This window comes from Scyliorhinus canicula, chromosome 7 (genome assembly GCF_902713615.1).
Source record: "Scyliorhinus canicula chromosome 7, sScyCan1.1, whole genome shotgun sequence".
NCBI lineage: Eukaryota > Metazoa > Chordata > Chondrichthyes > Carcharhiniformes > Scyliorhinidae > Scyliorhinus > Scyliorhinus canicula.
In genome coordinates this window covers 179,243,188-179,346,865 of record NC_052152.1, presented here as the reverse complement: position 1 = coordinate 179,346,865, position 103,678 = coordinate 179,243,188, and the positions used below count along the sequence as shown (strand labels likewise).

At 45.3% G+C, this 103,678-nt stretch overlaps 1 protein-coding gene across 6 annotated transcripts; it reads right to left on the bottom strand.

Moving 5' to 3' along the window:
• Positions 1 to 16,345: 16,345 nt before the first annotated feature.
• kif3b (kinesin family member 3B) lies at positions 16,346 to 77,333 on the bottom strand. 6 transcript variants are annotated; one of them, XM_038803390.1, is made up of 11 exons: positions 77,263 to 77,331; positions 73,820 to 73,892; positions 71,791 to 71,902; positions 59,809 to 61,261; positions 52,259 to 52,360; positions 48,539 to 48,661; positions 43,368 to 43,486; positions 41,177 to 41,293; positions 27,172 to 27,277; positions 25,880 to 26,067; positions 16,346 to 18,070 (listed from the first exon to the last, which is right to left on the bottom strand). In XM_038803390.1, the coding sequence occupies exons 4-11, from the start codon at positions 61,207 to 61,209 to the stop codon at positions 17,977 to 17,979; spliced, it is 2,250 nt and encodes a 749-aa protein (XP_038659318.1). In that variant the 5' UTR covers positions 61,210 to 61,261; positions 71,791 to 71,902; positions 73,820 to 73,892; positions 77,263 to 77,331; the 3' UTR covers positions 16,346 to 17,976. The 6 variants fall into 6 exon arrangements, 4 of the variants coding, with proteins under 4 accessions (XP_038659318.1, XP_038659317.1, XP_038659320.1 ...); XM_038803389.1 differs by lacking the exon at positions 71,791 to 71,902 and having other exon boundaries at positions 77,263 to 77,333; XM_038803392.1 differs by lacking the exon at positions 71,791 to 71,902 and having other exon boundaries at positions 16,346 to 18,067; positions 77,263 to 77,333.
• Positions 77,334 to 103,678: the final 26,345 nt, after the last annotated feature.

The following is a 103,678-nucleotide window of genomic DNA, read 5'->3' as shown; positions in this document are numbered from 1 at the left end:
AGTTGGTAGTTGAAACTCGGAAAACAATGATCCGCTGCTGGCTTCTGAATAATGAATGCAACCATTATTACTTACTCTGTGACCCTGCTGCCCTCATGAGGTTGGAAGCAAACTGCCATTTATATTTTCCTACTTGGGATTCAACGCACTGAAGTGAAACAGCAATTACATTATCCAGCTGACCGTGTTCACTCGATACGTTCTCTAACTAATTGACTACTTCAGACTTCATAATTCTAAGAAATCAGATGTAAATGACAGTTTAACCATCCAGATTAGCCAACAACATGGTTCATTTGGCTTGTCTGATTGGACTGTGGCCTTTCAGAAAATACTAGCTGAAGATGTTAAATCAAACAAACTTTCTTACTCCCACATTGATTGAAGCCTCCTCTGCTGGCTAGCTAAAAAATGCTTTTTTTTGGTTTTAATAGACTCTAAACTATAAACTGCCTCATCATTGTTTCACGTCTCTGCTAGATGAACTACTTCTCCACTTGATGCACAATGTTTTGTCATTGTATTCAAGAGGCATAAGCCTCCATTTTAATTTAATCCACTGGGAAGAATAGCTGGTATTTGGGCTGGATGTCCATTTTACACCTTGCCAGATCTTATTTTCTGTTTAAGTCAATGGAGCACAAATCAGGTAAAATGTACATCCAACCCAAAGGTCTTTGCACAGGTCAGGTTGGGTACAAATTGGGGGTATGATTTTCGGGACCAACGAGATGTGCTGCTGGGGTAATTTTTTTATGTTGTAGAATGATATGACACACCACATATGCGGATATGAAATTCTATGCAAATTATGCTATGCTTTTAAAAAAAAAAAAATTTGGAATACCCAGTTCTTTTTTTCCAAGGGGCAATTTAGCGTGGCCAATCCACCTATCCTGCACATCTTTGGGTTGTGGGGGCAAGACCCGCGCAGATACAGGGAGAATGTGCAAACTCCACATGGTCAGTGACCCGGGTACAGGATCAAACCCGGGTCCTCAGTGCCGTGAGGCAGCAGTGCTAACCACTGCGCTGCAATAATTATGCCATGTTTGCCAGACACTTTTGTCTTTAATATTAAATTGAGTATTACAACTTTATAATGATTTCCAAAATATGCAATTCATTTTATTCAAATATTGGACTGGTTGCACACATGCATTAGGAAATAGATTTACCAACTGGAGCACTTAAATAAGAGAATTTGCTAGGGGTGGGATTTACTGGCCCCATCAGATGTCCCTTGGACAAAATGGATTCCAAGTAAGGTTTATGAGTCACCCTATGGAAGTAAATGAAGCATCCATCATCTGTACTGGAAAGAATTTTCAATTTTTGGTTTTACATAGATGGCACAGGAATTTTCTAGTCATAGAAATAAAGATGAAGGTAATTATATAATATAAACTGAATTTTATCCATTGTGGGCTCTGATATTGTTTACACAGGGAGCTCACAATGAAGCCATTAAATCTCGCAAAAGACCTCTCGCGAGATTTGAGACATTTGGAACGCCTCGCGAGATGTCGCGATCTGGATCTCGCCCCAGATTTACATATTTAAATATTAGGCTTATTTAAATATGTTGCGGTCCGATTATCCTGAGTCCTGATAACGAACGGCTGCGCCTGGGAGACCTTGCCATGGCACCGTTTAGCACTAGTTCACACGAACATGGACCGGGCATAATGGTACCGGGGTGGGGGGGGGTTTCCCAGACCATCGGAGGCTTTGGGTGATTGGGCTCTGGACAGGGTGGTACCCTCGCACTCCTGCTACTACCTGCGCACCATGGCAGTGCCACCTTGGTTTCCTGTTCCAATGTGCCCAGGTACCAGGTTGCCTGTGCCAGGGATTGATCCCGGAGGTACCCTGCCCTTTAGAGGTGAGGGGTGGCTCAAGGACCCCACGAGAGGTAGGTTGGGGTTTTGGAGGAGGTCCGGAGGCAGCGGTGGGGAGTCGGAGGGGGGGTTGAGAGATTGGCATGGCATTTAAAAATGGTGCTATGATCTCTGCCTGTACTGATAAGCTGAGCTCGTCAGTGCAGGAAGTCAAGTAAGTGGAGCCTTTGTGGGGCGTTCCCGACTGAGGCCAGGAAAACAAAAATCCCGCTTGGTAGCGGGGTCGTTCGTGATGCTGCAGGCGCTGAGAAACACAATGCTAGGCGCGCCCAAAATGGGACCTTTTGGGGGGCGTTAAATATTGCCCACGGTGCTCAATGAGTTGACACCTCATGCAAGATTTATTTCTTGCAAAACATCTAGCTCCTTTCACATATCAGCCTTTCACCTTACAGCATCACAAAATGAACTTAAAATGAATTATTTCCATGTTACTCACCAGTACACTGATTACCACCTAGACAATTTATAATACTGTCGAATTCAGGAAGTTGTACCTTTGAGAGTATCTCAATCATACAGCTGATTAACATCGACCATATCTATCACTTTTTTATGACCACGGGCAAGATTTTTAATCAGCTGTGATCGAGTTGGTGGGATGAAGTGTAAGGAAAATCTAGATCTACCTCAGGATGGAGAACATTTTCCTGTCTTCCCTCTGTCACAAGGATGTGAATTGAATATGCATGTCTGATATGGAAAAATTACTGTCCAAATGTAAGTTATGATATATCCAATTCTGTTATGGACAAGGGGGCGGGTCTAATTTAAACAGTACCGATTTCTCTTTTTGCCACCCATCCATACAGAGATTTGCTTCCCCCTTTATAAAGGGTGACGTATTTTCCAACCCTCAGTTTAGGTGTGATCCAATAGCAAAGTCATGACAGGATGAACTCAGAGGGCTAGTTTATTTGCACACTCAAAACATAAGCGGGAGGGGTGTCACAATGTCACCCTCCTTTACACTAATACGGTAAAGGAGAGGTAGAGGAAGGAAAGATTTATAGGGCAAAGACCACAGAGAAAAGAATTATTGTTTCCTGTGAGAGTCCAGAATAAAAGTCCAATGAGGTATTCTGTCATGGAGGTTGACAGACTATAAATCGATGGGTGAGATCATAGCTGTCTGCTGTGATGGCTGCATCGCTGGCTGTGAGGATTCACTACTCCTCCAAGTCTGTCCACACATGGAAGGATAAGCAATACCAACTCCTCATAGGTGTGCGGGATTCTTAGGGATCTTTCCCCTTGGTTGAACACGATTTGCTTCAGCTCTTTGAACTCGGTGTTGGTTTGTGTGGGCTTCCTTTGAATATTCCAGAATTGCTGGCAATATGCTTCTGGGAATAACTCATGGACACTTAAGATAGCAGCCTTGGTCTGTTCATAATTCGGGGAAACATCAGGAGGCAGCGAGGAGTGAACCTCTTGGGCTCCTCCTGACAGTTGCCCTTGAATTAAAAATGTCCAGACATTCGATAGCTATTTTAGTTGTCCTGCAGCTTCTCAAAAACAGCAAAAATGACTCCACATCATGCCTTTCAAATTTAAGAATGGAACTCACACACAATGAGGCCCTCAGAGAGTGGTTCTGGGTTTGGGAGATAAGGGTGCTACCTGGCAGAGATTTTCCCTCGCAGTTTCCAGCTGTCTGATCTCTCTCTCTCTATCGAGCTGCTTGCTCCATTTCTAAAACAGTATTTCCTGAACTAGCAAATAAATGTGGATCTTCCAAGACGTAAGTGAGAAATTGCATAAATGAAAAATGAAATGAAAATCGCTTATTGTCACGAGTAGGCTTCAATGAAGTTACTGTGAAAAGCCCCTAGTCGCCACATTCCGGCACCTGTTCGGGGAGGCTGGTACGGGAATCGAACCGCGCTGCTGGCCTGCTTTAAAAGCCAGCGATTTAGCCCAGTGAGCTAAACCAGCCCCTTAATGCATTTATTCAATGATAGCATGATCGTCATTCTTAAAACACCAACTATTAACATCCTGGGTCACCATTGACCAGAAACTTAACTCAGTCTGCCATGTGAATACTATGACAAGTGCTTGTCAGAGATCAGGTATTCTCCAGTAAGGGCTCACTTCCTAACTCCCCACAGTGTTTCTAACGCCTGCATAGTGGAGGTATAATGGAATGCTCCTCAGTTTTCGAGACAAATGCACCTCCAAGAAGCTTGATACCATTGAGGACAAAGCAACCCACTTAATCAGTCATTGTTCCCTCTCTCCACTACAAGTGCACCATGTCAGCAGTGTGTACCAAAGATAGACCACAGCAACTTACCAAAGCTTTCTTAACAGCATCTCTCAAACCCATGGTCTGTCCTACCTAGAAGAGCAAGGGAAGCAGATGCAGAAGAGCACCACCACCTCCAAATTCCCCTCAAAGTCATACAAATATCGGCACCTCATCACCACCACTATTTGAAAATCCCTCGCCCCAGGACATTTGCATCAGAGACTGCAGCAGTCACAAAGGGAGCTCATCAGCAGCTTTTGAAGTGCAACACGAATGGGCAATAAATGCTGGACTTGCCAGCCATGTCACAACCTGTGAATGAAGAAAAAAGTGGTACTCTGAAAATACAACAAAATGATCTGGAAAAAAAAAGGAATTGTTCATATCCACAGCTGCTGTGATAGAAAGACAAAAAGCATAAATTTGCAAATGCTGTGCACTATTTTTAAAAAAAAACAGTTAGTTCAATTACCATTCAATACAATTTGAATTGTAATTGATCATAATTGTGAGCCTGCAATATACGGAATGTGAGAAGAACAGCTCTGCAAAAGCCTAAGAGGAAAAGACTGCAAAAGGGTAAAATCACGCCTGGTAATAATTTCACGGAAAGGGTTGGTCGGAGTTTGAAACAGCACATCCCAAGTTAGTCATGGAAATAATTTGATTCTCAATATCTGCCTTCTTTGGATAAAATGACGGACACAAGAATGGGAAGTACCACCGACTCAACCTGCAGCAAGTATTGGTGAAGTCCTTCAAAATCACAACAGTAATTTTTGTTTGTATCACTCATGTGGGTCCTTGAGCATGGAAATACCAAACACATTTTCATATTGGTGAAGTCAACTATGGTTTAAAATAAAATATAAAAATGAGTGCAAACAAAAGGGTATTAGTATCCTAAAAAAACAGACCGTGAATGACAGTCAGTGTGCAATACATTCTTTTCCACTCATGAGAACTAATTTACCTGTCTCATTTCAAGAGATTAATACCGATTACATGGTCTGCCATTCAGAATTCTCCACGGTATATTTAATCTTATTTTCTGTCACTATTGGAAAATTATTGGCTTTGGGTTGATGTACATTCCTCTGCCTCAGCATTCTGTGGAGTCTATTTTTCCTACTTAGTGGGTTCAGTGATTTTTATGTCCACAAGATCAATTTTCGTAATTGTGAAATTCAAAAGTGATCATCTGCATCTAACACTCAATAATAGGCCATTTCATATGCAGAATCCATTCACTACAGTTAAGTGTAGTCCAGAGCAATTTTGTGAAACTGACCATTGGCATTTCCTCATAGAAGTGTGGTATATCTGCCCATAGCTGGTCTTGTCCTTTGGAAAATTCTTCACTCTTTTTTTTTTAAATAGATGTTTTCATTTAGATTTATCCACAGGACTGTGACAACCTAAGTTGGAATCAGTATTACATTTATTTATTTTTTAAATTGTTCCAATTAAGGGGCAATTTAGCTTGCCCAATCTGCCTATCCTGCACATCTTTGGGTTGTGGGGGCTGAGACCCACGCAGACATGGAGAGAATGTGCAAACTCCACACGAACAGTGACCCAGGGCCAGGTTCGAAGCTGGGTCCTCAGCACCATGAGGCAACAGAGGTAACCAGTGGCCACCTTGCTGCCCCGGTGTTACATTCACAAAGTTAAGAGAGCACTGGGTTCTGTTCCTGTTTTGCTGCAACAAACAAAAGGAGGATTCTGACTTTTTTTGAACTTCAGAAAACTGAATGCATTCAAGATTATTGCACTAACCAGCCATGTCCGTTATCCAGGGAACTGGTAGGTTTGACAGAGCTAAATGATCCATTCTTGAACGGTTATCTAGAACGTAATCTTGTGACATTGTGAAGTGCAGTGTTCACTTTTTTAGGGATTGTTTGGAGAGGCAGGTTGATTAGAGCTGAGTAATTCAACCCCAATAATAATTATCAATGCTAATTTACACTGAGATAAATTCTGTTTTTATTACAGGAGATTCCAGGATTTTATTCAATGCTTTGAGGATCATATTTTGCAATGTTTAGTTTCCATTAAAATTATAATTTAAAAAAGGTCTTCAATAGGATGTGTGTTGCTGCAGCATTTATTGCCCATCCCCAATAGCCCTCACGAAGGTGGTTGCTTTCTTCAATCGCTGTAGTTCATGTGGTGTATATACGCCCAGAGTGCTGTTAGAAAAGGAACTGCAAGATTTTGATCCAATGACAATGAAAGAACGGTGAATATAATTCTAAGTCAGGATGGCGTGTGGCTTTGAGGTGAGTTACATGAAATCCCAGTCTCTGACCTGCTCTTGTAGCCACAGTATTTATATGATTGGTCCCGCACAATGGTTAGCACTGTTGCTTCACAGCACCAGGGTTCCAGGTTCGATTCCCGCTTGGGTCACTGTCTGTGTGGAGTCCGCACATTCTCCCCGTGTCTGCATGGGTTTCTTCCGAGTGCTCCAGTTTCCTCCCACAAGTCCTGAAAAACATGCATTAGGTAAATTGGACATTCTGAATTCTCCCTCAGTGTACCCGAACAGGCGCTGGAGTGTGGCGACTAGGGGCTTTTCACAGTAACTTAATTGCAGTGTTAATGTAAGCCTACCTGTGATACTAATGGTGATTATTACTAAAGATTATTATTCAGTTTCTGGTCAAAGCTAACCCCCCCAGGATGTTGATAATGGGGAATTCAGCAATGGTAATGCCATTGAATGTTAATTTGGAGATGGTAATTGCCTGGCAGTTGTGCGGCTAGATAATTATCCAGCATAAATTATACTTCTAATTCTCAATAGATTCCAGGAGACCAAAGCTTACTAGGTCCAAATAAAAAAACAAAATAACAGAAAAATGTTAACCTGCCTGATGGAGGGTAAAAAAAACACAGGAAGTGCTGAGGATCAATTTATCTACATTTGTTTGGAACGTAATATAAAGCAATAAATTGAGGAAATTAAGATCACCTTTATTCCTATCATCATCAGCAGTGACAGACCAAAGGTAAGGTATTAAATGTAGAACAGAAGATTGGACTGAAAAGTAGGACAAAGAGGAACAATGGCAAACAAGGTCGATGATTTCAGACTGGAAGGTTTAGACGTAATCAAAGGATTTCTTTTGCCTCAAACATACTGGAGCAAAAGGTGCAGTCAGCTTCACAATTATGCTTTTGCAGCAAATCCTGAACATTGAGGAGAGTTAAAATGATAAATGTTGCTCATGTGGTACATCCTAGATTGCTGCCAATTGAAACCATGAAACGTCAAGTAAAAGCAAATAATACAGAAAATAGATTGTTGTAATAAATGAGATCGAGACTTTATTGGAAGCAAAGCTATAGCAGTGACTACAATTCAAAACAGAAGTGGCTGTAAATTGTTTTGGATATCCTGAGGTGCTTTATCAATGCAAGTTTTGTTTTCTTTTAACTGTCTAACCTATAAACTGAATATGCTGGAAACATACATCAGCATTTGAAGAATAAATAAGAATGAATGTTTCATATCTTAACAGAACGATAAAATAATCTTCAGTGAGCTCTTCTTAAACTGATCACAACCGAGAGGTTGGGAAAGATAATAATCAAAGGTTACAGGTCGAATATACTACAGTCCGGGACAAATAACTTTCCAGAATATAAAATAAGTCAAGAATGAGACTAATTTGGTTGATGGAGCTCATCCTTCCACTCTCCAAACCATCACTAACATGCATTCAAAATGAAATCTTCATTTGCAAATTAATCCAAACATTCATCACTCAGGATTATAAATTTATGTTGCATTAATGTAAACTAATACTCTTACCGTGAATACATTTTGGTTTCACCATTTCATATTTTATACGCATCAATTAGTCCCATCACTTCCTTTGCTTTTCTTTGCGATCTCTTCACAACGTGAATGCCATGGAACATGGCAACCTAAAATGTACACTTTAAAGGAACTCTGAACACTGTATTGTAAAACTTAACTTTTATATTGGTTAGGTAAACTTGCAGCATGTTTGCTGATTTACGCTTCCCCATAGGGGTGCAATGAGCAGCACCACTGTCTCCGAGCCAGAAACCCTGGGCTCAAATCCCACTACCTCAGTTGGTTGGGCAGCTGATGTGGGATTGGTGTCAACATTGGTGTTTGACCTCTGACTTGATTTGGGGCCTGCCTCCTTGACCCATCCATTGTGGAATTCATGGAACTGTGGGTTAGACCTGTCTTCAGGCAGAGAACTGAAGAAGATATCATTCCTCTATCTGGCATTTTCTGTTTTCTTTAAGATTTTTTTTCTATTTATGCTAACATTTAATAGTTCTTTAAATGCTTAGCATTGAAAAATAATCTTTAGTTTGTTCCAGGTTGCTTTCTTAGTCTCCCAATTATATTTACTTTGTTCTATTCCCTCATCTTCCATTATTTTACCCAATACACAATACTTAACTTTCAAATTATATAATTGGTAAACATCACTTTGCAAATTGTTCATTGTATCTTCTGTCCCCAATGCAATCTCTGTTAGCATTGTCTACAAAAGTAATAAGCTTTTGAGTGCAATTTTCATTATTTAGTAATTTATGTAGCTGGGAAACTGGAGTCCATGCACCAACTCTCGTGATGTTCAATTTAATATCTCCTGCTCTTCTCAAAGTCAACTTCTCATGAGTACTTTGTCTTCTTGATCAAACTTCTTATCCAGTATCCCATTCCAGACTAGTACAATTTAAACATTTTATTAGTATGCAGAATTTTACTTGCTATTGTTCCAAATAAGCTACCTGTGTATTAAAGGAAGTTCCATAATAACACCCTAGAGGAAATTAAGAATATATTTGGAGACAGTTTCTTTCTAAATCAATGCTCTTTTTATTGATCTACTCTGTTGTAGATTCTCCTACTTGTTAAAAAAAATTGTTTTCGTTAACAGGATAAGTTTTATATCCCTTTGTACTGCATCAATTTTTCATGATTGTACACATTGTGGATAGTACAATTGCTTCACAGCTCCAGGGTCCCAGGTTCGATTCCGGCTTGGGTCACTGTCTGTGCGGAGTCTGCACATCCTCCCAGTGTGTGCGTGGGTTTCCTCCGGGTACTCCGGTTTCCTCCCACAATCCAATGATGTGCAGGTTAGATGGATTGGCCATGATAAATTGCCCTCAATGTGCAAAATTGCCCTTAGTGTTTGGTGGGGTTACTGGGTTATGGGGATAGGGTGGAGGTGTTGAACTTGGGTAGGGTGCTCTTTCAAAGAGCCGGTGCAGACTCGATGGGCCGAATGGCCTCCTTCTGCATTGTAAATTCTATGAAATAGTACACATTTAACATTTTCCAAAATGTTTATAGATCTATATTGTCTTCAGATAAGAATATATGCCATATGACAGGGGAGCTTTAGAATCCTGAAGCTATCAATGATTTTTGCCCATCTATTTCAAAATCCTGTAGGGTATCTGTTCTACTACAATATTTGGATGACATTTATTCCCCACAGTAAATACTTTTTGGGAACAGTCAAGCACTTCCATTTTATTCATTTTTAATTGCTCCACATTAATTTTTAATTTTGATACTGAAAAATGCAGTCTCATTCTGCTGCACCTATATATTCTATGTTCACCTCTAATACTTCAAGCAGCTTGCAAGATTGGTGCTGGAGAGCCTAGCTGTCTGTTCCCTAGCTGAGTACGATGAAGGAATGGTGAATACAGTCCTAAGTCAGGATGGCGTGTGGCTTTGTGGTGAGTTACATGAAATCCTAGCCTCTGACCTGCTCTTGTAGTCACAGTATTTATACAACAGGTCCCGCACGGTAGCACAGAGGTTAGCACATTTGCTTCACAGCACCAGGGTCCCAGGTTCGATTCCCGCTTGGGTCACTGTCTGCACGGAGACTGAACGTTCTCCCCATGTCTGCATGGGTTTCCTCCGGGTGCTCCGGTTTCATAGAATTTACAGTACAGGAGGAGGCCACTCGGCTCATCGAGTCTGCACCGGCTCTTGGAAAGAGCACTCTACCCAGGCCCACATCTCCACCCCATCCCCACAGCCTAGCAACCGCATCCAACACCAAGGGCAATTTTTGGACAGTAAGGGCAATTTAGCATGGCCAATCCACCTAACCTGCACATCTTTGGACTGTAGGAGGAAATCGGAGCACCCGGAGGAAACCCACGCACACACGGAGAGAACGTGCAGATTTCACACACGCAGTGACCCAAGCCGGGAATCGAACCTGGGACCCTGGAGCTGTGAAGCATTTGTGCTAACCACTATGCTACCGTGCTGCCCTTCCTCCCACAAGTCACGATAGACATGCTTGTTAGGTGAATTGGACCCGAACAGGCACCAGTGCGGCAACTAGGGGCTTTTCACAGTAACTTCATTGCTGTGTTAATGTAAGCCGACCTGTGACAATCATAAAGATTATTATCTGAAGACAATATTGCCTCATTACTAAACTATTTGCTGACTGTTCTTGATCTCAACCCTAATCAAACTCCTACTTTCCTCCATTTCAGTTCTCAATCAAATATTCTAAGCTAGTACTTTTATCTCAAATTTCACATAACGTTCCAGCGAATGTGTTATTTCAGCTTGTTCGTGTATCACTTAACTCATTTGCTCTTACTTGCATTTCATTTCAGCCTTAGCCAGTCTCTTCGACCTATATTTGGGCCATTCAGTGCTGTTATTTAAATGATTTAAAGTTCTCAATCATCTCCTCTTCACATGAATATCCAGTCTTTCCACAACACAATTAACAACCACAAGGATCATTTTCAGTTTCTCAATTTCCCTCCAACAGCACCCAACCAGTCCCAAGCGATCAGAAGATACTTCAATTTGGTTGAATGTGTTTTCATTCTCAATAGCTTTTAACTGCATATAATTTGTCCAAATCAAAGTGTTGATAATTGCGAGTACCCTAGCAGTCTTTTTTGTGGATATAAAGTGCACTTGTTTCAATGCACCATAAGTCTACGAACTTCTTAATTCAGGAGACTGATTAGAGGCCCACAGCCGGATTCTCCTTTCCTGAGACTAAGTATTGACGCCGTGGCAGGATTCGTGGATTTCTATGACAGGAAAAGCTGTTCCGCACCTGGACCGATTCAGCGACTACTGAGGGGCTAGCACCGTCGCCACGTGGAACACAACCGATTCCAATGAAAAATGGTATCTCATTCGCGGGTCCATGATTGACACTCAGAAGGCTCACAAGCTGCAGCCTCATATATACACTTCACTCCACACACACTCATTCCAGCCAACAAGATGGCACTGGTGCGCACCTATCCCGTTGATGGGCCGGCTGGGGCCAGAAGGCACAGAGGGCGGTGGCCTGGGGGGACACCCACATGACCCATGGTACTAAGTTCACAGTGGGCAGTCAGCAGCATGCACAGTTGCATGGCTGTCTTGAAGGTTGCGTCAATGCTGTTCCGTGCCCGTCCACTCTGACCCTATCCCCTTGCTACTCCCCCCAGCCCTGGCAGACGCCCCCAGCCAGCGGCACAATTGTCAGCCACGGCGCCTGTTTCATGATTTTTTGAAAGCACGTGAACCTTGCCGTCGGGAATTCCCCCGGTGGAGGTGGAGGCCCGCTAATGATATGCAAAGCGTTTACGGTACGTGCGGAGTTAATGCATTGGCGCCGCTGTTGAGGCACTGGATAATTGCAATTTGGCGTGAATCTGACACCCGCCACGATTTCTGCATCAAAACCGATTCTCAGGGCAGCATGGTGGCGCAGTGGGTTAGCCCTGCAGCCTCACGGCTCTGAGGTCCCAGGTTCGATCCCAGCTCTGGGTCACTGTCTGTATGGAGTTTACACATTCTCCCCGTGTTTACGTGGGTTTCACCCCCACAACCCAAAGATGTGCAGGCTAGGTGGATTGGCTATGCTAAATTGCACCTTTATTGGAAAAAATGAACTGGGTACTCTAAATTTATATTAAAAAAGAACGATTCTCCTCCCAATCACCTTTCCCAATTCCGGCATCAGCTGATGGAGAATCCCACCCTGTTCTTGGTACAATCTGCAGAAACATCAGGAGCCTATACATAAGTAATAGTAGTGTACGGACCTTCAGGCTTGCTTGGCCAATCTTGGCTCATGGCTAATCTTTTGCCTTAACTCCAGTCTCTCATCTGCTTTTCTTCAGCCAAGATTTTGGACATCTGACCTAATATCTCTATGTAGCTTGGTGTTAAATTTTGTTTTAGGATGCTCCTGTGAAGTATTTTTGGGACATTTCATCCCATTAAAGGTGCTATACAAATAAAACTGTTGCTCACATATGAATAAAGAGTAGCCGCAGGAAAATCAAAACATGTATAATTATATATATGCTTTGACTCATGGCGCTGAGGTCCCAGGTTCGATCCCGGCTCTGGGTCACTGTCCGTGTGGAGTTTGCACATTCTCCCAGTGTTCGCGTGGGTTTTGTTTCGCCCCCAAAACCCAAAGATGTGCAGGGTAGGTAGGTTGGCCACGCTAAACTGTCCCTTAATTGGAAAAAATGAATTGGGTACCCTAAATTTATTTTTTTTAAATGCATATGCTTTGACCAAACTAGGTCAGCTCAAAATTGCTAATGCATCATTACTTTCAGCATTCATCTGCTGGTCCATTCACAGTGGTTAACACTGTTGCTTCACCGCGCCAGGGTACCAGGTTCGATTCCCGCTTGGGTCACTGTGCGGAGTCTGCACATTCTCCGTGTCTGCATGGGTTTCCTCCGGGTGCTCTGGTTTCCTCCCACAAGATCCGAAAGACATGCTTGTTACGTGAATCGGACATTCTGAATTCTCCCTCTGTGTACCCAAACAGGCGCTGGAATGTGGCGAGTAGGGGCTTTTCACAGTAACTTCATTGCAGTGTTAATGCAAGGTTACGTGTGACAATAATAAAGATTATTATTATACTAAACAGTAGATATAAATAGCTGAAGGAATGTTGCCTATTGTGATGATCAGCGCCGGCTCTAGGGTTGCTGGCGCCCCGGGCAAGCTGAACTTCGGCGCCCTTGGGGGGGGGGCGGGGCCGAGGGGGGGCGGGGCCGAGGGGGCGGCGGGGCCGAGGGGGGGGGGGGGGGGGGGGGGGGGGGCGCGGACCCGAAGGGGGGGCGGACCCGAGGGCGCGGGGGGGGGGGCGGACCCGAAGGGGGGGCGGACCCGAAGGGGGGGCGGACCCGAGGGCGCGGACCCGAGGGGGGGCGGACGCGGGGGGCGGACCCGAGGGCGGGGCGCGGACCCGAGGGCGGGGGGCGGACCCGAGGGCGGGGCGGGGGGTGCGGACCCGAGAGGGGGGCGGACACGGGGGGGCGGACCCGAGGGCGGGGCGCGGGGGCGGACCCGAGGGCGGGGGGCGGACCCGAGGGCGGGGGGGCGGACCCGAGGGCGGGGCGGGGGGGCGGACCCGAGGGCGGGGCGGCGGACCCGAGGGCGGGGCGGGGGGGGACTGAGCGGGGGGGCGGACCGAGCCGGGGGGCCACCCTGGGGGCGGGCGGCCACCGCGCATGCGCTGGTTGGCACCGGCCCAACTGCGCATGCGCGGGACCAGAGTCTCTGGCGCCCCCGAGCACATGGCGCCCCGGGCAGTCGCCCGAGTTGCCGGTGCCTTGAGCCGGCCCTGGTGATGATCACTTCTTCAAAATGAAGTACATCCAACATCAAACCTGAACAGCTTCATCGCTTACTAACTGTTCACGTTATTGTTGTGGAGAGATTGGATTGGATTTGTTTCTTGTCACGTGTACCGAGGGACAGTGAAAAGTATTTTTCTTTGAGCAGCTCAAACAGATCATTTAGTACATGAAAAGAAAAGAAAATACACAATATGGCAACACAAGGTACACAATGTAAATATATAGACACCGGCATCGGGTGAAGCATACAGGAGTGTATTATTAATCAGCTCAGAGACAGCAAGATGCTATCAACTGTGTAAGTTTAACAGATAAAGTGCATTTAATTTTTCACAGGTGACTGCGTATAGAACTTAGCAAATCACTGCTTTTAGTTCGCGGAACTACACTTGCTGATTTTTTCATTTGACTGTTTATGAATTTACATTTCTGTTGCGCCTTACATATTCTCAGGTTGTTCCAAAGTGGAAAGCTATGCTCAGGTGCAAAAAAAAATTAACTCATGGAAGATTTACGTTGTAACTGCTTCAGAAAGTTTATTTAAGGTAATTTACAGTGCGAATTTACAAACAGAAGGATTTTAAAAGAAATTAGTACAAGATGCGGAGATAATTTAAATTTATATATCATTAAATAAAAACATTCCTTTCAGTTTGTATTTTGGGACACACACCTCTGTGCTGTATGGCAGATTATTCTTCCAACATATGCAGTCAATTATACAGACTCTTGCTCTGGACACAGACTTCATTCATAATATGCATTTCATATATCAGCCTACATGCAGGATTATTATACGGACACTAGAAATCACTGGTTTAAATGAAACATGGTAAGTTTTTTTTCTGGTTGAAAGTGAAGTGCTTACTGAAGTTTTGGCTGTTTGTTTTTGCTTCAACTTTCTGAGACTACCTTTTCTAGCAGCTGGCGTTACAGAAACTTTTGTTCTTATTCAAGATTCGCTGGATAAATCTGCAAGAAACTACAGCTTTTTGTTGTAAACAAATTTAAGAAAATGTTTATTGGGATTTACACCAATTTGATAACTTAAACGTCAACATACACAGGAGATTTTGAAACCGTTTGTCATCAGCATGTAAATGATCTCTCTCAAATCCTGGGAGTCAGAAGTTGACACAGGCTGCTGTAAGAAAATTAGCCTTAATGTAATACTTTACAATGTAATACAACATCAGTGGAATAGTAGCATTTCCACAATCTGGACTCCCAACAAAATGTATCCCTCCAAACAGTAGCTTGTGACTTATATTTGCAAGCAAACCCAAAATTGTATTAATTTTAGAACAAAATGTTATCAAACATACATTAGCAAAGTGTTTGCAGTTTAGGATTACATAAAATTAAATATTAGTGCATCAATAGTATAATTCAACACTAATGCCCTGTACATTTCTTTTGGCACTGTTCACCGAGAAAATGGTAAAATAAACAGGACAGGCACGTTAATCACCGTAGAATGTGATGCTAAGCAACCTCTTAATTGAACAAAAAAAACTAATAATTCAAATCAGAATTACTTCATGTTAAGAATCTGGTGACTTCAATCTGTTCTTTACCACATAGAAGCATAGAATCATAGAATTTACAGTGCAGAAGGAGGCCATTCGGCCCATCGAGTATGCACCGGCCCTGGGAAAGAGCACCCTACTTAAGTCCACACCTCCACCCTATCCCCATAACCCCACCTAACCTTTGTGGACAACTTAGGGCAATTTAGCATGGCCAATCCACCTAACCTGCACATCTTTGGACTGTGGGATGAAACCGGAGCACCCAGAGGAGAACGTACACACTCCGCACAGACAGTGACCCAAGCCGGGAATTGAACCTGGGACCCTGGAGCTGTGAAGCAACAATGCTAACCACTGTGCTACCGTGCTGCCAATGTACAGGAAAACTATTGCAACTTAAAAGCTTTTTCGCCTTCCCCCTGCCAAACACTTTTAAACAGAAGGGATTTCTCTGGAGAAATTAATCCAGTGGTAAAACATTCTTTTGTTTGCTTAAAGCTTCATTGGAAGCTGACTGCATAATAGTTTGACCAAATTCTAACTCCACATTTTAAGATATTTTGTTGCAAAACTGGAAACATGCACTTTAAACTCTCAAAAAACAGCATTTGAGAATCTCTTACACTAATTACCATTGATACTATTGCAAAATAACAATGAAACCGCTCAATAGTCCAACAAAAATACAGTCTGTGACCAGTGCCAAAAAATGTAAATTCAATACATCTGAGCATTTAATGGAAAATTATCACTCTACCTACACAGATTTCATGAAATTACCAACTGCAAGTATAAGATACCAATGCGCGTAAAGACCCCCCACATTCTCAAATTGAAATGATAAAACAAAATGCCTTAATTATGACAATACTGTTTAATGTAAAGTGGACTTCCAGTTAATACTAGAATGGGTGGCAAGATTTTCTGAGGAATGTGTGATGTCAAATTTAAGTAGCTCATAACATGAGGTTGGAACAGACCAATCTAAGATCATGTTGAGTTTTTAAAATATCTGAAATATTCTTTAATATTAACATCATTTTCCAGGGAGAAGTAACAGAATATTCTATCTACGAAACAATAAAAGTCCTGACTCATCCAAGAACATTAACAAACACTTCTTTCACTCTAGTTTTGTATTTAAAATCGGGGTATTTTACTCATCAATTTCAGTTAAACTTTAACTCATCCCCTTTAACATTCCAATTCCTTATTTGATGTTTAATGCTACAATGTAATTTGACCTGTGAAGATATATTAGACATTGTGCTTTTCAACAAACCAAATATTGCAATAAAAGCACCAACTTCAAAAACACAAAACATTTGAAGATGGATACCCAAAATCTTTTAGACATACACCCAAACTCAAACCGACTCCAAAAGTTGCGCATATTCGGGCAAAATTTTGCAAATCTCCATTTCTATTGGGAAGTGTCGTTTAATGAATAATAGGTTTGGCATGAAAATCAGTATGTTTGATTTTCCAATCAGTGATTCCATCAAACGAGACTCCATGAGCGATGTAATTTGCTGAACATCAGTAACTAAATGGACTTTGAGCCACATTTTTCTTGTAGAAATTATGTGACAGTGTAACATCTTATCAAGTCCAGATGTGATTAGAAGTACCAAAATATTTTGGCAATGTCAGGTTTTGAGTCAGGAGACTGACTTGGTAATCGAAAAATGAAACTTATATACAAAATTTCATGTTATAATATTTTTAAGTTGGTGTATAAGTGTTATCTAGAATCAAAATCAATGTAAAAATTATTTATGATTTTATACTGGTAGAATATTCCAGGAAGTTAAAATGTATTTACTCCTGAATCACATCCCTGCTGCTGAACTAAACTGCCACATTTACAGCCTGGTTAATAGGTTTCTGATTTGTAGTTTTAAAAAATATGCTTTAGAAAAGCAACATTGAGTCTTTTTGAGAGGTTAATGTATATTAATACAAATCAAGTTGATATTAGCTGACCCTTATCACCCAAGTAGGCCACAATTGCTAAATGTTCCTTATAATGTCAGACCACAGGCCAATTCCCCCCCACCACTGTTTCTTACTACATATTGTATGAGGTTCTGGAAAAAAAATCATACTATACATTTAACATTCAAATTAAGTAGTAATAAAAAATATGTATGAAAAATACCAACTATACATTAACAAAAGTTCAAATCCATTCTATCTACATTCAATTTTTTTTAAACACAAAAATCTAATAAATTAAAAACAGCAAAATTATGCAGCATTTTAAGAAATCTTTAAATACAATAAATTTCCTCTGAAAATGTGAGGTATTCTTTTGATATATATATATATATATATAGGATAACGTGTTTCCGTAGCAGCAAGCAGTGGCACTATCCACTTGGGTTATATTACGAAACATTTAATTTTGTCAGATTAAGAGTTGTGGATACCTAGGAGTGCAGTTTTTCTCTAGCAGTGGAATGGTTTAAGATTGTAAAAACAAAACACAAATGTAAATTAAATCTCAATCCCGAATTATATTTAGATCTGTGTAAAGTTAGACTAAAATTAGACCAGGATATAAAGTTTACTTGTCTCCATTTTTTCCTCCCTGCTGACATGTTATATATTCATGAGAATTGGTTTACTTGGGAACAAGGCCACGAGATTGGGGGTAGAGCTGGGTTCCAGACCCAGCTGAAGACGAAGGGCCAATTTTTCTCCCAGTTTTAGGCCTGCTGGAAATAACAGAAATATAATTGCAGTTAGTAAAATGCATTCTTCTTGAATAACATGCAGTGCCCTTGCTAATGCAAGAAATATGATACAGTAAACATGAATCTAAAATAAATAGAATCACGTGTCATTGAATCAAAGAGTCATCCAGACTCGAAACGTTAGCTTCCTTTTCTCTTCACAGGTGCCGTCAGGCATGCTGAAATTGTCCAGTATTTTCTGTTTTTGTACCAATAACAAACAATCTCTACAACTCTATGAATTCATACAGATTTAAAATGTAGTCATTTAACTTGCAAGTGATGGTGTTCCCACACATCTGCGCCTCTTGTTCATCCAGGTGGTAGAACTCATGGGTTTAGATGGTGCTGTCGAAGGAGGCATGGCGATTTGCTGCAGTGCATCCTGTACATAATACACTGCTGCGGCTTTGTGGCAATGGTGGAGGGAGTGAATGTTTAAAGTGGTAGCTGGGGTGCCAATCAAGCAGGTTGCCTCATCTTGGATGGTGTCAAGCTTCTTGAATGTTGTTGGAGATGCACGCATCCAGGCAAGTGGGGAGTATTTCATCACCAGCCTGACTTGTATCTTGTAGATAATAGACAGGATTGGGGAGTCAAGAAGCAAGTTATTCGATGCAGAACTCTGAATCTCTGACATGCTCTTGTATCCCAAGTATTTATTTGGCAGTTCCAATTTCATTTCCGGACAATGTTAACCCTCAGGATGTTGATAGGAGGGCTAGTTTAGCTCACTGGGCTAAATCGCTGGCTTTTAAAGCAGACCAAGCAGGCCAGCAGCACGGTTCGATTCCCGTACCAGCCTCCCCGGACAGGCGCCGGAATGTGGCGACTAGGGGCTTTTCACAGTAATTTCATTGAAGCCTACTCGTGACAATAAGCGATTTTCATTTCATTTCATTTCACTTTCAGCAATGGTAATATATAGAAACATACATAGAAAATAGAAGCTGGAAGAGGCCATTCGACCCTTCGGGCCTGCTCCGCCATTCATTCTGATCATTGTTGATTATCAAGTTCAATACCCTGAACCCGCCTTTCCACTGTGAAGACGGATGCAAAGTACTTATTTCAGTTCCCCTGCCATTTTTTTGTTCCTTATTACTACTTCTCCAGCCTCATTTTCCAGTGGTCCAATATCCATTCTTGCCTCTCTCTTACATTTTATATATTGAAAAATGAAAATGAAATGAAAATTGCTTATTGTCACGAGTAGGCTTCAATGGAGTTACTGTGAAAAGCCCCTAGTCGCCAGATTCCGGAGCCTGTCCGGGGAGGCTGGTACGGGAATCGAACCGTGCTGCTGGCCTGCTTAGTCTGCTTTAAAAGCCAGCGATTTAGCCTGGTGAGCTAAACCAGCCCCTTTATATATATATATATATATATATATTAAGATATATTGAAAAAACTCTCGCAATCTTCTTTTATATTACTACAGTAAGAAGTCTTACAACACCAGGTTAAAGTTCAACAGGTTTATTTGGAATCACTAGCTTTCGGAGAGTTGCTCCTTCATCAGGTGAGTGATGGAAGGATGAAGGAGCAACACTCCGAAAGCTAGTGATTCCAAATAAACCTGTTGGACTTCTAACCTGTTGTAAGACTTCTTACTGTGCCCACCCCAGTCCAACGCCGGAATCTCCACATCATGGCTATCATTTATCTTACTAGCTAGCTTATACTCATATTTCACCTTCACCCCCTTTATATATATTTTTTTAGTTGTCCTCTGCTTGCTTTGAAAGGCTTCCCAATCCTCTGGCTTCCCACTAATCCTCGCCACCTTGTATGCTTTCTCCTTTGTTTTGGATAAGAATTTTAAATTCATGGGGTTAGGGGGTCAGGCAATCTTTGGGCTATAGGCACAGGGTGATGCAGGATATGATGTGACTAAGACAGGGGTTGTCAAATGTGGATCAATGGTCTACAAGTAGGCTACAAGGGGTCTGCCAGAAATAAGCAGATGAGATGTAGAATGCATTCTGAATGCTGAAAAGTTAGTTTACACTTTTCTCTCTTTCAAACTCATATTTGAACACCATGACCATTCAATTCAGTCAATGGCCAGTAATTTCATTTCACCACTGATACGAGCGCGAGGGGTTCATTGATACGACACGTACCTGCACCCCTCAAATGAACCTTGACCTGGGGTCAACATGAGCAACAAGTTTCACATTAAGTAAAACAAAATAATAAATCTATGTTTTTAAAAAAATTTTTTAAATATAAATTTAGATTACCCAATTATTTTTTCCAATTAAGGGGCAATTTAGCGTGGCCAATCCACCTACTCTGCACATTTTTGGGTTGTCGGGGTGAAACCCACGCAGACACGGGGAGAATGTGCAAACTCCACATGGATAGTGACCCAGAGCCGGGATCGAACCTGGGACCTCAGCGCCGTGAGGCGGTTGTGCTAACCACTAGGCCACCGTGCTGCCCTATAATAAATCTATGTTCAATTTCATAATTGAAGAGAACACTTCAGTTGCGATATAAGAAATCAGTGAAAATTTTCCAACAAGAAAGTGTGGTCTCAGAAACAAAAAGGTTGCAAATCATTGTAGTAGTACTTGGAATGAGTTTACTCATGTTCAATATTCCTTCAAAAGATCTTCGGCATTGATACTTGGTTTGTGACCGTTGTGACCCTAATAAATAAAATTAGTCAGAAATTGACCTGGTTGCAGATATTGTACAACTAAGTTAATCAATCTCTGTTTTTAGATGGCCGTTGATATTGTTTTTCACTGCGTCTCCTGTTAATGCAATATGGAAGTACAGGATAGCCACCTATACTAGGCTGTGCATGCACACTGCTCCACGCATGTATAGAAATCCAATGGTGTAATTGCTGGAGCCTGCAGCAGAGTACTAGAAGAAAATGAGACGACACAATATAGTCTCGCACTCAACAGGACAATCCACTTCCATTACAGTTTGCGTGGAGTATGCGCTGTGCCGCTCCAAGAAGCTGAGCAGTGGTGGGCGCAGCCTCAGTAACAGAAGAGTCTTGCATTGCTGAATACTGTTTCCTATAAAATAGTGGCTGCACATTGCCTCCTATAAAGATGGTGGCACAGTCCATCATTTTTAAACTAGTAGAGATCACTTTTTAAAAACTACCCCCCACTTCCAAAATGAACAATGTGATCCAGATCAAGAAGGTAAATAAAGTATTTAGAAGTTTTAATCATGATATGTAGAAGGAAGAAAAGTAGAGTAAAAAAAAAACAGAATGAGGACCAGAAAGACAGAGCAGAAATAGTGTTTATTAAGTTTTTTGTTAGTAATTAAAACTAACCAATCGCCTGTCAAGTTGCATATGGTGACTCATAACAAAGTATAGTTGTCAAATGAAACCGTTAATGGATCTTTGGACCCCACATAATTTTAAAGGCATGAAATATATTCTTAGATTTATATTTCTCCTATAACTTCCATTATAAATGTGGACATAGAAATGTGTGTGGGAACTGTAGCACAGTGATTATATTACTGGCCAGTCATCCAGATGCCTGGAATCATGATCTGGAGACATTAATTCAAATCCCACCACGGCAGCTGGGGAATTAAATAGTCAAATTTAGGCCCAGGGGAACTGCAGCATGGTGGTAATGTTACTGGATGAGTAATCCAGAGGCCAAAACTAATGCAGCAGAGAGGCAAGTTCAAATCCCACCACAACAGCTGGAGGAATTTAAACTGAACTAATTAATAAATCTGGAACTGTTAAACTAGCCCATTATTGTAAAGACCCATCTGATTAACCAATGTCCTTCAGGGAAGAAATCTACTGCCTTTCCTGGTCTGGCCTACTGTGACTTCAGATCCACAAAAACGTGGTGCATTTTAGCTGCCCTCTGAAACGGCCGAGCAAACCATTAAGGTGTATCAAACTGCTGCAGCAAAGTTAGAGGAGAAAGCTGGACCAACTACCCGGTGTTGACACAGAAATGACAAAGGCACGCTCTGTCCACACGATGCTATAAAGTCTCTGACGTACAACCATTACAGTGCAGGAGGTAATTTGGCCCATCGTGTCTGGACCAACCCTCTGAAACAGCACCCTAACCAAGGCCCACTCCTCGCCCTATCCCTGTAACTCCTAACATGCACATATTTGGATATGAAGGGACAATTTAGCATGGCCAATCCACCTAAACTGCACATATTTGGACTGTGCAAGGAAACCCACACAGACACAGGGAGAAAGTGCAAACTCCACACAGTCACAATCACCCAAGCCCGGAATATGAACCTGGGTCCCTGGCACGCTGTGAGGCAGCAGTGCTAACCACTGTGCCACCATGCCACCCACCATCTGGGGACTTGTAACACAATTGAGTGACCTCCCTCACAAACCAGTCAAGCAACAACTGACTCATCAAATAATTGGAGTCAATGGACCAGAATCCTCCATCACCATCCTGGGCTTGTCCAAATGTGGCGGTGCAGTCATGCACAGTTGGGAAGGAGTGACCATAGGAATCCTCAACATCAACTCCGGATGCCATGAAATTTGATAGCATTAGCTCAAAAATAGGCAAGGAAACCTCCAGCTGATTGCGACCAACTGCCATTCCCAGATGCTGAACAGAAGTCTATGTTGAACACCACTTGGAAAAAGCACTGACGGTAGCCAAGGCACAGAATGTACTTTGGGTGGGGAACTTCATCGTCCATCACCAAGAGTGGTTTGGTAACGCCACTACTAGCTGAGTTGACTTGATTTCTGAAGTATAAATCTGTCGAACTGGACCTGTGGCAGGTGTTGACGGAACAAATAAAAAGGGAACCTTCCTGACGTCATCCTCACCTAGCAACCTCTTGTAGAAACCTCTGCCTATGGTTGTACTGGTAGGAGTGACAACTCCACAGATTTTCTGAAGACAAAGTCCTATCTTCACACTGAGGATATTTTATATCATGTTGTGCGGTACTATCACTGTGCTAAATGAGATAGATTAAGAGCAGATATAAGAGCTGAAAACTTGGCATCAATAAGGTACTGGGGGATCATCAGCAGTAGCAGAATTACATTCAATTAAAAGCTGCAACCTCAGTGTGGCATATTCCTCACTCTACTATTTGTACCAAGCCAGGGGATCAAACCTGGTTCAACGAAGAGTGCAAGAGAAAATGCAGAAGCAGCACAGGCATACCTAAAAATGAGGTGTCAACGTCGTGAAGCTACAACACAGGACTACATGCATGATAAATGGCAGAATCACGTGTGTGATAACCAAGAGCTAAGCAATTATACAAACAAGAGATCAGATCAAAGATCTGCAGTCCTGCCACACCCAGTCCTTAAAGGTGGTAGACAATTAAACAACTAACCAGAGAATTAGGCCCTGTTCCCACAATGGGGTAGTCCAGTACACTAGTGTAAATTTCTAATAATCTTCAGCCAGAAGTGCAGAATGGATGATCTATCTCGGTCTCTTCTTCAGGACCTGGAAAATTGCCGAGGTATGTCTTGTCTATAAAAGGCGGAACAATTCTAATTCAGCCAATTACTGCTGGATCAGTCTATTCTCAGTCATGAACAAAGTGATGGAAGATGTTGTTGACAGTGCTGTCAAGAGGCATTTACTCACCAGTATAATCTGCTCACCAATGCTCAATTTATGTCTGCCACGGCACTGGGCTCCAGACTCATTAAGCTTGATCCAAATATGGCGGCGAAGTGAGAGTGAGTACCCTGGACATCAAGGCAGCCTTTTATTGAGTATCAAGGAGTCCTAGTTGAACCAAAATCAATGGGAATCGCGGGGGGGTTATTGGATGTTACTCATTTCAGCCCCAAGTCATCTCTGCAGAGTTCCTCAGGGCAGTGGTCTTAGGCTCAAACATGGTTAGCTGTTTCATCAATGATCATCCAATGCTAAGGTAAGAAGTGGGGATGATTGATGTTTGCAAAATGTTCAGCATAATTTGTGACTCTCGAGATACTGAAGCAGTCCATGCCCATATGCCACAAGACCTGAACAAAATGCAGGCTGGCAGGTGGCATTCTTGGCTCACAAATATCAGACAATGATCATCTCCAACAAAAATATGACCATCTACACCATTGTCATCGCTGAATCCCACACCATCAACACCTTAACTGGATCAATCCCATAAAACTGCGGCTGCATAATGCTTTTAGAAGTCAGGTATTCTGTAGTGACTCACTTCTTGACTCCACAAAGCCAATCCATCATCTGCAAAACATGAGTCAGCAGTGTGATAGAATACTCTTCTCTTGCCTGAATGAATGCAGGTCCAACAACAATCAGAAAGCTCAACATCATCCAGAACAAAGCAACCCACTTGACTGGCACTCCATTCACCACTTTAAACATTCACTCCTGCTACCACCATCATGCAATGTGTACTATCTACAAGATGCACTTCAGAATCTCCCAAACTTGTATTCTCTCCCACTAGAAGGTCAAGGGCAGTAAGTGTGTATGAACACCATTACCTATAAGTTCCCTTTCAAGTCACACCATCCTGAATGGAAATCTATTGTCACTGTCGCTGGGTCAAAACTCTAATAAATCTATGGAAGTATCTTCACTGTATTAACAGGAGTGGTTTAAGGTGGATGCTCACCACCGCTGTTTCAATGGCAATTAAGAATAGGTGATACGGCAGCACAGTGGTGCAGTCGTTAGCACTGCTGCCTCACGGCGCCGAGGTCCCACTTTTGATCCCACTGGCCCAGAGTTCCTGTCCGTGTGGAGTTAGAATCATAGAATAGAATCATAGAATTTACAGTGCAGAAGGAGGCCATTCAGCCAATGGAGGCTGCATCGGCCCTTGGAAAGAGCACCCCACTTAAGCCCACACCTCCACCCTCTCCCCATAACCGAGTTAACCCATCTAATCTTTTTGGACATTAAGGGCAATTTTAGCATGGCAAATCCACCACCTAACCTGCACATCTTTGGACTGTGGAAGGAATCCGGAGCACCCGGAGGAAACCCACGCAGACACGGGGCGAACGTGCAGACTCTACGCAGTGACCCAAGCCGGAATGGAACCTGGGATCCTGGAGCTGTGAAGTCAGTGATAGCCACTGTGTTTCCATGCCGCTGCTGCCCCCCCCCCCCCCCCCCCAGTTTGCACATTCTCTCCCCGTTTGCCTGGGTTTCGCCCCCACAACCCAAAGATTTAGCGTTGGCCATGCTAAATTGCCCCTTAATTGGAAAAAATGAATTGGGCACTCTAAATGAAAAAAAAGGTCATTAATGCAGGCCTGGCTGTGAATGAATAGCGATAGAAACATTTCATACAATAATGCCACTGCATCAATAATGTAGGGGGGGGGGGGGGGGGTTGTTGTATTGATTGTAAGCTTTTTGAAGCTGTTGTGTTGTAAATGTGAATAGAAGAATTTACAGTGGAAATGGTTGACAGGGTGCATATGAGATGCAAGGTTTTGTAATACATATTACTTATGCATAATTAGAGTTTATGAAAGGAACACAGCGACTGAGTAAACAGCTTTGTCACTCAAATTGTCTGCAAATTGAAAATGGAACTTTTCAAAAGAACAGCAAAAAATGAAGCCTGCCAAATGATCTGCAATAATATGCTTGCTTGCTTAACATGTTGTGGCAAATGGCCTTCTTTTGCACTGTAGGGATTCTATGTTGAAATCACTTCCTTGTTAAAATTTGAATCCATATGAACTAATCCAGCTAAAAGACATTTTATAATGATGAGAAAAATAAGCAATTATCTGTTTTAAAAAAGAAAGTGCACCATGACTGAGGGTCATTATGCAGTCACCTGGATTTCAATTTTCTAGCACTGCCACTTCTTAGAGGATCAAATGTAGAGGCATCTACTTGGAGCTCATCTTCATCTTGCAGAGCAGCTTCCAGTGCTGCCTGTACCTTTGGAGCAATGGCTGGTCCCTCATAATCTCGAGTAGTTCGGCTGGGCATGTCCAGTTCCAAGAGTAAGATGTTTTCAGCCTGTAAACGAATAAGAATAATAAAGTGAAATGAATAAGCCAACCATACACCCCAAGATTACAGCATTAGGTACGACGATTGGAGGATGTGAGGAAAATTGGATTATGAATGTAATGGACAATCTAAGGGTTAAAAGCCTGGGGTTAGAACGTGTTTGTTTAAAAGGAATCCTGTTTGCAGAGCCTGGGTGGTTTTAGCAGCCAGCAAATGAAATTGACACAAGAATTAATTTATTAGTCTAGGTTAATGGACCGTAGTTTGACTGGGGAGGCCCCTGGAGAGTTGATATGCTTTTGCAGCCTGCAGAGAACTTGCTTTTTTTAGCTGGGGGAGATGAGGTAATTACTGGGTGGAGCCAAGGAATGCAGAGAGACATTTTGAGAAGCTGTGGAGAGAGACACGAGTATGAGAGACAGGCTATTGGAAGTGTAGTGTTATCTGGCAACCTGTTTTTTAGACCACAATTAAAGGCAGTTTTCTTTCCCAGTAGGATAGGGGAAAAAGAGTAACAAAAGCAGAGCAGTCTCGTCTGAAGCCAAGAGGCTGAAACCACCCAGTGGAAGCAGCTATTTGAAGACATTCAGCCAGAATCAGAAGAACCAGAATCTGTTCTGCATCACAAGTATTACTCCATCCCTACAAATGTTTAGCTGGATTAAGAGCTGCATGTTTTTTTTCTTGTTTAATGGGAAATTGCATAGTTGTGTTAAGGGGTAATTAATTGTAAGCTGTCCTTTTTCGGATGTGAAGTTAAAAGTTTAATATTGTATTTATAACAAAGGTTTTGTTTTAGAAATACCAAAGCCCTATTATTTCCATGCCATCACTCTTGGAGCGAACCATTCTTTCCGCAGTCTTAAAATAAACTAAAATATTGGGGTTTCGGTCCAGTGTCCTAGCCACTATTGGGGTTTGGTCTGGGATTGTAGTAAAATATAAACAATGAAGCATTAGTATTGGATAAGTATCATTTCTGTACGTCAGCAATGGATGCAATTTAGCTTTGCACTTTTTAAATATACTCATTAGTTGTGAATGAGCAATATTTTAGCAACACAGACCATAAACGGGACAGCTACAATTTATACAGTCTCATTTACTCACCCTGTATCTGGGGTCTGATCTTGATATCAATGCCATTTTTGCATAACTACTAAGTGGTCTCTTGTATCCGATTGCTGATACAGGTCGCTTCATCATCTGCTGATTGCTAGGAGTTATAAAGATGAAAAATATTCCAATACTGAAAAGACAGACTTTACTATTTTTGATTAATCTTTATTTATTATAACTGGCGGATTTCCTGGAGCGGTTTTCAGTTAACACAAATTCATCATTTAATAACACTGGGAGTGTTCACACCTTGTAGCGCATAACATCAAGGTCACCAATTTACAGTGACTCAAATCAATTCTCATCTTTATTAAATGACACTCAGGCTTTTAAAGGTGGTCTCTTAAACAAACGTGGGCATATGTAAATATATATAGTCCATACCATTTTGAAAGTTGAAAATCTATAGCAAGGTAGTGGGTGAGATTCTCTGGCCTACTACGCAGTGTGCTTCTTGGTGGCAGGAGGTGGCCTGCTGTTGGCTAGACCATCTGGTCCTGCCACTGTCAATGGGACTTCCCATTGAATCCACCCCACCTGCTGGAAAACCTGCGGTTGGGCACGCCGATGGCAGGATCAGAAGATCTTTCCCAATATATAAAATACACCAGTTGTCGTTTAGAATACAACATTAACAGCGATTGAAGCTACAACAGGGACATAAATCATCACGTTAGTTTCTTTTTTTCAAGCAATTCAACAGAAATTTAATCATCTGCTACAGTGAAAAGTGCACTCTGTTTTGTTTAAAATGTGGTGGACCTCATATTTCAGATACTGAGATGAAAATGGCAGATATTCCCGGGGAACACCTTTAGGTACATGCAAGTAAGGGCGTTTGTCAGGCGGCAGGTGGCGGGGTTCCCCCTGCTGCCGCCGCGTGGGGTCCAGGACAGGGTGCTCTCGGGGGTATGGGTTGGAGAGGGGAGGATCTCGGAAGTGTACCAAGTGATGCAGGAGGTAGACGAGGCCTCGGTGGAGGAGCTGAAAGGTAAATGGGAGGAGGAGCTGGTGAGGAGATTGAGGAGGGGACGTGGGCAGATGCCCTAGAAAGGATGAACTCCTCCTCTTCGTGTGCGAGGCTTAGCCTCATACAGTTTAAGATACTGCACAGGGCTCATATGACCAGGACAAGGATGAGCCGGTTTTTTGGGACCGAGGACAGGTGTATTAGGTGCTCAGGGAGCCCAGCAAACCATGTCCACATGTTCTGGGCATGCCCAGCGCTGGGGGAATTTTGGAAGGGGGTAGCAAGGACGGTATCAAGGGTGGTAGGATCCAGGGTCAATCCAGGCTGGGGACTCACAATATTTGGGGTTGCAGTGGAGCCGGGAGTGCAGGAGGCGAAAGAGGCCGGTGTTCAGGCCTTTGCGTCCCTAGTAGCCCGGCGGAGGATTCTTCTTCAGTGGAAGGATGCGAGGCCCCCAAGCGTGGAGGACTGGGTCAACGATATGGCGGGGTTTATTAAATTGGAGAGGGTGAAATTTGCCCTAAGGGAGTCAGTGCAGGGGTTTTTCAGGAGATGGCAACCATTCCTAGATCTCCTGGCAGAACGGTAAAAACAAAAGGTCAGCAGCAGCAGCAACCCGGGGGGGGGAGGGGGGTTGTCTCTTTGTTTTTGTTTTGGGTTGAATATCTGTTTTTTGCCAACGACGGGCATTAATTTATTGTTTCTCTTTTGTATTTACGGCGGGGGGCGTTCTGATCTTTTTTGTGAAAATGTGAAAATTTGAATAAAAATTATTTAAAAAAAAAGAAAATGGCAGATATAAATAGTTTGGATAATGAATTTATTCATCAACAAACTCTTCCTCTTCAGATCTCTGCCAGAGGGCATGTCTGACCCACAGTGCTGTGAACTCCACCACGGGTAAGGAAAGAGGACAGGTTCCAAATCCACCTCAGCCACAAAGGGGATTGAACTGCTTGCTGCTGGCAACTCTTATGATTCGCACTGGCCAACTAGTCAACCTCAAAATGTACTTTTTCACTGAAATTCATATATCACTTGTCAGTGCCAGTGAAATGCTAGGTATCGTAGGCAATATATCCCAGAAACCGACAAATCGTATCAAACACATTGCCCGTTCTGCTGTTTGCAATGGGCAAAGTATATACTGCATACATCCAATCCATGCTTGCAAAACGCAAAACAGTGCCCAAGATTAGATGTGATTCCACAATTTGGACAACATTTGCCAAGTAGTTCTTTGTGTGCTAAACAATAGCAACCAATTGACAATCAATTTAAGATTACAGTCCGGCTTGCAGTGTAGCATATTTGCATGTACTGGAAGCTACATATATTAGTGCACAGGGCCCTGTTCTTTGCAGACAGAAAGAACATGTACATACAGTGCACCTATTTCAGCAAAGCAAAATCAATCGCTGGTTCATTCCTCAGGGTATTGACCTGACCAATCAGAATCAAATTGCCTGGTTTAAATTTCAAACAACGCTTGGCAGTTAACTATCAGTCACTATCAACTGGTGCATTCTCCATGACAACACCTCCACCAGAGCTCACTTGCCAACCAATCAACAACCTCTTCTCATACAGTTTAAAGTTGTTGCTTCCCAACATTGGTATTCTTGCGTTTGTCCTGATGAGTGCAAGGCGAAAAGCTTCAACAAAATGTATTTTTTCAGCAACACTCAAGTTCTATACTACCAAACTACAACTGGTACATTTTACATCTTACCTTGCTATGGACTTCCAACTTTAATACATAAAATATATAATATAGCCCATTTCCTTAAAGACGACCGTTGCTCGATGTTAGGTACCTTGCGTATGAGTCCGAATGCCCATTGATAAAAGTGTATTCTCCAAGCAGTGATTCAGGAAAATTAGATGAGAACTGATGCCTCTCAAATGTTAAACGTATTTAATTGTATGCAGGTGGTGGGTATTTTAAAAATAAATTTAGAGTATCCAATTCTTTTTGTTCCAATTCAGGGGTAATGTGGCGTGTCCAATTCACCTACCCTGCACATCTTTTTGGGTTGTGGGGGTGAGACCCACACAGACACGGGAAGAATGTGCAAACACCACACAGACAGTGACCTAGGTCCAGGATCGAATCCGGATCCCCAGCGCCACGAGGCACCAGTGCTAACCATTGCGCCAACATGCTGCCCTAGGTGGTGGGTATTAACTGAGGTTTCACTTGAGCACATAAAAGGAAAAACTTATTGAAACAATGGTGTGTTAAGACATGTAGATTTGTCATGTTGAACACTGTAAACAAATGCTAAGGCTGAGTAAGATTGTCTCCAGTCTCATCACCAACTGGATGCCTGGAAGGTAACACCCACACTTATTATCCATACCATTTGCATGTTTTAACCATTCCTCTTGTGAGAAACCTAAAAAACCTAATATACCTACATGGAACCAGAAACCCCAGCATCAAAAGACCCTGCACCTCTTCTCTGAGTTTTATGCCTGGGAAATAAACAAATGCATCCCAGGCACAAAGCAGATTAAAATCAGCCTAAGAAGGGTCCAAGGATCATGGGTGGGATTCTCCGACATCCCGCCGGGTGGGAGAATCGCTGGGGGTCGGCGTGAACCCCGCCCCTGCCGTCCTCCCAATTCTTTTTTTTTATAAATGTTTTTTTATTGAGTTTTCATATTTTATATATGACAAATTACAAGTTATTAGAGAGAGAGAAAAAAAAAGGAAAACACAAAAATTTAACATGAATATTTACAGGTAAGCATCTTCATAACAATAATTGTGGCCGCCCCCTTTAGCCAGCATACATATTTTACATTCCCCAATATGGCCAAGGCACATGTTTATAGGCATTTATTTATAGTTTGGTTTTGGGCCTTGGCTTGCCATCAAACCCCCATACCGAGCCCGTAGCCCCCCCCCCCCCCCCCCTCCCCCCGGCTACCTTCCCCCGATTCCCGTCCATTTTCCCCTGGTTCTTGGCCACCCGACTATTCTTCCTCATGTACGTTGGCCACAAACAGGTCCCGGAACAGTTGCATGAATGGCTCCCACGTTCTGTGGAAGCCGTCGTCCGACCCTCGGATGGCGAATTTGATTTTCTCCATTTGGAGAGATTCCGAGAGGTCGGACAACCAGTCTGCAGCTCTGGGTGGTGCTGCTGACCGCCAGCCAAACAGGATTCTACGGCGGGCAATCAGGGAGGCAAAGGCAAGGGCGTCCGCCCTCCTCCCCAGGAATAGATCTGGCTGGTCTGAAACCCCGAAGACCGCCACTATCGGGCATGGCTCCACCCTCACCCCCACCACTTTGGACATAGCCTCGAAGAAGGCTGTCCAGTACTCCACAAGTCTGGGGCAAGACCAGAACATGTGGGCGTGGTTGGCCGGGCCTCTCTGGCACCGCTCACATTTGTCCTCCACCTCCGGGAAGAACCTACTCATACGGTTTCTCGTTAAGTGGGCTCTATGTACCACTTTTAGTTGCGTCAGGCTGAGCCTTGCGCACGTGGAGGTGGAGTTGACCCTATGCAGTGCTTCGCTCCAGAGTCCCCACCCTATCTCCATCCCCAGGTCGTCCTCCCATTTCCTTCTTGTTGCGTCCAGTACGGTGTCGTCCCTATCTACCAGTCGGTCATACATGTCACTACAGTTCCCTTTCTCTAGGATACTTGCGTCCAGTAGGTCTTCCAGTAGTGTCTGTCGTGGCGGTTGTGGGTACGTCCTTGTCTCCTTTCGTAGGAAGTTTTTGAGCTGCAGGTACCGTAGCTCGTTCCCCCCAGCTAGCTGAAATTTCTCTGTCAGTTCGTCCAGTGTTGCGATCCTGTCGTCCGTGTATAGGTCCCTGACTGTCAGTGTCCCCCCGTCCTGCCTCCACCTTTTGAAGGTGGCGTCGGTCAATGCTGGTTTGAACCTATGGTTGTTGCAGATGGGAGCCTTGTCCGACATTTTGGTCAGGCCAAATTGCTGCCGCAGTTGGTTCCAGGATTGGAGGGTGGCTGTCACCACTGGGCTGGTGGAGTGTTTTTTGGGTGGGGATGGGAGTGCTGCCGTGGCGAGGGCCCAGAGGGAGGTTCCCATGCAGGAGGCCTCCTCCGCACGCACCCACTCGGCTTCTGGCTCCTGGATCCATCCCCTTACTCGCTCGGCTGTTGCCGCCCAGTGGTAGAATTGTAGATTCGGGAGGGCTAGCCCCCCCCTGGATTTTGTTTTTTGTATGACCTTCTTTGGGATCCTAGCATTTTTACCCCCCCATACGAACGCCATGATATGTTTGTCCAGCGCTTTGAAAAAGGCCTTGGGGATGTAGATCGGAATGGATCTAAACAGGAAAAGGAACCTGGGCAGTATGTTCATTTTGATCGTCTGGACTCTCCCCGCGAGGGAGAGCGGGAGTGTGTTCCATCTTTGCAGGTCCTTTTTAACTTCCTCCGTCAGGCTGGTGAGGTTCCATTTGTGGATCCCTTTCCAGTCATGGGCTATTTGGATCCCCAGGTAGCGGAATTTATTTCGGGCTTGTTTGAACGGCAGCCCCTTTAGTGCTGCCCTCCCCCCCCCCCCTTGCGGGTGTACTGGGAAGATCTCACTTTTGCTCATGTTGAGTTTGTAGCCCGAGAAGGCTCCAAACTCTTTCAGGAGCGCTACGCTTCCGTCCATGCTGCTTTATGGGTCCGAGATATAGAGGAGCAGATCATCCGCATAGAGTGAGACTCTGTGCTCTCTACCTCCCCTTCGGATCCCCCTCCAATTTTTTGCTGCCCTGAGCGCGATTGCTAGCGGTTCGATTGCTAGTGCGAACAGCAGCGGGGACAGTGGGCATCCTTGTCTGGTGCCCCTGTGCAGCTGGAAGTATTGGGAGTTGGTATTGTTGGTCCGTACACTCGCCATGGGAGCGTTGTATAGGAGCTTTACCCAAGCGGTGAACCCTGTTCCAAGCCCGAACCGCTCCAGTACCTCTATGAGGTATTTCCATTCGACTCTGTCGAAGGCCTTTTCTGCGTCCAGGGAGACGATCACCTCTTGTGTTCTCTCCCCGGAGGGGGTCATTATCACGTTCAGCAGGCGCCTGATGTTCGCGGTAAGCTGTCTACCTTTGACGAAGCCCGCCTGGTCCTCTGTGACCACCTCAGGTACAGTCTCCTAGCCTTTTGGCTAGGATTTTGGCCAGTATTTTGGCGTCTGCGTTCAGCAGAAATATGGGTGTCCTCCCAATTCTAACGTCCCCCCAAAAACCGGCACGGCGTGAGTCGCACCGCCCACCTCGGAGAATGGCGGGGTCCGGCACAACTCAATGGGCCGCGGGGCTGTCCAGATTCTCCAGCCCGCGATGGGCCGAAGTTCCGCCCATTCTATGCCAGTCTCGCCGACGTCTCCACATCATGGAAACCTATAAAAGCAGAGGTCTCTAGTGCTGGCTTGTCTGCACTGAGTGCTGGTCGGCTGAGTGAGCGCGTATTTGGAGTTGGGTGGAAACAGGGAGTTAGGTGGAACTAGAATAGGCTACAAGAGAGAGAGCGGATTGTTAAGCAGTTGGTAAGGTTGGTAACTCTTTACAACGTCTATCACTTTTTTGGTTTGCAAATCCATTTTGTGGTTCAACTGCAAGGGCTACAATTGGCAGTTACGAGGACAAGGAAAGAAAGGCCCTCAAGAATTGGATATAATCTGATATTAAGCATCTTCTTTAATTTAAAGGGTTACGTCATGGCAGAAGATCTCCTTGTCTGCTCCTGTTCCTCCATGTGGGAGGCTGGGAACATTTCCAGTGACCGGGACCAGGAAGCGTCTCCAGCTGCAGCTTCTGGAAGCCCAGGTTTCGGAGCTGGAGGGCGGCTGGGGACATGTGGAGCTTCCGCGAAGCTGAGAGTGTCATAGATGGCAAATATAGTGAGGTGGTCAAACCACAGGCTCAGACTCCACAGGCAGGAAGGGAATGGGTGACCACCGGGCAGAACAAGAGAGCTAAGCCGCCAGCGCAGGAATCTCTTATCGCCATTTCCCTGCAGAACAGATATACCACTTTGGATACTGTTGAGGGAAATGATCCCTCAGGGGAAAGCAGCAGAAGCCAAATTTGTTGCAGTGGGGATGAATAAAAAGTGTGAGAATGCAATGGTTATAGGGGATTCAATTGTAAGGGAAATAGGTGGGCATTTCGGTGACTGCAAACAAGATTCTAGGATGGTATGTTGCCTCGCTGGTGCTAGGGTCAAAGATGTCTCGGAGCGGTTACAGGATATTCTGGAGGGGGAGAGTGAACAGACAGTTGTTGTGATACACATCGGTACCAAGGACATAGGTAACAAAAGGGATGAGGTCCTAAAAGCAGAATATAGGGAGTTAGGAAGAAAGTTGAGAAATGGGACGTCTGAGGTAGTGATCTCAGGGTGACCAGTGGCACGTGCTAGTCAGAGTAGAAATAGCAGGATATATCGGATAAATATGTGGCTGAAGAGATGGTGTGAGGGGGAGGGCTTCAGATTCCTGGGGCATTGGGACTGGTTCTGGGGGGAGGTGGGACCAATATAAACTGGATGGGTTACACCTGGGCAGGACCGGGACTGATATCTGAGGGAGAGTATTTGCAAAAGTGGTTGGGGAGGGTTTAAACTAATATGGCAGAGGGATGGCAACCTAGGCAAGGATTCAGTGGAGGAGGAAATAAGGACATAAACTAAAGACAGAAAGGGGAATAAGAAAAGTGATAGGCAGATAAACCAAGAGCCACTCGCTGGGTGAATAAATTTCTCATCTCTGTCCTAAATGGTCTACCTGTATCCTCGGACTGTGCCCCCTGGTTCTGGACAAACTAATTGGGAACATCCTTCCTGCATCTATCCTGTCTAGAACTATTAAATTTTGTAGGTTTCTATGAGATCTCCTCTCATTCTTTTGAATTCCAGCAAGTATAATCCTAGCTGATTCAATCTCACCTCCAAACATCAGTCCTGCCATCCCAGGAATCAGCCTGGTAAACCTTCGATGCACTCCCTCTATAGCTAGAGCATCCTTCCTCAGATAAGGAGACCAAAACTGCACACAATAATCCAGGTGTGACCTCCCCAAGGCCCTGTATAATTGCTCATGTATGCAAATCCTCTCGCAATGAAGGCCAGCATACCGCTTGCCACCTTTACCGCCTGCTGCACCTTCAGTGACTAGTGTACAAGGAGGGAGTGCAGCAAATGATTTACAAGACTGATTCCTGGGATGGCAGGACTGATGCAGGACAAGGATGCCCTGGTCTCGTTGCACGTTCCCCTCTCCTAATTTATGGCCATTCAGATAATAGTCTGCCGCTTTGTTTTCGCTACCAAAGTGGATAACCTTGCATTTATCCAAATTGCACTGCATCAGCCATTCATTTGCCCACTCACTCAACTTGTCCAAATCACACTGAATGATCTCTACATCCTCCTCACAGCTCACCCTCCCACCCAACTTGCTGTCACCTGCAGATTGGGAAATATTACATTTTGTTCATTCATCTAAATCATTAATACATATTGTGAATAACTGGGACCCTAGCACCGAACCATGCAGTACCCCACTGGTCACTGCCTGCTAATTTGAAAAATATCCATTAATTCCTACTCTTTGTTTTGTCTGCCAACCAGTTTTCTATCTCAACACACTACCCCAATTCCATGCAATTTAATTTTACACGCTAATCTTTTAAGTGGGCGACACGTCGGCACAATGGTTAGCACTGTTGCCTCACAGCACTAGGGACTAGAATTCCGACTTCAGGTGACTGTCTGTGTGGAGTTTGCGCATTCTCTCCGTATCGGTGTGGGTTTCCTCCGGTGCTCCGGTTTCCTCCCACGGTCTAAAGATGTGCAGGTTAGGTGGATTGGCCATGCTGAATTGCCCCCAAGTGTCCAAAGATTAGGTGATGTACAGGAATAGAGCAGGATTGGATCGGTGTAGGTTGGTCATTCAAATGGTCGGTGCAGACTCGATAGGCCGAATGGCCTCCTTCTGCATTGTAGGGATTCTATGATTCTATCAAGTGCGACTTTATCAAAAGCCTTCTGAAAGTCCAAATACACCACATCCACTGGCTCCCCTTCATCAATCCTACGAGGTATATCCTCTAAAAATTCCAGTAGACTTGTCAAGCATGATTTCCCTTTCATAAATCCATGCTGACTCTTTCCGATCCTGCCACTGTTTTCTAAGTGCTCTGCTATAAAATCTTTGATAATGGATTCTAGAATTTCCCCCACTACGACATGGCAGGCTGGTGTGCACTCTGCAGTGAAGCTATTCAGAGGAAGCTGCTTACTGTAGGTGATTTAACACTCAAAGCTGCTTTGGAAGTTGCTACATCTATGGAGCTAGCATCAAGAAAAGCTTCACAGATGGGGGCTGGAGTGAAGATCCACAAAATGGATACCACAAGGAACAAGGCTTCAGGGATCCAACCATGCCACCAATGTACAGAGGAACTGCAAGAATTGTGGCAAAAAGGGCCATATTGCCAAGGCATGTTGGGATCAGAAAATTTCACTGACATCAAGGATGTGCAAGAGAAAAAACACCTCTAAACAGACTACTTGTGACTATAAATTATTAGATGAAGTTCAAGACCACTCGCAAGACAACATACCCGAGCAACTGCAGGAGCTGAAATTAGACGTATTGTTGGTGAGGAGTGATCAACACTATTTCTGGGCATTTCCAGAACTTAATGGCCATCAAATTAAGATGGAAGAGGAGATGGGCACAGCTGTATTGTTGATACTGGGCAACAATTTATCATCAAAAGTTGAACTATCTGCCTTTAAAACTGTCAAATGTGATCCTGAGGATGTATACATACAAGGTTGTACCATTAAAAGGATGCATTATGGTGAAAGCAGATGTAAACAGACAGACAGAGGAATTGTCTTCACGTTTTCCGAGGAAATTTTCTGGCTTTATTTGGTGTGGCATGGCTGACAAAGCTTAAACTCAACTGCGGAGCAGTAAATCAACTAGTGGAGTAAAAGGACAACCACAATTCCTGGATAAATATGGGAAGGTGTTCAAAGATTCACTCGGCTCCATTACCAGAGTGGAAGTGCACTTAAGGATCAAGCCAAACAGTACACCAAAATATCTCAAAGTTAGAACCGTACCATATGCTATTAGGCCAAAAGGCGAAGAAAGGCTAGTCAAATTGGAGTCTTTGAACCAGTTGCTATAGGTGAATGGGCAACACCAATAGTTCCTTTATTGAAACACGATTGCTCAATGAGAATGTGGAGATTTTAAAATGACTATTGACCCGATATTGTGCACAGATCTCGGTCTACTGCCACAGATTGAAGACTTGTTTACTGGACTTTCTCGAGGACAGAAATTCAGTAAAATTGATTTATCATAGGCATATTTACAAATGAATGTGGCTGCAAAATCATAGCCGCTACTCATTGTTGTGATGCACAAAGGTTTGTTTCATTACAGAAGATCTCCTTTTGAATAACATCTGCTCCTGTTCTTTTTCAGAGATCCATGGATCAAATTCTAAGTGGGCGGGTGCAATGTTATTTAGATGACATTCTCATTACTAGTTTGAGTGAACAGGAACGGTTGAAGAACTTGGAAGCTACTCTAAAACGTTTGCAAAACCATAATCTCAGAGTTAAGAACAAATGTGACTTTTTCAAGACATCCATAAATTATCTGGGCCACATCATTGACATCGATGGCTTACACAAGGAGCCAAAGGAGATGACGGCAATCTTAGAAGCACTATGTCCTCAAAATGTGATACAACTACGGTCGTTTTTAGGACTGATCAATTATTATTGTAAGCCTTGCAACATTATTGAAGCCTTTATACACTTGTGTGTCAAACAGACATGGGACTGGTCAGAAGAATGGAAAAGTGCATATAATGAATAAAAGATGCCTTACAGAATCTGAGCTGGTGGTTCACTACAATCCCAAGCTGAAGTTAGAACTTGCTCGAGGTGCTTCACCCTATGGGTTTCGTGCAGTTGTCTCGTAAATAATATCTTCAGGAGAGGAAAGACTGATAGCATTTGTTTCACAAACTCTTACTAATGCGGTAACGAATTACGCACAGCTAGAAAAAGAGGCTTTGAGCATAATTTTTGGGGCCAGAAGGTTTCACAATTACCTTTATGGATGTTATTTTATTCTTACAATCTCTGGGCCATATAAACATATCCTTCTTTAGCAGCTCGTAGGTTACACAGATGGTTGGCACACAGGTACGATATTTAGCAAGTCAGAACAACATGCAAATGCTGATGCTTTGTCAAGATTGCAGCATGACCCTGAAGAATATTTTGTCTGAAGTCCTGCATTTCTCACTTGTGGATAATGTACCTGTGACTTCATCTCACGTACAAGAGCTAGAGAATAGCCGATGCAGTGATGGGGAAGGTGATGGTCATGGTCCAAAAAGTAACCCTGTCAAATGTTCACTGGAAAAATCCTGACCTCAAGCCCTACATCACACGAAGACTTGAGTTGACTGTCCAGAATGGAGTTTTATTATAGGGAATGTGTGTGATTAATCCTCCGTGCTTGCGTAGTAATGTGCTTGACCAACTACACGAGGGACATCCTGCTGTGGTCAGGATAAAGGAACTGGCATGTACTTATTTCAATCCTGTGCAAAAGTACACTCCACCATTATATCCATGGGCATGGCCGACACAGCCACGGCAGAGAATACACCTAAAAGGAACTGGTCTAGTGGAAGGCCACATGTTCCTCGCGATTGTGGATGCACATTCTAGGTGGCCATAAGACATTATCATGAAATCTACAACCATAACTGAGAAGCTAGTCGAAATATTCACAAAATTTGCAACCCCAGAGCAGGTCATGAGTGACAATGGTACTTGGCTCACTTTGTATACCTGAAGTGAAATGGTATACACGTCACATCAGCTCTGTACTTTCTGCAACAAATAAGTTAGCCGAATGTTTCATTCCATCATTGAAACATTCCATCAAGACATCGAAGGACCAAAGTACATTGGCAAGAAGAATAAACAAATTCTTAATGTCTTACTGGAACACCACATACGCAACAAGAGTTCAGCAGCAATGCTGCTGCTCAGGAGAAAACTGAACTCAGTTTGATTTGTTAATACCACCTGATACTTCTGAGATTGTCAAACTAAAACAAACATCACCACGTTGCTCGGAGAGAACAAAGCTTTAAAAAGTGAATATTCAATCAAGGAGAGCGAGTGCGAGCCAGAGGCTACACCACCAATGAGAAACGGGTACCTGCTGTGATCCAAGCAAAGACAGGTCCAATATCATACACGGTACAGACAGACGATGAAAAAGTTTGGCAGCACGGTAGCACAATGGTCAGCTCAGTTGCTTCTCAGGGTCCCAGGTTCGATTCCCAGCTTGGGTCACTGTCCGTGCGGAGTCTGCAAATCCTCCCCGGGTCTGCGTGGGTTTCCTCCGGGAGCTCCGGTTTCTTCCAATAGTACAAGATAATATAATAATAATCGCTTATTGCCACAAGAGGACTTCAATGAAGTTACTATGAAAAGGCCAGCGTCGTCACATTCCGGCACCTGTTCGGGGAGGCTGGTACAGGAATTGAACCCGTCCTGCTGGCATTGTTCTGCATTGCAAACCAGCTATTTAGCCCACTGTGCTAAACCAGCCCCTGATGTGCAGGTTAGGTGGATTGGCCATGATAAATTGCCCTTTAGTGTCCAAAAAGGTTAGTTGGGATTACTGGGTTACGGGATAGGGTAGAGGTGTGGGCTAAATAGGGTGCTCTTACCAAGGGCTGGTCCAGACTCGATGGGCCGAATGGCCTCCTTCTGCACTGTAAATTCTATGAGCATCATACTGCCCAGCTAGTAGCTTGACAAAGTGAAATCGCTGAAACTTCTCATTAATGTATTTCCTGTGGAAAATTTACACAGGTATACTTTGGAACAGAGCCTGCACACAGAGATAAGTGCAGATTTTGTTTCTGAGGACCTTTAGAGATGGACACTGGAGCAACCTCCCAGGAAGTACCATTTACTTAAGGAACAGAGGACGTGTCCAAGGTTGCGAGTAGCCAGTCCAAGAGCTTTGAATACAACCCAAAAGGAAGAGACTGTTGTATAGATGTAGAGAGATAATGCATAAGTGGGACTGTTATAATAATGTTATGCAGTGTTCATTGTACTGAAGAAGCAAAGGGGGAGGTGTTATGCATCTGAGAATACATCCCTGCTGGTAAAGCATCACATGGTTTGTAGTGACCTAAACATAGAGTGCATGGGCTTCAGTTCTCCATCTTAGATTGTATGAGCAACATCTTGAATAAAGCCTCTCATCGTGTTTGTAAAAATCCAGAGTGTGGGCACTTCCATACCTTTTCTCTGCGGCAAACTCAAAGTTGTAACAGTAAGTTAGCCACATAGTGAAAAAGCAGTATTGGGGAATAATTCCTTTTGGCTCAGTATTCACCAGTGAGACAAAAAGAGGCAATATGACAGAAGAAGAACAGATCAAAAAAGAGGAAGACGCACTGCTGCCTCATGGCGCCGAGGATCCAAGTTCGATCCCGGCTCTGGGTCATTGTCCGTGTGGAGTTTGCACATTCTCCCGTGTTTATGTGGGTTTCACCTCCACAACCCAAAGATGTGCAGGCTAGGTGGATTGGCCATGCTAAATTGCCCCTTAATTGGAACAAATTAATTGGGTACTCTAATTTTTTTTAAAGAGAGGAAGACATTTAAGATTGAAGAGGAAAGATATCGCTCAATTAGTCATTCTAATGACACTTAGTCATTTAGTGTCTGTCGGTTCCTGAAAAAGGACAAGTCACAGGGGGAAGCTAGATACATACACGACAGGGAAAAGATTATTAGGAAATTCAGATAGGGTTAGATGAAGGAGGGTAGGAGGAGGCAAGGGTAAGGGGTGCGGGAAGAGCATAAACACTGACACAAACAGGTTAAACACTGACACAAACAGGTGAACAGAATAGATGGTTTCCATACTATAAATTCTGTGAAAATCTATGCAAGTATAAATACTGTACCACACCCTTCAATTCGTGTAATTGGCTGGGTCTTCCACTGGTCCTCTTCATCATCAAAATAAGCTCTGTTCATTATTTTATTTTTTTCTTCCAAAGGTATGAAGTTCTCAATCACAAGGTGCCTTAAAATAAAATAAACAGTAGTTTTTTGTTCAGACCTATGTGAACGAGTAGCTTCAAGCCAATGTAAAATAAACAGACTTTTATTTCAGTACCCATGAATAATAACAAGAAATGTATACATCCAACTATGTGCAAGATCATTCTCACTAGAATTTTTCATTACAAAGCAATTACCAACAACTAATACAACTTTGGAGGAGGGGAGACAAGATAAATCACTTTTAGGGATCAGAAATTAAAATCTTCCTAAAATTTACTCAACCATTACTCCATAATCCTATTATCCTTGCAATGAAGATGCTGTTCTGTCCAGCTCCCTTCCACTTTTTTGTCTACATGTTGCCTGTTATTTAATCTTTCCATTATAAAGAACAATTTTCCTGAATCAATGTCAAATTTCATTATCATTTTGAAAGTTTCAATTAGATCCTTCCAAAATGTTTTCTTTTCCAAAGAAAATAAGGTCAGCTTTCTTATACTTTCATTTTAACTTAGCTTTAAGTTAACACAATAAATTCAGAAGCTATTAAAACAGAATCACAGAACCATTACAGTGCAGGAGGCCATTCGGCCCATGTCTGCACTGGCTCTTTGAAATAACATTACTTAGTCCCACTCTCCTGCCTTATCTCCATAACGTTGCACATTCTCCTTTTCAGATTGAAATCAAATTCCATTTGAATACCTCTACTGGATTTGCCTCCACCAGCCTCCCAGGAGGTTCATTCCAAACTCTAGGGGCGGCGCGGTGGCACAGTACTTAGCACTGTTGCCTCACAGCACCAGAGACCTGGGTTCAATTTCGACCTTGGGTGCCTATCCGTGTGGAATTTGCACTTTCTCCCAGTGCTTGCATGGGTTTCCTCCAGGTGCTCTTGTTTCCTCCCATAGTGCAAAGATGTGCAGGGTTGGATTGGCTGTGTGTTCAAAAGCTTTGGTGGGGTTACTGACGTAGGGTGGCAGGTGGGACTTGGTAGGGTGCTCTTTTGCAGGTTTGGTGCAGACTCAATAAGCCAAATGGCCTCCTTCTGCACTGTAGTGATTCTATTCTATAGCCACCTTCTGGATGATAAAAATCTTTCTTCACATCACTTCCACTCCTTTTGCACATTATTTTGAATCTATGCCCTCTAGTTCGTGACGGACCCGGAGTGGGATTTTACTCACTATTTACCCTGTTCAAACCCTTCAAGATCTTGAATACCTCAATCAAATATCCTGTCTTCTTTTCTCCAAGGAAAACATACCCAACCTCTCCATAGGTAGCACAGTGGTTAGCACTGTGGCTTCATAGCGCCAGGGTCCCAGGTTCGATTCCCGGCTGGGCCACTGTCTGTGCGGAGTCTGCATGTTCTCCCCGTGTCTGTCGGTTTCCTCCAGTTTCCTCCCACTAGCCCTGAAAGACATGCTGTTAGGTAATTTGGACATTCTGAATTCTCCCTCTGTGTACCCGAACAGGCGCCGGAATGTGGCGACTCGGGACTTTTCACAGTAAGGTCATTGCAATGTAAGCCTACTTGTGACAATAAAGATTATTATTATTAGTTACAGATTTTTTTCCTGGAATTATTCTTGTGAATCTCCTCTGTGCTCTCTCAAATACCTCCACATCCTTCCTCAGGTATGGTGGCCAGAACTGGATGCAGTACTCCAGATGGGTTCTAACTGGTGTCCTATACAGGTTGCACATAACCTCCCTACTGTTGTACGCAATGCTCCTATTAATAAAACCTCAGATACTATATATGCTTTATTAGTTGCTCACAACCTGCCCTGCCACCTGTAATGACTTAAGCACATATACACCAAGGTTCCTTTGTTCCTGCACCTCCTTTTGAGTTTTACTCTTTATTTTACACCATCTCTCCATAGTCTTCAGATAAATTCATGATTCATTCCTCCAGACCAGTGGAGTAATTCAGTTTTTGAGCTCAATGAATTTTGCAAACATGACAGCGTGCATCAAGCAAACAAATCTATGATAAACAACCAATGACTGACTGGAAGAATTTTATAATATGATAGTTAAAGAAGGGAGTTGAAATATATTTTTCTCCAATACCAGATACATACTTAAGTTTGAGTTCCCTGGTTAGTTCATTCTGTGTTTGTTCCAGTTCCTGTCGTTCTTTGATGTGTTCCTCTTGCAGATCATGAATCTCAGCTTTTACTGCCTGGAGCTTAGCAAATAACTAACAGAAGAAACGGTTTAAACTACTAAACACAAGATTAATCAGACTGTTCTAAGTAGTCACTGGGCTAGCACTGGTTTTTGAAAAAAAGGCTTCCTTAAATTGAATTCTGACCATACAACAAAATTATACCGAGTGACACTTTAGAATGTTGAGAGCAGTAATTGTCAGCTTAAATTCTTTGTGACTACAGTATCTAATCTAACGCAACATCTTCAGATGCACAGGAAAATTATGAAAACCATTTCTGGGAGGGCTGGAGTTCCCAAGGATAGATGAGAGGTTGGTGGAGGATTTGGGTGCCCCAATTGGGCTTGGGGATGTTATAGACGGATTGGGGGCGATGCAATCGGGTAAAGCCCCGGGACCAGACGGATATCCGGTGGAGGTTTATAATGTTTTCCAGGCTGTTAGGAAAGCTCCTGGTAAAGGCTTTTAATGAGTTGAAGGAGCTGGGAGTGCTCCCCCCATTGTTATCGCAGGCATCGATTTCCCGTATTTTGAAGCGGGATAAGGATCCGGAGAGCTGTGGCTCGTGGAGACCAATCTCCCTGTTGAATGTAGATAAAAAATTGCTGGCAAAGATCTTGGCCACAGGCATAGAGGATTGTGTTCCGGGAGTAATAGGAGAGGACCAGACGGGATTTGTTAAGGGACGATGCCTGACGTCCAACATTAGGCAGCTCCTAAATGTAATAATGCCTAGATGCCTGCAGATGGACGTGAGGTCGAGGTGGTGGTTGCCATGGATGCAGAAAAGACCTTTGATCGGGTGTACTGGAAGTATTTGTGGGATGTCCTGGGAAGGTTTGGGTTTGGCGCTGACAACATCGAACACTTGGCGGGGAATAGTGGGGGGGGGGGGGGGGGGGGGTGGAACATAGGGTCTCGCTCTATGCAGATGATTTGCTCCTTTATATAACAGACCTGTTTGGGGGGGGGGGGGGGGGGATTGCAGCAATTATGGGGATACTGGAGGAATTTGGTTGGTTCTGGTTCTCAGGTTACAAACTGAATATGGGCAAGAATGAGGTTTTTGTGTTCCAGGCAAGGGGGCAGGAGAGGAGACTGCGGGAGATGCCATTCAAAGTGGTGGGAGAGAGTTTTAGGTACCTGGGGATTCAAGTGATAAGGAACTGGGGTCAGCTTCCTAAACTAATTTTAGGCAGGGTGATTGAGCAACTGAAAGGGCACTTGCATAGGTGGGCGTGCTCCCACTGTCACTGGCAGGGAGGGTACAGACTGTGAAAATGACAGTCCTCCTGAGATTGCTGTTCATGTTTCTGCGTCTTGAAATGAAAAATGAAATGAAAGTCGCTTATTGTCACAAGTAGGCTTCAAATGAAGTTACTGCGAAAAGCCCCTAGTCGCCACATTATGGCGCCTGTTCGGGGAGGCTTGTACGGGAATTGAACCCGCGCTGCTGGTCTGCTTTAAAAGCTAGCTATTTAGCCCTGTGCTAAACTAGCCTCATTTCCAATCTTCATTCCCAAGGCATTTTATAAGAAGATGAATGTGGCGATTTTGGGTTTTATATGGGCCGGGAAAGCCCAGAGGTGAAGAAGGTCCTTTTTGAACGGGGACGGGGGAAGGAGGGCTTGGCCCTTCCGAACTTTATTAACTACTACTGGGCGGCTAATATATCAATGGTTAGGAAATGGCAAGTGGGGGAGGGGTCGGTGTGGGAGCGAGTGAAGGAGGCATCTTGCAAGGCATCTGAAGTCTTTGTTAACAGCACCTCTGCTGTTCTTGCCAGCTCGGCACTCCACAAGCCCAGTGGTAGTGGCAGCCCTGAGAGTGTAGGGGCAATGGAGGCAGCACATGAGATTGGAGGGGGCTTCGCTGTGGTCATCAATCTGTGATAACCACTGGTTTGTTCGGGGTGGGGGGGGGCGGGGGTAGACGGGGGCTTTGGGAGGTGACAGCGGGCAGAAATTGAGAGATTTGGGGACCTCTTCTTTGAGGAGGGCATCCCGAGCCTGGAGGAGCTAGAGGAGGAGTTTGAGTTACCGAGTGGGAATAGGTTTCGGTACCTGTAGGTACGCGATTTTGTTCGGGGGCAGGTCCTGAGCTTTCCTTGCCTCCCACTAAGGGGGCTACAGGGTATTGTCTAAAACAGGGGTTGGGGAGGGGAGGGTCTCGGAAATATACAAGGAACTGATGGAGTGGGAAGGGGTCCCAATCGGAGAGGTGAAGAGGAAGTGGGAGGAAGAGCTGGGAGGGGAGTTGGAATCAGTTATGGGAGAAGGCCCAGAAGAGAGTCAATGCATCCTCGACGTGCGCCAGGCTAAGCCTGATCAAGTTCAAGGTGGTCCACAGGGCTCATATGACTGCGGCCCAGATGAGCAGGTTTTTTGTGGAGGTGGATGTGGATGTGGTTGGTGTCCTGCAAATCATGTACATATGTTCTAGGCGTGTCCGAGGCTGAGGGGATTCTGGCAGGGGTTTTCCGATATCACGTCAGAGGTCCTGGAAGGGCAGAGTCCAGGCAATATTTGGAGTGTTGGAAGATCCGGGAGCCTGAGGGGGGGTCGCTTTAAGGGGTTCGCTCGGAGATGGCAGCCGTTCATCGACTTCTTCAAGGAAACTTGATTGTCAGCTGGGGGGCAGGGACGGGTAAAGGCAGGGAATCTAATGTATGGGTAGTTAAGGTTTAGGGATGGGGGGAGTTGGGTGTGTTATTGTGGGGTTCTTGCATCTGTTGGATCTCTGTTTAAAATGTTAAAAATATTAAAATTACAAATGCCTCAATAAAATATTTTCTAGAAAAACAATTATGAAAACCAATTATTGTGCAATTACTAGTTTCTATATCTTTTAACAAGAAGCATAATAGTAACATGCAAACCTCTATCACAAGTTTACTATAAGATTACTTATTGCCCTGAGTTATTTTATGACAAAATTATAAGTGTTAGAACGATTTTACACAAATATTAAGTTGATTAATACAGCGGTCATAAATTGAAAATTATGAAAATCATCGCACTACAACCAATAGTTTTTGTGCCAAAATAAATTTACCACAATGGTTTGTCAGGGAGAAACATATATACTATAAAATATCTAAGCTTTCATTTGTGTGTGAATTAGAGATCTTAACCAGACCAGAGATGATTTTGCTTTTATTAATCACAAAACTGTTTCCAATTTTACATGCACGCAGTTAACATACACGAAAGAGGCCTAAACTAACTGAGTAGGTGGACTAAGAAAAGCAGATGGATTTTAACGTGGACTTTTGTTTTTACTCGTTCATGGAATGTGGGCATCGCTGGTTGGGTCAGCATTTATTGCCCATCCCAAAGGGCATTTAAGTGTCAACCACACTGCTGTGGGTCTGGAGTCACATGTAGGCCGGACCAGGTAAGGCTGACAGATTTCCTTCCCTAAAGGATATATGAGTGAACCAGATGGGTTTTTACGACAATTAACAATGGTTTCATGGTCGTCATTAGACTTTTAATTCCAGACTTTTATTGAATTCAAATTCCACCATCTGCCCTGGCGGGGTCCCAGGTTCCCAGAGCATTATCCTGGGTCTCTGGATTATTTGTCCAATGACAATACCACTATACCATCGCCTCCCTGTTACTTAAGAAAGATGCAAAGAAACAAGGAACACCAAGTACGTGTCACATTAAATAAATCTATTACGAATCCATAGGCAGATGAAGAAAAGGAAAATCATTTGGAAGTGATTCAGAATCTCTACCCTGAAAATAACTGGACAGTGTGATGCAGATATCAATGAACAGGTTGCGGAGTTGTATTATAACATTAATCAGATTAACATTGCACAGATTAATAAAATAGCAATTCTGAAGTACAGACACTTTTTGCCACCCTACCTCAAAAATGTTAGGAAGGATTCAGTTAAGAATAATAAAGATTATTCTAAGACAGGAAGATAGGTTCAAATAACTAAAGCATGTTTTCAAGAAAAAGCCAGGGCTGAACAGCGAGATAGGGTGTATTTGCAGGGCAATCTCCAATTCAATAAGTCATTTTGATCCCTTTCATTGAGATGCTTAGGTCACCACATTTGTGTGATTCAGGATGAATCTTCTCCTGTCCATCTTTTTTGGAATGTTCCTTTCATCAGTAGATGCCGATGATCATGATGCAAGTCTTCAAAATATTGAAAACTATAAAAAGGTTGAATTAAGTGAGCTGTTCAATTTGGAAGTTGGAACATAGGAATAGAGGACACAAGTATAAAATTCAATCAGGGTTGCAGAATTGGAAAAATGCATTTCCTGCCCATAAGATAATGTTGGACAGAACAGATACCAGAGATATTTAATTTGGAGTCAACTGAACTTTAAAAAGGAAGCTTCATTATCAAATAAAGAAGGGAATTGAGGATTATAAAGATATTGACAACTACTTTTTCACCAAAGGTAGTGGAAGAAATCTGAGTAAGCAAAAAAGAGATGATGAAGGGGTAGGAATACAGATGATGCTCTGTTTGCAAAGTTATTTTGTTGAACAATATTTTGTTCTTTCAAGACCTCAAATTTCTTCTGAAGCAAAGTGAGCCTCATAGCTGTGGTCAATGATCTTCATGCACGCATTCTCAGCCAATGAGCAGACTGCTAGAAGATGCAGGAGAGCAATGTGGAATCACTCTTTCCACACAAAAACACACATTAGACCACTAGGGTGGGAAAGGATTGCTAAGGTTAGAAGCTCTTGTTGGTGGGATAGGGCAGTCGGATTGATAACAAGCCCTCCCATTTTTCAGGATTATTTGTTGAATGACAATGCAAGCACAACCATTTAATTTATTTTTGGGTTTAAGAACCTTCCTCTCCTAATTTCCCTTACAATTTGAAGTACTGAAATTACTTGGATGTGTTAAAGTTTTAAAGCTTCAGATGGTCAGAATCTGGCCGAGAATTGCCTACTATTTTAATAACTACAAGCAACAAACATGCTAATTTGCTGGTTATGGATACACTTCTGATTTCACATTTGACTACAGTCTCTTTGAGGCTTGCATTTTAAAGTTTCACATTTGTTTTCCCAGAACGTTGAAACTAATGTTACCTTTTTCAGCTTCTTAGTTTTGACATCCACTTCTTGCTGGAGAGAACTGTAGGTCTCCTTCAGCTCCAGTGTCTCTTCATCCTGAGTCTCCATTTGCTGCTGCATCTCACGTTCCCGGCGTTTCTGAACAGAAAACAGTCAGAACATAAGACATTGGAGGAAAGAGTTTCATAACTTACCTTCAATTTGTACATGAGCTTCTCAAGAACATAACTCACACTAACACTTCAATGCAGTAAAACATTTCAAGGTGCAGGAGAGGTAGGTGCATCATTAAATAAAATTTGACAAAAAATGTATCAGGAAATATTACAAAAGGTGCCCAAAATCTACAATACCTCTAGACAGAACTTCATTCTGTGGAGGCTTGGCGGATAAAATATATTTTAAAAAGTGAACTTTTGCCCAAACACGCATTGATATTTTTCTCATAAATATCTGCTGTCTTTATTTATAATCAGCCTCTTTATCTTTCTATTACATCACGCAGTATTTGACAGCTAATTGAGGCTCAGGGTTGGCGGCAAAGAAAGGGAGAACACAACAGACATCAACTTAATTGGGAAGGTAGAGAGTGATTGGTTACTCTCTAATGCCAATCAGGAGTGAAAACACGAAGAAGTTTCAGACTAATTGTTGTGACAGCGCATAACCTGAATAATCTGTTTTTTAAAATATTTTTATTCAAACGTTTTCCATTTTATACACACCAAAACAAAACACCCCCAAACATAAATGCCTCCCCAACTGAAAACAAAAGAACCAACCCGCCCAAATCCCTCCCCGTGCTACTCCTCCTTTAGCAACTAACGGTGACCAGCTCTTTGAAGTACAAGGTAAACGGCTGCCATCTTCGATAGGACCCCTCAATTGCTCCCCTCAAGGTGTACTTGACTTTCTCGAGGTATAGAAACTCCATCAGATCCCCCAGCCACATTTGGGCACTGGGTGGAGAAGCTGACCTCCATTCCATCAGTGAGGTGAAGGCCAGGATATCGGCCCCTGCCCCGCCTGCAGTTCTGGCAGGTCTAACACCCTAAATATGGCCACTAAGGAGCAAGGCTCCAATTCAATTTTCAGAATCGGCAACATGGTGCTGAAGACCCAGAACCCCGAGAGCTTAGAACACGACCAGAACACGTGCACATGGTTGGCCAGATTGCTCCCACAATGCTCGCACTTGTCCTCCACTCCCCCAAAAAAAACCTACTCATCCTAGACCTCATCAAATGAGCCCAGTACATTACTTTATCCTACATTGACAAACCTCACACTCAAGGATTGCTCCCACAATGCTCGCACTTGTCCTCCACTCCCCCAAAAAAAACCTACTCATCCTAGGCCTCATCAAATGAGCCCAGTACATTACTTTATCCTACATTGACAAACCTCACACTCAAGGACATGGAGTTAACCCTCCAAGGGTCTCACTCCACACCCCATTCTGCAGCACCAGCCCCAAATCCTCTTCCCACTTGGCCTTAACCATCTCTACTGATACTGCATTTTCGACCATAATCCTTTCATTAGATAGCCAAAGGACTTCTCACCTCCGACCCTACAAGTGGAAGCACCCACTCCATCAACAAGGTTGGTGGTGCTCAGGGAATGCTGGAAAGATCCGTTTCGCAAAATTGCAAACTTGCAGATATATGAACAAGTCTGAACGGGTAAGACAGTGAATGTCCAAATTTCTCCAACATTATAAATTTCAAATAACCATATCTATACACAAAAAGGAAAAATAATACAACAACCGTAAACAGACCCATCCCACCACCATAAAAATCTATTCAAGCCACTTCAGTTAAGTTCAAGTCCTTGTGCTATAATGAAACCCTCCGCCATCTCGAAGAAATCATCTCTGGAATTGTGCATGACTCAGCCTCATTTGGTATACCAGACCAAAATGCACACTGCTCTTATACAGAGCTGACTTTGCCCTGTTGAAGGCTGCATGCCTCTTTGCTAATTCTGCCGCGACATAGAACATTACACTGCAAAGGAGGCCGTTCAGCCCATCAAGTCTGCACTGACCTACTTAAGCCCTCACTTCCACCCTATCCCCATAACCCAATAACCCCTCCTAACCTTTTTGGTCACTAAGGGCAATTTTAACATGGTCAATCCACCTAACCTGCGCGTCTTTGGACTGTAGGAGGACTCCGGAGCACCCGGAGGAAACCCACGCAGACATGGGGAGAATGTGCAGACTCCGCACAGAGAGTGACCCAGCGGGGAATCGAACCTGGGACCCTGGCGCTGTGAAGCCACAGTGCTATCCTCTTGTGCTACCGTGCTGCCCAATCTTGGTATATTCGAATACTGCTGCCTTCCCACCTCACCTCTCAATTTTCTTTGTTCCATTTCAGGACTCTCTCCTTCATCCGATAGCTATGAAAGCACACTATCACCACTTGTGGTGGCTCATTCGCCTGTGGCTTCAACAGAGCGACTGGTGGGCCCTGTCTAGCTCAAGGGGGAACCTGATCGCCCTCTCCCAAAATCTTTGCGAACATCATAACAAAATTCAGTCTACTTCGGGACCTCCACCCCTTCCGGCAACCCCACGAACCTGAGGTTCCTCAAACGATTCTCCAGGTCCTCGACTGAAGCCCTCAGGCTCTTATTCCTATCCTCCATCATCAATAGCTCAGCTTCCAATAAGGCTATCTGGTCACTGTGTCGTCACAGGGTTTCCTCCAACTCGTTCAACACCTCACCATGCTCCCACATTGTCTCTGAGGTGTTTCCCAATGCCTCCTTTAATCGGGCCCAAAGTGTTTTCCACCGACTTTTTGAGGGTCTCCATCATCTCCCTCCCTTGCCTCTCAAAATGCTGGATTGTCTTTCAAATTCGACCGCCATTATCTCCTTCAGCTTATCCACCACAATATGTGCAGCCCCACCCATCAAGCTTGCCTCCGCCATCTTCGTTCCAAATGGACTCCGCACTTTCCCAAATTCCCCTGAAGGGCTACCACTCGTAATGTTCTTTCCAGTATTCTTTTTTGCGGTCTTTGACATTTTCTTGTAAAAGGTGATAAATGGGGCGGGTCTGTCCACTAATTACCCACGGGAACCGGGCTAAATGGGCCAAAAACCAAGGAGTCTGACAAGAGTTACTTTGCGTGCGACCTCCTTCTAGATGCCAACACTGGAAGTCCCCAATCATCTTTTTTTAAAAATACGGCTAAGCTTAATTCGAAGAGACAGAAAACTTGAATAAAATACTTAAAGGAACTGTTATGTCTCTTCCAGAACCCATTGCTGTTCATTCCTGTGAACCACAATATTTGTGCCTTCTAGTCGAACTCCACAGTCTGGCAAATGATGCGACTATTACCACATCTGCCATCGACACAAAATGCAATTACGGGCCATTTCACTTTTTACTGATCAAGAAATGATAAATAATTTCCTCCAATTAGGCAGTTATGAAACCAAAGCAGTGCACATTAAATCAAAAATGCTCTTATCCTGATATTATAGATGCAGTTTAGACTTTGTGGGAAGCAACCAAAGAAAATAATCTTAAACATTTTATAACAGTTCACTTCTAATTTTAACTTCAAGCAGTTTTGAATCTTTGCTGAGATAGAAAATGCTGGAAGCACTCAACAGGTCAGGATGTATACCTCCAGAATTTCTTGTTTAATTTCAGATTTCCAGAACCAGCGGTATTTTGCTTTCAAATCTTTGCTGTCAACCCTGAGTTACCTGCTCTGCAATTTCTTGACGCCTCTGTTCGAGAACCTTCTGCTGTTCATTTGTGTGATCCACAATATTCTTGCCTCCGACCAGAAGTTTGCTTTCCATTGCCTATTGTTTGGAGCATTAACATATAATTATTTACCATTCAGCCGTGGGTAAATACAATGCACAAATATTCACCAGTAATTTCCAAATGGAGAACATCTATCTATTATCCTATTCTTTGAAACTCAAGACCCGAAAACTATTAGATGCTAATTTTCTACTAAATGTTTACAAATATTTTAGCATCAATAATATTGAGAAGTACGCAAATTTGAAGGTAAATAATACTTTTTTTCCGAATAGGGGTTTATTCTTGGTAGCATTGATTTGAATTACGTATATTTTTATTTCATTTAAAACTAAGTTAGGAACTTGCCATGTGTCAAAAATGAAAACAAAATTGGTTAGCTGATCAGGATTATTAATACTGCAAAACTCAAGTTTTCAGTAATTACGTCATTAGTGAATTACAAAGGGTTTCTTTAATTGCAAATGCCCACAGCAATTGTTCTATACTGCATCACTCAATAGCATAAAATAAACCTGCAGAAATAGGATGATTGAAATAGAATGATTGAAATAGAGATGTTCACAGCAGGGAATTTGTCCCAACGTGTCTGTGCTGACTTTGTACGACATCAATCTAAAACTAATTCCACTCTCCATACCCTGTATCTTCCCCTACTTCAAAACAAAAGTCAAACAAAGTCAGAATGTTGGAGATAAATAAATGGATCATTAGTCTATGATTTCCATATCCATTGCTCCACCCAATAGCGATTGTGCTTCAGCAGTCTTTAAAAAAAAATTTAGAGTACCCAATTCCTTTTTTCCAATTAATGGGCAATTAAGCAAGGCCAATCCACCTAGCCTGCACATCTTTGGGTTGTGGGGGCAAAACCCACGCAAACATGGGGAGAATGTGCAAACTCCACACGGACAGTGACCTAGAGCCAGGATCGAACCTGGGACCTCGGCGCCGTGAGGCAGCAGTGCTATCCACTGCGCCACCGTACTGCCCATGCTTCAGCCGTCTTGACCCTACACTCTATAATGTCCTTGCTAAACTTTTTTGCAGCCCTATTCCCTCTTCGCCGTTGACATCCTTCTTAAAACATTCTAAGACTTTACTCACTCTTCCAAATGTCTCTTTTGGTTCAATGTTAACTTTTGTGCTTCTGTAAAGTGCCTGAGGATTTTTTTCAACATGAACCAAAGTTGTTGCTGCTGAAGAAACAGTGGTTCTGGCTGAAGGCCTACCTCTGAAATGCTGACTCACCTGCTGTATATTTCTTTTTTACTTCAAACTTCCAATAATTAAAGCAATATTTATTAGTCGATAATTCGCCCAATGACAACATCAGGTGCGACAAATGCATCAAATTACTCATCAATATTTTTCAATTTTCACTAATGTAGCTTTCAGTGATTCCGAGAATATGCAGTTTTATAGTGAGGTATTTGTCAACAGGCCACTGATTTGCAATGACTAAGTCCAATTATATTTTTATTAAATAGGAGACTTTGGAATTCCATGAGAGTCTGTTGTAATTTAAAACAACAAATTATGCTTGATGTGAATGTGCACCTGTATAATTGTGAACATGTACTCAATTCATGTGCTACTATTAGCATCAAATCCTAATCCCATCAAACCAAGTTCCCAATGTCTCATGCCACTGTCACGCCAGCTCCAATGCAGCAACTTTCTAACCCCTCCCCAGCCCCTGTACCTGAAGCATATTACAAATCCTTCAAACTCTTCTTCCCCTGAAACCCCCTTCTCCATTCCAAGTTTACTGGCTCTTGATAATCTCAATTGTGAGCCAGATTATTAGCTTTTAACATATCCTTATACCAAGGCAGAATGCTGACCCTCAATCACTGCTCCGAACAGCCCTCCTCTCAACCAAGGCTGACCTTCATGACCATCTCCACGCATGTTTCTCATACTAAAATTATCCCTGTGCAGAGCTGGATTTGCCACTCCACCTCCATTCCTTTCTAAAGTGGGTGTTCCTCTTTCGCACCTCTCGCAGCATGAGACAGTATGAAAAAGAATACAAGTATGAAGAAAAGTTAGAGCAAAGGCAGCACAGCAGAGGGTAGAAAAGTGACCATCTTTCTAATTTGCAACGTGCAATTCAAATGGGAAACGATATATTTTTTAAAGAATCTTAGGTCTGCATGCACGTCTTGTCACTGTTTTCCATCATAAAATTCCTATGTTCGCATTTATAAAATAAAGTAAAGTAATCTCAACTGTCACAAGTAGGCTTACATTAACACTGCAATGAAGTTACGTGAAGAGCCCCTAGTCGCCACATTCCAGCACCTTTTCGGGTACACAGAGGGAGAATGCAGAATGTCCAAATTACCTAACAGCACGTCTTTCAGGACTTGTGGGAGGAAACCAGAGCACCCGGAGGAAACCCACGCAAATAGGGGCAGAACGTGCAGACTCCACACAGACAGTGTCCCAAGCCGGGAATCGAACCTGGGGCCCTGGAGCGGTGAAACAACAGTGCTACCCACTGTGCTACCGTGCTGCCCAGGTAATTAATTGGGTAAAAAAAAAAAATTTTTTAAAAATCGGTTTATTAAAAATGTTTTCAGAATAATCAATCTGTTTATTAAAAATGTTTTCAGAATAATCAATGCAAGCCAGAACAAGCAAAAAGAAAAAAAATGCAAAACATCACAATCAAACATAAAAGTACAAAAAGAGAAAACTACACCATACCTAATTAACTTAAATCTCAAACTAACCTAAACCCCCTAACAACTGTTGCTGACGAACTCCTTAAAAATTGAAATAAATGCTTGCCATCCGAGATAGAACTTCTCCATCGACTCCCTGATGGTGAATTTGACTTTCTACAAATGTAGGAAAGACATTAAGTCACCCAGCTAAGCAGAGGCACTGGGCGGAGTGGGAGACCTTCAACTAATCGATATTCACACCCCAAATATGGTCACCAGCGGACACCGATCTAAATCCACATGGAGTATCTCTGACATGGTATTGAAGAATCAAGCCCAGAAGCCTGGAAGTTTGGGGCAGGACCAGAACGTGTATGGTTGGTCGGCCCACGAGAACAGTGATCAACAGTGACCTATCCTCAACACTTGGGAAGAACCCGCTCATCCTTGCCCTAGTCAAGTGCATCCTATGTAATATCTTAAACTGAATCAGGCTCAGCTGAACACACAAAGATGTGGAGTTGACCTTACAAGGGCCTCACTCTACACTTCACCAGTAAAAATGGGTAAATTCACCCTCACACCATTCAATGGTGCAGAATCCGATGAAGGGGTATGACCATAGAGGTCGAAATAGACCACCCATCAAGCCGAGCCAGAGTCAGAATCTTCTTCATCAGGGAAGAGGGTGGTGCTAAAGGAAGAGGGTGGTGCTAAAGGAAAGGAAAAGCTTTACACGAAAAATGGCAAACTTCGAAATACCTGAAAAGACTGGAATTGGGCAACTGGAATTTAACAGCTAACTTCCTGAAACTGGCAAACCTCCCCTCCACAAACAGGTCCCCAAACCGCTCCTGACCCTTCACCTCCCAAGATTTAAATGTCGCCCAACAGGTAGGAAAAGGTGATTATTGCAAATAGGGGCTAGCGAAGACAAGGAACGGAGCTTGAAATGCTGTTTCCAAATACTAAGGAAGGAGACCACCACTACATTTAAAGAAAATCTAACAGGGAAAAAAGGAAACAGTGCAGTAACTATGGCAAAAAGAGTACAGGTAGTGCAGGAACGAGGTTCTATTGGTCCCCAAATAGACCCGGGATTGCCGAATCACAACAATATTTTTTGAATGTTCACTGCCCAGTAATAAAACAATAAATTGGGGAGGGCCAATGGATTCTAGGGGTCTTACTCACTTAAATAAATGATATATTTTATTGTCCTTGATAAAATAGGATTCGGGGGAGAAAAATGGGGAGACACCAAAAGGAAAGTTTTGCAACACCAGTCACCCTGATCAAGTAGTTGTATTTACTAGCAGCTAAGGCAGATACTTCTAACAAAAAAATTATTTTACCTTTTATTTAGAACAGTCCTTTATAATAGGCATAATAACCGAGCAATAATTTTTTTTTTTTAAATAATTTTTATTGAAAGAGTTTTTCCATACAAACATTTACCCCTACTAATTTTTAAATTATTTACAACACAATCCCTCTAGGCAAATATCCCTCCCTCGCCCGCCCTCTCGCTCGCACCAGTCCTCCCCCCCCCCCCCCCCCCCCCAAGCAACAACTTAACAAACAAGGCAGCCTACAGTTTCAGACATGAGCAGCGAGCAGACTTGCCCGCGTTACAGTCGTGCATGTCCCCCCACGACCATTGCTGCCCCCTCCCCCCCCCCCCCCCCCCCCCCCGGGTTGCTGCTGCCACGACCCCGAACGTCTATCTCTGATCTAAAAAGTCAAGGAAAGGTTGCCACCGCCTGGAGAATCCCTGTACCGACCCTCTCAGGGCAAATTTGATCCTTTCTAGCTGAATATAGCTCGCCATATCGTTAATCCAAGTTTCAACGCTTGGAGGCCTCGCGTCCTTCCATTGAATTAATATCCTTCGTCGAGCCACTAGGGACGCAAAGGCCAGTATTCCGGCCTCCCTAGCCTCCTGTACCCCCGGTTCTACCCCGACCCCAAAGATCGCAAGCCCCCATCCTGGTTTGACCCTGGACCCCACCACCTTCGACACCGTCCTTGCCACCCCCTTCCAGAACCCTTCCAGCACCGGACATGCCCAGAACATATGCACATGGTTCGCTGGGCTTCCCAGACATCTGACACACCTGTCCTCACCCCCAAAGAACCGGCTCATCCTTGTCCCCGTCATGTGAGCTCTATGCAGCACCTTAAATTGAATGAGGCTCAGCCTCGTACACGAGGAGGAAGAATTGACCTTCTCCAGTGCATCCGCCCACGTCCCGTCTTCTATCTGCTCTCCCAGCTCCCCTTCCCACTTGGCTTTCAGCTCCTCCCCTGATGCTTCTTCCACCTCCTGCATTATCTTGTAGATGTCTGATATCTTCCCCCCTCCGACCCAGACCCCCGAGAGCACCCTATCACTCGCCCCCTTACTGGGGAGCAGGGGGAACCCCTCCACCTGCCGCCTAGCAAATGCCTTCACTTGTAAATATCTGAACATGTTTCCCGGGGGGAGCTCAAACTTCTCCTCCAGCCCTCCCAGGCTCGCAAACCTCCCCTCTATAAACAGGTCCTTCAGTTGCCGTATGCCCACCCTGTACCAGCTCTGAAATCCCCCGTCGATGTTCCCCGGGATGAATCTATGGTTCCCTCTTATTGGCGCCGCCAACAGACCTCCCATTTCCCCCCTGTGTCGCCTCCACTGCCCCCATATCTTGAGGGTGGCCGCCACCACCGGGCTCGTGGTGTACCTCGTGGGGGGGAGCGGCCATGGTGCCGTTACTAGGGCCCCCAGGCTTGTGTTGCCACAGGACGCCCTCTCCATTCGTTTCCAAGCTGCCCCCTCCCCTTCCATCATCCACTTGCGCACCATTGACACATTTGCCGCCCAGTAATACCCCGAGATTGGGTAGTGCCAGCCCTCCACTGCCCCTACTCCGCTCCAAAAAGACCCTCCTCACCCTTGGGGTGCCGCGCGCCCACACGTAGCACATGATGCTACTCGTCACCTTTTTGAAGAAGGCCCTAGGGAGGAAGATGGGCAAGCACTGAAATAAAAACAGGAACCTTGGGAGGACCGTCATTTTGGCGTCACCCTCCCCGCCAGCGACAGCGGTACCATGTCCCACCTCTTAAATTCCTCCTCCATCTGTTCCACCAGCCTGGAAAAGTTCAACTTGTGGAGGGTCCCCCAGTTCCTTGCCACCTGCACCCCTAAGTACCTAAAGCTCTTTCCTGCTCGCTTGAAGGGGAGTCTCCCAATACCCTCTCCCTGGTCCCCCGGGTGTATCACAAAAACCTCGCTTTTGCCCAAATTTAGTTTGTACCCTGAAAAGTCCCCAAACTCTGCTAATAGTTCCATTATCTCCGGCATTCCCCCTTCTGGGTCTGCCACGTACAGCAGTAGATCATCCGCATACAGCGATACTCGATGTTCCTCCCCTCCCCTAGTCAGTCCTCTCCACCCCCCTGAACCCCTCAGTGCCATCGCCAACGGTTCGATCGCCAGTGCGAAAAGTAGGGGGGGGATAGGGGACATCCCTGCCTGGTCCCTCGGTGGAGCCCGAAATACTCCGACCTCCTCCCGTTTGTCACTACACTCGCCGTCGGGGCCGAGTAGCGCAACTTCACCCACTTAATAAACCCTTCCCCAAACCCAAACCGTTCCAACGTCTCCCACAGGTACTCCCACTCCACCCTATCGAATGCCTTCTCCGCGTCCAGCGCTACCACTATCTCAGCCTCCCCCTCCACTGCCGGCATCATAATTACATTCAGCAATCTCCGCACGTTCGTGTTGAGCTGCCGCCCCTTCACGAACCCCGTCTGGTCCTCATGGATTACCCCTGGCACACAATCCTCTATTCTAGCTGCCAGGATCTTTGCCAGCAACTTGGCATCCACGTTCAGAAGCGAGATAGGCCTGTAGGACCCGCACTGCACGGGGTCTTTATCCCGCTTCAATATCAGGGAGATCAGAGCCTGCGACATTGTCGGGGGCAGAACCCCCCCCTCTCGCGCCTCATTAAAGGCTCGTACCAGTACCGGTCCCACCAAGTCCACATTTTTCTTGTAGAATTCCACCGGGAACCCATCTGGCCCCGGCGCCTTCCCCGCTTGCATCTGACCTATTCCCTTGACTAGCTCCTCTAGCCCTATTGGCGCCCCCAGCCCTTCTACCAGCCCCTCCTGGACCCTTGGGAACCTCAATTTGTTTAGGAAGTCCTCCATTCCCCCTCTCCTCGTCGGCGGCTCAGACCGATACAACTCCTTGTAAAAATCCCTGAAGACCCCATTCACTTCTTGCCCCTTCTGCACTACCTTCCCGCCCCTCTCCTTCACTCCCCCAATCTCCCTAGCCGCATCTCGTTTGCGAAGCTGGTGTGCCAGCATCCTGCTCGCCTTTTCCCCATACTCATAGACCGCGCCCTGTGCCCTTCTCCACTGCGTCTCTGCCTTCCTCTCCACTGCGTCTCTGCCTTCCATAACCGAGCAATAATGATCAGAATTTTTATTTATCTTACTTATACCCTATGGACACAGGAAATCAAAACACATTTCAAACAAATATACTGGCTCCATTTCCTGATTCTCTGCTGACTTAGGACAGGCAAGCAGTGTACCAACCTTCTTTCATAGCAGTTTGCAAGATTGAATTGAACATTGATGACTATATGCCAAACATTATGCTTTGTACAATATAATGCAAGATGTATAGCAAGTCACTTGGCAGACTTTCCATCTCAACTGAAGTTATCTATTCGAATCAAACTTCATAGTATTACCAATGTCAATTCAGATTAACCAATAATGAATGCAGTTCTGTATTACTATACCTTAATTTTAGTAGCAAGGGTCTCCGAGGCTTCTCTCTCTCTCCGCACATCTCCCATCTTTTTCTCCTTTTCATGCAAAAGTTTCTGTTTCTCATCTGCCACTAAGCTGTGGTCATCCAGAATGGCTTTCTTTTCTCTCTCCAGCTTTTCCTGCTGTTCCCTCCAATATTCAGGTTCATTTTTAATTCCTTCATCCTCTTCTCCTTCGCCATCATCCTCCTCTAGTTCCTCATCTCCTTCTACCCCCGGCCTCCTTCGATTCTTCTTCTTCCGCTTGCCTCCACCCCGCTTCGCCAGTTGAGCTTTCAGCCGAGCTATCTCCTCCTGAAACTCTCTCAAAAGTGCATCTTTGGGATCTTCATTTACGCGTGGTTTATTCTTAATGTTCTTGGCGCGATTTGCATATCGTAGAGTTGTAAGCGTCTCCTCACAGTTATAGGAAGCAGGACCAATATTTGCCACCATAACGGTCTTGGCATTCCCTCCCAATGAGTCCTGAAGCAATCGAGTTAGTTTTGAATCTCTGTAGGGAATATGGGTGCTTTTACCATCCACAAGCGCAGATATTACATTGCCCAGTGCTGAGAGAGAAAGGTTAATCTTTGTCGCTTCTTTTAACCGTTCCCCTTGAGCTCCAGTTTTAGCTTGTCGTTCACTCCCAGCAAGGTCTACTAAATTTAACTTTCCCACACGTATATGGTTCTCTCCATCAAGTCCAATTTCACTGCATTCAACTGTTATAACAAAGATAGCGTGGGAACGAGAGCTGTGTTCGTTCATGTTTGTGGAACCAACGGACCGATTCTGATTACCAACATTCATAACATGTTCAATTTCTTTCACATTTTTTGTCACAAAGGAAGACAAGTCTTTGACGTATACACCAGTGTCTGGCCTCTCCTTTAGCTCCAACCTTTTAGTTTGGTCTTTTGCAAGTAAATCCTTTATTTCTTCTTGGTAAATCTCCAGATATGATGCTCTAACCAAGTACTGCTGATTTTGTGATCGAGAGATGTGTGTGAATATGTGCTCAAAAGAATTTGGGATTACACCTCTCCTTTCGGGGTCTGTGCGGAGTCCTTCCATGGTATATGTTTTCCCTGTTCCAGTCTGTCCATAAGCAAAAATTGTCCCATTAAAACCCAGTAGAACTGATTCCACAAGAGGCCGAAAGGTCTCATCATATAGTTCTACTTGTTTAGAATTGTAGTCATACACAGCATCAAATGTGAAAGTCTTGGGTAGTTCACTTGGACCTGCTTTGGGGTTTTTCACCAAAATCTGACCCAGTTTTGCATCTATGTCAACAACTTTTCCATAGCCACCTGCAATTTCCTTCTCGTTAATTGGCCGACAGCGCACAACCACCTTAACCGATTCAGAACTTTTTAACTTTGACATTGTGCGTTGTGATCAAATTCAAATGTTAAGAAACGTTCTTCCCAGTGAGAACCTGTAAAAGATTTAGCACACGTCAATCACCCACTCAACTCAATTAGTCTACTAAACATAAACTAATGGCAATGTATCACATTGACAAAATCTAACGATATTCTTAAAAATCTTCATTAAGGTTGTTATACAGAAAGTTAAATTCAGGTTGTCACATATAATATGAAATTAGTTTTTGGTTTCATTGCCTAGCCACTAATTTAGGATGCAGACATAATAGTTGCACAGTACATAATAGTGGATCCCTTTCCTAGCCAATACTTGCACCAAACATTTAGAAAACATTTCATAAATTTTTAACATAAACATATGTTTTAAGTTACAAGCTTTTAAGCATTATTTTGCAAATTGTAAAGCAAGAGATGAAATCTGCCAGTTTATTTTCAATCCTTCCACATACAATGGAATTCCACACACTCTTCTGTTCAAAAGTACACTTCATCAAACACGATATTTTGTTTTATTAATTCGAGAGATGTGGGCATTGGTGACATTTATTGTCCATTCTTAGCTATCCTGAAGAAGGTAGGTCTCACTCTTGAACACCTGCAGTCCATATTGCTCTCAATGTCATTAAGTCAGATATTTGAAGATTTTGAGTCGAAACAAAGGGATTAGTAATACAGCCGGAATGTTGTCAGGGTCATAGCCTCTGTCCAGCACACTCAACTGCCATCTGCTTTAGATTGGCATCTATGATGGTGGGGACATCAGGATCTCTATCATCTAGAAGGACAGGGGCAGCAGACACATAGGAATACCACCACCCAGAGGTTCCCCTCCAAATCATTCACCATCCTGACTTGGAAATATATCGCTGGTCCTTCACTGTCACTGGGTCAAAATCATGGAACTCCCTTCCTAATAGCACAGTGGGAACACCTACACCACATGGACTGCAGTGGTTCAAGAAGGCAGCTCATCGCCACCTTCTCAAGGGCAATTAGGGATGGATAACAAACGCTAGCTGAGCCAGCTAAGCCCATATTCCATAAAACTGAATTTTAAAAAAAATGCCAAGAATCATTCACGATGCACTTTTGGCTAAAGATGCTTTCACTTTTGCACTCTTGCTGGACTCTGCCATCATTGAGGAGAGGAATGCTCATGAAAGCTCATCTTTCATTTCCATTTAACTGTGTGGCTTAGGAGCTGCCCAAAAATCCCCATGCAGACTGGTGTGGACAGCTGTACACTTATACAAATTGCTCACGCATTCCAAATAAAAATTAACGGGAACTTTGTACTTAAGCATCTATCACCTTATCTGCAAAGGTTGAAAAGCTTTGTGCAGGTTGTGGAGATGCTTAACTCCATGAAGAGCATGTTGTTCGATGTGCATGAAGGTAAATCATACTATGAGATCACGGATTGTGATGTGTAACAATGAATTAATAGATTTAGTAAAAGTGGAATAGTCTATAATATGATAATCTTTATTGTCACAAGTAGGCTTACATTAACACTGCAATGAAGTTGCTGTGAAAAGCTCCTAATCGCCACATTCTAGCACCTGTTCAGGAACACAGAGGGAGAATTCAGAATGTCCAAGTCACCTAACAGCACGTCTTTTGGGACTTGTAGGAGGAAAGCGGAGCACCCGGAGGAAAGCCACGCAGACACAGGGAGAACGTGTAGACTCTGCACAAATAGTGACCCAAGCCCGGAATCGAACCTGGGATCCAGCTGTGAAGCAAAGGTGCTAACCACTGTGCTACCGTGAATTAGAGTGAAGAGCGCATGCTAGTCAAATGCTCCAACTCAAGGCTCTAATATCAGCAGACCTCATCAACGATGTTGTTTACTTTTGGAGGAACAGAGTTCCTAGCAAGAAGATTACAGACACGCTTTTGGGTGAAGATTTAACAACAAAGCCATGTAGACAAGATTTTAAAAAAGATTAACCATGTTCTGTGTACTGATTAACCAGTCCGTATGTGACTTGGTACAGACAACTGCATTAGAATGTTCTCCCTGTGATTGTTGTGTTAGTGCTGTATTAGAGGAGAGTGTTCCTCCAGGGGTTTCTCTGGGGCAGTTGCTTCCATGATTGAACCATGAACAAACATTCTAATCCGTCCCTGGATCTGCTGTGGATAGTTGGAAAAAGTCCACCACAACAATTTAGTGTAGTGGCAGAATACTCGTATCAGATCATCGAAATGCCTCTGCAAATTGGATGAGTATATTTTATTTACCACCCATAGTTAATGCAACAAGCCTGCCTGAGGATAGTCTGGCCAAGTTACAAGAGAATCTGAAAGGGGAACTTAGGACAGGAGGTGCAAGGATAGGAGGCAGAACTGTGCTGGCGGGACAGACCATTAACATGTGAAGTTGAGGAGGAGCTGGGAGAGGAGATCGATGAGGGGACATGGGCGGATGCTTTGGGGAGCGTGAATTCCTCCTCCTCTTGCGCATGGCTTAGTTTAATCCAATTAAAGGTGCTGCATAGGGTGCATATGACTGGGACCAGGCTTAGCCGGTTCTTTGGGGGAGAAAACAGGTGCAGCAGGTGTTCGGGGAGCCCAGCAAACTACACCCACATGTTCTGGGCGTGTCCTGCGTTGGAGGGCTTTTGGAGGGGTGTTGCGGGGACCCTGTCAAGGGTGGTTGGCTCCAGGGTGGAGCCGTGCTGGGGGCTCGCAATTTTCGGGGTAGCATCGGAGCCAGGAGTGCAGGAGGCGAAAGAGGCCGGGATCCTGGCCTTTGCGTCCCTGGTAGCCCGGCGCAGGATCCTTTTGCAGTGGAAGGATGCGAAGCCCCCGAGCGCGGAATCCTGGATCAGCGAGGGTTCATTAAACTGGAGAGGGTCAAGTTTGCCCTGAGGGGGTTGGTGTAAGGGTTCTTTCGGCGGTGGCAGCTGTTTCTAGACTTCCTGGCGGAACATTAGAGGATGGTCAACTTCAGCAGCAACGGGAGAGGGGGGGGGGGGGGGGGCTACGTGTTTGCTGTGGGGGCGTGGTTTCACGGTTTTATGCTCATTTGTTTTTGTTTTGTTAATTAATTGCTTTTGTATCGTGGGGGTGGGTTACTGTTTCTCTTTGTTGCGTTTGTTAAAATTTGTTGAAAATTTGAATAAAAATTATTTTCTTTTAAAACATGTCAAGTTGAGGAGGCAGAGCCATGCACGAAGAGCAGATCCCTAGATAAATTGTGGAGACAGAGCTGTGGAAGTAAGTTACAGTCAGGAAAGACAGTAGCTGAGGCAGTGCAGGGAGGCTGCCCAGTAGCCGAAGCTGACCAGACCCTTAAAAGATACCGCATATAAACTGGTTGGTAAGAACCGGGCAGGTTCAAAAATAAACTGTAGGGAATGGCAGTGATAGAATGCCATCAGGAAAAGAATATCATGAACTTCAACTGGGGAGCTGACTACTTTCAACTGTATCAACTGCGTTGGCCTTGGAGACAGCAACTACTAGCTGATTACAGTGTCTCGGGTTGTTTGATTTTGGCTAAACACTGGGAATGGTCTACTTCAGGGGAGATGACACGTTGTGGCTGAATTAACTTCCTCAAAGTCCCCAGGCATCTTCCAACTCTACACTGGATCTGGTAAATTCTGACTGGAAACCAATATTTTGTTCCAATCTTTGGTCTAACCGCAGTAGTTTTTTCTTAGCACAATGCACTCTATCATGTACCTCCTCTTCCAAATGTAACTGATTTTTGAGGACAGACGTGCTCTCCTGCCAGCAATCCATTCCATTCTGCAGCTTATCTACCAGTTCCGTTAATTCTGCACTTTTCACTGTCCGTGTGGAGTTTGCACATTCTCCCCGTATCTGCGTGGGTTTCACCCCCACAACCCAAAAATGTGCAGAGTCGGTGGATTGGCCATGCGAAATTGCCCCTTAATTGGAAAAAATAATTGGGTAATCTAAATTAATAAAAAAAAAGTTCTGCACTTTTTATTCCATTGTTAGGACACACAGATGTGCACTATATGCTAACTTATTCCCGATTTTCTTTCCCAACTTGCTGTTTCCTTTCTAAATCTCTCTTCAGAAAACCTATCAAGGGTACGCTTGTAATCTCCATCACATTCTTCTGCCACTTCCAGGGTTTTGTTTGCTCTAGATGCTTCTGTCTTAAATGTTAAACTGTCTACCAATCTCATTCTAGCATATGCCAAAGCCATTGTGATTCCCTGCTTCCACTACTCTACAGTCTGGGTTGCCATAGAACTTGATGGCCTACAACACCTAACTGATACCCATTTTAGAGCCACTGGATGTGTTCTTAATTGACCTCATTTAAGCCCAACAGTGGCGCCAAACACAATGGAAGATGTCCTCAGACTGAAGACAGAGCATTGTTTCGACAACTATGCATTGGTCCAGGACTGAATCATTTCTCAATCTTGATGAGTTCCACCCAAGAAAATTACATCATAAAAAGTCATCATATTTACTTTTATTTTAGATGTAATGTTAGCTACTGTACTTTTGTGCCCACATTTAAATTCTAGCAGGAGGAATGATGACATTTTGGCCAAATTTCAGCAAAGGAGATTGTAATTTCACTGCAGCATTCCACAGCAGGTGAAGTAAATCTTGAATAAACTGATTACTAAATTGCACTTTCCTCCCATGGCTTTCCAGGTAGTCTGAATCTCTGGAATAATTGTAAACTACATTACTCACTCCCAATCATCCATAATTCTACATATATATTTTACTCTCTGTAAAACCAGATCCACACGAGTAAAAACTTCTACATCAAAAATGTTTCCAAGTTTGCTACAGTCTCACTCTCATGAGTGGAGAATAAAGACTGAAAAAAAAAATATTTTAAATTAAGTCCACACTATAGTAATACAATATTTCAGAATAAGTCATGGCATCTCAATTATAATTCTATTTGGAAATATTTTATTACCTTAGAAGACTGGGTGCAATAATCTACATAGCATGAATTGATTTCTTAAGCCCAGCTCTTGCAAACAAACCACATGAGGTACTGCAGCAATATTGCGTATTAATGAACAGTGGTATCAAGATTTACTTTATTAACTAACAGGGAACAAAATACCTTTTACATGTTTATTCATTGAAGAGACTTATATGTTTCAATAGAATTAGGTAGACATTTGCAAAAAAATGTTTTCCTTTCCCAACCAAAATTTCTTCCTCCATATCCTGAAGGTCATGTTACGGTTTGGTTCCAAAAAGCACGGCAGGAGATGATGCTGGATTAAAAAAAGTGGGAGCTGAATGTGGTAGTAGCCCCATCCAGGGAGAGAACACCAGAGGTGATCGATCGTCTCCCTGGACATAGAAAAGGAATTTGGCAGGGTTGAATGTAAGTACCTCATAGAGGTACTGGAGAGGTTTGGGCTCAGGATCGGGTTCACCTCATCTTCAACGCCCCCAAGGCGAGTGTTTGGACCAACACCATCAGCTCGGAATACTTCCAGTTGCACTGAGGCACCAGGCAGGAATGCCCACTGTCTCCCCTCCTGTTTGCCCTAGGCAATTGCTATGCGAGATGCAACAGGCTGAAAAGGTATCCGAAGAGGAGGCAGAGATCACCGAGTCTCACTATATGCGATGACCTGCTCCTCTACATCTCGGACCGGTGGAACGGCTTGAAGGAAATCATGAGGCTCCTTCAAGAGTTTGGTTGCTTCTCAGGCTACAAGCTCAACCAATGCAAAAGTGAGGTTTTCCCGGTAAACCCAAACGGGGGAGGGACAGAGCTGGAGGGTCTACCATTCAAACTGGCCCAAAACAAATTCCGCTACTTGGGGAATCAGATAGCCCACAATTGGACACGGATCCACAAATGGAATCTGACCAGTCTGGCGGAGGACGTTAAAAAGGATCTACAGCGGGACTTCCGGTGACGGCGGGCGGGAGGCAGCCGCAGATTGGAGGGCTCCCGTTCGGGAATGGCATTGTCGGGGGGTAACGCCCGGTCCTAAGGGCAGCGGAGGCAGCAAAAGTCGGGAGACAGCACAGAGAGGGGAAATATCGAAGATCAGCAAAAAAAACGGCCGTGAGAAAAGCGGCTGAAAGTTAGTCGGGAGTGGGAAGGTCACCGCGGGGTCAGTAAAGAAAATGGAGGCTGGAGCACCAGGGGAGGCCGCATTGCTTACGGCTGAAGAAATAACGAAGGTGATAGCTGTGGAAGTCGAAAGGCAATTTACAAAACACTGGGAGGCAATGAGGAATGAGATGGGGGCAGTTTTGAAAGCACTGGTGGAGGAGGCGATTACCCCGGTGAGGACAGTGGTGGCGAAGGTGCGGGGGCAAGGCGAGGCGCTGAAGGAAGTGGAAAAGACATTACTGCAGCACAGTGATCAACTTACCTCGATGGGGAAGGAGATGCGGAAGGTGACGAGATCAACAAGGATCTGCGAGATCTGGAAAACAGATCCAGGCGACAGAATTTGAGGGTTGAGGGGCTGCCTGATTGTGGGAGTGGAAGGACTGAGGCGGACTGAGTATTTTGCCACGATGTTGGCAAAACTATTGGGGGAGGGGGAGGATCCCTCCCGATATGAGCTGGATCGGGCTAATCAGTCGTGGAGGCTGGTACCAAAGGCAAGTGAGTCGCCAAGAGTAGTTACTCTGCGCTTCCGTAGGTAGTGTAAAGAAGGTCCTGCGCTGGGCTAAGCAGAAGCGGGTGGTGCAGTGGGTTGGAGCTGGTATACGAATATACCAGGACTTTACAGTGGAGCTGGCGAGAAGGCAGGCTGCATTCAACCGGGTGAAGAGGACACTGTACATTAGCAGGGTGCAGTGTGGCATTGTATATCCAGCAAAGCTGAGGGTGACCTACAAGTTCAAGGACTTTTATTTTGGGACGGCAGAAGCAGCGGAGGAGTTTGCGAAGGCAGGACTGTGGCAGAATTGAGAAATGGTCATGTACCGATGTAGCCTCATGACTATATTTTTTCATTTTTTTTGTTTCACTGCGTGCCGGTGTATGGGCTATAGGAGCCAACATTGTATATATTTGGACAAGGGAAGAAATGGGACTTTCAGTCATAATGAGGGTTCTTTGGGGTGTGGATGTGTATACGGGGTTTGTGTGCTAAAGGGGCCTTCAGGGTTTTCCCTGGGGTCAGACAAAGGAGAAAGAGACCTGGGCGGGATCGTTGTTGATGTTAAGGGTATTGACTTTGTATCTGTTACCGTTTACTGCTTGTTGGTGGGGTGTAAATTTTGAAGGAAAATGTGAAAATGGAGAATAAAAACATCTTTTTAAAAAAAGGATCTACAGCGATGGGATGCATTCCGCTCTCCCTGGCAGGGAGGATGCAGACGATCAAGATGAATATACTGCCAAGGTTCCTCTTCCGATTTAGATCCATACCAATCTTCATCCCCAAGGCAATTTTGCAAGGAAAAGATAAAATGATTATAGTGTTTGTTTGTGTGTGTGTGTGTGTGTGTGTGTGTGTGTGTGTGTGTGTGTGTGTGTGTGTGTGTGTGTGTATGTGGATCTCCAAAAATACACAGCAGAGGAGAAGAAACATGGGCAGCCTGACCCTCCTAAACCTGCAATACTATCACTGGGCAGCCATAGCTGAAAGAGTGAAGAGATTAATAAGTGAGCCAAACAAGGAATGGGTGGAAATGGAGTTCTCCTGTACAGGAATGACCCTCCGAGCCCTAACCACGACAGCGCTCCACCCCCTCTGGCAAAGTACACATCCAGCCCAGTGGTGGCAGCTATGTTAAAAACTTAGAACCAGATGAGACAGCATTTCGGTTGAACTGAGGTGTCCACCATAGCCCCCATCTGCGGTAACCACAAATTCCCACCAGTGATGCTCGACGCCACTTTTAAGAAGTGGAGTCAGGATTTTTGGGGGGGGGGGGGGGGGGGGAGAAAGAGAGACGCTAGTGATTAGGGACTTCTACATGGGGGAACAGACCTGCAACCCTGGGTGAGCTACTGAGCGGACGAGAGCTCCAACATTTACAAATCAAAAATTTTCTCCGCAAGGAGACGAGGTCACCTCGGGCCCCAAGAGACACAATGCTGGAAGAACTGCTGGAGGCGGACGGTATGGAGAAGGGGAACTGTGGGGACATTTAAGGACGACTGTCAGAAATGGCAAGGACACCATTAGACGGAGCAAGACAGAAATGGGAGGGTGAACTAAGGACGGAGGCAAGGTGGGGACTGTGGAGCGAAGCACTGAGCAGGGCCAACTGCACCTCCTCCTGCACATGGCTGAGCCTCATGCAGCTCAAAGTGGTGCAGAGCACATCTAACCAGAACCCAAATGAATAGGTTCTTCCCGGAGGTGGTGGACAAGTGTGATCGGTGCCAGGAAGGTCCGGATAACCACGCCCACATGTTCTGGGCCGGCCCCAGAGTTGGCGGGTTCTGGACAGGCTTCTTCATGGCGATGTGGGTGAGGGTGGAGCTGTGCCCAAGAGTGGCAGTCTTCGGGGTTTCAGACCAGCCAGAACTATATGTGGGGAAGAGGGCCAATGTCCTTGCTTTTGCTTCCCTAATTGCACGCCTTAGAATCCTGTTCAGCTGGCTATCAGCAGCACCACCCCCAGCTGCGGACCGACTAGCTGACCTGTCGTAATTTATCCATCTGGAGAAGATCAAATACACCATCCGAGGGTTGGAAGAGGGCTTCCACAAAATGTGTGGACTACAGTAGTCCCCCGTTATACCGCGCTCCGCAATACCGCGGTTCACGATATACGGCGGGGGGGCTTATGGACCCCAACTGTCAGCTTCCCTCTCCGGATTAAAGTGAGCCGGCCGCTGAAATTGACACTGCCAGCTGAAATTGACACTGCCGGCTGCTCCTCTCTCACTGGGATTCAGTGAGAGAGGAGCAGCTCACACAGCCTTGCCTTTGAAACTGACATGCAGCGCAGGGTGCAAGCGCGTGCGGCAGATGGGGTGCAGACAGCAAGACCTTGTAAGTTCCTGTGGGTTGTTTTAATTAGATCCACGATGGGGGTTTTAAATTTATTTTAAAATCTATGCATGCGCTTCCCATTGTGAGTCTACGGGGGTCTGACCTCTCCCCCCGCCCCCCGTAGACTCACAATGGGAAGCGCATGCATAGATTTTTAAATAAATTTAAAACCCCCATCGTGGATCTAATTAAAACAACCCACAGAAACTTACCAGGAATTTACAAGGTCTTGCTGTCTGCACCCCATCTGCCGCACGCACTTGCATCCTGCGCTGCATGTCAGTTTCAAAGGCAAGGCTGTGTGAGCCGCCCCCCCGTAGACTCACAATGGGAAGCGCATGCATAGATTTTTAAAATAAATTTAAAACCCCCATCGTGGATATCCGCGGCTCGGATGCAACGCGGGTGGCTGTCTTGGACCCCAACACCCGCGTTATAAAGGGGGATTACTGTATTCATTCGCCTGTTCCAAGACCTGTTCGAGGCTAATAGCGGATAGGGAGGGATGCGGGGGGCCAGTGAGGGGAGACAGGACACTGAGCAGATAGGAACAAGGGGGAGGGGGAAGAGGGGCAGCAAGGGAGGAAACAAGGGAAACATTAGGAGGGGACAGGGGCAAGGACAGAGGAGGGGGACAGAGGAGGAGGCCAACAGTAACAAATCCAAAATGAAAGAGGGCCTCCAGCATCCACGACGGAAGAAAGAGCCCAAGGTGGTGTCTGAACAACAAATAGGGCGGGGGTCAGTGAAAGGGAAATATGTAAATTGTACATACGAACCTTCTTACTCACCTTTTGTATAATGTACACATGTAAAAATTCCAAATAAAATATAAAAGTACAGGGGGGTCAGGGGTAGGGTCTTGGGGGTATTTGCAATATTAGGCTTTTGTAAATTGTATCTGGTCCACACAGACTTGTTTATTTTGGATTGTATAAAATGAAAAACATGAATAAAAACATTTCAAAATAAGACAAATCATGTTTAACCAACTTGATTGAGCTTTTTGATGAGGCTAATGCATTTGATAAAGTGCCATACAACACACTTGCCAGCAAAGTTGAAGCCCACAGAATTAAAGGACAGTAGCTGGTACACATTTGGCCGAGTTACAGGAAACAGTAATGGAGGACGCATGTTTTTGGACATGTTTTACATTCTGGGGGAATGTATGCACAAATGATTGAAAGTAGCATGGCAGGTGGGGAATGTGGTTAAAGTGGCAGATGGGAATCTTGGACTTTATAAACAGAGGCATAAAGTACAAAAGTAAGGAATTACAATGAGCCTTTTTAAAGCATTGGCGGATTGTATCTAATTCTGGGCACTGCACTGCAGTAAAGATACTATGGCTTGACGCAGGTTGCAGAAAAGATTTGAGAAGAACCATAATCATCATGAGCAAAAGTTTTTATTTTTCAGCAAGCGGTTTGCAACTGGAATGCACTACCTAGAGTCTGGTGCAGCCAGATTCAATCATGACTTTCACAAGCAGCTCAACAGAAAACAAATTGCTATGGCTAAGAGTCGGCAAGTGGAGTCGTTTAAATGGCCCTTGCAGAGAGCATGGACTCAATAAGCCAAATGCATTACATGATTCTATGAATCCTGCTGCCTCCCTTTACCTCTTAATAAGCGAGTCCAGGTTTTGACAGTTAGTGAACGAGTTAGGCAATTCAGCAACGCCGAGACTAGTCTTCAGCCATCTAACGTGTACACACCATCTTGCAGAAGTCACTGAAAATCAAGAGGTTGAACTCTCTTTTTGCCGAGACCAATAGTTGGATCCTTACAACAATGAGATAATTAACCTAAAAGAGGATGGGGTCTGAACCTTGTACAATATTTTCCCAGTGTGCAAAGTTTAGTTCCATATTGGGTGGCGTATTTACAGATTGAGCTATCAGGGTACCACAACCTTATTTTTGATTTAAAAAGTGTTCCCATTATTTTATTACTGCCCTTATTTGCATTTGCTGATGTTCAGAGTGGGTCAATATTGCTGCAGTTAGTAAGGCAAAGGGAAAGGTAAGAAATGAATCCCACTCCCTTTCTTAACTCACAATTCCACTTACTGGATGAATCCATAAAAATCCAAATTCAAATCTTCCAGTCAGGATCCAAACACCCCAGAGCCATCGCAACACAAATTAAATTCCACCTCAAAGGTTCTGCTAATATTCTTATGGGAATAAAACATCTTTTTATTGGAAAGGGAAAGTTTTAGAAAATAAACCTACAGTCACCATAATAAATACAGTAATACATTAAATCAAATCATAGAAAACTATTTGTCATATACCAATTGCACGCTACCAATGTAGAGGTGAGAGAAGTCATTTTAAAATAGAGGAAAGGAGAAATTAAACAAATTACAATACACAACACATCAGAGAACCTTAATTTCAGCCTAATTACACTCTCAGGAATGAGGAAGGCCCCTTTGAGAGGAACAGGAACAAGTAAACTGAAACTAAATTCTCACGCTGCATCCTAGTTATGGTGCAAAACAACTGGAGCCAATAAACCAAGTGAATTAGAGCACAAAAATATCAATATATCAGCCAATGCAATTCATAAGGAGGCATTAGTCACTCTTACAGAAGTCTGACAAATACCAAATGATTTCAGTAAAAGAAAGCTGTGTGGATTCTGTACCTTCACACTGCTGGTTGTTATGGAAACAGTTGTAAGCAATAAGGGAATGTTTATTTGCCCTACTGTACAAGTAAATACAATTTGCACCCTACAGGAGTGGAAATAAAAAGTCTGATGTTATGAAATTACAAGGACAAAGTCATATTACAGAGAACTTTCGGATTTCAAATTATAGAATTACAAAGTGTAAAATAAATTGAACAGGCTGTGATTAGAATGCCTTCACTCAATGAATTAATCATAACCCATTTGTGATTTTGACAATTCTGCAGGACACAACAGATTATCAATGCCATGAGTGACCCTGATACACAGTAACAATATACTATATTCAATGTCTATGCAAAGTTTGGGCTGGCTCTGCCTTTTATTTCTGTTCATGCTAGCTTTAAAATTTGCAATGTAGAGAACATAACCAATATCCCATGCAACCTTTAACTTGCAATCAATGTCTTGTTTTAAATATACTTCAACACAAAGGTGGCACCATAACTCTGTGCAATACAAGTTTAGCACCAGCTTCCAGCCAAAACTAAACTTCTGTAGGTGTTATTAAAAACAGACGATAGCAAAACAAAGCCCATTAGCTCCAGTGATCTCAGTCACAAAATTCCATTTGTATTTCAATTTTAATGGTAGTGCACTTAATAGTCTTGCGTAATATTAAACACACTGCAGAAAAAGATCTCAAAGAGCGAGGTATCAATCCGGCCTCTCACTGCGATAGAAACAGCTATTAGGATTCAACTAAGTCAGGCGAGATTTTTTTGTGCAGTGGAATCACCACATATATTCTCAATCCTCTGGCTGATATTACTTCCCAAATCACTGAGATAACGACAGTACAATAGGAATAAACAGTATATATTACAGTAAAATGCAGATTTACAGCTGAATAACGTATTCTGGACTCACTTGCTCCTGAGATGACCTTTTCAGCCGTGTTAAACTTGATTTTATTAATGATAACCAGCTATGTGGTAGAATTATACTCACCACAACGCAACTGCTTTTCCAATTAGAGTCAGGCTATCATGTAGAAGAATTGCCCAGTAAACCATGGGAGATCCTTTAAAGTAATTGAAGTATCAGCACGGGAGATTTAGATAAACATGTCACAAAGTACATAAAATTACTACATCATCAAATATAATACTACAAAAACAAAGGAAAAAGCAATTGAGTGATAATTCAAGATCAAGTGTATGAAACATGCCTGAGTGAAATAGTGACAATTACAGGGATAATTGTGAGCAATAACAAGTGAGGGCAGCAATGACCACGCCCTTGATGATCTCACACCCGATAATGTCTCTGCCAACGCTATGCCAAATCAGTCTTTGCTCTTTCTGCCCCCTGCCCAGACAATTGTTGCACCATCCTCCTCCTCTCCCATCACTGCAGGGGTGGACACCCTCCCCAACACAAACCACACCAGTCCTGGACTCGCCACTCTCCTGAACACCCGCCCCTGCATTCCTGGACTGAACACTCTCCCAGTTCCCCCCCCCCCCATCACTCCTGGACACTCACTCCAACAACTGCCCCATGACTCTCCCCCATCACCGCTGGATTGGAGACCCTCCCCCATCACCGCTGGGCTGGTGACCCTCCCTCATCACCGCTGGATTGGAGACCCTCCCCTATCACTGCTGAACTGGAGACCCTCCCCTATCACTGCTGAACTGGAGACCCTCCCCTATCACCGCTGGACTGGAGACCCACCCCATCGCCGCTGCACTGGAGAGCGTTCCCCAACTCCGCTGGACTGGTGACCCTCCCCTATCACCGCTGGACTGGTGACCCTCCCCTATCACAGCTGGACTGGGCGCCCTCCTCCCCCATCACCACTGGACTGGAGACCCTCCCTCATCACCGCTGGACTGGAGACTCTCCCCCATCGCCGCTGGACTGGAGAGCGTTCCCCAACTCCGCTGGACTGGTGACCATCCCCCAGTACCGCTGGACTGGTGACCCTCCCCTATCACAGCGGGACTGGGTGCCCTCCTCCCCCCATCATCGCTGGACTAGAGACCCTCCCTCATCACCGCTGGACTGGAGACACTCCCCCATCGCCGCTGGACTGGAGAGCGTTCCCCAACTTCGCTGGACTGGTGACCCTCCCCCATCACCGCTGGACTGGTGACCCTCCCCCATCACCGCTGGACTGGGCGCCCTCCTCCCCCTTCACCGCTGGACTGGAGACCCTCCCTCATCACCGCTGGACTGGAGACCCTCCCCCATCGCCGCTGGACTGGAGAGCGTTCCCCAACTCCGCTGGACTGGTGTCCCTCCCCCAGCACCGCTGGACTGGTGACCCTCCCCTATCACAGCGGGACTGGGCACCCTCTTCCACCATCACAGCTGGACTGGGCGCCCCCTCCCCCTCCCATCACCCCTGGACTGGGCGCCCTCCCCCCCATCACCCCTGGACTGGGCGCCCTCCCCCCCCCCCCCCATCACCCCTGGACTGGGCGCCCTCCCCCCCCCCCCCATCATCCCTGGACTGGGCGCCCTCCCCCCCCATCACCCCTGGACTAGGCACCCTCCCCCCCCATCACCCCTGGACTGGGCACCCTCTCCCTCCCCCCCCCCCCCAATCACCCTGGACTGGGCACCCCCCCCCCATCACCCCTGGACTGGCACCCCCCCCATCACCCCTGGACTGGGCACCCCCCATCACCCCTGGACTGGGCACCCCCCCCCCCAATCAACCCTGGACTGGGCACCCTCCCCTCCCCCCCCCCATCACCCTGGACTGGGCACCCCCCCCCCCCCATCACCCCTGGACTGGGCACCCTCCCCCCCCCCATCACCCCTGGACTGGCACCCTCTCTCCCCCCCCCCCCCCCCATCACCCCTGGACTGGGCACCCTCTCCCCCCCCCCCCCCCCCCCATCACCCCTGGACTGGGCACCCTCTCCCTCCCCCCCCATCACCCCTGGACTGGGCACCCTCTCCCCTCCCCCCCCCCCCCCCCCCCATCACCCCTGGACTGGGCACCCCTCCCATCACCCCTGGACTGGGCACCCTCCCATCACCCCTGGACTGGGCACCCCCCCTCCCCCCCCCCCATCACCCCTGGACTGGCACCCTCCCCTTCTCCTCCCCCCCCCATCACCCCTGGACTGGGCACCCTCTCCCCCCCCCCCCCCATCACCCCTGGACTGGGCACCCCACCCCCCCCATCACCCCTGGACTGGGCACCCCCCCCCCCCCCCATCATCCCTGGACTGGGCAACCCCCCCCATCACCCCTCGACTGGGCACCCCCCCCCCCATCACCCCTGGACTGGGCACCCCCCCCCCCATCACCCCTGGACTGGGCACCCCCCCCCCCATCACCCCTGGACTGGGCCCCCCCCCCCATCACCCCTGGACTGGGCACCCCCCCCCCCCATCACCCCTGGACTGGGCACCCCCCCCCCCCATCACCCCTGGACTGGGCACCCCCCCCCCCCCCATCACCCCTGGACTGGGCCCCCCCCCCCATCACCCCTGGACTGGGCACACCCCCCATCACCCCTGGACTGGGCACCCCCCCCCCATCACCCCTGGACTGGGCACCCCCCCCCCCCATCACCCCTGGACTGGGCACCCCCCCCCCCCCCCATCACCCCTGGACTGGGCACCCCCCCCTACCCCATCACCCCTGGACTGGGCACCCCCCCCCCCCATCACCCCTGGACTGGGCACCCCCCCCCCCCCTCACCCCTGGACTGGGCACCCCCCCCCCATCACCCCTGGACTGGGCACCCCCCCATCACCCCTGGACTGGGCACCCCCCCCCCCCCATCACCCCTGGACTGGGGCACCCACCCCCCCCCCATCACCCCTGGACTGGGCACCCACCCCTGGACTGGGCACCCACCCCTGGACTGGGCACCCACCCCCCCCCCCCCATCACACCTGGACTGGGCCCCCCCCCCCCCATCACACCTGGACTGGGCCCCACCCCCTCATCACACCTGGACTGGGCCCCCCCCCGCCCCCATCACACCTGGACTGGGCCCCCCCCCCATCACCCCTGGACTGGACCCCCCCCCGTCACCCCTGGACTGGACCCCCCCCCCCGTCACCCCTGGACTGGGCGCACCCCCCGTCACCCCTGGACTGGACTGGGCACCCTTCCCCCCCCCCCCCCCACCCCTGGACTGGGCGCCCTCCCCATCCCATTACTGTGTGGGCCGGGCACTCTCCCCGTCCTTTGTAAGGAGCTCCTGTCGCCGGCCCCGCATTCACCTGAGCCGCCCGCCCCCCGCGCGAGCCTCTCCATCATCAGCGGCCTAGCAACGGCGAAACAAGGCGCTCGGCCGCCCACAGTACAGCGGTGAGCGGGCACTGGGCAGCCGGGGGAGTCTCCCCATCGCCTGCTTCGAGCCCCGCGATTCCCCAAAAGCGAGCGGCGCGGACAGGAGGCGGATTGAAGCGTCTCAGTACCTCTACCTGCTCCCTGAGCAGCGGTCAGCCATTAGCGCAGGAGAGTCGGCGCTGGCACCACTGTCCCGGATGAGAGGGAAATCCCGGAGCTGGATTTACCATTCGGAGCTGGATTCAGAATTGGAGCCAAAACCCGGAAAGAAATCTCCGGAGCTGGAACGCCTCAGGCTACTCATAGAGATTTCATAGAATTTACAGTGTAGAAGGAGGCCATTCAGCCCATCAAGTCTGCTTGGAAAGAGCACCCTACCCAACCCCACACCTCCACCCTATCCCCATAACTCAGTAACCCCACCCAACACTAAAGGCAATTTTGGACACTAAGGGCAATTTAGCATGGCCAATCCACCTAAACCGCACATCTTTGGACTGTGGGAGGAAACCGGAGCACCCGGAGGAAACCCATGCACACACGGGCAGAACATGAAGACTCCACATACACAGTGACCCAAGCCAGGAATCGAACCTGGGACCCTGGAGCTGTGAAGCAATCGTGCTAACCACTATGTTACCGTGCTGCCCAGAATGTGGGCATCGATCCCACTACCTCTCACATGCTAAGCGAGCACGCTACCATTTGAGCTAATTCCCCCAATGTTCCAAACTCTTTTTTGTCCCTTGCTTTTCTTATCGGGATCATTGGGTCAATTTGGTCTGTAACCATTCGATGATTCTCTAAATGAGAGTGTAAGATCTGAGCAACGTGAAGTATCCAATTGGAGAATTGAATCCTGGCAATTGGAATCTCTCTCCCCCGCTGCTTCTGGTACTGCTTTCACAGACAAGTAGCCAAACGACCTCTCCAGTGGACAAACAGGCCGAAATTCATCCAGTAGAGGTGGCAGAGGAGGATTCTGGAAGAGGTCAACTGAGTCATCTCGACTGTACTGTGGGCAGCCGAAGAACTGGTGTCAAGAAGCGGTTAAGCCCCAAACATGTCCCGAGCTCCTTAGAACAACAGCACAGTACAGGCCGTTCGGCCCTCGATGTTGCGCCGACCTGTGAAACCACTCTAAAGCGCATCTACCTTTATCAACCATATGTTTATCCAATGACCATTTGAATGCCCTTAGTTTCCTTTTCCTGCAAACTGCTCCCGGGTTCCGTCAATGGCACCATATCAATCGCAGAGATGTTAAAAAGTGCTTTGCAGAGCTCGTCCAGGATTTGAACCCAGGACCTTTCACATTTTATTGCAGCAGAAGACCCTAAGCGAGAATCATACCCCTAGACCAACGAGCCAGCAGGTGAAAGAAGGCTAATGGTATAGACATAGACATAGAATTCATATTCTTTACAGTTTGCTGACATTCACCAAAGCAAGTATGTGTTTTCTGTAATGCTGAATTTGCCAATTTTGTGTCTGAGTTGGGAGTGTGGTTTTAGAAAGTTATTTCATCGTTAAGTCACAGTCAATTATTCTTTCCTTTCGACTGAAACCACACAATACTAGAGTGAATGCTATAATTTAGCATTGAAACACTGGATGAAAATCAATTTAACATTTTGGTAACAAAGTTACCAACAGTGAACTCACTGATTACCGTGATTATTGTAAGGACTCACAATGGTGATAGTGGAAGACTGGTTTCCAGTGAATTAATTCTGCCATTTAAAACACTGAATAAAAATACTTAACATGACATAGACATAGAACACACAGTGCAGAAGGAGGCCATTTGGCCCATCGAGTCTGCACCAACCCACTTAAGCCCTCCCTTCCACCCTATCGCCCCAACCCACTAACTCCTCATAACCTGTTTTTTTTGGACACTAAGGGCAATTTATCATGGCCAATCCACCTAACCTGCGCGTCTTTGGACTGTGAGAGGAAACCGGAGCATCCGGAGGAAACCCACACAGACACGGGAGAACATGCAGACTCCGTACAGACAGTGACCCAGCAGGGAATCGAACCTGGGACCCTGTGAAGCCACAGTGCTAACCACTATGCCACTGTGCTGTCCCTAAAACTCTCAACACAATGTTACCCTGTCAAGTTATCTTTCTATGGCAAAGGCCAACAGATGCCCTTCTTTAAAAAAAATATTTAAACTATAAGCTGGGTTGTCGTCCCAACGTCATTAAAAAAGTAATTGATAAAAACTCCACTTTGTCATTTAATCTCCCCCAACCTCTAACCAATCCGTGACCTTCCATTTGTTCCAACTTTCTCAACAGCACAAAACCCATCACAAGAATGCACAAAAGTGCCTATACTTCCTCATGGAGTGAAGATGCCGGTGTTGGACTGGGATAAGCACAGTAAGAAGTCTTACAACACCAGGTTTACGTCCAACAGGTTTACATAGAACATAGAACACTACAGCGCAGTACGGGCCCTTCGGCCCTCGATGTTGCGCCGACCTGTGAAACCATCTGAAGCCTATCTGACCTACACTATTCCATTTTCATCCATATGTCTATCCAGTGACCACTTAAATGCCCTTAAAGTTGGCGAGTCTACTACTGTTGCAGGCAGGGCGTTCCACACCCCTACTACTCTCTGAGTAAAGAAACTGCCTCTGACATCTGTCCTATATCTATCACCCCTCAATTTAAAGCTATGTCCCCTCGTGTTGGTCATCACCATCCGAGGAAAAAGACTCTCACTGTCCACCCTATCTAACCCTCTGACTATCTTATATGTCTCTATTAAGTCACCTCTCAGCCTTCTCCTCTCTAACAAAAACAACCTCAATTCCCTGAGCCTTTCCTCGTAAGACCTTCCCTCCATACCATGCAACATCCTAGTAAATCTCCTCTGAACCCTTTCCAAAGCTTCCACATCCTTCCTATAATGTGGTGACCAGAACTGCACGCAGTACTCCAGGTGCGGCCGCACCAGAGTTATGTACAGCTGCAGCATGACCTTGTGGTTCTGAAACTCAATCCCCCTGCTTATAAAGGCTAGCACACCATATGCCTTCTTAACAGCCCTATTAACCTGGGTGGCAACTTTCAGGGATTTATGTACCTGGATGCCGAGATCTCTCTGTTTATCTACACTACCATGAATCTTGCCATTAGCCCAGTACTCTGCATTCCTGTTACTCCTTCCAAAGTGAACCACCTCACACTTTTCCGCATTAAACTCCATCTGCCACCTCTCAGCCCAGCTCTGCAGCTTATCTATGTCCCTCTGTATCCTATAACATCCTTCAGCACTATCCACAACTCCACCGACCTTCGTGTCGTCTGCAAATTTACTAACCCATCCTTCTACACCCTCTTCCAGGTCATTTATAAAAATGACAAACAGCAGTGGCCCCAAAACAGATCCTTGCGGTACACCACTAGTAACTGAACTCCAGGATGAACATTTGCCATCAACCACCACCCTCTGTCTTCTTTCAGCTAGCCAATTACTGATCCAAACCGCTAAATCACCTTCAATCCCATACTTCCTTATTTTCTGCAATAGCCTACCGTGGGGAACCTTATCAAACGCCTTACTGAAATCCATATACAACACATCAACAGCTTTACCCTGATCCACCTGTTTGGTCACCTTCTCAAAAAACTCAATAAGGTTTGTGAGACATGACCTACCCTTCACAAAACCGTGTTGAGTATCGCTAATCAACTTGTTCTTTTCAAGATGATTATAAACCCTATCTCTTACAACCTTTTCCAACATTTTGCCCACAACCGAAGTAAGGCTCACAGGTCTATAATTACCAGGGTTGTCTCTACTCCCCTTCTTGAACAAGGGGACAACATTTGCTATCCTCCAGTCTTCCGGCACTATTCCTGTCAACAAAGACGTCATAAAGATCAAGGACAAAGGCTCTGCAATCTCCTCCCTGGCTTCCCAGAGAATCCTAGGATAAATCCCATCTGGCCCAGGGGACTTATCTATTTGACATTTTCTAAAATTGCTAACACCTCCTCCTTTTGAACCTCAATTCCATCTAGCCTGGTCGACTGAACCTGAGTGTTCTCCTCGACAATATTGTCTTTCTCCAGTGTAAACACTGACCAAAAATATCCATTTAATGCTTCCCCTATCTCCTCAGATTCCACACACAACTTTCCACTACTATCCTTGATTGGCCCTAATCTTACTCTAGTCATTCTTTTGTTCCTGATATACCTATAGAAAGCCTTAGGGTTTTCCTTGATCCTATCCGCCAACGACTTTTCGTGTCCTCTCCTCGCTCTTCTTAACTCTCCCTTTAGGTCCTTCCTGGCTAACTTGTAACTCTCAAGTGCCCTAACTGAGCCTTCATGTCTCATCCTAACATAAGCCTTCTTCTTCCTCTTGACAAGTGCTTCAACTTCCTTAGTAAACCACGGTTCTCTTGCTCGACAACTTCCTCCCTGCCTGACAGGTACATACTTATCAAGGACACGCAGTAGCTGTTCCTTGAAAAAGCTCCACACTTCGATTGTACCCATCCCCTGCAGTTTCCTTCCCCATCCTATACATCCTAAATCTTGCCGAATAGCATCATAATTGCCTTTCCCCCAGCTATAATTCTTGCCTTGCGGTATATACCTATCCCTGCCCATTGCTAAAGTAAACATAACCGAGTTGTGATCACTATCACCAAAGTGCTCACCTACATCTAAATCTAACACCTGGCCGGGTTCATTACCCAGTACCAAATCCAATGTGGCCTCGCCCCTTGTTGGCCTGCCTACATACTGTGTCAGAAAACCCTCCTGCACACACTGCACAAAAACTGACCCATCTATAGTACTCGAACTATAGTATTTCCAGTCAATATTTGGAAAGTTAAAGTCCCCCATAACAACTACCCTGTTACTCTCGCTCCTGTCAAGAATCATCTTTGCAATCCTTTCCTCTACATCTCTGGAACTATTCGGAGGTCTATAGACAACTCCCAACAGGGTGACCTCTCCTCTACTGTTCCTAACCTCGGCCCATACTGCCTCAGTAGACGAGTCCTCAAGCGTCCTTTCTACCGTCGTAATACTTTCCTTGATTAACAATGCCACACCCCCCCCCCTCTTTTACCATCTTCTCTGTTCTTACAGAAACATCTAAATCCTGGAACCTGCAACAACCATTCCTGTCCCTGCTCTACCCATGTCTCTGAAATCGCCACAACATCGAGATCCCAGGTACCAACCCATGCTGCAAGCTCACCCACCTTATTCCGGATGCTCCTGGCGTTGAAGTAGACACACTTCAAACCAGCGTCCTGCTTGCCGGTGCCCTCTTTCGAACTTTTAACCCTATCCCTGACCTCACTACTCTCAACATCCTGTAGACTGGGACTACAATCTAGGTTCCCATCCCCCTGCTGAATTAGTTTAAACCCCCCCGAAGAGCACTAGCAAATCTCCCCCCCAGGATATTGGTACCCCTCTGGTTCAGGTGAAGACCATCCTGTTTGTAGAGGTCCCACCTACCCCAGAATGAGCCCCAATTATCCAGGAAACCAAAACCCTCCCTCCTGCACCATCCCTGTAGCCACGTGTTCAACTCCTCTCTCTCCTTATTTCTCACTTCGCTAGCACGTGGCACGGGTAACAACCCAGAGATAACAACTCTGTTTGTTCTAGCTCTCAGCTTCCACCCTAGCTCCCTGAATTTCTGTCTCAAATCCCCATCTCTCTTCCTACCTATGTCGTTGGTACCTATGTGGACCACGACTTGGGACTGCTCCCCCTCCCCCTTAAGGATCCCAAAAACACGATCAGAGACATCACGAACCCTGGCACCTGGGAGGCAACACACCAACCGTGAGTCTCTTTCGTTCCCACAGAACCTCCTGTCTGTTCCTCTAACTATGGAGTCCCCAATGACAAGTGCTCTGTTCCTCTTCTCCCTTCCCTTCTGAGCAACAGGGACAGACTCTGTGCCAGAGACCTGTGCCCTACTGCTTACCCCTGGTAAGTCGTCCCCCGCAACAGTATCCAAAACGGTATACTTGTTATAGAGGGGAACGACCGCAGGGGATCCCTGCACTGCCTGCCGGTTCCCTCTCCCTCCCCTGACGGTAACCCATCTACCTTCTTCTTTTACCTGAGGCGTGACTAACTCCCTATAACTCCTCTCAATAACCTCCTCCGCCTCCCAAATGATCCGTTTCAAATCACTAGCTTTCGGAGCACTGCTGTTTCCGGTGTTGTCAGACTTCTTACTATACTTCCTCAGGAAGCTACAGAAGTTTGGCATGTCCGCTCTTACCAATTTTTACAGATGCACTATGGAAAGCATCCTATCTGGCTTTATGACAGCCTGGTATGGCAATTCTCAGCACAAGACTGTAAGAAACTACAGAGAGCCGTGAACACAGCTAATTCGCATATCAAAAATCCTCAAGGCAACTGAACTCTTGTCAATTCCCTTTCATCCAATTCTTTAAACTTCATTTTATCCAAGCTTCTTTAATCTTTATTTTATTCAAGCTTCTTGTCACAAACAAAATTGATTAACTGATCAGCATGCTTCAGGAGCCGCTTGTGATAATGCAGCCCAACTCTTAACATTGTTGTACAAAAAGCCTTCAAACCTTCCACTTTATGTTTCTATTACTAAATCTAAGTTGAGATCACAACGATCATGATTCACCAACAATGGAAATACCTTTCCATACTTAACTCCTAGAAATCTGACTTTAGTCCTAGAAATCTGATCAGGATTTTGACCATTTCAATTAGATTGCCTTGCACCTCTGCTCAACTAAACTAATCTCTCTGGCCTGCGGAAAACAGAGGTTCCTGAAATGTGCCACAAGTTAAATTGTCCATCAAGAACTTGCAGTCATATAGTACTTTTCATACCTTTTGAACATACCAAAGCACTTCACAGACAACAAAATATATATATATTTTTTTAATAAACAATTTTATTGAGGTAGTTTTTGGCTTTGTAAACAGTTACAGACATCAACAGAAAGAAAGCAAAAAAGGCAAAAATGTGCAAACATCCACGTACATTCAATACTTCAATTGTAACATACTGCACAAGCCCGCGCCTCTCCCACCGGTACTCTACTCTACTCTACCCCCCCCGGTTGCCACCTCCGGGTGAACCCCTGTACAGATCCCCTCAAGGCGAACTTAATTTTTTCCATACCCAGGAAACTCGACATGTCCACAAGCCACAACTCAGTCTTCGGGGGCTTTGAGTCCCTCCACGCCAATAGTATTCGTCGCCGGGCTATCAGGGAAGCAAAGGCCAAAACATCGGCCTCTTTCTCCCCCTGGACTCCCGGGTCTTCCGAAACCCCAAAAATTGCCACCCCTGGACCCATCGCCACCCTTGTTTTTAGCACCCGGGACATGACGCCCGCAAATCCCTCCCAATACCCCCTAAGCTTAGGGCATGCCCAAAACATGTGAACGTGGTTCGCTGGTCCTCCCGCGCACCTAGCGCATTTGTCCTCTATCCCAAAGAATTTGCTCATCCGACCCACCGTCATGTGGGCCCGGTGAACGACCTTAAATTGAATCAGCCCGAGCCTGGGTCAGTCGCGGTCGAATCTACCCACAGCCCGTCCTCCATTTCCCAGCCTAGCTCCTCCTCCCATTTAAGTTTCAGTTCCTCCGTCTGGGACCCTTCCTCCCTCATGAGCACCTTATATATATCAGAGACTCTACCCTCCCCTTCTTCCCCCCTAGAGACTATTCTGTCTTGGATCCAGTGGCAGACTGGCCAGGGTGTCAGCTTGCCCGATGGCAAGTGGGCCCCTGATGAAGTGGGCCCCCTATATCAAATCAAAATGCAATAAAGAAACAAACACAGACAACTGTTTTAGTAATAAAAAGGAATAAGAAAAAAAAGAGAACAGGACACAATAAGCAGTGCATGAAAAGGAAAGAAGCAGGGGAGGTAGTGGAAGGATGTGGAATAGGGGGGCCCGGGTCGGGCATAATTAAGGAAATTCCATGTTTTCAGCAAGAGTGTGTGAATTTAAAGATAAAGTTACAATTCGTGATTTGACATGGTCGGCAACTTCAAAGGATATCAAGCAGTAGTCTTGGTTCAGCCGGTACATCGGTCTGGGGCCCGGAGAGCAAAGAAGGGGCCCGTGAATCTCTGAAGGGCCCTTAAAAATTATAATTAATTAGATAAATAAATCTCCAACTTCTTTCCTGAGATTTGTATTCTAACTTAATAAAATATAATTGTTTTTAAAAAGAGTAATACCAAATAAAAATGCAATAAAGAAACAAACAAATAATCACTCAGTGTATGAAGGAACGAAGCAGAGTTAAACGGATGTGAAAAGGAGTGGAGGGGAGGAGGGGGGGGGGGGGGGGGTCTGGTTCACCCGGGTCGGACATAGTTGGAAATCCACGTTTTCAGCAAGAGTGTGTGAATTTAAAGATAAAGTTACAGTTCGTGATTTGAGATGGTCGGCAACTTGAAAGGATATCAAGCAGTACATAGGGTCGTGAGGTCACCGAAAAGGAGAAGCGGTACCTTTGACCGTGAATCATGAGGTCAAAGATATTGAAGTGATAAGCCATGATCGGTAAACTCAAAGGGTTGTGATTTGTAACACTACACTGGTATCAAACTGGACATGTTAACTTTGGTCGTGGGACCATTCTTAATGTCTTACTATAGTCGGACCAAACTTCTAAGTTTCAACAGTTGTCTTAGTTGCTTGCTGGTGTGAACACTGGACAGTGGATTGTCTCCTCTTCTGAAGCTGCATAGGCCACAATAGTATTGACTAATGAACATAGCCTATTGAAGTGTAAGTAAGTTATTTTATATTTTTTATCAAGTAGGGGTTTATCTGGCGTCCCTTCAAGTTATTCTTGCAATCATCAATATTCATTTTTCCCAATGTGGGCTATTTTTAATTAAGTTTTTATTTCAGGAATATTACCCCAACCAGCATGGAAAAGAAAAAGCATAAATCTGGGTCACTAAAACGCAAAGAACAAAAAGAAGCAGAAAGGAAGGAATCAGCCAAGCGATGCAGGCCTATTACAGAGTTTATAATACCACAAGCACAATCCACATCAATATCCAGTTCTGCAACAAATAATCAAGAAGCAAGAAACAATGCTCATGGTGATGATGCAATGACATGCGAGTTACAAGAACAGAGAAGAGCTACATTGAATGTAGATACAAATACAAGTGCATCCATTAATAATCAACTCAGGCCCAATATTTCTTCTGGCTTCCTTGATCCGGTATCTGTACTGCCTGTAGTTGCAACATCTGAACACATAGCTTCAACTAGTGACAGGGAATCAGATATTCCTTCAAGCATAAATGACTTGGTTTCTGAAGCACATCCTGTAAATGAACCTACGCAAGAAAATTAAAGATCAATTACTGGAATCTTCCAATATCCATCACGAGCAAAGCTAAAACAGTTTTTTGCTGAATATCCACTTCAGCCACTTGATGATCTGCCATTTGATGCTCGTTTGTATGAGAGGAAAATTATGAATGACTCAGTCCCAAGAAAATGGCTAACATATAACAAAGAAAATAGATGCTTATATTGTTCATACTGCTTAGCCTTTGAGTTTCCCAACACTTGTAATTCATCACCCTTTGTACGTGGCTTTAGTGACTACAGGTATATTAGCCAGAGCTTGACTTTACATGAATCGACAACAACATATGTCAGAAATGCTCAGCAATATATCAGTGTGGTTAATGATGGCACCTTAGATAAATTTTTTGCAGCATCACTAATTAAAAGGAAAGAAGAAGTATTGAAGCAGAGAAGTATTGTCATGAGGATTATAGTCATCATAAAGATGTTAGGCAAGCAAGCATTTCCTTTTCGAGGTCACAGAAATGAATCGGCCTACACTCTAGATAATGAGGTTCTGAATCATGGCAATTTTTTAGCTACAGTGCAGTTGATGGCAAAATATGACCCCATTATGGCAGCTCACGTTTCTGCAGTGCAAAAAAAGTCTAAACAAAGAATCAAACGATTAGAGCAACAAGGAAAGGCTCAAAGTAAAGGCCGTGGTGGACTTGTTACATACCTGAGTAAAACAACTACAAACATGTTAATCAAAATTATGAAGAATATGATACAAGAAAGAATTAGTCATGAAGTTTCTCAAGCAAAATATTATTCTATTCAGGTTGATTCAACACAAGATAATTCATCCATCGATCAGTTTAGCATTATTATTCGGTATGTGCTTAAAGGTATTATCTGTGAGCGACTACTTTCAGTTGTGCCAAGTAATGATGGTACAGGACAGGGACTTTTTGATCTATTGATTGAAATATTACAGCATCTTAAAATTGACCCCCAAAAATGTTTATCTGATAGCACAGATGGCGCTGCAAGCTACCATGGCCAGTATAATGGTTTACAAAGTAAAATTGCTGATGTAGCTGATCAACATGTTCATATATGGTGCTATGCCTATGTCTTGAATTTGGTGATAACTGAAACAACAAAATGTTGTGTGCCTGCAGTTTCTTTTTTCAATTTGCTCCAGAATATAGCAACTTTTGTGAAAGCATCATACAAGAGAATGGCTGTATGGATAGAAGTTGTTGGAAAACATCTAGGACAAGCAAAAATGAAACGATTAAAGCAAATTGGTGAGACCAGATGGTCAGGAAAATCCAATGCAGCAACAACCATATTTGGACGTTTTGATGATGCCGCTGCCAGTACTTTCGTAAATCTTTTGACATGCTTATCAATGATACAAGATTCAGAAAAGTTTGATGCAAAAACAAAACATGAAGCAAATGTTTTACTTCAAAGTCTTCTAAAGTTTGAAACCATATTGACAGCATTTACTTACTTGTATATATATTTGAAACTACAACCCCGTTATCAAGTTATCTACAGACAAGTGGTTTAGATATGTTTACTGCATGGAGTTTGGTAGATTCAGCTACAACAAAGTTGAAGGAACAGCCAAGAACATTTGATAACGTTCACAGCAAGGCTTTGGAATTTGTAAATAAATGTAATGACAGGATTTCACAGATGAATATGGATGAAAATCAAACATTGGAAATTGATGCATTGGAAACAGCATTGCCAGTTAAGAGGCAGAGGAAGAAGAAAAGAATGGCAGATGAGCTTATTGATGATGAAAGAAATTCCTCAGATTCTCTAGCTGATTTTCGAGTAAATGTGTTCAACCTAATAATGGATCGCATTGTCCAGTCACTAGAATCACGCTTTGTACAACACAATCAGTTGTATAAAGATTTGTCCTGCTTGGACCCAGCAAAGTTTAAAACTATTGCAGAGAAGGGCCTTGAAGATGAAGTATTGGAAGGTATTATTAAGCTGTTTCCACAAATCAGCAAAGATCAAGTAATATTGGAATTGTTTTCTTTTGCTTCAAACTTTGATTTATTAAAGCTATTGCTTAATGATGGTGAGAATATGGATTCCAGTTGCAACAACTGTAAAATTTGCAGCACTTGCCCATCGTGTGTACTAAAAATTCTGGCATCCAACAGACTTCATGACAAGGCATATGATAACCTTTATGAACTTTATAAAGTCATCTGCACACTATCAGTTACTCAAGTCCAATGTGAGGGGACATTTTCAAAGCTAAAGATCATAAAGACAAGGCTAAGAAATTCGCTGTCTGAGGAGAATTTGGAATCATACATGTTGCTATCCATTGAAAAGGAATTGTTAAATGAATTGGATGCAGAAGCAATTATTGGCAGATTCGCACAATCATCTAGCGAACACAAACGATTGCTCTTAATATAGTGGACTGCATGCAATGCTCTATTGTGCTTTTGAACTATCTGTTAATGTGTAAATTGTGCAGTAAACTATTTAAAAATATCAACCAATTACTTAAAATTAAAAAAATAAATTAAAAATTCAATTATAACATTCTGTATTTACATTTGGTATCTACTGCCAGTAATATGTACAGTACATGTACACTGTAATTACTAAGAAATACACATTTTTTCCACAAAAATTTTAATTGTACCCTTTTTTCCATGTGTATTTTTTGAAAATTTTATTTATTCGTTATGAAAATTAAATGATAGCATTTCAGTTGTGGGTGGGCCCCCTTTGTCTCCTGGCAACCAATATTTTTAGACCCAGTCCGCCACTGCTTGGATCCCCATTGGCGGGAGGCATGGGAAAGATGGGACCTGTCTACGAACAAAGTCCCGCAACTGTAGGTACCTAAAATCATTTCCCCTTACCAGCCCAAATTTCTCCTCCAAGCTCCTCAAACTCGCAAAGCTCCCTTCCAGGAACATATCGCCCACCCTTCCCACCCCCGCCCGCCGCCATGCTCAAAACCCCCCATCCATACTCCCGGGGGCAAACGGATGGTTGTCACAGATTGGCGCCCAAACCAACGCCCCCGTCTCCCCTACATGCCCCCTCCACTGGCCCCATATCCGCAGGGTCGCCACCACTACCGGGCTGGTGGAGTACCTGGCCGGCGGCAGCGGTAGAGGAGCCGTGACCAGGGCTGCCAAGCTGTTGCCCCTGCACGAAGCCGTCTCCACCCGCTCCCAGATGGACCCCGTACCCACCATCCACTTCCTTATCATAGCGATATTGGCCGCCCAGTAATAATTAATCAGACTCGGCAAAGCCAGCCCTCCCTCGCTGCGGTTCCTCTCCAGCATCGCCTTCTTCACCCGCGGAGACTTTCCCGCCCAGACAAAGCTCATGATTAGCCCGTTAACTCTTTTGAAGAAGGACTGTGGGACAAAGATCGGGAGGCACTGAAAAACAAACAGAAATCTAGGGAGGATTGTCATCTTTACAGTCTGCACCCTCCCTGCCAGCGACAGCGGGAGTGCATCCCATCTCCGAAACTCTCCCTTAATTTGCTCCACCACCCTGGCCAAATTTAACTTGTGCAGCCTGCCCCAGTCTCGTGCCACCTGGATTCCCAAATACCGGAAATTTTCCTCAACCAGCCTAAACAGTAGCCCTCTCAATCTGTTCTCCTGGCCCCTTGCCTGTACCACAAACATTTCACTCTTGGCCGTATTTAATTTGTATCCTGAAAACTGGCCAAACTTCCTCAACCTTCCCAGTATACTTCCCATCCCAGCCACTGGGTCCGACACGTACAGGAGTAGGTCGCCTGCGTAAAGAGAAACCCTGTGTTCTACCCCGCCGCTCACCATCCCCTTCCATCTCTCTGCGGCTCTCAGCACAATCGCCAGCGGCTCTATGGCCAGCGCAAACAGCAGTGGGGAGAGCGGGCAGCCCTGCCTGGTCCCTCGGTACAGCCTAAAGTACTCCGACACTTCTCTGTTAGCCCTGACGCTGGCCTTTGGAGCCTGGTATGATAATTTGATCCAATTCACCAGTCCCTCCCCGAACCCAAACCGTCCGAACACCTCCCATAGATAGTCCCACTCCACCCGGTCAAAGGCCTTCTCGGCGTCCATCGCCACCACTACCTCCACCTCCCTGCCCGCCGGGGGCATCATTATCACATTAAGTAATCTTCTCAGGTTGATCGCCAGCTGCCTACCTTTCACAAACCCAGTTTGGTCCTCCCCAATCACCTCCGGTACGCAGTCCTCCATTCTAACCACCAGTACCTTTGCCAGGAGCTTGGCGTCAACATTAATCAGGGAGATTGGCCTGTAGGACCCGCATGCCTCCGGGTCTTTACCCTGCTTCACTATCAGTGATATAGTGGCTTGCGACATTGTCGGCGGCAGGGTCCCTGTCCCTTGCCTCATTGAAAATCCTCGCCAAGACCGGGCCCACCAGCTCAGAAAACTTCCTATAGAACTCTACTGGATATCCATCCGGCCCCGGGGCTTTCCCCGACTGCATGGCCTTTAGGCCCCCAATACCTCCTCCACTCTAATCGGGGCCCCCAGCTCATCCACTCGCCCCCCACCTACTGTTGGGAATGTTAACCTGTCCAGAAACCTTTTCATCTCCTCCGGTTCTTCCGGCGGCTCCGAAGTATACAGCTTGCGATAGAAGTCCCGGAATACCTTATTCAATCCTGCTGGGGCCTCCACTTTGCGCCCCTCCCCATCCATCACTCTACTTATTTCCCTGGCCACCTCCCTCTTCCTGAGTTGCTGCGCTAACAGTCTGCTAGCCTTTTCCCCATGCTCATACACCACGCCCCTCGCCTTCCTAAGCTGTTCCACGGCCCTACTCGTGGATAGTGCCCCCAGTTCCGCCTGTAGTCTCTGCCTCTCCCTGAGTAAAACGTCCCCCAGGGACTCTGCGTGTTCCTCATCTATCCAACCCATTTCCCTGACCAATCTATCCATCTCTGCCCTGTCTGCCTTGGCTCTGTGGGCCCCAATTGAAATCAGCTCCACCCGCACTACTACCTTTAGCGCCTCCCACAGGGTCACCGCTGAGACCTCCCCGTGTCATTCACCTGCAAGTATTTTGCATACACCTCCGAAGCCTCTCACAGATCCCTTCCTCCGATGCAGTCCCACGTTCGCCCCCCCCCCCCCCGATCTGCAGGTCTATCCAGTGCGGGGCATGGTCTGAGATAGTAACTGCCGAATATTACGTGTTCTTTACCTCCTCTATACAATCCCTGCTGAGTACGAAGAAATCTATCCTGGAATATACTTTATGGACGTGCGAGTAAAACGAGTAGCCCCTTCCTGTCGGCTGTCTGGCTCTCCAGGGGTCCACTGCCCCCATTTGATCCATAAACCCTTTCAGCTCCCTTGCCATTGCTGGGAGTCTACCCATTCTGGGACACGACCGATCCAAAGCCGGGTCAAGGACCATGTTAAAGTCCCCCCCCCCATTAATAGCCTGCGAGAGTCCAGGTCCGGGATCTTCCCCAGCACTCTTTTAATGAAGTCCACGTCATCCCAGTTCGGGGCATATATATTCACCAGCACCACTCTTCTCCCCTCCAGTCTGCCCCGTACCATCAGGTATCTGCCCTCCCCTGTCTGCGGCTATGCCCTCCGCCTCAAATTGCACGCGCTTGTTGATCATGATTGCCACCCCCCTGGACTTCGAGTCCAAGTCCGAGTGGAAGACCTGGCTAATCCAGCCCTTCCTTAGCTTGGTCTGGTCAGACACTTTCAGATGTGTCTCCTGCAACATAATTACGTCTGCCCTCAGAGCCCGCAAGTGCGCAAACACCCGCGCCCTCTTAACCGGCCCATTCAGTCCCCTGACATTCCAGGTGATCAGCCTGGTCGGGGGGCACAACCCCCCCCCCCCCCTCACGCTGGTCAGCCATAGCCTTTCTCGGGCCGGCCCCCGGCCCGTGCGTCGCGTCATTCCTGGCCCGCCTGTTGACTGCCTCCACCCTCGACCTCCTTTCCAGTGCCTATTTCAAGTCCCTCCCACGTCAGCAGAACAACCCCCCCCCCCCCCAACCACGTCCCCCGACGCCCCCACCCCTGCCATCCACTGGCTGTGATCTCCCCCCCCCCCCCACCTGACTCCCTTGACTAGCCAATCTGCTAGCCCGGTGACTCAACACTCCGGCGCCTTCCTGTCTCATTCCCATTGTTTCCCCGTCCTCCTCCACACTCCCCAGCGCCCCATCCCCCTCTCCAACCCACTGGAGCAAACTCACTGGCACAGGAAGGCATGGACGTCAACAAAAAAAAAAAGCCCAACCCACGTCTTTGGCCCCCCTTTGCTGACCGGCCCCCCTTCGTTACCGTGCCGGCTCCAGTGTCCTCCGCGAGCTGCACAAAAAGTACAAATCCGCCCAAAAAGGAAAAAACAGGAAAAAGAGGAAAAAACAAAAACATAAGAGAAAAAAACCAAAAAAAAACCCAAACCAATATCCATGAACAAAGGAAAGAGTCCCAAATATTCCGCTTGGCACCTTTGACCCAGCAAACCATTGAACAGCAGTCCAGGCCCATTCGGCGTATCTTCCCACGGTAGTCCTTGGGCACTAATTCGCTTTCTGGATTGGGTCCAAGCTGTCCCGCTTCAGCGCTTCAAAACTGGATTTCATTACCTGGAGCATGTTATCCAGCGCCTGCTGGATTGCTGAGTCCGAGGTCCGTGTGTCCGCCATCTTAGTTTCCAGGTAAGTTTCTACAGCTCCTTGTTTCTGTCCCTTTTTCTCTCGCTTCTTCTGCCTTCTGGACTCCCGCTGTTCCATGTGCCGCAGCCCGCTCCTCAGCACTTTCACCGCCGCTTTCCTTCAGCTCTGTGGTCCCGCTATCGCGGGGAATCAGCCCCTAAACGCCCGCCGGAGTGACAGCCCGCCGAATGTGCGGCTCACTCGGACATCGCCGCTACCGGAAGTCAACAAAATATATTTTAAGTGTAGATTGGATTGGATTTTTTTTATTGTCGTATTATTGTTGTATTGTTCTGCGTACAGTCCAGCCAGATCATTCCATACATGAAAAAACATAGTACATACATAAGTACACAATGTAACTACACAGGCACAGACAACGAGTGAGCATGCGGAGTGCAGTAGAGGAAGTATGGGCGCTGTTGTGCTTTCTTGGTTGTAGCGTCAATGTGGGTCGACCAGGACAGATAGTTGGAATTTGAAGCTGTCAACCATTTCCACCTTGGTGCAGACAGGGGTGTGTATGATGCTTTGCTTCCTGAAGTCAATGACCAGCTCTTTAGTTTTGCTGACATTGAGGGAGAGATTGTTTTCATTACACCACGGCACTCCTGTATGCTGACTCATCGTTGTTCGAGATCTGACCCACTACGGTCGTGTCACCAGCAAACTTGTAGATGGAGTTGCAGCAAAATTTTGCCACACAGTCATGCGTGTATAGGGAGTACAGGGAGACACTATATTGGCTGTGTAGGGAGACACTATTGAAATGTTAGAGAAATACAGCAGCATGTTTGCACACAACAAAGTCCTATAAACAGCAATGAGATAAACGGACAGATAATTGATTTGTGATGTTGAGGAATAAATTTTGACCAGGAGAACATCCAATCTTCAAGAAGCACATGACTCTTCTAGATTTGCCGTGAGGACTTTCAATTTAACGTCTCATTCACTTTGTGCACTAGCAGTTATATTTCATGGTGCCTAAATCCTATCCTGTGAATGGACTTCTGTTCATGCTGGGAAGTTCAGGAGGGTGTGACAGAGTTCTTTGCTTGGATTTCGAGCTGTGGAACGGCCTGGATTGATAGGCCACCTACACTTGTGAAGCCATAAAATGGAGTACGGATGCCAAGGATTGTTGCTGGCAGCTTTTGAATATATGTTATGAGTTTCTTGTAATTTTTAAAAATATCTTTTTATTGGCTTTTCTCATTTACAAACAGTTGTTACTTATATACATTATAGTTTATTTGCATGTCTTGGAATGATGATGATGCTTGGAAATATTAATGCATTTGAATCAACTTGTTACAACTCCCATGAGGACCGCAGGGAAACCATTGTCGATCTCCCTGTAGGCTCATGGAGAACAAGCTTCCCAGATAAGAAGTCCATCCAGCTGAATATGAACGCCAGCCCAAAGCAGGGGCTGGTGTGGTTAGTTCTCTGAATTGGGTACTTTAAATTTGTAAAAAAAAAATAATCAAAGACCCCTCCCACCTGGCTTACTCACTCTTCCAACTTCCATTGGGCAGGAAATTTATGTTCTTTTGCTTGGTTGTCACACCCAGCATCAGGCCAGTGTCAGTGGCTGATGCTGGCTTAACCCCTGTACGTGTAGATAAACGTACAGGTCATAAATTCACAAAAATAAAAAGACAAAACACAGAAACATAAATATTTTTCATTTGTTAAATTAGAGTAGTGAGACCATATAAAAGGTCCATCGGGCAGGAGAAAGAAAAGTCTGAGAACGCGCACTAACAGATTCAAAAACTTCTTCCCCGCTGTTACCAGATTCCTTAACGACCCTCTTATGGACTGATCACATCTTCTCTACCAAGTAGCACTACACCCGATGCCTGTGTCTATGTATTTACATTGTGTATTTTATATTTGCCCTATGATGTTTTTTCACGTATGGAATGTTCTGTCTGTGCTGCACGCAGAACAATACTTTTCACTGTATCTCTGTACACGTAACAATAATCCAATCCAATCCAATCCAATCACCTAATGGCTGAATCTCTGCCTGTCTGTGACATTGAACAGAAGGGCTATTTGGAAGTTTTGAAGAAGCTTACCTTGTTATCTCTGAAGAGACCCTAACCACCTCACTGGGGGCTTCAGAGTCCAAATTCAAACAATACAAAGGCCTTCTGCATTTCAGAACTCAGGCTGGCCAACCAAGTATGCTAGCATAAAAAAATCCTGCAACCTTCCATTCAATTCTTTCTTTTCTATTTAAAAAAAATAAATTTAGAGTATCCAATTCAGTTTTTCCAATAAAGGGGCAATTTAGCGTGGCCAATCCACCTACCCTATACATCTTTTTGGTTGTGGGGGCGAAACCCACGCAAACACAGGGAGAATGTGCAAACTCCACACGGACAGTGATCATTCAATTAGTGGCTGGAGCATTTAACCATCTCGGGGACCCAGATAAGGAATACACATCCTTTGCCAAAGGTGTTGTGGAGAAATGTGTCCATGTGCCATGAACCCTTTTCTGGTTGAACCAGTACTAATGCCTTGTGAAGCTGCAAAGCCCAGTCTGCCTTTTTCTCATTTCCCTAGAAGCAGCACAGAAAAGGGGTTTGAATACCTGGCCCCATCTACACTGTTTTGATTAGAATTAGAATTAGAATGATTAGAATGATTAGAATTTCTGTACCATCACGTCGAAGAGTGATTTATTTCTGTGTGCTATTCTCATCGTGGAAGTCAACTCTACTGAAAATGTGTATTATCTAGCATCAGTTCAGTCTACTGACCTCTGAAGAAATACACATTGGACTTTGATTCTGGACCATCATGAAACAATAATTATTTTCTCTTTGTGGTCTTTGCCCTGTAAATATTTATTTTCTCAATCTCTTTTTTTATTGTATGAATGAACAGGGGCTATTTAGTGACCCCCCCCACCTCCCCAATGTTTTGCATTTGTTGAAATAAACTAACCCCCTGAGTTCATCCTATCATAAATTTGCTGTGGTTGTTATTAGAAATTGGATCACATGAAGACTGAGGGGCTGGGAAATACACCACCACTTCAAGGGGGAAGCAAATCAAAACACTTTTCTGTTTCTGGAAAGGTGATGGGGGAGAAATTGGGACTGTTAAAATTAACCCCGCCGCTTGCCCATAACACTGCCATTTACTTTAATTATCCTTTATTCGTGCACATACCAGGTCCAAGCTGCAACTAAAACTCTCAGCTGATACACAGATAAATTGAAACCAGTGACTCTCCCTCCACCGATCTCCATGATGAGGCAATACACATAGCCCTTTTCCTGTAGAATTGCGCATTAACTGTCTTTTAATTCTAAAGCATTCCTTACATTTGGGAAACGACATGAATAACTTATCCTTTACTGGAATAACTGTAGAAGTCATGTCTCCAATTCTTTGGCCAAGCAACCCCACCCACCGTTGCTGTGGTCTTACCTTTCTGGATGTTAACCTCTGAAGTCAACATGGCCCCAATCTTTAAGTGTAATAAACTCCAAGATTGTTTGATTTGCATTTACTTGAGAATCATTACCAGTTTCAAATTAGGGTTTCTCCATTTTCTACCGAATAAAACATCAAGTTACATTCTTTTTAAAAAAAATAATTTTTATTGAAATTTTTGAAAAATGTATAACAACAGAACAATAATAATAACAATAATAAGCACCCCCCAGACCCCTAACAACGCATATAACGAACCCCACCACCCCCCCCCCCAAACCCAATGAACAACAAAATAAATTTAAAATAAATTAAATTAACATAAACAATGCCCCCCTGGAAACCTCCCCCCTTTCCCCCCCGGGTTGCTGCCGCTGCTGACCTAGTTCCCTATCGTTGAGCCAGAAAGTCGAGGAAAGGCTGCCACCGCCTAAAGAACCCTTGTACCGACCCCCTCAGGGCGAATTTGACCTTCTCCAGCTTAATGAATCCCGCCATGTCATCGATCCAGGTCTCCACGCTTGGGGGTCTCGCATCTTTCCATTGCAACAAGATCCTCCGCTGGGCTACTAGGGACGCAAAGGCCAAAACACTGGCCTCTTTCGCCTCCTGCACTCCCGGCTCCACCCCAACCCCAAATATGCAGCCTGTCTTGACCCTGGACCCTACCACCCTCGACACCGTCCTAGCCACCCCCTGCCAGAATTCCCCCAGTGCCGGGCATGCCCAAAACATATGGGCATGGTTCGCTGGGCTCCCCGAACACCTAATGCGCCTGTCCTCACCCCCAAAAAACCTGCTCATCCTCGTCCCGGACATATGAGCCCTGTGCAGTACCTTGAACTGGATGAGGCTAAGCCTCACACATGAAGAGGAGGAGTTCACCCTCTCCAGGGCGTTCGCCCATGTCCCCTCCTCAATCTGCTCCCCCAACTCCACTTCCCACTTAGCCTTCAGCTCCTCCACCGACACCTCCTCCACCTCCTGCATCACCTGGTAGATGTCAGACACCTTCCCATCCTCGACCCACACCCCCGAAAGCACCCTATCCCTTACCCCCCGCGGGGGCAGCAAAGGGAACCCCTCCACCTACCGCCTAGCAAACGCCTTGACCTGAAGGTACCTGAACATATTCCCCGGGGGGAGCTCAAACTTCTCCTCCAGCTCACCCAGGCTCGCAAACCTCCCGTCAGTGAACAGGTCTCCCAACTTCCTTATGCCCGCCCTGTGCCACCCCAGGAACCCACCATCAATGTTCGCTGGGACAAACCGGTGGTTCCCCCGCAGCGGGGCCTCCACTGAGCCCCCCACTTCCCCCCTGTGTCGCCTCCACTGCCCCCAAATCTTCCCTCCTAAAAAAGGCCCTCGGAATAAAAATGGGGAGGCACTGGAACAAAAACAAAAACCTCGGGAGCACCATCATTTTAACGGAGTGTACTCTACCCGCCAACGACAGCGGCAGCATGCCCCACCTTTTAAACTCCTCCTCCAACTGCTCCACCAACCTAGTAAAATTAAGCTTATGCAAGGTCCCCAACTCCTAGCCACCTGAACCCCCAGGTATCTAAAACTCCTCACTGCCCTTTTTAGCGGGAGCCTACCAATCCCCTCCTCCTGATCTCCCGGGTGTACAACAAACAGCTCGCTCTTGCCCAGGTTCAACTTGTAGCCCGAGAAACTCCCAAACTCAGCAAGAATCTCCATCACCTCCGGCATTCCCCCCACCGGGTCTGCTACATACAGCAACAAGTCATCTGCATAAAGTGACATTCGGTGCTCCTCCCCACCCCGCACCAGACCCCTCCACCTCCCCGACTCCCTTAGCGCCATGGCCAGAGGCTCAATTGCCAACGCAAAAAGCAAGGGGGACAGGGGGCACCCCTGCCTTGTCCCACGGTAGAGCCTGAAATACTCGGACCTCCTCTCATTTGTCGCTACACTCGCCATCGGGGCCTCGTACAGCAACCCCACCCGTTTAATAAACCCCTCCCCAAACCCGAACCTGTCTAACACCTCCCACAAGTACCCCCACTCAACCCTATCAAAGGCCTTCTCCGCATCTAATGCCACCACAATCTCCACCTCTCCTTCTACCGCCGGCATCATTATCACAATTAGCAGCCTTCGTACATTAGTGTTCAGCTGCCTCCCCTTCACAAAACCCGTCTGATTTTCATGCATCACCCCCGGCACACAGTCCTCTATTCTAGTGGCCAAGATCTTCGCCAGCAACTTGGCGTCCACGTTCAACAGTGAAATTGGCCTACATAATCCACACTGCAAGGGGTCCTTTTCTCGCTTCAGGATCAGGGAAATCAGCGCCCATGACATCGTTGGGGGCACCCCCCCCCACCACCACCACCACCACCCCCACCACCGGCGGCTCCGACCGGTACAGTTCCCTGTAGAAGTCCCTGAAGACCCCATTGACCTCTACCCCCTTCCACACCACATTCCCACCCCTATCCTTCGCTCCACCAATCTCCCTAGCCGCGTCCCGCTTGCGGAGCTGATGCGCCAGCATTCTGCTCGCCTTCTCTCCATATTCGTAGACCGCTCCCTGCACCTTCCTCCACTGTGTCTCCGCCTTTCTGGTGGTCAATAAATCAAACTTGGCCTGCAGGCTACGCCGCTCCCCCAACAATCTCTCCTCCGGGGCCTCCACATACCTCCTATCTACACTCAGCAGCTCCCCCACCAGTCTCTCCCTCTCCTTCCTCTCCCCCTCTCCCTATGGGCCCGGATGGAGATCAGCTCCCCCCTAATCATGGCCATCAGAGCCTCCCACACCATCCCCACCCGGACCTCCCCAGTATCATTGGCCTCGAGGTACCTCTCAATACATCCCCGAACCCTCCTACACACCTCCTCATCAGCCAACAACCCCACGTCCAGACGCCAAAGCGGGTGCTGGTCCCGCACCTCCCCCATCTCCAGATCCACCCAATACGGAGCATGGTCCGAAATACATCAAGTTACATTCTAAAACACATGAACTAGATATTCACAACACAATTGGTTGGTGTTCCGATGCCCTTCATGCTGAGGTAGAAATGAATCTTGCTGCAACAGACAGAAAAGGTGATGCAAAATAATACAAACAATAGGGTAAACTTATCCACTTTCAGCAGGGAGCTGTACTCAAAGAACACAAGTCAGAAATGGAACTGTAACACCATGGTGTAAAGTTCCCATTCTGTGTCCCCGTCAAATGCATATCCTTGTTGGGAGTACATGACAATTACCTAAAATAGCTAAATTAAATCAGGATCGTTGTATCTTTCTGGCAGAGTCATTTAAATGTAATCTCTGGTCCAAGTAATGATTCCCAGCTGTCTTCAATAACACCATCAAACTTACAATGAAATTGGATAATTACCCATACAATGACATAAAACTGCATGATATAAACCAAAGCCATTTAGAAAATGAGCAGAAAATGCTGACATGTGATTGTTATATCAAGATATCCTACCATTGGAAAGTGGGGTTAATTAATTTGTTTATTTTTCTGCTCCTTAAGAGACATCTTCACACAAACACTCTCATTTCTAGGGCAACATTATAGTTTGAATACTTTCAGAGACTTTGAGTCATATTTTGTGTTCTGTTTGTGCTCACTATCAGTTGAAAACAAATTGAACCATCAGTAGAAACAGGAGGATAAGAAATTCCATAACTCCCAACATATGTTTGTTGGTTGGAAGTTGATGCATAACTTGGTGAGACACACTGAAATCACCTGTAAGGGGCAAACATTTTTTAATTTTTCATAAGCAGGGGCGCTAAGTTCCCTGACTGAATGAAGCAAATTATTTTTATCAATACATGGGATCAGCGTTAGCTGGTGACTTTTATTGACAGGTAAGATGCTGTCACATGTGCCTAACCAAGCTAGCATGTTGCCATGGCAATGGGGCCTCCTCATCATGTTTCACCAGCAAGCTTATGCTTTGCTTCCTGACTGTACAGTAATTTAAAGATACAGTATTAAAGCATTACTGGAAGCTGGAAAATACCCATGTGTATAAAATTATTATGGTGCACTTTTCTGAGACAGCAATGTTTTTTAAAAAAAAGGCAAACATCCCACTATTCTGTGTATTTAAGTAAAGGCATTCTGGAATCTAGATTTCATAATTTTGGCCATGGACAGACAAATCTTATTTATTATAATTACAACATGTCGGGAGCTGCACTGGGATTTTTGGTTACAGGTAATAGCTGCTTCACCTCCAACTGGATTGCTGGCGATTTCAATGGGAAGGAGCTCCTGCTTTAATGAACAGCGATCAACACCGAGCTGTCCATCACCTGCTGGACTCCTGCACCTGCTCCACATGATTCAGCTGGGCCCAGCTGTACAGCTTTTCCCACGCGGAACACATAGAATTTGGTAGAAATGTGCACTCATTGAAAGAAAAGCTGTTGCACCCTCTGTCCTCTGTATCTGACGCCTGGTGGGTGAAGCAGTGCACAAGGAACACATCTGTAAAAGTGCTGTTTTCAAAAGATGGGATTTGTCTCCAGCACAAAAATCTGTACATCCAAAGAGTACGCAAAAAAATTGAGAACTGCAAAAGAATATTGAAAAAAGTGGCAAATAAATTGGCATGTACTGTAGAAATCAATGTTTTAAAGTAATATCAGATCCATTCGTTTTAGACCTTTTCATTGTTTTATTGACATGCTCCTTTTATTCATCTGATGCTTTTCCATGATCCAACCTACTGTTGATCTTTCACGTAATCCAATGGTGTTTTGAGTGAGCAGCCCTCTTTGTTCATCCTCACTGCCTTAAAAATGTTGACTGACCTTTGCACATCAAGTGTTTATGTTTTTTATTTCAGATTTCCAACATTTGCATTTTTTCCCCTTTTATTTCATCCCCCTGCTGGATTGGTTAATTCCCTCTTCTTGTTTCCCTCCCTGTTTTTCTCAACCACAAAAAATGTTTTTATTATCACTCCACTTTCAGTCTTTTGAAGTAATGCATGGCAGGAGAAAATGAAAAAAAAAATGAGTGAGGAAGTTGACTTCTTGTTTTCCACTCATGCCTGTGTCACTGTAAGATCCCCTTATGCCTCCATAACCTTCCATCCAACAAAGTCTTTGTTATCTCAAACTTAATGAAAAGTCTCTCAATTATGGAAGACAAATAGCTGAAAATAAAGATATCTTGCTGAAGTTCTCCACTTATCAGGACAAAAGATAAGCATGCCAAATTTCAAACAATCACAATATACTGCAGGAGAAAAGGGTGCTTATCGATTGGCCAAGGCATGGAAAAACTGTGGGCTCCATAAGCTCCTGGTCAATTCAAAAGGTTACATGACTTTATTAGGGCGGCACAGTAGCACAGTGGGTAGCACTGTTGCTTCACAGTGCCAGGGTCCCAGGTTCTATTCCTGGCTTGGGTCACTGTCTGTGCGGAGTCTGCATGTTCTCCCCGTGTCTGCGTGGGTTTCCTCCGGGTGCTCCTGTTTCCTCCCACAAGTCCTGAAAGATGTCCTTGTTAGGTGAATTGGACATTCTGAATTCTCCCTCAGTGTACCCAAACAGGCGCTGCAATGAGGCGACCAGGGGGCTTTTCACAGTAACTTTGTTGCAGTGTTAATGTAAGCCTACTTGTGACAATAAAGATTATGATTATTTGCAGAGAAGGGGCCTGAGTATGATGACGCTGCTGGCAAGCGTATATAAGCCTCGTTGCGAGCTCAGACTATTATCTTAAATTGGTTGTTTGTGTTGCTATTAGCGCATTCAAGATTGGACAACAAGTGTTGCCCAATCGCGGAATCAATGTTTTGCTTGAGTTTTGCAAGTGCATGAGTTGAATGTGGTCTGTACCCTGCCTATTATGAACAACTGATGAAATATGCCGTTTGATTCAATCAGCCAATACAGCTTATGTACCTGGCATCGTACGGGCACTGAAATTCATACGCAATGTTGTAAAATTGTGCTGTAGGCAGAACATAGAATTTGCAGTGCAGAAATTGTTGTGATCATTTGAAATTTGGCATGCTTGCATTTGTCCAGATGCAAGATGAAAGCTTTTGGCATCATGCTTCTCCTTTCAGCCATAAAAACATCTTTTAGGAACTCCTATCTCCTCCAAGAGACCATCCTCTTGCTGTTGCAGTCCTGGCAACTTCCCCATGCAAAAAGGTGATGACACTCTCTATATAGTGGACATCCAACTAAGAGCCTGCCAGACGTCCGGTGATGTGCTGAACAGACACACATCAGGTGCTCTCCTCCAGAACATAGCCAATTAGGCACTTATAGTCAAAATTAACCCAACGGTTCGGTAGCATTTAAGAAAGGGAAAGAACAGAACCATCATGCCAGCTAACCGGGGCTTGAGAGGCCACAGAGATGGAGCGGAGGAAAAGGCCACGATCAGTAGGTGGACGGATCCGCGCCCCACAAGGCGAGAAGTCCCCGGCCACCCTGGGGAGAGGGAGACTGACAACATAAGTAACAACCTCTCCACCCTCCCCACACCTGGAGATGGTTGGAAGACGTTCCTGGTGATGGAACTGACCGCGATGTGGGAGGCAATAAATGTGGAAATCAAGGTGGCGGTAACGGAGACGTTGTTCGCCATGCAGACGGCGATCAAAGAACTGAGGAGGAAGGTGGAGGCACAGGGGAAGATGATCCTCAAGATGGAGAAGGCACCGACGGGATTGCCGCTCTGGAGGCCAAAATCAAAAGGCTGGTAGCAACACAGGGAAAGTAGAGGACCAGGAGAATAGGTCCAGATGCCAGAACATCTGGATCGTGGGCTGACCAGAGGGGATCGAGGGCAGGAACCCAATGGGATACATGGCCCAAAAGCTGGGCAACCTAGTCGGGAAGGACAGCTTCCCCAGCCCCCCAGAGTTCGACAGAACGCACAGATCATTCCGGTCGAAGTCCAAAGCAGGGGAACACCAAGGGTGATAATTGTGTAACTGCATCGTTATCAGGATCGTGAGAGGATCCTGATGAGGGTGAGGCAGGT

What these genes read in the sequence shown, in the direction of transcription:
- kif3b (XM_038803389.1), bottom strand. Translation starts at nt 61,209, where the DNA reads ATGTCAAAGTTAAAAAGTTCTGAATCGGTTAAGGTGGTTGTGCGCTGT. An exon ending in CCCTTGCTACTAAAATTAAG is followed by an intron (nt 52,361 to 59,808) that starts GTATAGTAATAC and finishes TCCAAACAATAG; the next exon opens with GCAATGGAAAGCAAACTTCT. An exon ending in GCTAGAAAATTGAAATCCAG is followed by an intron (nt 18,071 to 25,879) that starts GTGACTGCATAA and finishes TGTTATTTCCAG; the next exon opens with CAGGCCTAAAACTGGGAGAA.